Source organism: Pleurodeles waltl, chromosome 5 (assembly GCF_031143425.1).
Source record: "Pleurodeles waltl isolate 20211129_DDA chromosome 5, aPleWal1.hap1.20221129, whole genome shotgun sequence".
Lineage (NCBI taxonomy): Eukaryota > Metazoa > Chordata > Amphibia > Caudata > Salamandridae > Pleurodeles > Pleurodeles waltl.
The window spans coordinates 906479882-906624060 of NC_090444.1; the positions used below are offsets into that span (position 1 = coordinate 906479882).

At 44.2% G+C, this 144179-nt stretch overlaps 1 protein-coding gene across 2 annotated transcripts; it reads left to right on the forward strand.

Moving 5' to 3' along the window:
- Nucleotides 1-761: 761 nt before the first annotated feature.
- C5H1orf198 (chromosome 5 C1orf198 homolog) lies at nucleotides 762-108933 on the forward strand. Of its 2 annotated transcripts, none has more exons than XM_069235033.1 (4): nucleotides 762-1282; nucleotides 65055-65105; nucleotides 78653-79540; nucleotides 102029-108933. In XM_069235033.1, the coding sequence occupies exons 1-4, from the start codon at nucleotides 926-928 to the stop codon at nucleotides 102083-102085; spliced, it is 1353 nt and encodes a 450-aa protein (XP_069091134.1). In that variant the 5' UTR covers nucleotides 762-925; the 3' UTR covers nucleotides 102086-108933. The 2 variants fall into 2 exon arrangements, with proteins under 2 accessions (XP_069091134.1, XP_069091135.1); XM_069235034.1 differs by lacking the exon at nucleotides 762-1282 and adding an exon at nucleotides 43263-43635.
- Nucleotides 108934-144179: the final 35246 nt, after the last annotated feature.

A 144179-nucleotide genomic window follows, 5' to 3' on the forward strand; every position in this document is an offset into this window, starting at 1 on the left:
TTTCCTAGCCATCTCTAAACTGGAATCGCACTTAAGAAATTGGCGGTTTGAAACATCTGCTATTGGAAGAACATCGCAAACTATACAAGCAATTGTGAAGATATAAATGAAATAATAAACTCATCAACTGCACTAGCTTCGAACATAAAAGCATTATCCCATCACCTTAAAAAAACAGAACTCGATTTACTGGACCTTATATTAATAGTAGCCATTTAAACAATATTTCACAACTAGAAAGTTTAGAATGGGCTGACATTCACCAGAGGTGCAAAAAACATTTATCTGGGTGAAATTAAGTACTTACCAAAACTAACCATCCCTAATGTATACTTTTTGAACTCATTATCCTGGAATATTACATTAATATCTTCATGTACCTTTCATCATCTAACGTTCATTCCCTAGAAGTATGCTTGATATCACCCCGATCGCTGTATTTGTCAATAAATTACAGTTTTGCTCCTCAGTCAAATAGTTATCGCCACGGAATACGTTACGTAGCTATTTTATTTTACTTAAATCTTCCTGTTGTTTTCAACGATGTTCTAATTTCCTTTGTTAATTCTAATTGCATATTGAATCTTGCATATGCCTTCTCTTTAGTCTACTAAATGATTAAAATATTCGAGCTTGCTCAATTAATATGGGTAATAGAAGAAACTGCGTTTTAATAAATATAAACGGTCGCGCTCTCTAGTTCTTGCAGTGACTGAGATGAGGCTGCCGGGAGAGTCACAGGAGGGCGGTGAAGGCTGGCAGTGGGAGGAGAGCTGCAGCAGCCGCTGGGCGGGGGCGCGCTGTGCTGCAGAGGAGGGAGCAGGCTGGCTCCCGGGTGAGGGAGGAGCAGGATGCGGCGCAGCTGAGGGCAGGCGGCTTCACTGGACAGGCAGCCTTCGGGGACGGGGCCCTCAGCAGCAGGGACATGGCCTCCATGTCGGCCGCCATCGCCGCGGCCCGCACCGCCTCGGGCTCGGTGAACCGGCCGCTGGATGAACGGGAGCGCAAGCGCTTCACCTACTTCTCGTCGCTGAGCCCCATGGCCCGGAAGATCATGTTGGAGAAGGAGCGGATCCGGGAGCGCTGCGGGCCGGCCTGGGAGCGGATGGAGCCCCGGGAGCAGGAGCAGCTCATCAACAGCAGCCTGGTGGATCCGCAGCTGGAGGCGCGCTACGCCCTCCACCGGGGGCCCGAGCCAGCCCCCGGAGAGCCCGGCCCCTGCAGCGTCTATCCGACCCTGCGCTCGCTCACCGGGCAGAAGGTGGTGCGCTTCGGGGAGGAGGTGAGTCATTCCCCCTTTTGATCATCCCACCCATAGTCGCTGGGAGTAAGGGTGTTTTGGGGGGTGCTGCACAACCCCGCCTCGCCTCTTAAAAAAGGCCTATGTTGGAGTTCAAAAGGTGACTAAACAATAACGATGTCTTAAAATTGTGATTTTATTTTGTCGCATTTGTGTGCGTTCAAAGACTTAAATCAAGTGTCAAGGATGCCTTCTAACAAATTGCCGCTTAATCCTTTACCAGGGCCATTGATGTTTATTTTTATTTCACTGTCGGTGACAATATTGGTGGGGGTACAGGAATTGTGAAAACAACGGATGTAGGATGTGAATTGTTTTCTTACCACATTTATCTACTTGTAAATTAACTGAAACAATGTTTCAAAATATATCAGCAGTTAGGAAAACACAACAACTTGGTTTTGTGTAAAGGACATAGATTTGCTGAAATGGATTCCTACACATTGCTTTTCTGCTGTATAGTTGTATCATTAAAACTGCATATTTATGTAGATTTAGTGACAATTTAAATGGAAAACATACTGCATGTGAATGACAGTACGCTACCTAGCCATGCTGTAGAAATATTGATATATTTGCGAGTGTGTGCTCCAAATTGTACCATCAGCTACATACTATACCCTGTCCACCTATCCATCTCTTGCTGAATGGGCGTGACTCATGTAGTAAACTTGTTCATTGCGTGATGCTTGGATTTTTCATAATCCCTATGTCAGAGATACTTAAAGTACAGTCTGAGGGCCACATGCGCCCCCCCCCCCCTCGACCTAAATATGCGGCCACCTGCTGAACGACAGCCCTGGGCTGATGCTGTTCACTTGGGAGAGCACTAACGTGCAGAGATGTTAAATAAAAACGCAGGTGTTTACATGATAACAGACGTAATAGAAGAGAAGCTAACAAGGTGTCTTGTACCACTTAACTTTAGGAGCACGTTCAGTCTTAAGACATCTTGCAACAAACGTGTTAACTCTCTTCAAAATTCAAAAAAGTCTGGTTCATTAACATGCAGAAGCATTTGTCCTTGGTACATCAGAGGAATTGAGAATTTTTTTTTTTTTTTTTTTTTAAACGATACTTTAAAAAAATAAGTAGAAACATTCATGCCTTCTCCTACCCTGACAACAATGCCAAGAGTATACTAAAAGGCAAGTGAGTTGTCATGTGGAACCCTCGAGGTGGCCTGGGTTGTTGTTAAACATGGACATAATAGTTTATTCAATCGGGCACAAGAAATGTTTTTGTACAACACATACCCTGAACTCCAAATATTTTTATTTACAACATTTTTGAGATTTACAAAACAATAACCCGCCCACCCCAAAACACGAAAGTTAACCTAAATCAAATATATTGTAAGAACTAAATGTTAAAATGAGACTTTCGTATAGATTATTCCAACATTCATTTCCATATAGAAATTGCAGTGAGTAAAATGCACAGTGCGACTGCCACACCATAGATCCCCACCATCAAATCAGTTATGCTGAATGTTCCCCAGTCAAGAGTTATAGACGCCCGGCCCGAGGTCCCCCTCCTGCATCTCCTTCTTGTCCAAAACCCAAGTTGATAATGGGGCCCAGATCCTGAGTCTCCTCTTCCTTGTCCTTTTACCCTTCTGTCGATATAAGGCACTCTCGAGCTTGTAAATGGCCAGCGATCAGGCTGCCAGCCGTTGACCAAGGGAGGTGGGCTCAGGATCGAGCCAGGCCAAAGCAATGCAGAGCCGAAATACTGCCAAGGTAATAAATACGAACAAGCATGCAGTTTTGGGGATAGCTTTGTCCGGAATTCCAAGCAATATCAACTGGAGGGGGGGGCATGGAGGGGGGTGGAGAGATTCCCAGGTCTGATCTCGTATATTTCATGGTATTCTTGTATGTGATCATGAAGAAAAAGGAGACAAAGTGAAATACAACAATTGCCTACGATCACACTATTTGAGGAGTTGGGGATTGATTCCACGCTTTCTGGTTTCACATTGTGCAATCCTATTTCATTCCAGTTCAATAATCAAGTTATTTCCTTTTTGCACTTGACTTTCCCAAGGTAGTTATAGCAAGCTGAGAAGTCTTATCCCAAAGTGCGGTAGAGGGATAGCGATTCAGATACAGCATTGTTAAATCTGTGACTCTTATAGAGACTAAGGACTTATTTCAGATGGCAGTATGAAATGAAACACTCAAGATAACTCCATGACGTACTGACCAGACCAATGGTCTCCAACCTTTTGTTTAATAGGAACTACTTATGTTCAATGAAAATGATTGTGACCTACTATTATCAGTGTTTTAATGGTGACCACATCAGACAAGATTACATGCGTTGCCAGCACCAATATAAAGAAAGGGTTTGTAAGTTTGAAATGCCTCTATGTGGGTAATATATGCCAGCACACCTGTAGTGTGCCTGGTATGAAAGTAATATTATTAGTACTACGTCTCCTGACGTTAGTTATCACTTGAAAATCAGCTTTAACTGTATTTTGGAAATTCAGCCATTTTTCTTCAAGCATCAGCTTATGAGTTCTGCACACATTTTCGCCTTGAACAAATAGTTTGGCACACAAATATTGATTCAACTGAGCAAAAGGTTGCCATTTAGTAGGCTAGGATGCACACCGGAGAGCTACTTACAGGTTGCTGGAGAGCTACCAGTAGCTCACGAGCTACTTGTTGGAGAAGCCTGGACCAGACCATGTACATGCTTTGCTTCCCCTACTCCCACCTTAACCTGCTTTTTCTCCCCCTGTTGAAAAAAAACAAACAAACAAAAAAAAAAAAACAGTCCTACCCAGCTGATGCCCCTTAGGCACCACAGACCATTCTTTGTGGCCCCTGGAAAAATGTTTGAATACCCATGCCCTATGACTTCAGTTATATAACATTAAAGGGCTGAGTGGTAATAACATTACAGATGATTGTCTTGTCTGCCCTTTCCTTATATCTTTTGCATTTTGTCCTACACCGTTCAATGATAGTTGGCATTTGTCCCTCAGAACGTTCAAGTATTCCTCAAAGTCACTATAATATCTTTTAAATGGTGGCAATTGTAAATAAAATTTGTATATGGTCTCTGACTGGTTCTAAAATAAATTTGTCAGTTGGTAGATGGTGCACCCGCCTGTGCTCTTCAGGGAATAGGATCACTGATCTGATCTTAAGACATGCTCTGGATTTCCCCACAAAATATGTACTGTAAATTTCAGTCTTTCATTGTGGTCATGTTGCTGTTGCAGGGCTTATTTGTAGTTTTTTTAGGGTATACTGTTGCGAGTTGTCCTACAAAAAGGTCACAAGCTTATCGTTTAAAACGCGCGAGAACTCTAGCTAAATTTGACCATGTGCTTGCATTTATGTGAAGAAGAAAATCTGAAATCTTAAGAGTTGAAGTTTTTGCCTATCGGAGAGTTGTCCCTAACCCTTTGTTGTACAGTCTGCTGAACTGAGTTATGTTGTTTAAATTTCATCTCCTTGCAGTTTGATTGGTGACCTTTAGAAATGCTTTTTACTTGGACACGTTGTTTCAAAGTGCTTTAGAAATGTGTCATCTCAGGAGATATTGAGTTGCCCACTGGGAACAGTCCTTTTGCCACAGCCAGGTGCTTGTCATTTTACGATCTCACTGTGATTCCAGGACACAAAAGTGTCAAAAGGCAAAGAAGAATCCATGAATGAATAGCTAGTCACACTTAACCTGGCATAATTGAAGTTCGGTAAGTCTAACTGGTATTTTCTGCCTTCCTATGTCAGATGAAGCATACCATCGGGAATTACATGGTCTATGTATGCCAGAGGGGTGTGTGCACTGCTCAGCAGGTGCATAGTAAAGCTGAGCTCCCTGGGAAAGTGGGTATCTCAGGAGCACGTCTGAGTACCTCTTGGCAAGAATGAACTTTTCCATTAGTATAAGGTGGCCTCCCCTAGGTATCACCAAAATTGTCATGGTCATTTACTTTGAAGCCAATATTATTTTATTACTTGATCGGTAGTCTCTTGCTTCTGCACTGATTATACTTTTTAGGTCTTGCCTGCCAATAGTACATGCACTATCACACCACAACTAGTAATGTTTCTTCGTAACAGTAAAAACAGGGTGTAATGGCCTGTTGATCCAAATACATTTAGGGGTAAAACATAGCCACGCTGCATAAAGGTGCAAGTGTGGGGCTAGTTTAGAGATTACTGTGTCCCCATTCCAAGGGATAGAATTCCATTCAATTTGTATGGAAATCTAAGCCCAGAAGTATAAAGGCATCTGCTATCATTCCAGCCAATAGGTGAAAGATTATTTCATACATCTGTCTTGACGGTGCAGCAATTCATTAAAATCAGGGCTTTGCAAAATTCACATAATTTGCTTTCGCACAATTACCTGAAATCTTAGCAACATTGTGTAAAATGCAAATCTGCCATTCCGTGCTTTATTTTTAGCATGAAATGCATCCTCTCATCAATAATTTTCCCCGCGAGAACACATTTCTCAATAAAAAGCACGAAAAAAAACAAAGGCACTGCTAACAACAGCTGTCCACGTTCCATTGCTCCAATGGATTCACGGAATAGCATATTTGTGCTACATTTTTTCCTGCAAATTGATGTAATTTGGGAAAATTTGCTTAATAAGTGTAAAGTGAAATTCCTGAAACTATGCCTGCCTAATTTAAATTTTGCCCAGGCCTAATTAAAATGTGCATATAGTTGGCTTTATGCTGCTCAAAGAAATATTGCTCTCTCACTTATGTTATTGGCTGTTAGGTGTCTTATCCTGCATCCTATGCAGTGCTTGTGTTGCTGTGTATGTGGAACTATTTTACATCTCAACTCAAAATTATCACACAGCAGTCGTTTTTCGTCACTACTTGCATTTTGCCTACTTGAGCTATCTATAAACTGAAGTTCTTTGGCAAAGCCAATAGGTGTGGCTGTGATAAGCCAACACAGGAATGCACAAATCCTGCTTTAGCTCCAGGATGCCATCCAGGTGAGTTGTGCGCTATACAAATACACATAGTATAACACAAATGCTGTTTGCCTACTTTCAAACTTTGAAGCCAGGCCTATTGATTTTACCATTGCTTGTTAACATTGTCTATAACTCTTTGCCATCACCATTTTTAGTACTAATAGGAGTGTTTTCCACAAAACTGGGGTCATGGCCTGTAAGGTGTTACGTCGTCCCGTCCAGTGCAGTTGCTGGCGACACACCTGGAGAAATACAACCACCTCCAGTCCCTAAGTTACGGTCTAGCACTTGCCAAGCCACTTCCTCTGTCCAGTCTCCCGACCCTGCCCTGTGCATAAAAATGAAACCTTTAAAGCTAGTCCAGCTCTTCACCAGCAGCTAGTTCCGTTTCTCTGGTATTGCAGACACATGCTCGCATTTCTCGTGTTACGACTTGAGCTATGTAATTTTTATTTTTCTGGAGTCTGTTTTTGACTTTGGTCAAAGAACCCAGGATCAGGACACAGTTATAGTAGTCAGTGCAGGCGTCAGTAACCTCCCCCTTCTGCGGTTGCCATGGTTTCCTTGTCTAAGTCTGGATGATAGCTACAGCGTTAAATCATCTCATTTGCCTTTTCTTTAAAAACGGGCAAAGGATGGGAAATCAATCCTACATTCTTCACCTTTGCAGTAAAGATCTTGGCACCAGATATTCAAAGTTTAGTGGGCACACTTTTACTAATTGCATGAGGTGAAAATATCGAGATTAGCTGTGATTTATTGGTGTTCAGAATCCTTCATACCACAACCCTCTGCGGAGATTGAGGTCTATGCCTTTATGAGAATGCATCTCTTTTTTTATTCTAACAGATCTTCCCGACTTAGATTCAGCAGGTTGTCACAGTGATTTACGTGCCAAAATGTAAGCCATAATGCATGGGATGAAATGCGTTATTATCCAAACCTCACCATCATGTGATTTACACAAATCTTCTGCAATTAATTTGTCCTTAAGCTGAGAGTTCCCTCTTTAGATCTCGCCTGACACAGCGCATGCGACAATCTATTGCTGTGAGGGGAAAAAAAAACCTTAACCCCCCCCCCTCAAAAAAGTGACTTTTAGCCTGTCTATTACTTACCATTGGCTGTCTTCATTTAAGACTGTTGCCATACAGTATGTGTTTTCTGAATTAACGTTTATTGCTGTTGCATTTAAATATTTGTTGATTACCTCTTTTATAATTTAGAGGGTGATTTATTCTTCTTCAAACACAGTGATTGCCAAGATCACCTCTTTTTACCTCTACCTACCCGAGCACTCAAGTGACCCTCAACTACTTTACCTTCTCCCACCCCTGAACCCTAAAGTCACCCTCTTCCCCCTTTACCGATCACTGAGCCGCCCCCAAGTCAACTTCACCTCCGTTTACCTCTACCCAGCCACGAACCCTAAAGTCAAACTTACCTCCCTTTTCCTGTATACACCCCAAACCCTAAATTCACCCTTACCTCCCTTTACTTCTTTGTGTTTGTCCTTACCTGGAGCATGGCCTAAGTATTGCTTTCCTTGCCCAGTGACCTTCCACTGGTTGCCACTTTCAGAGGTACTTTTTTTCCTTTTACCAATACCCATTCTTCCCTCACCCTTACCACATTGTTGCTTGCCCTCTGCCCCCACTCTCCTCCTACTTTGTTGTTTGTCCAGCCCCACCCCCTCAGTGCTTGCCCCCTCCCATCCTGCCAGGGAAAAAAGTCGCCCGGTGGGTTTCAAGATGCTACAAAGATGCAGACAGTGCTTCGTGCTCTGCATGGCCTTTTTGGCCCTGTCTTAATGCATGGCTAACGTGACAAAGTTCTGGTCGGGCGTAAGATAATCACATTTTTTTTTTTGTGAAAGCAGAAAATAGTCCCATGTTAAGAAAACTGTTTAGAGCCCATCGTGGTCAGCGCGTGTCCCGCAATAGCGCTTTTTCTTTCTTTCTAACTTTTTTCCATGCTTTAAAGCAGCTGCGCTGCTGCACAAGGTGGCTAAAAGAAATTGACTAAGCTTGTTTAATACTTTACCTGTGCTAGATAAGAATGAGCTGTCATTGTTTTTATTTCCTAGGGAGGAGATGATGATCTTTCTCAACGATCCTCCCCTTAAAATAGCAGATATTTTTTGGGGTGAGTTTGTTTTCAGTCATATGATGGAATACCATATGTGGTATTTTTTGTGTTCATATTTCTCTAATTAAAAATCTATATGATTGTAAAAGTACATAACCTAGAAAGTGTTTAACAGAGTGAACAATTCCTTCTAGTCTTGAAGAACAGTTGTACATTAAATATAGATGTGCTTCCTTTATACCTTAACCCCTTTGCTGTTAGTCCCCCATCCTCCCACCCCAGGGCTTAGCCTTTTTTGGCTAACTGGGGTACTTTGTGCTAAGGGCTCCATAACTTTTTTTCTAGATAAAGTACCCAAGCCAAATTTGCGTCCTTTTTTCCAACATAGAGTTTGTGGATTCCCCTGGAACGGATTGAGAACATAGGTAAAATATAGCAATTTTTGAAGTTCATTTGACAAGAGAAAATAGAGAAAAAGTGCTCCAGATAAATGTCCGTTTTTTCCTGAAAATGGCAACTATTAATGGTTTACTGTACTAAAGTCACCATCTTTCAGGAACATGTAGAGCTGAATGAAAAACCTAGTTTTGTGCCACCGATTTGGTATTTTTCTGAGAGGTAACCTATTTTCCCCCTTTTTTTTTTTTTTTTTTTGTGTGCTTTCAATTTACTTCCAGTTGTGGTGAGTCTAGTGTGAAACTCATGGCTAATTCAGAAAAGCTGTAATTTATGAAACCTTGACCAAATTCCGCAAAGAGTCATATGTGTAGATCACTCTAGAGGATTTTCCCCAAGGAAAATAACTGTTGAAATAAAGAAATATTGAAAATGAGTAGGAAAGATGCAGGCATTTGTGACAACATTTTCATCTGTAACTTTTTGTCAAAAAGTGTCAAATTGACAAAAGCACTATACCATTACGTCCGCTAGACCCCTGTGGTTGCGGCTAAAGGGTGTGTAGGCTCTCCAAGAACCCAAGTTACCCAGAGCAAATAACTGAGATGCAACATCCAATGGGTTACAATTCAGTACTAAGTATAGACCATTTCTTATAGCGAAATAGCCAGTGATAAATGTGAATCAAGAAAACGTATGTATTTCCGAAATGGGCACAAGATGTAGAGTTTAGAAGCAGTGTTTTTTTTTATACATTGCTGAATTTGTCCGTACCCATACTAGTGTGTGTTTTAGAGGGTATTTTTCAAAATGTCATCTTTCTTATACACTAGTTTACATCTGGAAGGCACAAACACAGTGAAATCACATTGATAATAAATGTTGTACTATTCAATGCTCCCTCTAGTCTCCCGATAAAAATTGCACCTCACTTGTGTGGGTAGACCTAGTGCCCGCAACAGGAAACAGCCAAAAACGCAACATGGAGGCAGTGCATTTTTCTACCCATAATTGGCACTGTTTTTCCCAAAGTGTGGAGCTTTTAAGTTTGGACCCAAGCACAGCTGGCACCTTGGGGAATCTAGCCAACCTGTACATTTTTGAAAACTAAACACCGAGGGGTATCCAGGGTGAGCTGACCTGCATGGCTCTCACAGCGTTTAGTTGACCAGAATCCCTTGCAAACTTCAAACTTTGATTAAACACATTTTCCTCTCATTTCTGTGATGGAAAGTTCTAGAATGTGCTGAGAGGCACAAACTTCTGTCCACTCAGCATTTCTCAAGTCTCCCGATTAAAAAATGGTACCTCAATTGTGTGGGTAGACCCAGTGACAGAGATGGGTAATGGCCCGAAATGCAACCTGGACGCAGCACATTTTTTCACCCAAAATTGACCCACTTTTTCCAGTATGGGTAGGTCAAGATTTTGGACTGTAGCCCAGCTGGCACCTAGGGAAGCCCAGCCACCTGTAGATTTTTGAAAACTAGACAAGTAGGGTAAAACAAGGTGGGATGATTTGAATGACCTTCAACACATTTATTTACCCAGAATCCATTGCAGACCTCAAACTTTGACTACAAAGTACTTTTTCCTCACATTTCTGTATGGAAAGTGCTAGAATGCGTGGGGAGCACAATCTTCCATCCACCCGGCGGTACCCCAAGTCTCACGATAAAAATGTTACCTCACTTGTGTGGCTGTGCCTAGTGTCTGCACAAGAACAAATCAAGCCAAGGTCAAGGAGAGTCCTTTTGTGAGGACTCTCAATGATGTTAGTTTGATCAGTTTCTTTTGCAGGCATTAGACCCAGCCTCACAAGTGGTGCAGGATTTTTATTCAAACAAGTGGGGGAACGCTGGGTGGTAGGAATATTTTTGGTTCCTTCTGATTTTGGAGGAATATGGCACAGAAATGCAAGGGAAATGTGTGATTTTAGTCTCATTTTGAGGTTTGCAGGGCATTGTGGGTAAGAAAACATGTTAGGATCCATGAGAGGCCAAACCATCTTGTACTTCCCTGGGTGCCTAGTTTACGAAAATATCTAGAGATGGTAGATTCTCCGTGGGGAGACAATGTATGCCCTGGCAGAGAAAGACTGAAAAGACAAATATTACTTCAAGACCATCTTTTTCTCAATTACTCACACATACTGGTTGGATTTGGCACCAAAGTGAGTGAAGGTTCAAAACATAGAATTTTATTAAGAAGAGATTGCCCCAAAATTAAATGCATTGTTAATAGTGGAAAGGTAAAAAAACGGAACCAATGGCTTACAATTAATGAGCTGTAAAGCCGCAACAAGGCACCGACTTCTTTGCAGACCATTCACACACCTTTCATGCATGACATTGTAGTGTTGTAATATGTGTTTATAAGCTTACATTAGGTAGTATTATAAGGCTTCTAGATAGAGGTTCTATTATGGATCAACTGTAGTTGTTGGTTCTAAGATTGCTGAGATAAGGGGATTAGGCGTGAGGCAGTTAAGACTATAGATGCTGCCTGCGAGCAGCTTCGGGTGACCGGTGTCTGGATTTTGCAGTGTTCAGTAAAACGACTACCCTGCTGACTTTGTATTGTGCTTACCTTATGTGGTGACGAGCAGGTGGTCACCTCAGAAATGGCGACCCACGAGGTGCGAAAGAATAAGCCACACCGTTGATTAGTGCTGGTTTGAGGCCTTGAGTACGCTTATATGAGGAGCAGCGGACGAGCGCTACTTGCGGGGCGCACATGGTGAAGACTTTGCGGCACCAGGCGTTAATAGACTCCAGTGCCAGTATCACCATGGTCACTCAAGAATTATGTCAACGAAAATGGGGTGAACATGGCTTATTGCCACCATATAGATCACCAGTACCACACAAAGGGAGAAAAATCGATTTGCAGGGGTGTTTTGAGGATATCCTAACTTTTAAGGGGAGGCAGATATATGGTAAAGTTTATGTAGCAGTGAAAGGACTGAACATATTGGGATGATTCCACCAGGAGCTGTTTTATGGCCAGGCACCAGTGAACAGATGACAGTGGTGTGAGAAGAAGATGGCATTGAGGATTTATTGAATCAATATCCCAAAAGTATTCTCTTGTGAACTGGGAAACACAAAATGTGTCAAACACAAAATTAGAACCAAAGACAATTCTATTCCTGTTCAGCATAAACTAAGGGAGTCCCCTTCAGTGTCAGAAATGATTTGGAAGGTTTATGCAGTAAAGGAATCATGAAACCTGTTGAATCCTGGTTGTGGCTTTCACCTTTGGTGGGGCTCGGGGGAAAAAAACGAGGAGCTAAGAGTTGTGTGTTTCTGGATCTAAGAGCACTCAATAGAGAAATAGGGTTTGACTTATATCCACTCCCTCAAAAAACTTTGAAATGCTTTCGACCAATTCAGGAACTAAGTATTTCACAAAGCTAATTCAGTTTCAGCCTACCTCCAAGTGGAGTTAGAAACAGAGTGTTGTCATCTTATGGCATTTGTATCCCCATGGAGAACCTACCAATATTGCCGTATGCCGTTTGGCTTAGCGTCTGTGGCTTCAGTATTTTCAGAGATTTATGACTAGTATGGTCAAGGGGACACCAAATATTTTCATTTTTCAAGATGACATGTTGATGTATGCTAAGGAGAGTGAGAAGCGTGTTACCATTTTACAAAAAGTACTTTCTGTGTTTCAAAATGCGGGTGTTGTTCTAAAAAGAGAGAAGTGTGAATTTCTGAAAGATGCAGATTATTTGGTCATGTGATGTTATTCATCCTAAGCCAGGTCTGGTTGATGCTATTGTAAAACCGTCACCTCCCAAAGACCAGTCTAGTGCCAATTCATTTTTGGGGCTTTGTGAATTCTATTCTAGATTCATCCCAGATTTTGCATCTAAAGTGGGGCCTATTTCAATACTACTTAGATCACACGTAGTTTTCTTGTGGAGCTCAGAATGTAATTAAACTTTTAATGATATTAAACAGAAAGTGTAATCTGCAAAAGTACTTAAGGTTTATGATCCTAACTTCAAGTAATGTGGGGGTTAGGATCTGTACTTCTTCTTCTTCTTTTTTTTTTTTTTTTTTTTTTTTTTTTTTTTTTTAGAACTCTAGTGATGAGGAATGCACAATTGATTTTGCATCAAGGGTTCTCTGGAATTCAGAAACTCACTACTCCATTATAGAAAAAAAGCTCTTAGCATGTCAGCAGTTATCTGTGGGGAAGATACTTAATTCTTCAAACTGATCATAAGCCATTCATTTCTATTCTCTAGTACTAATGCAAAAACAAGTACTCCCAGGTTAGCTAGATTTGCAGCATGGTTACTTCAATTTCACTTTGATGTGTCCCACATTTCAGGAGGAAAACATGTTTGAGCAGACTACTTATCTACATTTCCCATAAAAGATGAATTTGCAGAAAATGATAAGGCATGTCTGATTGTGGCAGTGGAGTGTGAAAATGTCAGTTTATTTTCAGAGGGAAAAAATGGAAAGAGAACACAGAAAAAGATTTGGCGGTAAAGACTGATCAAATACATAGTTGAAGGTTGGCCAAAAGAAAAGACTTTAAATTTGATGATTCAACCATTTTTTTAAATCGCTGAAGAGTTAACCATTGAAGATGGTCTTATAACGAGCTTAGGCAAATTAGTACCGCCAACTGATCTAAGATGGCAGATATTGTAAAAAGCCCATGAAGGACATTCAGGAGCTACCTTAACCAAAGGTAGGGTACGTGAATCGTATTGGTGGCCACAAATGGACAGGGATATTGATCACTTTGTAAAAAGAAATGTGCCTTGTGTGCTAGATATGACAAATCAGTAAAAATAACCACTCCATCTTTGAAGTCTAAAGAATGTCCTTCAGGTCAGTGGAAAAAACTGAGCTTAGATTTGGTGGGACTTTCAACTCGCTTTCACTTCAGTCCAGATACTCATTAGCGCTCATAGATTATTACTCTGAGCTGCTGCATTTCAAATTTGTGAGTGACCCTAGCTCGAAATCTGTGATAACATTTTTTTAAAGATGTGTTCATGTGCGAGGGTTTGCCAGAGGCAATAGCATTGTCATTAGGGCAGGGCATGAATGTTTCTTAGTTCATGTTTAAAAACTCACACTTTTTATAAATATATTACTAAAGCATGATGTGGTAGATCACTGTCTTTTGCAACAGCTCATTTTCCATTGAAATGGCTACAGAATTTCCCATTGTTATGAAGTTTTACTGGAAAATACTATATAACATACAAACGATAATGTGTGGAAATCTGGTTTCTACTAATGATGAACATCACCAAGCAAAGTGTTCTGATTTGTTTTGATCCTATTAAATTCTTTGTTTTCTTCACACTTTAAAATTACGAAAAATTGTGGTTTTTGTAACTGCAGATATATTTTTAAATATTTGTACAATTCCTTTACCAGCTATTTAAATGTTGTGTTGGAAAGGAACCCTGACATCCTACAGCACGCAACACGATTGTCGGACAGTTCATTTTACAGCATCACCTTTGCAGCCAGAGCAAAAAACAAGCATTTTCAATGCAATGGGTCTCACATTTGCTCGAGTTAGAGCTTTTAGCGTTGTAAAGAAAAAAAAAAAAATTCAGGGCGATCGCACAATGTAGAATGCAACGCGATCGCACAGCGTGGAAAATAAACATAGAAAGTAGTTCGGACCCCAGGCTGAAAACATCGAGCCTCGTATGTTTTTAGTAGTTTACCGGTGCTGTGGAGGTGGGCTAAACACCGGAAAAGACATGACGTATGCATGCCTCTCACAAATGAAAGCAAGCGGATTTTAAAAGGTAAGCCCACTAACCAATGTGAGTCAATGACGTACCATGGGCGTGGTTTGAAGCCCAAAGAGAGATTACAGAATGGACGGAGCATTTTGCGCTCGCCCATCACAAGTGAACACCAGTCTCCAGAATAAAATAAGCAGGAATTTTTGAGAGCATATAAGCTGACATTTGACCTCTGTCTTTGAATGACCAGCTAATGTGACAAGATAAAACAAATAAGATTTAAAGGCATCTTTATTGCTCATTCTCTTTCTGAATGAACAGAACACCTGTTTTTTGCCAGTTCTGTTGTCAGAATGGGCCAGAAAGCCCTAAAAATATCTCGCCCTTATAACATCCGACTCGTCATAGTGAGAGGGCGAGTAGATTTTTTAAGGCCTGTCATTGAAAACATTTCTAAGTTTTTTTTATATTGGGCTTTTCTTTCAAATCACATCAAGTGGGTGCTAGCTGTGGTGGAAGATGGCTCTGTTGCTTGTGAGTTCCTGGTATACCTTTATTCAGTCAATGACTCAATGCCTTCCAGATAACTACAAGAATGGCCAATGAATTTTAGTTATACCCAAGCCACACTAGGCCAATAATTTATTTGAATCTTATAGACACATCCCACAACTAAACACTGAGACTAAGCTACCTGCTAAACTCCTTGCACTGCGATTAGTCAAAGAAAATACTTGCCTAATACATGGGGATCAAACGGGGCTCATGTGGGAGAGGGCGACCAGGCCGAACCTCCATAGACTCTATAATTGGCTTGACGAGATAAGACACGAAAGAAACTGAATGGCCCTGTGTCCTTGGATTCCAAAAAGTTACTGGACTCCATTGACTGGGTGTATTTGAGTCAGATTCTAAAACATTTGGGTTTAGCCCCAAGTTCAAGAGATGGGCGTCACTGTTATGCAGGGCCCAATGGCAACATTGAAAGTTAATTGCATTGTCAATACTCTGGTCATTTGAAAAGTACTAAGGTTATAGGATAGATATGAGTACATCAGTGCTTTGGATGCTGGGGGCATGGTCTTCTGTTAGGAAGCGTTTCAAAGTGTGCAGGTGTCAAATGATGGTTTTAAATACCTTGGGATTACACTGACAGGCAATGAATCCCAGTTCTTTGAGAAGAATCTAGAAAAAGTCCCATGGGAGATCCAGTGAGATGGAGGAGGCTCAAGATGTCCCGGCTGATAGGACAGCAATATTTAAATTACTACACTCCCAAAATTGTTGTTTATTTTACAGAATGCCCTATACTTTATACCAAACTTCTCTCTCTACAGGATTGATAAGTCTCTCCAGGGACCAGGGGCTGGCCAAGATAGCACCACATGTACAGTCCAGAACAGTTTATGTTGGGGGTTAGCCTTCCAAGATGTCAGGGCATACTCATAAGCCTCTCTACTGCAGGTGGCTATTAACTTTGCATTTGTTTTATGCAGACCTGGCTACGAGACTGGAGAGAACCAAAATAGATAAATTAATGTACATAAACTACTTTTATGGAGGGTCCATCAGAGGACGCTTCTTAAAAGCCCACAGGTGGTAATGGAGATCTAGGACACCTCCATACAAAATTTAGGATGGAAAGGGAAAGTAACCAAACAGACCCTTCTGTGGCAATGCAACATGTTCAAAGAGGTGGCAAACTGAATGGGTTACCAGCAGTAGGGATTGATAGGCATTTCCACTATAGTAGTTGTGGCGGACCCAGTAGGGATAAAACCGTTTGAGAAACTACAAGGAGAGTATGAACTAAATCTCAACTTGAAATATAAATATCTCCAGCTTCACCATGCTTTAGGGGCAGAGGGCATTGAATTAGGTGAGCTGCCAGTATACAGCCCACTTCAAGGCAGGCTGTAAGGGGGCAAGCTCAGCCCCAAGGTGGTATTGTTTATATACTGAAACATAATATACAATAAGCCTGACACCTTTAAGAAACTCTGACACACATGGGAATCAAATATAGAGACCCTGGAGGATCTGGACTGGGAGTTGGCACTGATGCACCAAAAAGAGGTCCCGATCAAGCCCAGACTGCGGTTTATCCAGCTATAGAGTTTGCGTAGGACCTACTATACTAAAAGTAGACTGTTTAAAATGAGAAAAGTATAGAGCTGTAAATGATGGCAATAGCATGCTCTTGCTCACGATCTTTAATTGTCCTATTATAGGTAAATAAATATTGGAAGGTGATCACACTGGAGTTGGTGCTTGCGGGGTACACTACATACTCTGCACTTTGTTATTCTGGGAATGCTGGGTGACCTGGATTTCACCAGGGGGCTAAGATGCTGTTTACCGGGCTTTGGTTGATTGTGTCTAAAAGTGACATTTCCCAGTCATGGGGTAAGAGTTGTTCTCATACGGAGCAACAATAGGTGACTGGTATGAGTTCATGGATGGAGGTGGGAGGGTAGGATATGAAACGAGGGGCTGCCCGAGGAAGTTTGAGAAGATCTGTGGGGAGTGCTGGGATTCAAGGGTGTATTAGAGGTCAGAGTAGAAGGGTTTGGCCCTATTGGCCTGTACACTGGGTTTGGGGGCAGGGGCAACAAGTTAGAGATGCACAATACTGAGACGACTAACACAAAATGAGGTTCAATTCTTGGGCTTATGGGAGGTACGAAGGTGAATATCGACGGGGCTGGTGGTTGTGTCATTATGATAGTGAATGATTCCAAGCAACATTATGTATAATCTGTATTATGTGATATTGCAACTGTGACTGTAAACAGTTATAATGCTGCAAAAAAACTCAAAAATAAAGATTAAGAAAAAATATTGGCCCCATTGTGACCTTGGCTTGGGTGGGCGGGGGGGTCTCTGAAGACACTCTGCAAAGATGGTGTGGCCGAAGAAAAGATCAAAACTGATTTCTGACTGGCCAGCCTCTTTGTTGTGTAGTGAAGGGTTTTTCAAGGTGGTGTTCAAGTATGGGTTCTTCCTGACCTGAAAAAGGGGAACAGGTGTGATACCCTTAGTGACAGAGTATAGGGGAAGAGACAGTTCAGTTGACAGCAGAAGCCATCACTGCATCTGACCTGTTGTTACCACATTTGGATCCTTAGCTAAGAGGAGCTGTAAGCTGGAGTCCCCGCTCTTGTAAAAGTCCTTCATTGGCAGGGATGCCAGCATGTTATCTTACAACCTATTTAGAGGAGAGCCAATATTACAGATGGAACAGGTCCATGTAGTTAATACATTGGTATCAAAGATTTATTTCCTTGCATCCTGATTCATAATCTCTTAATTGTAAATATTAGTCCTTTGTGGGGCGAGTGGGATGTTATAATGATAGATAGAATTGTTTGGATAACGCCCATGTGAGTGTCTTGGACCCTTGTTGGTAGGTAGAATCCAGTCACAATCGCCAGTGGCTACTCAAATTGGCTAACATCAGTCAATGGATGTGATGGCCAATATAATTAAACTTCTTCATTTGAAGTTTGCTAACCAGCGAGTTTATTAAGGAGTGGGTGATTCACTGGTGGTTAGTAGATTTGCTGTGCCTGCTGGGAGTTGGTTCCATTTAGTTGAGAACATTTCTGAATCGGTTTTCTTCTATATTCTTTTAACAGAGAAGGATGGGTTTTGAACTTGGTGACTGATTAATTGTATACCGCATTTTCATTCCTTGGGCTTTTGGGATTTTGTAATGTAAAAAGTCACCTGGTGCTTGTCTGCACTGGGCAAACCATCTTTGAGTGCATCCGGAGTAGACTGGGATTGTGTCCCACATTGCTTAAAAATAAAACTTTCTGTCACTGTAAATACAAGTAGTTCTAGTACTGGGAAATAGATATTAATAAAACGTGGATAGGCAGTTTTGACTGCTGTTCCATCCTTCATGTAGGAAACCTGCCGGATTTCAAAGAAGGGCCAGGGATCCTCCAGCTGGGGGTGCAGTGTGTGACTCTACTCACCTGCAGGGAAATGCCTGATATTTCCTTGGTACCCCCCACCCCTCCAAAGAGGTGCCTCTATTGCATTAGGCTACATCCCAATCAAATTGCCACTACGCAGGAGCACAATATCTGCATGTGCAGTACATTTTACAGATGGGGGCAGCACAAGTGTTTGTCGCCCTTTCTACAATTCAGAAGTGCCTCAGTCCGCAAAAAACAGGCGAAACACCCTTTGCATTTCCAGGGCACGTCTGCCATATGACCCCGCATGTTGTGCCTCCTTGATTTAGCTACTTTGACTTTTGTGTAATGATCTTGTGAGAATTAGTTGATTTCAGAACTCTGTTGGTACATCAACAGTGCCACTGGTTTGAGGTAGCCCAGGCCTTTGTTCCAGTAGGCCCTGCACAAGATTAAGAGGATTTTGAATTTGATCTTTGACTGCAGGAAAAGCCTTTAGGGCTAGTTCGCTTTACTCGTGTCTTTGTTAAGTTAAGCACAATGAAGCACCATGGTATTTTAATCTGTTGCAGTCTAATAAGTAGATTTTTGGGGATGCCCATGTGCATTCTGTGGATGTAGTCCAGCCATGCCATCTCTAGCTGATCTCGTTAGGTTAGTGTTGACATTTTCGAAGCATAGGTCTGTGTCAAAGATGATGCAAAGAAATTAGATTTTCTGTGTTGTATATCAAGCATAGTCCTCTGTTTGTAGCCACTCAACAGCACGAGTTTCATCTTTGGTGCTTTTTTTCACTGATGAAATTTGTGTGGTTTTTTTTGCACTGTTTGGAAAGATAAAATGTTTTCTTTGAGAAGTCTGTACGCTGTCATTAAAGTTGGATTGTTTTGTTGATCCATTCTTTACACCAATAAAGATCTGTGTCATGAGCGTGTATCCAGAGTTTGAAGTTTTGACTCAGTTATGTGTGCCAGGTTTTTCATGTAGGCATTAACTAGGAATGGTGAATGTGGGACTCTGCTTGTGAATTTGCAACTGCACAGCTGTACTTGCCTGATCAAAATTAACAGAGATCACTGAGCAGTGACCAGATGCATGTTTCATAACTCGCGGCTGAAATCTTCAGATGTTTGAGTAGCACTTTTTGGGCAGTTTTATCATAGGCTGCTGAGAGACTGTGAGCCATCAGGGTTACCTGATAGTCTTTATCCAGTGTGGTGAGCAGGTCAATTCTTATGTCATTAAGAGTAACTTCCATTTCTGATTGCCCACTGTGTAAGAGATTCCGTTTTTTTTCATGATGCTGCACTCCATAGAAAGGTAACCGTCTAGGATTCTATCCCTCGGCGTCTAGCAACATTTATCTTTAAATTCCCTAGAGGCTGTGTGTGGGAAGCTGGCCCTTTTATATGATATGTCAGAATGAGATCTAATGTGCAAAGAGTCCAGGGGTTCCCTCACAGGTGGACAGAGGCTTGCTTTAGCAATCCCAAGGTGCTCTTTTAGGGGGTAGTGCACTTTTTGGGGGTAGTGTTGTCGAGCATCCTTAGGCTGACTTATGGGACCAATCTCCTGGACTCAAGGGAAGTATTGGGCAAGATCTGGGACCACACCAAAAGGTCACACAGGGCGGCACAGTGCAGAGGTGTAGTATGATGCTGGGTTCCCAATATTAGTCAATAGGGATTGGTCCAGTGGAAAATAGGCTGTGGATGAGAACTGGGTATCCAGTTGAGGGGGAACCAACAGGTAGGTTCAAATCTTGAGATGCATGGGAACACCTTGGGCCAGGGTTGACGGGTGTAAAGGTGTTTTGAGCTGTCTGGTTTTCTCCACTGATGCACTCACAGTGACGTTGGTGAGTCCAGAGTGGGCAAGTTCAAGCTGGGCTTTGTCTCTAGAGGGCAGGGAACTACATTGGCACCGTTAGTCCACTTCAACTGGGGCTGGGTGGCACGGTTGCAGTGGTGCCTTCAGATGTCTGTTTTTCAAAGGTCCGGATTCCTCACAGTTCTTCTTCGGGTGCCTGCAGGATGCAGGGAAGCAGATCCGCTGCTCGACAGGAGTCCCTTGATCTTTGTTGTAGGCAGGCAGTCCTCCCAGGCTTTTGCAGGTACAACGGCTGCAGGATGAGATGACTTTGTTGTAATTCGGCAGGAGCAGCAGACAGGCCGGCAGGGCTGGGTTCAAGTCAAGTGTTTCTTCCCTTACTTTTGTGGCTTCTGAGTGTCCTTCTTCATAGATCAGCAGGAATCTAAATACTGAACTTCAGGGTGTTTCGGGGAGTGTAGAGAAGTAGCCAGTGGACTACTTACCCTGGGGTCAGTGCACCACCATATGACTACTTCCTGTGGGAAGTGAGCATAACCCTGTCCCAGAGTTCCTAAATCTGGCAACACCAAGATGGCAGATTTCTAAATGTTGTGTCCACATCAGGCAGATCACCTTATGGGTGGGACGGACCTGAGGTGTGGACACTCCTCTCTGAATACTAAATTTTCTGCTTGTCCAGGTGCCAAATGGGCCCTGTGGAGGGGGTTGGCATCTTTCCTTTGAGTGAAGCCAGAGCTGAATACCTAGGGTGTTGGGCTTTTTTGAAACCCCCTGCCTTGGAATGCAGATTTGCTGGTCATCTTGTTTGATGGGGTGTATAAAAACCGCTCCAAGAGAAGGTTTTGTTTCTGACTGCCCGAGGATGTCATCCTTGGGAGTCGGAAGCATGTCTGGTGGTGGCAGGCTGGCTACAACTAGTCAGTCTGCACACTGGTAGTTGGTAGGTTTTCAGGGGGGCACCTATAAGGTGCCCTCTGGGTGCATGTATTAGTAAATCCATCATTGGCATCAGTGAGGGTTTATTAATATGAGATGTTTGATACCAAGCATCCCTATTTTCATTGAAGCATCTTGTAGCTGGGAAACTCGAATTGACCAATGTCCAGCACATGTACCTAAAATGACTTCCCTGTTCTCTCACTATGTCCAAGAGTCAACAAAGACATAGCAGGGAAATAACTACTCTTGCAGATATACCCTCACATATAGTATAATGCACACTGCCATAGGGCTGTAAGGCCTGCTATTGAGGTGACTTGCATATATTTCATGCAGTGGTAGGTGACAAGGCACACAGACTGTGTGCCACGTTGTGTTTTTACTTCTTAGCTGCACCAATACATGAAGCCTGCAATGGCAGTCTGCATCTGCTAGGTGTGGGGTCCCTGAGGGTGCACAATACATGCTGCAGCCCTTAGGAACCCTCTTTGGTACCCATGCCCCAGGTACCAGGGACTTACGGGGGGTGCAAGGGTATTGCCAATTGGATTGGGGAACAATTGCATAGTTTTTAGGGCAAGATATCTGGCTCTGGTGACCTGGTTAGCTGGATCCCAGTGCACTTTCATTCAAAATTGCATCAATTACAAAGCAAAAGGTGGGGGTTACCTTGTCAAAAAGGGGCTCTTTCCCACACTGTGCAGGTGAGTTGTATATTCCAAACAACATCTCTCACCCTCATTGGCAGCACCGTTCTTGCCAAGGATGCTTCCACTCCTGATTGGTATGATTCTGTAAAAAGTGTGTAGGATGGAAAGAAATAACAGACTCAGTGGTCTACTGCAAAAAAAAAAGTTGATACTAGGTGGGACATTTGTGAATATGAAGATAACACTAAATAACACAAAATAACACAAAATTGAGAAGGAACAGAGGTTCGGAAAGGTCTTACTGAAGAGTTACCAGATCGGAAGAAGGCAAGAGATAAATCTTGGCTCACACTATTACATTCCTAGACTTCCACAGAAAATGTCAGCCAGACATGCTTCAGTAAATAACACCACTTGAGATCAAAGCCAGTGGTTCCCAACCTGTGGTCTGGGGACCCCTGGGGGTCCGCGAAGCCTTCTCAGGGGGTCCGTGAGAGCCTAGAAAATTAAAACATATTAACAAATATTGACAAATTAGGTCCCCAGCTTCCAGTAATGACTCAGGCGGGGGTCCCCTGATTCCAATGATGATTTAGTGGGGGTCCCTGGGTTCCGTTAATGTTAAAGTGGGGGTCCACAGAAATCAAAAGGTTGGGAACGACTGATCTAAGCATTTGCTGCCAATTAATTATTTCGAACACAGGGGGACTTTGTGGGCATTTCCAAGATGATTTTGGCTCCCATTGAGTTATCATTTGTGCCTGTTAGGAAACTTCCAAATCCACCGGGCCTCTGCCAAAAGTGCAGTCTGTCCTTTAATGGTGAACTACGCGCTGTGGCAAAGTGCAGAAAGATGCATGTTTGCTGGCCACCAACAATTCATTTATCACTTGCTGATCATTAAGAAAATGAACTGCAGAATCATGCTCGTAAACACCCGTGCCCAGCATGTGAAGAGGTCTGGAGTGGAGCACTCAGGAAAAAGTGCCTGGTATCCGAAGAGAACGGTGTTGCCAGTTTCCTAAAATCTGCCTTATCCTCTCCTCAAACAGGATGCTTTAGTTCAATGCAGTCCGTAAACCACAATGATAATCCCTTATTCATTTGAAATGCGTGAACTAGGGTTTTCTCCTTCTCTTCTCCAGGTCTGCAGTATGGTGCAGATTTGTAAAAAAAAAAAAAAAATAATGAACACAAAATTAAAGTTAAGCAAACTCGCAGTTGTCTGTAATTGTGCACTGGTGGAGACTAAAATAGATACATTACAAATACCTGAAGCGCCCTCGGTGTTTGAATTTAGTGTCAGAAATATTTTGTGGGTTCTTGGTGTTGGTAAAAAATATATGTTGGTTGTAGTCCTGCTTGTGCATGCAGCTACTTTCGTGCCACACATCATTGATGCAAGATAAAACAGGGCATTTAAAACTCGATGATTCTAGGTGGTTAAGCTGTTTCACTGGGAGAGCCATGAGCCTGCGTGGTTCTGAGATCCAAAGCAGGACCCATCAAACGTTTTGGCATGTAAGTAATGCAACAGCTGCTATGCCAAAATAACATAAATAACCTTTACAATTACAGAAACGTTTAGCATGCCTGTTTTATTCTAACTCAGTGGATTCTATCATAGCATTGACTTTGTTGTTGTTGTGTTGTGTTTTTTTTTTTTTTTTTTTTTTAAATAACCAACTTGATTGTGTTTCTTTCCATCTAAAAAAACAAAGTGGTATAGCACTTTATACATGTTAAGCAATTGGCATTGTGTAAAAGGAAATTACGCATGCAAGCATTTCCCATATATTGTGATACATTTATAAAAATAAAAATGGGGGGGAGAGAAGGAGGCTGAGGTCCCTCATAGACCCATATAGTCATTGTTGCATATGGAATAACCCAGACGGCATCCCTCACCTTCCTTGGCTTGTCCTCATATCGTGTACATAGTACATTATTATATTATACAGACCCCCGCCATTGAGACCAGATTTTGTCAAATTTCTTCGGCAGCCCCTAGCCAGGTAAACCTTGAGCGTTCGATGGTGGCACACCAGTCCAGTCCCCTTCTCCACTGTGTCAGGGAGGGAGGAGTGTGCCGTGCCCAGTGTGTCGCTATGTCCCTTTTGGCTATAAGCAGTGCTATGCCCAGGAATGTTTTTTTGTGCCTGTGTGCCTTCAGCTCCCTCCATCACCCGATAAGAACCATCAGCGGGGAAGGCGAGCACCAGCACCTCTGAAAGCTCCCCCAGGATTTGCAGTCAGTAGCGTGTGATGCTAGGGCAGAACCAGACTATGTGGCAGAAGTCTGCGGATGAGTGTGCGCATTTGTTACATTCAGAGTTGGCTCGCAACCCTGCTCAGTGGAGACTGGCCGGTGTGAGGTATACGTGGTGTAAGTAGTATATTTGGATTAATCGTAGTCTGGCAGATATGGAAAGGGTACATAGCGCCATTAAGGCGTCTCTCCAGTCTTCGTCGTCCATCGGACCGATCAATGTCTCCCAGCTGGAGCGAAGGGACTGAGGAGAGACAGGACTGTTCAACACCAGGGATCGATAGATGCTGGATATACCCCCAGCACCCAAGGCTTCCATCATTATTTTTGTCTCCATGGGACTGAATTCTGGCACTGAGGTGCCCCCGGAGATGTGGACGACCAGGGAGTGTTGCAGCGGTAATTACTTTTGAAAATTCTGTCTTAGCCAAAGAATAGCTCTGAAGTTCCTGAAGGGATCTCAAAAGATTGCCGTCCCTGATGTCACCAACCACTGTAATGCCAATGTTGTCCCATTTGGAGAATCCCTCCAGGCCCGCCACCTCCCGAAGCAGTGTCCCTTGCCACAAAGGTGTGCATTGGGTGATAAGGTTCCATCATCCTGTGTGTTTTTGTGCAGAGCGCCACCCTTGGAAAACCTGGCTTGTGACCTCAGGGAGTGTCCTAGAGATGGGTTTCCCATACAGCATGTCCATAATTCCAGAGAACCCGGTGATGGAAAGTTGTAGGCAGTAGGCCGAGTCGTCCCATCCCCTGTTGAGTCAGTCATTAATGACCAGCGTTTGCATGGCCAAGTAGTACAGATATAAATTGGTCATGCCTAATCCGCCCTCATAGGGATCCTGTTGGCATACATCACAGGGGGCGCCTCTCATTGTGCCAAATAAATTTGCGGGCTACTGCGTCCATCTCACAGAACCACTGGCGAGGGAGTTGAATGGGAAAATTTTGGAGTATGTACAGAAAACGTGGTAGTACTAGCATTTTGTATAGGGCTATGTGCCTCATTGTGTTCAAATGTAGCACCTGCCAGCGGCCAAGATTGGCTTTTACTCTCTTGACGATAGGGGTGATGTTCAGAGACATGTCATGGGTTGCTCCAGGGAAACTTTAATACCCAGGTACGTGAAGCTGACGCGCTGAATCGGAATGTGGGATTGCCAGTCTATTGTGTCTTGGGAGCTGGAGAGTGGAATCCAGAGGGATTTCTGATGGTTCACCACGAGGCCCAAGGCCTCCCTGAAAACCCTGAATAGGTAATGAAATCTGGGACTGCGCACCGCCAGGTACGATAAGTATGAGAGAACATTGTCAGCATAGAGGGCGATGCGGTCCTCCTCTGCCCCAGGTCATCTCCATCCCGTAAGGAATGCGTCTTGACAAATCAGATGTGCTAGGAGTTCTATGGCATGGGCAAAGAGGAGAGTGGAAAGTGGACATCCTTGCCTCGTCCCCCTTCCTACAGGGAAGGACCCCGACAATACTTCATTTACCAGAACCCTGGCTGTTGGCCCCTGATGGAGGAGTTGTACCATACGACGGAATGCGTCTTCCCAAACCCATTTTCTCAAGGACTGAGTCTAAGTATTCCAAGTCTACAGAGTCAAACGCTTTCTCAAAGTCTATTAGTAGGAGTGCCAGTGGGCCAAAGCGATGTGCAATCTCCTTAAACAGTGTTGGGTCCCCCTAGTGGGCATGAAGCCACATCGATCAGTTGGACCAGATGTCGAATAACCGCCTTAAAACGATTAGCTAGAATAGCAGCGAATATTTTTATCTCGCCATTTATTAAGGAGATGGGCCAGTTGCGGCACATGACCTGGAGGGGGGATGGGATTTTGGGAGTACTACTATAGTAGCCTGGTCAAATTCCTCAGGTAAGTGACCCCAGTGCAGTGCTTCACTGGTGAGGTCTTGAAGGTGGTGCTGCAGTATGTCTTTAAATTTAAAGTAATATTCTACAGGATAGCCATCAGGACCAGGGGTCTTACCTGGCTTCATAGCCGAGATAGCCTCACTGATATCCTCCCATGATATAGGTTTGTCTAATGTGTGACTAAGCACTGCTGAGAGGCAGGGGAGAGAGATCTCATGCAGAAGTGGGGCATCTCTTTCAAGGGTTGGTTTGGGGCAGGTTTAAACAGGGCAGTGTAGTATTGGGCAAAGGTAGAGGCAATGTCTATAAGATTGTTATGGATTGTCCAAGCTTCTTCACTTATCTCTGGGACCACTCGTCGTCCTAGCTGTACGCGGGCCAATTGGTAAAGTAGTTTGCTATTTTTAATCCCCCATCCATCGATGTGCACTTGGGAAGTGCGCCCTAGCAGCTTTGCCCCTTCAAGGATCAGGTCCTAAGCTCCCCTCACACGAGCTCCAGTGCCTGACCCCGATCTGACTCACCACCCTGGTTCCATGTGTTTGTTTCTTCTTTTCTATCCAGCGCAGGAGAGCCTTAGCATGGCCCCAGATAACCGACTTACCTGCTACCCAGAGCATTGCATTGGAGAGGACGCTGCCCACATTTTCTCGAAAGTATTGTTCAATATCTATGCATAGAGCAGCCGAGTAAGTTGCGTCCCGTATGACCCAGGCATTGAGACACCATATTGGTCTCTGCACGGCGTCTGGGGGGCTGGTAGTTGGGAGCAGTGGTGCGTGACCAGAGATGCCCCGGGCCAGTATCTGTACTGGGTGAGCAAATGAAGATGAGTGGCTGGCATAATGAGCATGTCTATACGTGCATGTGTGTGGTGGCCGCCGAGGTGTGGATGTATTGCCAAGAGCAGGGATGGCAAGTGTCGCATAGGCCCAAGTTACGTAACCATTTGTTGAGAAGAGCAGAATGATTACGTCTGGACTGTGAGGGAGGTCCCATAATATCGAGGTCTTTGTCACGAGCGGCATTCATGTTACCATGATGGTGGGCCCTGTGGGCATCTGGGTGATTATGTCTGTCAGTGTATTGAGGAATGTTTCCAACCCTGTTGGGGGAGCGTATACGCTAAGGAGGTTAATGGACTGTCCCTCCACTGTTCCCGCGACAGGAACCGGGGCGGAGGAGTCGTCTCTCCCCACCAGCTCCGCCACCCACCAAGCAGGCCAGAGACAGGCAGGCCAGGGCCCCGGGAGCTGCCTGCACACCTTCTCTTGGCCCCGTTGAGTTTATTGTCCCAGAGCTTCGCTGCGGTGCCCCCTGGGGACCTTCGGTGTCTCGGTTCAGGTATGCGGGGAGGCTGTGAGTATCCTGCCCTTTTCCTTAGGGCCACGATCTCGTGTCATACCAATGACTGATGAGCCACTTAATTGTCCGTTATGTGTTTTCGCAGCCCGGACCCCTCATGGTGATGAAAGAGAGGGGGGCAAGATGGAAGAGGGGGCTCCCAGCCGATCCTCTTCGGCTGCCGGTTCACATCCTGCGCATCTCCTCCTTCCAGGGGCTCCAATTCGACCCTCCCAGCACCTCCGGCGTCTTGGGCCTTGCCTATACAGGGAGCAGAACTCTGTTCAATGCAGAGCAGTAGGCTATGTGCCTTTTGCAGAGCATGGGGCCTCGGCCACCACACTGCCATGTCCCTGATGGGAGGCTTCCACTTCAGGGCCCCGGGGCAAAGCAGTCCGATGTGTGCCGCCACGCTCTACCAGGAACACCCCCAAGTTCCTCTCCTCTGGGAGGGGAGGGGGAGGGGTTCTGAGGCGATTTCAGGGGCCCAGAGAGGCCTCAGCAGCTCCAGCGTCTGGCCCACTGGCCCCCAGGACAGAGAGCGGAGGCATAAAAGGCAAGTCGTGCAGTAGGCCGCAGGATGGATCAGCGCGACTGTGCCCTTGTCTCCGTCCCCGCGGGCCTCGTGGTGATGAAGGAAAGGGAGGCAAGATGGAGGGGGGGGCCCTCAGCCAACCCTCCTTTGCCGCCGTTGATACCCCGCGCCTCTCCTCAATCCATGGGCTCTCATCCAGCCCTTCAGGCATCTCAGGCGTCACAGGCCACACATTCGCTGGGTGTGGGGCCCCCGACAGGGCAAAGCGGGAGGCCGTCCGGCCTCCCTGGAGCAGTGGGCCCCAGCCACCGCACCGCAGAACCACCAGCAGGAGGCCTCCTCCTCAGGGCCTCTGGCGGAACGTGCGATGCGCGCCGCCACGTTCCACTGGGACCTCCCCCAAACTCCTCACCTCCCGGGTAGGGGGGGGAGGGTCTGCAGTGATTTCAGGGGGCCAAAGAGGCCTCTGCTGCCCCAACGTCGGGCCCGCCGGCCACCAGGACAGAGAGCTGGCAGTGCGGCAGCACAGAAAGCAGGCCAAGCAGTGGGCCGCAAGTCTGATTGGTGTGGCTGCAACTTCAACCCCAGCCCCACAGGACCTCCGGTCCCAAAGCACATTAGGTTGGGGTGGGGGGATCCAGAACCAACAGGTTATTGAATATGGGGGCCAGCAGGCAGACCGTACAGCATGGTTTTGGTTGGATGACGGAGGGATCCGGAGCACTCTGAGTGCGACCATCATCTTGACGCCCCAAGCCACGCCAAACAGCAATGACGTTGTTAAAAGGAAGTGGCTAGGTGATCAGAATTTTAAAGGCAAAAACTGGGATTTTTTTTTTACAAAAATAAGACTACAATTTTTACTTCAACCCAGCGCACAGAATGACAGCACTCATCAGCATAGAATTACAGAAGACTGAGGCACTAAAAATGTAACAAAATACAATTTTTAACTCCTTCGGTGCCAGGCCCTTTCCCCTCCTGTGTCAAGCCTTTTTTTTTTTGTGGCTATTTTGGGCAGTTTGTGCTTAGGCCCTCATAACTTTTTCTCCACATAAGTTACCCATGCCAAATTTGTGCCCTTTTTTCCAACACCCTAGGGATTCTAGAGGTACCCAGACTTTGTGAGTTCCCCTGAAGGAGACCAAGAAATTAGCCAAAATACACCAAAAATGTCGTTTTTTTTTTCTTCAAAAAATGGGGAAAAAAGGGTTGCAGAAGAAGGCTTGTGGTTTTTTCCCTGAAAATGGCACAAAGGGTTTGCTGTGGTAAAATCACCATCTTCCCAGCTTTCAGGAACAGGCAGACTTGAATTAGAAAACCCCATTTTTCAACACAATTTTGACATTTTACTGGGGCATACCCCATTTTTACTAAAAAAACATTTGTGTGCTTTCAGCCTCCTTCCAGTTAGTGACAGAAATGGGTGAGAAACCAATGCTGGATCCCGGAAAGCTAAACATTTCTGAATTCAGCAAGGGGTCATTTGTGTAATCCTACAAGTGTTCCTTACAGAAAATAACAGCTGAAATAAAAGAATATTGAAATTGAGGTAAAAAACAGCCATTTTTCTCCTCATTTTACTCTAACTTTTTCCTGTGATGTCAGAATTTTGAAAGCAATACACTGTTTTGTCAGCTGGACTCTTCTGGTTGCGAGGATATATAGGGCTTGTCGGTTCATCAAGGACCCTAGGTACCCAGAGACAATAAATGAGCAGCACCTTGCAATGGGTTTTCATTCTATACCGGGTATACAGCAATTAATTTGCTGAAATATAAAAAGTGAAAAATAGATATCAAGAAAACCTTTGTATTTCCAAAATGGTGACAAGATAAGGTGTTGAGAAGCAGTGGTTATTTGCACATCTCTGAATTCTGGGATGCCCATACTAGCATGTAAATTACAGGGCATTTCTCAAATAGACATCTTTTTTTACGCACTTGTCTTACATTTGGAAGGAAAAAATGTAGAGAAAAACAAGGGGCAATAACACTTTTTTTGCTATTCTGTGTTCCCCCAAATCTCCCGAAAACAATGGTACATCACTGGCGTGGGTAGGCCTAATGCTCGCAACAGGAAACACAAAATGGACACATCACATTTTTACATTGAAATCTGACATGTTCCTTGCAAAGTGCCTAGCTGTAGATTTTGGCCTCTAGCTCAGCGGGCACCTAGGGAAACCCAGCAAACTTGTGCAGTTTTGAGAACAAGACACCTAGGGGAACCCAAGATGTAGTGACAGTGGGGCTCTGACCAGGTTCTGTTACCCAGAATCCTTTGCAAACCCAAAATTTGGCCAAAAAAACACTTTTTCCTCTCATTTCGGCGACAGAAAGTTCTGGTATCTGAGAGGAGCCACACATTTCCTTCCAAACAGCATTCCCCCAAGTTTCCCGATTAAAAATGGTGCCTCACTTTTGTGGGAAGCCCCCCCCCCTCCTTCCCCTCCCTCCCTACATCTTGCCTCCCTTTCCTTCATCACCACGAGGCCCGCGGGGACGGAGACAAGCGCTCAGTCGTGCTGATCCATCCTGCGGCCTACTGCACGCCTTGCCTTCCGTGCCTCCGCCTTCTGCCCTGGTGGCCAGTGGGCCAGACGCTAGAGCTACTGAGGCCTCTCTGGGCCCCTGAAATCGTCTCGGACCCGTTCTCCACCTCCCTCACCCCCCCCCCCCCCACCCACCCACCCCCAAGATGAGAGTTTTGGTCAAGTGTAGAAGTTGGTATTGTAATCAACATTGCTCTTTACACGTTGTACCATTCAGCCATTTTGTTTCCTTCAAATTGTTTAAGGAGCGAAATTAGACTACTTTGCTCTTTGTTCTTTAAAAAACAAAAACAAAAAAAAAAGTTGTCATCGTCAGATGAATTAAACAGGTTACAGTGAGAAGTAATGGCAATATATTTATTTATGTTAATTTAACTCGCTCCCCCTTACTAAAGAAACCAAGCGATTTATGGGATTCTCTGTACGTTTATGAAGGAACTAAAGTAGTTTGTTCAAACAGCTGTCTCGCGATCCCTCAGAATGTACTGTTGAGGTTGCAGATCTTCATTGGTTCACAAGTGAAGTGCAGCTGGGCTCATGCTTTCTTTTAAAGTTTTGCCTTTCAGCACCAATTCCTTTGGAATATGTTCAAGCACAATGCCCCCTTTCCAGTTTTTTTGTTTGGCTGTCCCTTTTTTTAGCTGGTTTTCTCTTTAAAACGATGTCTTATGGTGGCAAGGGTGCTTGAGCCCTTGGCACAGCTCCTAAATGGTGACTTGTCGGCTAGCCCTTCTAATGGACTATATGAGATTTTTTGCAGCTTTTAAATGCAATTTTGAGAGTGAAAAAGTTTGAGGAACGACCTGTTTGAAAAAGACACGACTGCATATCGCCTCAGGCCAAAAGACTGAAATGTCTACGGTCAGGCTGAAATGATTACATTCAGATCATTAAAGTAAATATTAGGCCTGTCCCATCACATGCCTTATTAATCTTCGGAGCCGGTCCTGGTTATCAGGCAAATGTGCATATACATCCAGCAAGCTCCAGATTTAAGGATGCATAGTATAGGGCTGTTGGCATACCTCTCTTTAAAGTTGGGAGCGCTGCCAGTAGGATCACCATAGTCTAGCTTCATGGTAAATGCAGTTCTGCATCCCAGCGAGAATGAGAGAATTACAGAAAGCTTACTTTGGCATTGGTAAATGCGTATTCGTGAGGTTGGGTTTTTTTTCTGCTTAGGGCACATAAATAGCTGTTTTGTGAGGAAATCACATATGTGAGGTTTGGCAAGTGATGCTTGCGTTTGCAGGGGGATCATGCGTGTATATGACTGGTTAGGTGAACTGTATCATTAGTGGTGAAATGAAGGTCCAAGTGGTGAGGGCGGTGTTAAGCTTGGCCATTGCGACTGATGTTGGGATCTGCCCACATTTCAGTTTGTGGATCTTGCATAGAGAGAGTTGATCTGAATTTATGGAAAAAAATTAATTTCGGGAGATAAAATTGATGTTTGTTTGAGGTGAAGTGTTTTGCGATTGTTAACCATGTGCCTGTCCAAATGGAAGTTGTGGACACAATTTTGTTTAGGGAAATATGATTTGTGTACTTGGGGTACAGTTCGGTGTGTGTAGGGATGATTTATCTGTACTGTAAGAGTGGAGATGCCAAGTATTGTGGAAGAAGGGTAATGTGTGTTTGAGGTTGTTATCTGTGCTGAGGGAGGCGGTGGTGCATGTATTGGGATGTCTGGGTACTGTTGTATTGTAACTTGATCTCTAAGGAATGCTTATAGTCTGTAGCATTCCAAGGAATGTTGTCTACCGGTCCCCATGCTGTTTTTATTGGAATCTTTATCTGAACAGTTAAGCTACGGTGCCTGACCTGCACAGATTATATAGTTGTTACCAAAACTTCATCCTGTTCACTCGGAACTTGCCTGGGGGGTTTTATTACTCTTTTATGGCGACGAGGTGCCCAAATGCTCTACAAATGGGACAACCCTGATGACTATGCTCTAAAACCTGTGCAAAGAAAAAGGGTATGCTTCCATTAATCATTTTCCAACCAAAGACTTGTACTTTCGATTCCAAATAAAATTAATTTTGTTAAATTCAGCCTCCATCGTTTAATCAAAAAACTGTTCCTCAAAACTGATATTTTATTTAAAAAACATTTACTGTTTACCCTCAACAGCTTGCTGCTTCTCCTTTAGCTGGCTATTGAAGTGAGTGCACAACCTGACTCTGACTTTGGTTTCCTTTCATGGCAGTATCATTGACACTGTTCTACTCATGCAACGTTAAATCAGCTTGTGATGTCACTCACATCATCGTCAAACGTGAACACCACGCAACCAGACCAAATTAAAGTAATTTACAACCTAATGCGTATCACCATTCCCTCAAAGTGTGCTCAGTCGCGTGTCTCGTCCCAAAAAAGTCACAGGGCATTTCCTGGTAGACCTGGCCTAAGAAACTTCACCTGCCGGAAGAAAATGAAATCTATTGAACTCTTATCAACTTTCATTGTTCTCTCATTCAGTCATTAACCCCACAGAACAACCTATCAGTAGCCTTTTAGGAACTGTTACATATTCTGTTCCTGCCAGCTATCAAGTAAGGTCACAGCAGAAGCATCACCTTTTTCAAACATTAACATTTTACAAACAATAATTATGCCACCTACTATTCTCATTCACCTCTTAATGAATGGGAGGATTGGATTCTAATATTCGAAAATTGTTTACATGCGGTGGACAGCTTAGAGTTTCCTACTGCAAGAGAAAAGTTGTTGCTTCGTGCAGTGGGAAAGGAAGGGCAACACATCATTATATAGTTGCCACGGGCAAAGAGGGTTCATACAGGATGTATACAAAGAGTCAGTCAGTGTAGCAATAGCCTGCCACAAGTGGTTTACGCAATCACAAAAAACAGTGGACACATTTGTGGCTAGATTTTCTGAATTAACTGCAAAGTGCCAATTTGGCGAGGTGACTGAAGAACTGATCAAGGATCAATTCACAATGCAATGCTTTAGTAAAAAGATGCAAGTGGGACTTTGGGCTGCCAGTAGTCCTTCGATAAAGGAAACCATCACCAGTGTTAAAGTGGTTGAAGATCCCAAGAAGTGCATGAGGGACATGCAGGGATCTAAAGTTAGAAAATCTGTACTTTTTTTTCGAAATAAATAACAAAAAAACGTGGCAAAGAGAACTTTTCAAAATATTAATACGATCTACCATTATAGGTCAAAGGTCACAAGTGGTGGTGGTTGAGAGAACCGGAACAAGACTCTTTAGCACGTGAAGCATCAACATGATATTCAGGTGAATTAAAAAGTAGCTATGCTGTGGACAAGAAATGTGGAAAAAGGGGCATTGCAGAGCATTGAGTACAGGACAGCTGTGGAGGAAACAACCAATGTCAGTACCCTTATGGTGCTCAGTATGAAGAGCTGCACTGAAGACCATGATAAACAAGCATTTGCAATACAATGGGTCTCCCATTTGTTCAAGTTAGAGCTATTAGCTTTGTAAATTCCCAACTGGACTTTTCTTGCTGCATAAATTGAAATGAAAAGTAAAATAGTTGACATTAGTGAGCTGATTCAAAGAGCCATGAGCGCGAAGGAGAGACACGAAATGGAAAAAAAAAAGGTGCGCTCACAGTCCGACATATCGGCAATCGGGCAATTATCCATGTAACGGGGTGGTCTGCAAGGCGGTAATAAAACCACCCCAAGGGGCGAAATACACAAAGCATTTACCAATAGCAACAAAGGATTATTGAAAGGTAAGTCCATGAACGAGTGAAAGTGATGGATGTGTAGTGGCGTGGTTAAAAGCCCACAATACTTACAACAGGTCAAACTGCTTGCACAGTCGACCTAAAAATGGGGTAAAACATAAGGATAATCCTCTTGGAAGAAAGAATAGACCAAAAGCTGTGTTTGGGATCAAGGACAAAGAAGTAACATAGATGGTGGATTCAGGCACACTATACACCTCGATACCAAAAGACTTGTTTGTGTTTGTGCAAAATGCCAAATTAGAACCGAAGGATATAAATTTGGAAGGTTACCACAGAGCTAGTATTGAAGTCCTAGGATTAATGGTGGAAAAGATCAAATTCAGCAACAAAATACAGGCAAAGTGTATGTTGTAGAGTCAGGGCCGCCTATGCTAGGTTTGACACATCATTATGACCGGGTTAACCCAAGGAATAGTGACCAAGTGATGATTGTTGAAGATGACGGCTTAAATTATGTTTTAAAGAAATCTGAAAGTGTGTTTGAAGACAGGTTAAGTGACAAACGGATATTTGCACAAAATTGTCTGTGCCAGATTTGTGCCAGTTATACATACTGTGAGAAGGATCCCCAAGGCTATCGAGGGAGAAGTGAAACAAATCTTGAATAAGATGTGGTTATGGAACCCTTGGAAGAGGCAGAGTGGATCTCTCCGGTAGTCATATCACTACTGCTTCCCATTTCTGAACCTCAGTGAGTTGATTTTGAGCTTGTCGGTGGTAAGACAAATTTCCAAACTGGACTTGAAGTGCTTGCCACCAGATCAAGCTGCACCCGAACTCTAAAGCACTAACTACTCTTATGACCGCTGAGGATGTGTACAAATTGACCAAACTGCTCAGTGGGTTGTACCCTGCAGCCACTGTGCTTCAAAGACTGTCAAGTATTTTTGTGGTTGTTAAAAATGTAATCTTTGTTCAAGATGATAGTCAAGTTTTTTTTTGTAATTCTTCAGAGCTACACAACGATGTGTTGCAAGAAGTCTTAAATAGAATTTCCACCTCCTGTCTCAGCCTCTCCAAAAAAAAAATGCTGGTTTTTGGTGCAAGAGTATATATTTGAAGGACTTGACCTCTGAGAGGGACTCAGGCCAAAATCTGATATGGTTAGCGGTATTGTTGATGCTACAATTTCTGATGATAACAAGCATTGACAGAGCCAACAGGTCTCGCCTACGTGAGATCTACTGGTTGTGATGAAATGAAGTGGAGCAGCATTGTGTGGCATTATGTGGAGTGTAGTGTCACAATAGAGTAGTGTGGAGTGGCACTGTGTGGCAAGGAGTGGCATTGTGAGGCGTGGAGTGAAGGGCATTGAGTGGAGTGGCTTTATGTGGAATAGCATTGTGTGTTGTGGACAGAAGTTGCAACGTGTAGCGTGGAGTAGCATTACGTGGAGTGGCATTGTGACACATGGAGTAGCATATGTCAAGAGCCATAGTGGCATGGTGTGGAGTACAGTGGCATTGTGCAGAGTGGAGTTGCATTGTGTGGCATGGAGTGAAATTCTGGGACAGACTGGTATTGTGTGGAGTGGCATTGTGACATGGAGTCTAGTGGGGGGCATTGGGTGGAGCAGGGTGGTGTAGAGTGGCATTTTGTGGCGTCGAGTGGCACTGTGCGTCTTGGAGTGACACTGTGGCGGGGAATGGCATGGAGTGGAGTAGCATTCTGCGACCTGGGGTGGCGTGGCATTTTTTGAAGTGGAGTGACCCTGAATAGTGTGTAGTGGCATGGCGTAGAATGGAGTGGTGTTGTGTGGAGTAGAATGACACTGTGGTGTGAAAAGAAGTAGAGAGGCATTGTGAGGTATGGAGTGGCAATGCGTTAAATGGAGTGCCATTTTGTGGCATAAAATGGCATTTTGTGGAGTGGGACTGAGTGGAGTGGTATTCAGTAAAGTGAAGTAGCATTGAGTAGAGTGCCACTGAGTGGAGCGGCACTGTGTGGAGTGAAATTGTTTGCCATGGAATGGCATTACGTGGCATGGGTAGAGTTGCATTATGGGGCATGGAGTGGCATTGAGTAGAGTGGAATTGTGTGGCGTGGAGCAGTATTGTGTCATGGGGTGACGACGTGGCATGGAGTGGAGTGTAGCAGAATGGGACTGTGGGGTGTGGAAAGGCATTGTGTGTTGGAGTGAAGTGGGCTTGTGTGGAGTGGAGTAGCACCGAGTGGAGTGGCACTGTGGGGAGTGGCATGGAGAGAAGAAGTGTCATTGTTTGAGGAGTGGCAGTGTGTGGAGTGGCATTCAGTATAGTGGAATGACATTGGGTGGAGTTGCACAGTGTGGTATGGTGTGGAGTGGCACTGTGTGGCGTGGAGTGGCCTTATGTGGTATGGAGTAGAGTGGCCTTGTGTGACGTGACATTGTGTGGCTTGGATTGACTTTGTGGCATGGAGTAGAGTGACATTGTGTGGTGTTGCATTGTGTGGTGTAGAGTGGCATTGTGTGGTATGTAGTAGAGTAGGCTAGTATTGCGTGGAGTGGGACAGCGTGGACTGGCACAGTGTGGCATGTAATGGCATAAAGTGACTAAGTGGAGTGAAGTATTCAGTAGAGTGGAGTAGCATTGTGTGGCATGGATTGGCACTGAGTGGAGTGGCACTGGGTGGAGTGGTATTGTGTGAAGTGGCACTGTGACGTGCAGTGGTATTGAGTGGATTGGCATTGTGTGGTGTGGACTGAGATGGCATTGCATGGCGGGGAAGGGCATTGTGTGGGATGGAGTAGAGAGACATTGTTTAGAGTGCAGTGGCACTGTGTCACTGACTAGAGTGGCACAGCGTGGAGAGGAATTACATTGTGTGATGTGGATTGCAGTGCTTCATTTGTGATGGTGTTTGCCAGGGCTCATCCCCGTCACTTATTTCTTAACACTGGCACATATTTATGACATGATGATGGTGCTGTCTACATTTAAACAAAGTACACCAGTGGAGTTTTTAACAGTTCAGTACACCTTAAATATCAGTGCATTCAGGACATTCTTGCAGCTTTAAGTGGCATGGAAATGTAGAAACTGACAATTTTTTAGCATAGTGATGGCTAGTAGGTAACGGTGATATTGACGTTTGGCAGCACTGGCATAGACATTAAGAGATGCAAGCTGCAGTGGCCTTCTTAGAAATATTTGGGGCCCTGGCAGTTTTTTTTTTTACAAATTAATCACTGGTGGAGTGGCATTGTGTTGATTGGACTGGAGCGGTTTTGTGTGGAGTGACATTTTGTGTATATCACGCTTCAAAGACTCGTCTGGACTGCGAAGTGCTATATAAATGCAGTTAAATTTTAATACAACATGTTGGCAATTATCTAAACCTACAATCTGTGCAGAGAAGACGAAAGTGGGGTGTGGGAGGCAACGCTATATACATGCAATTATAATACCATACAATAGGTCACAAATGTTCTCGTTCTATGTAAACATCTGATGCTGAGAAAAAGCAACAGGAACGGGAAGAATAAATAAAATAGTACCTGAAACACACAAAGCAGTTAATGGACAGCCGATGGAAACTAATCAAACGCTACTTGTTCTGTGCTTTGAAAGAACAGGAAGTGGCATCAGCAAGCACTGGCCAATTAGGAGGCAGAAAATAAGAGTGACGATTAAGACAACAATAATAGGCAATGAGTGGGTTCCAAGCCCCAATAGTAAACAATACTCCTTACAGCGACAGCAATGATTCTATTATAGAGGTTCAGCCAATGAAGGTCTCTAAGCTGAGAGACAATGGACTAATGTCTGGGTTTGTTGAGGTTCACTTTGGCTTGCCTTTCTGCATAATCTGCAATTTTTGAATGTAATATATAAGCAGTCCCAAGTGTATGGAGTTTCCATAGTCTAGTCTTGACGTAAGCAAGAAATTTTTCTTAATTTTAGTTTTTTTTTGGCATTTAAAACAGTGTGCATCTGCGGTAATCCATCTTCACCAGATGTACGGGGGTGTTTGGTATAGTCAGCGTGAGAACTTAAAATGTATCATCACAGGTGATAGTTGTGTGAAAGAGCAGCCATTTGGCCACAGCAAGAAGACCATTGCATATCTGTGAAAGGGACCAGGCGTTGTGAGCCGCAGGCACTGCTATCAGCCCAGTGTCCTGCATAATAGAGTGGAGTCTGGTAACTAATTTGTATGGTGACTGTGTGGTCAGCGCGTGTTTTAGAGCTTGGAGCATAGGTAGGGAAGGTGTTGTGCATTGTGCAACAAACTGCCCAGGGCTGATGGTAGAGAAACATTTCTAGTTCAGTGCGTTGTGAGGTGATGGAATCCAGAAATGATGGCACGAATTTGTCGTTTAGGTACAGGTCCGAGAAAGTTGTAAGAACGCATCAACGAGCTCGCATTCTGGACCCCGTTACCCGAGGATGGGGAGTAAGGGGTTGTTTCAGAGCGCTATAAATGGGGCATATAGATAGGGCAGCTTGGCTTACTTTCCCAAGCCCTCCCACGCCCAGCTTGCTCACTGTCCTGTACACGTATCCGATCTGGGTCCCTTTAGGTAAGTAGAGAACTCTGGTGAAGGGCCATGGCGCTGCTTGTTCGGCCTTTATTGCCACGTGGCTGAAAGGGCGTTGGATATAGCCAGAAATGTAGGAACTGGGCTTGGAAGTAAGCAAGACATTGATAACAGTTTTGCCAAAAGAGGACGTTAGGTAGCTGAACGGTAGGCTGAAAGGCTGGGGGACTACCTGCGTCGCAGAGCCCTACGTTGGACCCCTGACCCTGCGTCACAGAGACACATGACAGACCACATCACTGAAACACTGACAGTGCCCCAGATGCAAGGAATCCGAAATATACACCCTCACAGACGTATAGCACTGCATGGTTCCTTATATAATGTGCACTAAAATCGTAAGGCTACAAGTGCTAATTGAATGCACAGGGCCCATTCACATCTCTTGTGCAGTCAAGACCTACCTTTTAAAAGGCCTACAAGATCCACTTCTCATCGGATCAAACCAGGAGCCGGGCTCCGGGTGTGGCCGTTAAAGCTGGGGGGAGTCCCGGCAGCGCAGCCCCCTGGCAACTAACACCGCGCAAGCTTCCGAACACGAGTCCCTTCTCAGCCACATGGTAAGTCCTCTGGGACGCAGCAGTGGGAGTGACGCGAGCAGGCTGGGACTCCACACCCACCGCAGCAAGGGCAGGCAGCTAGCTGAGGACCAGAAGACCGGAGTAATGAGGACGGAGGTCTAGCAGAACCCAGGAGGGGGTAGGGGTGGGACAGCGGGGAGCAAAGCAGAGCGAGACATTACGTAGGCCATAGTGACATCACAGCAGCAGAGTGAGGGAGACAGTATGCCGGCGTGAACTGCGAGGAGGGCAAAGCCAGCAGTGCAGCATTCCGAGGTGTCAAAGTGAGGAGAGATGAAATGAACAGAAAATATGTGTAAACCCGCTAATGCTAAGAGCCCGCGAAGTGAAAGAACAGCCAGATCCGGACATTCCCTGAAAATCACACTAGGTTACTGATGATGTTCAGTCTTTAAAACGAGACCCAGTAAAGGAACCAACCTTGCATAAAGTGTTCTATGCCTCGCAAGGGGTATGAAAAGCTCTACATAATACAATCTCCTATCAAGAAATGCTCAGTACCTACAGAATAGCAGATGTCACTCAGTGTCTGTCGCTGAAGGTAACATTACAGCTCCTCTGGCCAGCAGTGTTTGGTGCAAATCCAGGCCGCAGTCCACTCCTCCAGACCCCTTGTGATGCCCGGGAAGCCCTGTCACTGTTTCCCCTGGAACAATGAACGAAGCAGATCAAACCCCCTCCCTACTCAAAAACAGATGATGTGATATAAGCAGGGCCCTCAGAACTTGAAGCAGAGGAGACGTGACCCCCCTGGGCAAAGAGGGGGCCAGATGCAAGCGTGCTAAAAAAGAGAGAGCACAAAAGGAGAGAGGGAGAGAATTGAGGGCCAGGGACTGAGGAGAAGGGAGTGAGAGGAGACTGAAATGGTGATAGAGAAAGAATGTAGCTGAGGAGGAGGAAGAGAGGAGTTCAGCGCAGCTGGGGAACGAGAGAGAGTGACAGAAAAAGTATGTGTATAAGGGAGATGGATGGAGGACCATAGAGAACATGAGAGGAGTTGGAGGAAGAACCGAGAAATAAGGGGGTAAGACAAAGGGAGGAAACAATGGAGAAACTGCGAGTGAAAGAAACTTCACCCAACTGAATTCTTTCCCCAAAAGACAAAAAAAAGGTACATGCAGTCTCCAAGGAGAAAGTCCATTGCATTCTTTTCTTTCCTGTAAACACTGTCACATTGAAGTCAGCTGAAAGCAAAATGTACACCAGGCTCCCTGAAGACACAGCTTGACATTTGGCCTTTGTCTTTGAATGCCCAGCAAATGTGAAGAGATACCAAGATTTACAGGCCTGTTTATTACAGAAAAGGAGTTTGTGGAAGTATACTGTAAACATGGCTTTAGCATGGGCAGGTATGAACTCCAGCTGTGGAGACTTAAATAAATAAACCTTGCAAAAAGACCTCTGAAAACGTGAGTGAGAAACCACAAAGCCAATAGGAAGCAGCAGGCAGAATGCATTCCTAGGTCAACATTCCGAAACTCCACAAGATGTCTTTTGCAAACCAGACAGCTGTGCTGTCTGGTCAGCTATGACCTAAAAATGAATAAATCAATGATATATGTAAAGCACACTGTTACTCCAAAAAGAAGCGTCCTGTCACTGAAATTCTAACCATCCTAAATGAGGCGTTACAGTTGATAAAGGAAAAAAAAATCAGGTTTTCAAAGGCCTTTCTGAAAGCGGGATAATCAGAGGCATATCTCAGAGTAGAAGGTGAAGAGTTCCATACCTTGGCAAAATAATAGGAGAAAGACCTGTCTCAATACAAGTGTGCTGAAATCTAGGCACTTGCAAGAGCATGCACCAGTAGAGCTAAGAGTGTGGCAAGGGGAATATAGGCATATATTTTTTCTGGGGAGACAGACACACACACACACAGACACACACACAGACACACACACAGGCACACACACGTACATCTTTACTGGAAGCCAATGAGAAGGGATAAACCCTTTGCCCCCTTCACATTTTAAAAAATCAGTCCTGATGGGGTTCTGGGAGCTTCTTGAAGGCCTGGGAGTGGGGCTGCAACATGATTTTAAAAGTCCCACTGGGGCCCTTCCAGGACTGGTGGTGTGGGGGAGGGGGGCAGCCTACCTAAATATATAGATTTTTTTTTTTTTTTTTTACTTTTTTTTTTTTTTTTTAGAGGACAGGTATCTAGGTCTCCAAGTTTTGTGATGGCTGCTGGCACATCTTTATTGATGTGGTGGCAGCCAGTCAGATGTTATCTCAAGATCTGTTGGCTCCATGAATTCCCTGCTGTATGAAATATACAAAGTCTTTGAACCTTCATTTAAAAAAAATTACTGAACCATTTTACAACAATTCACACCAAGCATTTGCAATGCAATGGGTCTCACGTTTGCTCGAGTTGGAGCTATTAGCGTTGTAAATTCCTAACTGGACTTTTCTTGCCACATAAATTGAAAATGAAAAGTAAAACAATTGACATAAGCAAGCCAATTCAGAGATCCAGGGCCGCCATGAGCGTGAGCACGAAGGAGAGACACAAAAGGAAAAAGACATTTGCTCGCAGTCAAACGCATCAGCAGTCGTGCAATTATCCATGCAACAGGGTCGATGGCCAAGGAAGTAACAAAACCACTCAAAAGAGGGACAAACGTAAAGTATTCACCAATGATGATAAATGATTTTTGAAAGGCAAGGCCATGAACTAGTGATACTGGTGGGCGTGGTTACATTCCCACAGATAGATTGCAACACGCTTGGTTGCGCGCTCTGCCTAAAAAGCACGCTTGCTGGACAAAGATCTAGCTGATTTTGCAATATCGCTGTTCAATTTTCCTATTGAAAAATGAATGGGTTAAACATGCTTTGGGGGCCCCCTCGTTTTTTTTTTCCTTCTCAGCCCCTGCTTGATGGATCATGGTGAAACATTCCAGGAAGGAGCTGAAGGCAAAAGAGGCTTTTTTTCAGAAAGTTTTAAGATTTGTCAAATGGTTGCCAAAACTATCAGCAAACCAAAAATGCATTTCATTTGTAAAAGCGGTCCTAAATATAACTACCCAGTGGTGACCGCCACTCGGAGATATTCTCTCTCTCTCTCAGAATGCCGTGACTCGCAGTCAGCTACTTCAGTGGCTGAAATGGGCTAACCAGTTCCCCCATCCGATATGCTGTGGGCAGAATCAAACTGAATGACAGTGCAACAGACCAGTGGATGGAGTAGGCTAATTGAAAGCCCCCTGTAAGAAATAATCTATAATATATAATGTTTTGTTAAAGGCAACAGTTCTTAGCTAACACAACATCTAACGAGCATTGGCAAAGGGCTAACAACCGACATAACAAGGGTTGGCAGACAGTCGATCTGGCGTGGGCTGAAACCCTTTTGGCTTTGTCAGTGCCCTTTATGTTTAGTTAATATAAAAAAGTCTTGGCTAGCACCATACTTAAAAATGACAGCCTAGCAGCCCCATGACAGACATATCATTTTAATTACCACATCCGGTGTAAACTTTGTATGTATTCATGGACGTGGGATCTTGCGCCCATTTTAATTTAAATTGATTAAATTCCTTGGGGCCGCCATTGGTGTACTGAAATTACCGCTGTGTGGGGAGAATGATTTGGTTGAAGTGCATGACTTCACCTGTTGGCTGTAACCTGGTGATATTTTGATGGATGTGGACCGTGGCGCAGGGAAAGAGTTGACTGGCGTGTGACGGGATGAATAATACGGATTTAAAATTGATGGATTTAGAATGGAAAGGTAACTTGTCATGAGAAAGAAAGTATGTGCAGCTGTTTTGAGGAGGGGCAGTTTTAGTGGTAATTTGCGTACTAAGTTTTAGGTCGGCATGGTTTTATTTAGGACGAGGATTATTTACTTTTTATTTCTTCAGAAGCTATTGGTTTGTTTTTAGGTTGTAAGTAGCTGTGTTACTTGGAGGCGTGTGTTATGTGCAGTCGAAGCGGTGGGCGGGTGCTTACTCCCTCTCCGCAGGACGATTTAGTGGAGAAAGGGAAACCTGGGGCGGAGGCGGCAGCTCGCTTGCGTGATCTGGACTTCGGGGAGGCACCTCCGGAGCGGACCTGGCCATGGCCTCCATGGCAGCGGCTGCCTCGGCGGCCCGCGCCGTCTCTGTGTTTGGAAACCGGCCGCTGGACGAGTGGGAGCGGAGCCGCTATTACTTCTCGCCTCTGAAGCCAGCGGCCCGGCGGGTGAAGCTGGATAAGCAGCGGATCCTGGAGGAGTATGGCAACCCCTGGGAGAGGACGCCGCCAAAGGAAGGAAAGAGCCAGCGTCCAACCGAGGAGCAGCAACCTTCCCCGAATCTCAAGGCAGGCTACATCACGTCCCCGCCGCGGGGTGCGAGCAGACCGTGCCCTCTGGGCGTCCAGGTGAGGGCGCTCTGGTGAGGCTGGGGCACACAAGTGGCGTAACTTTCGCCAACTTGGCAAAGCCCTCAAAAAGGCACTGCCGGAGATGATTAAAAAAAATACAGGACCACAAAGGCATGTCTTCTAAAAAGTGACTCTGAGTCTCGGACTATTTTTAAACTTGCAGTTTTACAAGCTGTGCCCGGAGATCACTGCTTAAAATACGGGAGCTAAACATAAAGAAGATTTATAAAGTGGTTTTGCAAGTTACACAGGGGAAGGGCCGTTCAGACCGGTGCAAAGATGCAGGGCAGCAAGAGTTCAGTCGATGTTTGCGGGAAAATGAAGAGAGGAAGAGTCGACCTCCAGCACCGTTTAATAGGGACAGTTTCTCATATGCGGCTGTGCATCTCGGGAGATTTTTCTTATTATACGTATTGTATAAGCTTCATAATGGGAGATACTGGGCTGAGTGGACTGTGTTTTCTTGCTTTTTTCTGGGCAGAATTGTGTAGCCACTCTCTTTTCTTCAAATTGTTGGTTTCATTTTTGTCATTTGGCCTTGAACTAAATAGAAAAAACTGTTTCAGTGTCTGTAAAAGGAGATGGTATTTCTGGATGCACAAAAGCAGTCTATTTTTAGTTCAACTTCATTTTCAGAAAGAGAGGAGTGAAATGAATTATGCTAGTTAAATGCAGGTCTCATCTTGGCAGTGAGGCTCAAGTGCTGGTGTTCCGGTTCTGCGTTTTTAACCCATATGTGATGCTCTAGCTGTGCATATGTCACATTCTATTATGCCTACGTTAGACATTTCTGGGGTGGCAGAACTGATGGTCTCTGTAGTAAATTTACCATGCCCCCTGTTTAAAGTAAAAATCAGTAAAAAAAAAAAAAAAAAAAACGCCTGTGCGGCCTATTGCTAAATTGTTCACTGTGCAGCGAGCAGGCCAGAGTTCTGAATCTAGTATGACCAAATTGTGTAATTTGTTCCTCACTCCTTAATTGACAGAATCCAGATGCACAGTGAGACGCACAAGCATCCTTCAAAATAATGCTTTGACGAAAGAGAAGGAGTTGGAAGTTTTTTTTTTTTCTCTAGCTTCTTTTCGTCTATTCCATTAGTTAAATGGTTATCTTCCTCACAGCATTAGTGTGCCACTGAGAAGTAGATATACCCTGACAGCCGGAAGGGTTAGCTTATTGAGAGCAAGATAAGGAAATTCTATTTTCTAACCCATCTTGTCAAAGCTTCCATGGGTGTTTTCCCGCAGACGCCTAAAGGCCTGCAGTTCTATTATTTTCACGAGTCCTGCTCCTGATGTGTTTTAATGAAAAATCGTTACTATTTTTCCCCTGTCGGAGTGGTGTCTGCTACCATACTTTTACCATCACCTTTTTTCCACCGACCAGACATTCTTTTAGTTTAAATCTACTCTGGTAGCTAATTCTCTTTAATTTGTTAAATAGTTTTGTCAGAGAACCAACACACCAAACGTCTGAGTACTATTTTTCTTAGATTTTGTATTTACGTAAATAACACTTTACAAAGCTGCACGTTTTGCACACATTGTCTAAACCTGAACGGTATTTCTTGTATACGACTCCGAGTTAGCACAAATTCCAAGCAACCCCAAATGTTTAATATATTTGGATACCGTCAGTTCACCTGGCTGGAGCTTTGGGAAATTTCTGAATATGCTTGTACATAACTTCAGCAACCATTTTACAACAGTTATTTTTGAACTTGTGAGCTGACATATGGTTTTGGAAATGATCATATAAAAACACAGTAATAACTGGGGGGTAGCTATAGCTAGTTGTGACTTGTATGTCACTAATGATAGAGAATAGGTCATCATTTGCAAACCCATAATCTGTCATTTTACTTTTGGTCGGGATTGACACGGATATCCCCCCTGACCTTGAATCACATAAAAGGTTCTGTCATACCCTGCATGTTCTAAATAAATCAGACTTCCTTTACAAGGTGGAGTAGTTTGGATCCCAGTGGTTAAGAAATTTCAAGCTTTTGGCTCATCTTTCACAATCCTTTTTAGGTCAGACCTAACAATTGCTTTAGTTGATTTGCCAACCTTACGTTTACAAAATAAATTTAATAAAAGTGAACACTTATCCACTTACACGTACGTACATACGTAGCATGGAATGTGCGCCCACTCCTTTTCATCTATTTGTTTGTTCAGGTAGCATTCATATTTTGCTTCTACCCACAAAAGCCTACAGCTTGGGGCACTGATTGAGACAGCCTCACCCATTGGCTCTCCTTATTGTGAGTGACAACGTTTAGCTTGTTTCTAAAAGGTAACCCTGTACAGTGTTGACGGGCTAATATCTACTTTCATTTCATATTTTTTTTTAATTAATTTTTCAGATAAGTCATTTTTGACGCCTCTTCTTTGCATACATATGCACGAAACATGTGGCGTTTCACTTTTTATTAAGTTTACACTTTCAATAGCTGATACAAATACCTACTACATGTTTGCGTAATTGCATGTTTATTTGTCGGCTTGCTAAGGCCAGCCCTGTTGGGTCGCTAACGTTTGTGTGCGAGGTGCTTGTTCAGTTTTTCATATAACTTTCAAAGATGAAATTATCAGACAAAAAACTCTTTAAGTTAGATATGTGATTCTATTGGTAGGTGCCATTTTATTTGTGAGGAATACAGGCAGCATTACTTGTGAAACCAATTTGTGTTCCCTGCGATACGATGATAAGATCCAAGATTCAAGTGCCAAACATTGGAACATGATCAAAGGATCACCATAGATTACATATTCATCCGTTTGCAAACATTGATAGCAAATTTAGGAAGTGGTTGTATTATATATGAAGCTTTAGTGTCTTTCGAACCAACTCACTGTCATGACATCACGTTCCCCAAGGAGATTATTATTCTTAAATCACAAGAATATTTCAGAGATTGGTGGGTTTCTTTTTCTAAAGTGTTGTTCTCACGTATTTTTTAAGACACTGGCTTAGTTCTGAAGCCACAAGCAAACAAGATCTAGAGAAACTTGTCAACAAATTTCGTATGCTCCTCATGTAGATTGAAAAGACATACTGACATGTATTTTAAAGCCTTTTCTGTAATGCAGATGGAAAAACTCACTGCACTGTGAGATATATTCTAATTTTTGGATCACTTTCTTCTCAGGCCTGACATGCTTTGGTTCTGCTCAAAGTTTCTCTGCTCTAGTGAATGTATTCGGAGTGGAGAGTTGTGGAGTATCGTGAAATGTAGAGTGGAGGGTTGTGGGGTGTTTTTTGAATGTCAGAGTGGATTGTCGTAGGGTTGTAGAGTCGACTGTCGTGGAATGGAATGGAGTGGAGTGTGGTGAAGTAGAGTTATGTGGAATCGTTTGGCGGGGCATTGAGTGGCATAAAGTATTGTACAGTGGGGTGGAATGGAGTGGGGTGGAGTGTCGTGGAGTAAAATGGCATGGAGGGAGTTGCGTGGAGGGTTATGGGAGAACCTAGATAGAAGGGTCAAAGAGTAGAGTGAAGTGTTTGTTGTACAGTGTCGTAGAATGGAGTGTCGTGGAGTGGGATAGAGGGTCTAAGAGTGGAGTGGCATAGAGAGGCGAAGAATGGAGTAAAGTGTTACAGAGCAGAGTGCATAGGATGTCATAGAGTGGAGTGTCTTAGAGTGACTTAGAGTTTAGTGGTGTAGAGAGATTGACGTAGGATAGAATGAAGTAAAGTGTCATAGAATGGAGTGGTGTAACATGGAGTGTCGTAGAGTTGAATAGAGTGGCCTAGAGCAAAGTGGAATAGCGTGGTGTGGCGTAGCATAACGTAGAGTAGTCTTAAGTATTGTGGAGTGGCGTAGCATGGAGTGTTTGAAAGTGGAGTAAAGTGGCACAGAGTGTTGTACATTGACGTATGGTGGCCTAGAGTACAGGGAAGTAGGGTGGCCTAGAGTGAAGTGCCGTAGAGTGTCTTAGAGTGGGGTGGAGTGACGTAGAGTGGAGGGGAGTAGAGTTGCATAGAATGGTGTAGAGTGGAGTGGTGTAAAGTGGAGGCTGCATGGTGTGGTAGCGCACTGCCATTACAGATAACACATTACCAATTGAAGCAACCATTACATGTGCACAAAGATACAGTTTTACTATACAGCGCACAAACAATGGTCGTAGTTTGTTCAATCTGGTCATCTGTTTTTAATGCTGTCTTCAGGGATTGCAGGGCAAAGTGGACCTACCTCACTTTCAAGAATGTTGATATAATCAGAAGACTCCTTTTTGGGACAGTAAGCACTAAATGTGAAGATCCCTTATTATTCTGCCTCTCGCCCACTAATCTGAAAGAGCATACATCTGTCACTATTCTCTAGAAGTTGAATGGCTGTTGTGAAGACATCAAGTTCATTATACTTTCTGTGTTTATTCATTATGGGACTAATTGCAATGCTGCCTCTGGTCTTCCCAGTTCCTTCGGGACTGACTGTTCATCCTCCACCCATTTCCTGCAGAGATCTGAAGTAATTTGGTGTTTAGAACTGTGACACTACATCTTGCTTTTGAGAAATGTTTTTTATTCAAAGATCTGGGACTGCCACTGCTTTTAACCCAGAATATAATTAGAAGGATCTACACAAGAGTGTGCTCACCAACTTGTCCTCAGTGGTGTATCCTTTGACCTAAATTGCTTCGACGTGATGCTAAAGCGAATAACGGTAAACAGCCTATTGCAACTTTGAAGTTCCAGACAACGAACACAAATATTTTAATATGATCAAAACAAATGCTTATTCTAGATCAGAGGTCTTCAAACTTTTTGATGCCGGGACCCCCCTCAAAAAATTTTAGGCATAAGGACCAACTCCTTACAAAAATTTCTAGAACTTGGTACTCCTCATCATCGACAATCAGAAACATCCCCAATTCCCACTGCAAATCATTTTTACGGTGAGGAAATAATATGGAACAGTGTTTAGCAAACCAAAGGTCAGTGAGTGTGGGGGCGTGGTCAAGGGTGTCGCAAAAAACAAAGGTCCTCATTTATGAGGAATTGGCGTAGGGCAGCGCTGCAAGTCTTCTGGCTACACTGCCCGACGCCAATATAAAAGGGCAGGAAAATTATGACGCTAATCCTGCAAAGCACCCAGAGGCCCATTGTAATCAATGGAAGCCTCTTTTTAACGCCTGCACTTAGCAGGCGTTAAATGCCGATAGAAATGGCGCAAAGGAATCTTATAGATTCTTTTACGCCATTTTTACGGCCCCTCCTAGCGCTGGAATGCCCCCCATGCATACATTATGCCAGGCGCAGGCATCATTAGGCACAAGGGGTTACAAAGTGGCGCAATACAAGCATTGCGCCATTTTGTAAATATGACGCAGCTTTTTTTCCCTTCTAATGCCACATTAGCGTAAAATAAATGACGCTAATGTGGCATTGGAACCGTGCAAGGCCAGCATAAATCTGGCTCCAAGTATATACAATCACAATTAAAGGCACACACTTCACTGCCCACTTGTTAACTCTTCACACTACCACTCAAAGAGAACAAATATTTGTCATCGCATAACTTTGACTGACTCGATCAATTAAAGCATCCTTTACATTTGTTTAATTTACCATAAACATTTGAAGATCAACTCCTAACTCATATTTACATTTCAATCAGGAAGCAGGCTCAATGGCTTATTTAGCTGTCTGTGCAGCTTCCTTTCACAGCACAGTAGACTCAATCAATGAAAGTTAACGATCGGCTGGGGGAATGCGCGACCCCCTTCCCAGGGCTCCACGGCCCCCCTGGGGGTCGCGACCCACAGATTGAAGACCTCTGTTCTAGATGATGTCGATCTCCACACATTGTTTGTGCGCTGTAAAGTTTTATATGTAAAACTGCATATCTCTGCAAATGTAATGGTCATTTCAATTGAAAATGTGTTATCTGTAATGGCAGTGCACAACTACACTGTGCATACTTCACTCGATATCACTTTACTGCACTCTATACAAATCTACGCCCCTTTACTCTAAGGCACTCAATGTCACTCCACTGTATGCTTCTCCAATCCATGACACTTTATGCCACTCTACTCTATGCCACGTTACTCCAATCCACTCTGTCACTCTAGTCTTTGCCATGTCACTTTATGCTACTTCACTGTACAACATGGTTGAAGCATATTGGCAAAGCCACTAGCTGTTGCGTAGGTGAGACCTACTGACTTTGCCAGTGCTTGTTTCAGTAGCAAACAGTCTCACCAGCAAATTTATATTTCTTCTGCGACTCCTGTAACTCCGTTTACAAATATGCAACTGCCCTCTACAACCATGCTCTCCAGCTTGTTTTCTATAACAAACCTTTTAGTAGGAAAATTTACAGGCTCTGGAATGTCAGTTTTTATACTTCCAAAGTTGATTTTTTTTTAGGTCAGCTATATTATAGCCATTGATCGTTGTCATTTACTTATTGAGCAGTTCCACATTGATCCCTCATTGATGGTTTGTAGCTGTCACTCATGTCTGTCCGAGTTTTTCCCTCTTTGCAGCACTTGTCAATTTCACTGGTCTAGTCAGTGATCAATTTAAGCCCATTTTAGCAGGTGGGGCCCACCAGCACTTATTTGGGGGACCATCCATTAGTTTTCCTCATCAGACTAACACCCAAAACAACTGAGAGAAAAGCACAAAAGGGGAAGAGAAGGAGGAAAAGAAAGACTGAAAAGAATAACAAGGAATGGAAACCAGAAAGAATGAGATAGAGACAAAGTGTATCTGGTGGTGGATAAAAGAGGGGTGCAGTAAAATCAAGACTTAGTAGCCTGTATATACGCTGTCAACCTTTGATAGCTCTAGCTTTGCTTTAATACAATTTCACACCCGGAACATTGCTTTCTCCACTCATTTTCACATTCAACCTCTCACCCATGGTCCTTAATCAATGAAGAATCACTTCAAAGAATAAGAAAGCCAGACCTATTGACTACATTATGGCTTTTTCGTACAGTTGTAGTAGGCATTATGTATACTAACAGCAAGGTCCCCAAAGCACAGCACAATGAAAAGGCTTTATGCTGCCCCTTGTGCTAAGCTTTCCAATGTCCTTTTGTCACCAGGCAGAGTGATGTCTCTATATTAAAATGTCTGCAGCTGGTTCCTCTTGCCATTTATTTACTTATTGATGTCATAGGTGCAGCATTGCTTAGACACAGAACAGCGTCTGTGTAAATCACAGTTTTAGAATCTACTTCTAGTAAATCAGGAGTTAATTCAATACAATTGAGAATGTTTGATTTCAGCTTAGTTTAACTTTGATCTTTTTCTGTAAGGCTCGATTAGTCCATCCTTAAAATGGATAAAGATAAAACTATGGGCAGGTTGCACACAAATAGCAGCATGTCACTACTCTCCCTGGGGAAAATTACCCTGCATCACATCCCTCGTACAACCTCGATTAATTTTGCTGCCTCTGGGCAGCTTGATTTGGTGGATTTCGATAGATGAGCAAAGGCTGCCCCTGAAGTGGGCTCGATGGGCTGGCGCCATAACGACTGCCTTGGACCCGGAAGGGACCGGTCAAACCATATTTTTGGGCGAAGTTCGCACCCTGGGACGCCCTACCCTACCCCACCCCCACGCCACACACACACACACAGGCACCAAGTTGGGGGGGGGGGGGGGGGGGGGGGGCGCGACGGCCAATGAAGAGGCCCGTAGGGATTTTGAGTTTTTAAACTCCCCAATGAAAATGCAGGGGGACACCTGCGGGGGGGCCAGGGAGGCAAAGTTAAGAGCGCTCTGGCCCTTTGAGGGATAGACAGACGATCCGGGACAGAGCGCCAGAGGGAGCGAGGAAAAGAGGAGGAGTCTGGGGCCTACTGTTGCGAAGCTCCTGGTCGACGTCTTGGTCGGCGTGGTGGACCGCTGGGCGACGCGACTCCACGCCGTCTTCCCCGCTGCAGGGTTGCTTACACACTGTTGTTTGGCGACTCCCCCCTGCCGCTTTTTGGAGGATTTCTTCATTCCGGACCGAGCAGCTCCGATCCCTTGGGGGACTGCTGGTTTGCCGGGGCGGCACGCTTAAGACCGTCCATTTGAGTGCGACCCCTTGGTTTGAGTGCATCGTTGTGCAACCCGCCACCAAGCCACGTTGTCACCCGGATTTCTCCCTGCCTCTGGGATGCGGCACTGAGTGGTGGGCGTGCCCAGCTGTTAAGCTTTTTCCTTCAACGCAGCACCCTCCTTTGCCTTCTGAGGAGGACTGCCCGTGCGACGACGCAACTCCACAGGGGAAGTTTTTTGTTTTCATTTCGACCGCCAGGACTTCTCGAGCCTTTCATGCCCCGCATGGAGGACCTCCTATTCCTGGCGACGCAACTCCACAAGGGGGTGTTTTCCTTCCGGCAACATCGGGCAGCACAAAAGGCTGTCGGGGGCAGGGCCGGCTACCGCAGGAATAATCCTTAAAGATACAGACATGCTTTGAACGGTTTATTCTGAATTTGCCATTAATGTACATTCGAAATTAATTGTCTATTTTTAGAGACCTTACAAACGCAAGTGTTTTTTGTACTCGTTCCCAGAAACTCTCCGGAAGTGGTTTTCATTTACATTTCCACACAATATTTTAAAGTTATTTATTATATAGTATCTTTGGATTACATACAGATTCCAGCAGAGGGATTCAGTAAAGGGCACACAACATGGAAGAATTTGACGTGGGAGAACACCAAGACGATCTAGAAAAGATTCTGGCTCATATGAGGACTGAGGCACTGAAGCGTGGCAAGGATTTGCTACACGCAAAGATGGAGGAGATCGTATCTGAGGGAGATGTCTCACAGGCTTCGGGTGAAAATCTTACCGCGATGAAAGATGCTTGTGGCCCAAGCACCGAGAGGGACCTCAAGCAAAAAGCAAGTAAGCGAAAGATAACAGAGGTGAAACCAGCAAAGAAGGTGGCAAAAAGATCAAGGGTTGCAAACCGGCCTACCTCGACGCCAGCGGCAGTGGAAGCACCTGAGAGCAGCAGCCTTTTGAGACGAGCGGGAGGGTAAGCATATAAGCGCAATAATCAAAGAGTGTTTGAAGTCTTTTGCACCTTTGTTATTTAATGGCAGCGGCGCAGGGCAGAGTCAAGAAAGCACAGGCAGAAGGGTAGACCAGGCTAACCTTAATAAGGAGGAAGGCCCACAAGCGCAGAAAGTCTGGAGCATACAGGCAGCCGCAGGGGACCCCACGCTGGCCTGGGGGCAAGTGGGCAATGTTAAGGCCCCCGTTATTTCAGTGGAGCAATCACCTGAGGCATACGCCAGACCCTCATTAGGGCCCCCTTCAATGACAACTAGGTCAACAGGTCTGGCAAATGCAATACCATTAACAGTAAAAGAAAGAATATGGCTGAAGAAATTCATAGACATTTTTTCCCTCCTAAAAATTTAGTTTGAAGGGCTGGACTTCACCGTGTGTGACAAAAGACGAGGATAGGCGGTAGAGGAAGAGATTCTGGAAGGAAAGGAATTTTGAAAATTGGTTGGATGCATTCAGGATCATGGCTTGCGTTATAGTAGAGAAATTCCCACGCTGCGCAGCTGACCTCTGGTCATACAGGTCAAAAATTCATGAGGCACACCACCAATTCCCTGGGGATGCTTGGCTAGAATACGATAAGAGTTTCAGGTTAAAGATGTAGGCCCACCCAGAGATGAAGTGGAACGAGGAGGGCGTGTCTAGCTACATACATAAAATGATGGTAGCCAAGGAGGTCGGATCCTGGGCGGGGTGGGGGAACAGCCTTTTCGGAACACGTACTATAAAGTAAAGCACAAGAAGCTCAAAACATTTCACAGATTCAAGCCCTGGCACAGTGGTAAGGGACAAGGGATCACAAGCAATCTGTTGGAAATTCAAAACAGATGAGTGCACATGGGGACAGGGCTGCAAGTTCAGTCACAGTTGTTCGTCTTGCGGGGGGGGGGGAAATACCCAGCGGCAGCGTGCAGAAATTGGGAAGATCCCCTATTAACACAAATATTTTGAGAAGGTTAGCCAATGAGTACTACAACAAAAAGGAAGCAGAACTACTAGTAAAGGGATTTGAGGAAGGTTTCAAGATCCCAGTTAGAGGCCAAATAGCGGGGGATGTCAGCAGAAATTTAAAATCGGCTACGGAGCATCTAGAGGTTGTTCAGCAAAAAATAGAGAAAGAGTTGAGGCTCTGCCCCACCCCCAAAGACTTAATAATTTCCCCCTTAGGCATGGTGCCAAAGAAGGAAGCAGGACCATATAGGCTCATACATCATTTATCTTTCCCAGACGGTGCATCAGTAAATGATGGCATCCCCCCTGAATCATGTTCGGTAGGGTATGCCACCATAGACAATGCCATTGATGTGCTAAAGTCAGCAGGCAGAGGGGTGTTAATGTCAAAGGCGGACATTGAGTCAGCTTTCCGCTTACTACCAGTACACCCAGACAGCTTTCACCTATTAGGTTTTCAGCACAAAGGGAAGGTGTATGTTGACAAAGCCATGCCCATGGGCTGCTCCATCTCGTGCTCATATTTCGAGCAGTTCAGTACATTTTTTGAATGGGCGCTACATAAGAGACATCCATCCAGGGGAAAGATGCACAACCTGGATGATTTTTTATTAGTAGGAAAAGCAGGCCCAGGAAAATGTGCCAGTCTACTGAGGTCTTTTCAGCACCTGGCAAAAGAGCTAGGTGTCCCTTTGGCAGAAGATAAGACGGTCGGTCCAGTGACAACACTGGTTTTCCTGGTCACTGAACTAGATTCAATCGCGGGTACATCCAAGTTTCCAGGGGGCAAGGTGTCAGAACTAAAGGAGGAGATAAGGTCTTTACGAGGGAAGCAGAAACCAACCCTGGGGGAACTACAAAGAATGGTTGGCAAACTAAATTTTGCAACCAGGGTTATCCCAGCAGGGGTGAGTTTTTGCAAGGCGACTATGCAGATTGACATCAGGTTTGCAAGAAAAACATCACCACGTCAGGCTAGGATCAGGAGCAAAGAGCGATTTGGCCATGTGGGACTCTTTTCTAGAGCATTTTAATGGTCTGCTTATCTGGAGAGAGGCCTGGGTATCAGCCAGTGAGATAGCACTGTTCACGGATTCCGCAGGGGGCTGTGGTTTCGGGGCGCCTTTAAGCAGGGAGTGGTGCGCAGGCAAATGGCCAGACAAGTTGCACAAATTGGTAATCACTAGGAACATCACATTCTTGGAGCTTTTTCCCATAGTGGTAGCCCTGTCATTCTGGAAAGATAAACTGCGGAACATGAAGCTAACGATGTGGTTAGACAACTTGGGAGTGGTCTTAGCTATAAACAAGGGATCAGCATCATGCCTGGATACACTGAGGCTTTTGAGGCGATTGGTTAGCCTTCAACTCCAGGGGAACCTGGACGTCAGGGCATGACATGTCCAGAGCATTAAACATTCACAGGCAGATGCTCTCTCTCTCGTTCCCAGATGAACAGATTATGGAAGCTAGCCCCGGAGGCGAGGCGAGAGAGGACTCCATTTCCGAAAGATCTGTGGGAGCTGGCGGGCGGACTTGTCAGTATTAGTTCATAGTGCGCTTAAGCCAGAGACACATAAGAGGTACTCCGAATACACCAGCTCACTGATGGAGATTGGAGGGCTAAAGTCGCTTAATGATCCAGAGGCCATTAGACCGGCAGTGGAACGCTTCATCAAATGGGCCTACCAGCAGGCTAAGACAAAGTCCTGGGCGCAGGCACACCTGGCAGCAGTGGCCCATTTTTCAAATTTAGATGTGCATAGACCCCACAGCCTCACACTACATTAGAACAGCCTTGAAGGGATGGAATCGGCTCGAGGGACCAAGACAGGACAACAGACACCCCATAGATTTCAGAAAGCTTACATTGCTGTTAGACGCTTTGGAGGCAGTAGCAGATAACCCGTATTAGTTAGGTCTATTCAGAGCAGTTTTTGTGGCTTTTTGCGTAAGCAAGATAGTAGCCACAGCTAAGAGAATGGGTGGGGGCAGTTGCCTTCAGGCTGAAGATTGCAGACTGGAGACAGACATGGTGCAGCTACTACTAAGGAAATCAAAAACAGACCAGCAAGGAAGGGGTACTTTGATTCAGCTCAGCTGCATAACACAGTCAAAGTACTGTCGGGTCTGCAGCCTAAAAGACTACCTGGTGACACGCTGTGCTTTGTTTGATTGTTTTTTTGAACGCCGTTTTGCGGGGTAATCATAGGATGTAAAAGGTACTGGAGTGTGACAAGTGCGGGAATAATTGCTGAATCGACCCTTACACTGCAGTGTGATTCCTTAGTGCGATCTGTGTGCCCTGCCATGGCTGAGGTGAGAGCTGGCCTGATTTACCACTGGGTCCAGCAATTGTGGTGTGTCACTTTGTTTGCTGCTGAGTTACTTGTGATGCGGTAAGGGAACAGGCACGGCGATAATGTGGGCTGCAAACAAATAGTTGCAAGTGCATAGATATGACTACAGGGCAGTTTGGCCCCCAGACCACATCAGTCTGGCAGTTGAAAGTGCGGGGTGGTTGAAGAGTGTTAGCTTCCTTTTTGCCACGCACATTAGCTAAATCAGCGTACTGAGCAGATATCTATGAATGGGCAGGGAATAGGTGGTGCAGTAATGCGGGCCAGAAATGGATGTAAGCCTCTGTGCATGCACTATGGCAAGGACCAACAAGAGCAACCTGCTTGTCTAAGGCAGCGGCACAAATAGGTTACTCCCGGCTGCTTGCCCTTTTGTTCTCATTCCGAAGCTCAAGCTAGTGGTCACAAAGTTGGGAGCAGCTGTTGATGGCCATCAATTGACTGAACCAACACGTCTGCCATAAACTAAGTTTGTTTCCCAAAGTTTTGCTCACATGTAGAGTTCCTTGGATCGGGCCCACCTGCAAGGAATTGAAAAGGGACTGTTATCATTCATTTTGCTAAACCCTCGATGGTTATGGGGGTGCTCTGTGTCTTGTGTATGGGGCTTCTTAGGCAGAGTAATGCAAAGGTCCTCCCATTGGGATTTTTCTACAGGTCAGTGGGTCTTAGGGGTGGGCTCTCAAGGTCTCTGCCTTTTGTCAGTCCAACAGCTAAAGCCCTCTTCTTGGTACCTGTCACTAACTGCTTTGCTGAATGTGTTGGCCCTCGCGACTATGTATGGATGACCTTGGGGGGTCGTTTTTTTATTTAAATAGTCCTGAATCAAAAGCACCATGCAGGGAGACTATATTCCATCTTATGTCAGTCCAGCCGCAAACAAGGGACATTGGTATGTTGCCCGATATCACCTGGCCAGATTCTACCCTGAAGGTCAAACTTTTGGGTTGGAATGTGGCTGACCTTGCTGCTAAAATCCAGGCTCCTGACTTGACTTTGTTTCTTTTTAAGACATAGTGATTTTACAAGGGACTAGGCCCCCAACTTTTTTGTGATGGCTTTATTTGCCACTCTGCTGTGTCGTCAGAGATGGGTAGGGTGCAGGCAGGGCTGGCTGTATGGTTTAAAGTGTCCCTCAATTGTATAATTGTCACAATTCCTACACATAATTTGCTAATCCAAGCTTTTTTTTTTTTATAAGTGGTGGTCTAAGTTTTTTAATTTTGTGTACATTATGAATTTGTATATGAACATTTTTCTGCTAGGCTTAACCCAAATTGTATTGCTCCTTTTGATTTTATTTGTGATTTAGAATCAAGTTACCTCTCTGAAAAGAGTGGTGCACACCTTGTCCTGGTAGATTTCAGTGCCAGACTGGGCTCATGGATGTATGGGGGTTTTGAATTGGAGACCCTTTTCCCAGATCTGAATGCCACCAAAGTCTTGACTTAGCCTAATGATATCAGAGGACAGTAGCTTATCTCCTATTTGGCCAGGCCCGATTTGTGTGGGTCACTCCTCACTGCATAACAAGTTCCACTTTTGTTGGTGGTGCTAGATCCTCTGTTATTGACTATATTTTTGTCAGCAGGGAATTCCTTGACCGTGTGAGTGAGGGTGACATTGGTTCCTGCCCATTCAGTGATCACAACCCCCTTGTTGTTACTTGGTCTTGCCCAAAACTTGCTGTGTGTGATTTTGCTGTTGGGGGGACTTGTTTGCAGCCAAGTTGTAATGGGCTGAGACTAGCTTGGAAGTCGGCTGAAGTGTGCAGGCTCTTGTGGAACACCTGTGTGGGATTTTGGGTTGTTTACATCTATCCTATCTCTCAGCCAATAGCACCCATGTTTTTGATCTCCTAGGGTCCACAATTAAAGGGATACTGATGAAGCCAGTGCCTCCACCTAAGCATCAAGATCACTCTTTGTTTGATAACTGCACTGAAGTCAATAGGTGTTTACTATGGGCCTTGAAGACTATTCCACGGGCCCCGGTTGAGGTTGTGGCCTGTAGAAAGGCTTATAAGTTAGCAAGCAGGAGAAACTTAGGAAAAGACCTGGTGCCCTTTGGCATTGGCCTGTGGGTCAGCTAACTCAGGGTTATTTTTGCAGACGGTTAATTGTGTCCAGCAGTCCAACATTGATTCTAACGGTCTGTGTGATAATATTAGTGCAGACTCTTGGGTCACACACTTTAAGAAGGTTTATTATTCGGATGATTGATCCGAACTTGCGGCACCTTTACCCTCCTTTCCACTTGATATTGAGTGTACGGTCAAGGAAAATTGCGTAGCAATTCACAGTAGTCCCTTGCACAAAGCCCTGGGGCCCGATGGAGTCCCAATGGATTAATATAAAGTGGAGGGAGATGTCTGGGCCCCGACCCTAACGAATTATGCCAACACAGCTTGCCAGGTTGTGTTACCTAGGTCGTGGTGTTCCGCGGTTATAGTTCTTATCAATAAGAATCTAAAGAATCCTATCTATAAGAAAAGGGATAAGGCTTCTCCTTCTTGTCATAGGCCCATCTCTCTTCTTGGCTCCACTGCCAAGATCTTTGGCATTGTTTTGGATAGGAACTTGTTCTGGGCCACGGTAAACAATCATTGCTGATATTCAGTATGGCTTTAGACTTGGGGGCTGTTGACTCGGAAGCAGTGCCTAAATCTTTATGACAATAAGTAGTCATCCTGGACTGTCTGGCCTATGACTTGGGCCGTCATGCCCTGTGGCTAAGTTATATGATGGACACATGCCATAGGCTGGAGAGACAAGGTATATTCATGTTGTCTGGTGAGCTTACAGCAAAGGACAAAAAATGACTTGAACACCTTTAGGGAACTCCTGGTTAAGGAAAGGGAGGCTTGCAAGCTGCAGAAATCAGCAAATAAAGTATGTGTCAGCTCAATCTACTCTTGGCCGGGAATTATATCTGGTCATTGCACAGAGGGCCAGGGATAGGTGTCAACTTTTCTTGCCTCTGGACCAGTTTAACCCAAAGGAAACCTTGATCTGCTCTTGCGATGAGCGATCCCTGCAACCCATCGCCCACTTTACGTTTTTTGTGAGATTTAAATTTGCTATGCTAGGATGTCTTTTTTTTCCCTTTGTTCAGGAATACTCTTATCTCTCGGCACATCAAGACTCTTCTGTATTAACAGTCTCTCTCATATCTTATATTTTGTCTTGGCGTTGCCACATTTCCTAAATTTGCACTACTGCACAGGCGATCTTTGATATTTTCATTATGACCTAGGTCTTTCATTGTGTACACCTGGCCCCCTGCTTTGCTCTGTCATTTAAGACAATGAGTTTTTAATAATCTTTATGAACCATATAATTGTGACCACTCAATTTTGATATGTTATGAGGTGATATTGAGGCACATTAGCACCAGTATTGGTTAAATAAGTTTGTTCTAATTTTAATTCACTGCTTGTTTATTGTATATGTATGTTGAATTGCTTTTATGGTTTACCATTTTAAACCTAAATAAAGTTGAATGAACAAATGAACTGTTCACTGTATTTCTGAGGAAATAAGCACTTATTTAAACTAAGTTTGTGAATTCAGGCTGGTAAAAAGTTGAAGCTTATGGAAAGTCAAATTGAAAAAAAACAGTTTGACAAAATAGATGTGTGTTCAATTGCGAATTTAAAGTTTGAAATTAAACATAAAATAGCATAGAAATTGGGGTCATGTTTGGAAACGTAACCCCTTTTCTCCTTCCCCACCAAATAGAGAAATGTATAAAACAGGAAACCGTGGGAGTGGGAAAAGGGCTGATGGTAGAAGGCTAGATTAGTGCTAAGGCCTCCCTGGTGTTGAAAATGAGGATGTGACCACCAAAAGAACAGAACTGAGGAGGATTGGGTCTCTTCCTGACTAAAGGAAACGGGGAGTTATATGGCCAGCTGGTCAAGCATTCATGAAGACGCGTTTACAGTGTGAAAGGTATTCATCTAATTGGATTGATCAGTCTTGTAGATGTATTTATGTTGTGAAAGTCATGTAAAATGGCTCATGAAAACATATTTTTCTTCAAGTAAGATTATTTAGTCTAGATCACATAGAACCAAAACTTCTCATCACATGTTTTCAATGAGAGAAATGCCTCATGCTTACATTTTTGTTATTTACAAAGACAGGGTAACCAGTGACCTGTCTCATTAATTTGGTTTGAACTGTTGGAATTTATACCCAGGTTGTTTAAAAAGAAAGTTAGCTTGACAGGAAAAAGCGATACAGGTAATTAGTTTTGTTAAAAGGAGCTAATTAATAAAAAATAAAACGGCATTGGCAAAGCCATTAGGTCTGTTGTGGTAGCTGAGCTTTGACTAAGGCAACTCGCCATCTTAGAATGGTTTCAGTTTTCTTCACTATTGTTAACCCTCCAAGATGGCTACCTTGTTTAAAAGTGGAACATCTGCTTTGTTGGAAGGCTAAACCTTTCCATCCAGCCATCCATCCACCCCTCCCTCCCACTGGCAGTCGCCACTGGCTAGTTATAGTTAGGAACGTGTTTCCATAGGAAATTTATTTTTTTGTGTTTCTGTTTGACAAACCTCTACGAAACTTTCCAGAAAAGTGCGACTATTTGACTAGTAAGCACATGGAACGTTTTGGGGTGATCGGGGCCGGGGTAAAAAAGGGGAGTCCCAAAACGTGTTTTCCCTATTTATTAGGTCACAACCTAACAGACAGCACAGCTGTCTGTTATACAAAAGACATCTTGTGAAGTTTCAGAAAGTTGACGTGGGAATGCTTTCTGCCCATAGAATGCCTTTGGCTTTGTGGTTTGTAACTCATAATTTCTTGCTTCCGATTTGCTGTATTTTCTTTTTTTTCTTTAGGCTTCCCAGTTTGGGTTTGTACCTCCCCATGCGAAAGTTGTGTTTACAGTATTCTTCAACAAACTCATTTTCTGTAACAAACAGGCCTGTAAATCTTATTCCTTATCTCATCACATTTGCAGGGCAGTCAAAGACAGAGGTCAAATGTCTTCCAAGGAAACTTGTGTTTCTTGTTACTGAAACCTAGCCCCCTGCTCTTTTTGCTAATGTACCACCGTTTCAAAACATGACAGCTCTGGAAATGTCTGTAGTGTTGGAAAAACACATAATGTGCCTGATCCTCTATGCATGATAGTGTCATGAAGACATAAAAATCCTGTCACTGAGCACATCACTGGAAAGCTGTTAGAGAACGAGTAACTTGTTTTCGGTGGGAAATGCGATCCAATTCTATGATACAATTTAAAATTCTATGATATGAACCAAAAACTTCAAGTACCCATTGTTAAACCTGCCTTTTGGCACCCCAATGGTCTGACAGTCTCACCACTGCAGTTAGGACTCGCTCTAAGTAACAGACCCTTTCACTCGCTATGACCGTTCACAACTCTCCCCTAGTGCCCCTATCTCTGCTTGGCAACAGGACTACCCCCTCCATCTGTTACTTGCCCCAGTTATCACTCATTACCCAATGGCACCTCTCCCATTGCACTGCTTAGCTCGCACCGCCCACTGCTGCTCTTATATATCCGGCACATTCCCGTCCCATGGATGCCTTGGGTCCTGAAGGTGAAGCATGGACTGACAGCTCCAAGCGTTTTTTTTTTTTTTTTTTGCAGTTTTATATAGCGCAAACTCAACCAGAAGGTATTGGAGCCCTTTACATGAGCACCAGTTAGATTACACAAGGACACATTCATTTTTGGGAGGCACAGGGAGACTAAGTAATTTGCCCAGAATCACAGGATGTTGAGCCGACGCTGGGACTCAAACCTGGTTGCCCAGCTCCAAAGGTGGCAGCTCTGGCCATTATGCCACATCCAGGTTTACTCAGTTTAAGTTGGAAGGGCAGCGCTGTAGTTGCGGTATTGTTACCCTTAGCCTTGTCTGAATGAAGAAAAATAACTTTATGCAGTTTCAAAACTGTCGCACACATTTTACTTATGGAAAATATTGGTCTCATGTTTATTTGTTGTTCAGTTTTTTTTTCTCTAAGCTTCATCAGATGTAAAGGATTCCCACCTTTCCAACAGTTTGATTTACAGCTCATTAAATGTAAAAGGGCTCCAACCTTTCCAACATTTAATTTAACGCAGTCTGACCATTTGGACCGAACAAGGCTAGTCAGTCTTCACAGCCACCTTGAAGGCACTAGGGTCATGACTTGAATGGTGCAGCAAGTGCAGTGGCAAAGTGGCCAAGAGCTCGAGCAAACCCACCGAACACCGATTATTGTAATATTTTACTATTAACAAGTGCAGTTACCTTGCAGACAATAGGATTAAATGATTTGAAGAGTGCAGCAGGTGCAGCGGCACAAGGGCCAAAAGATGTAGGAAACCCGCTGAACACCAATTATTGTGATACTCTACTGCTAAACAAGCAGTTACAAGTAAAAAACAAAACAAAAAAAAAAAACAGCAAAGACGCTATAACGGTCAAACCTGGCTGTGTTATAATGCTTTTTATCTTTACTTTCAACCATTTGCAACATGCCTAAAAGCATTGGCAAGGCCAATAACTCTCGCATAGGCAAGACCTATTGGCTTTGCCAATGCTTGTTTTTCCATATGAACTTTAGACTCCAGTACAGCCCAAACCACTGAACGAATTTACTCAAAATTTAGCAGAAAGCTAGATCTTGGTCTAGAAAGACTGCTTTTTGTGATTTGGTGTAAATCTGTTCAGTAGTTAGCAAGCAATTAATTTAAAAAATGAAAGGTGGCTGCGTGCCCCACTAGCCCTCCCCGAGCCTCAAAGAGGCCTGGGGCAGTTAGGTGTTTGAATAAGGGAGGGGAGCTGCTTGGCACCCCTCCCTGAGCCATTAATGGCCCTGGGGATTCCATCCTCTGGGGCCAGCTCACATGTTGTGTCCTGGGGAGCCCACTTATGGACACAACGCTTTTCTTGCCCACACTGGCACTGGCATGAAAACCTACATTTGCTCCTGCTTGGCGGGAGCACTTTTGAATCTCCCATCACATTGGGAGCAAACACAAAGGCTACTCCCAGTCGGCAGGAGCTTTAAAAATACCCCCGCCAGCTGGGAGCACACTTGAGATCTGTTTCCCTCCCTGCACTGATGCAGGCAAGGAAATAGATCATAAGATTGCTCGCGCACAAGAAGCTGCTCCCTGTGGGCGAAAGCAATGCCGGCTCCACCTGAATGCAGTAAGCCGTCTGAGGCTCCACCCACCAGCCCCTAACAAGTGTATGGAGGGTGCCCTGGGTGGGACACTCACCTTAAAGTAATGTGGGCCCTGGTAACTGGGGGTCCCTGGGGCTGATAAAGGCTGGGGGGGGAGGGCTTGTTGCGTAGCTCTTTGTGAAGTAGTGACCATGTGGCATGGGGTCCCCAAGACCTAATTAGGCTCATGGAGAAGGGGGGGGGGCACATACCCCTCTCCCATTTCATTAAAAAAAACAAAAACAAAAAAAAACGGACCTGGGGTATGGTCTGTCTCCACGACCTAATAAATGCACTTGGGGGGAGAGGGAGGGGGGAGAGGAGGAGGAGGGGGGGGGGGGAGGTCACGTGGCCCCCTCCACTTTAAAAATTAAAAAAGGCCCTGGGAGAGAGATGGGTTTCCCCAGGGACCAGTATGGCTGGGGGGGGGGGAGGAGGTGTGGCCATATGACCTTCTCCCATTTAAAATGAATTACTTCCTGGAAATGGAGGTCCCCAGGACCTAATAAAGCTCGCACCCTCGCCATGCCCTGCCACATATTCCACATATTACATCACTCATGACATCTTCTATGACATCGATGATAAAGAGCACTGCAATTTGCATTCAAATTATTGATAAGAAAACTGTGCATGACAAGGGTGCGAGGTATAGTTACCTAACTATAACATTACTTTAATTTTAGTTTTTTTCAGTGACCATATATTTTTATATGTATAATGCCAAAGTCATTAAAAGTTGCATGTGTAACTGGCATTAGGGTGGCCTCTGGGAAGATGTGTAGAAAGGTTAAGTAAGTGAAGGAAAGGACAAGAGAGGTTAGAAAGAAAGAAGAAGAGGCTGGGATCAGCAAAGGTTGGAGGGGAATGAAGGAGAAATGGAAATACATATAGGGAGGATGGGAATTTCAGAACAGGGAAGAGTGAAGAAATTAAGGGATGAATAAAAAAGCAGATAAAATACAAAGAAATTAAGTGAAAGAACAAATATGAAGAACAATAGGAGGAGAGTAGTAGGTTTGTGTTCGCCATCCATCTTGTCCAGGATGATTTGTTTTGATATTTCTGACCTTTTGTACGTAGAAGTAGAGTGCTGCGCGAACTTGCAAAATATTGCAGATCTGCTTCTACCAATCTTGGCCTGGAAACGTAAGGAAGACAATCAGTAGTCTGCCGCAAATGCCCCAGTTCTTCACCATTTGTGTGGTTCATAATTGTCTTCAGACCACATTTTGTAGGTCATGAAGGCCCACTTGAAATGGATTAAATCCACTTATTTCTCATTTTGTTAAAGCCTAGAATCTTTCTACAAGAAAAAGAGAGCGAATACACATCCCGAAATGTAGTAGTTTTTCCCCATCTCGTTTCTAATCTTGGCTTTTAAATTGACAACCCTTTCCAATTAGGCGTAGTAGTGCTGTTTTTCTTCCATTGAAAATGACAACAGTGAATCAATTGTTCTGCAACAAGAGAGCGTGGTAACCAACATAAAGGAAAAATGTGGGTATCGACTAAGCTGCTGATTTGTGATCCATGTGTAGGCCTCTACCAATGATATTGAACGTCTTTGTAAAATGATCTGCCTGTTCTAGATAATTTGGATATTTCATGTCAAATGATTTTAAACAAAATCTCCTTTTGAGGATACCATTTTCTAAAGGATATGGTTTTTAGAATACGTTTCTCGTTCATGTAAAGTGCAAATCACAGGTTGCGGATGTGCAAACATATGCAAACTGGGAAATAATTTACATTTGTAAGACATGGTTTCATTTCTTTTTTCCCTAGCTAATTTACTGCATGTTAGTACTTTGTAACTATTCCATTTTTTTTTTTTTTTACAACAGTTCTCTTTTCTTGCAGGACATTACCTGGCAAGATGAACATTCTGCTCCATTCTCTTGGGAAACAAGGGTAAGTTACGTAGTCCCGATCGTTTTGATGCAGTTTTCTGAATGCTGTGACATCTCTCACTGACGTCTATGTGGGATTCTGTTTATAATTGAAAAATGGACAGTTTCCCTAGTATCTGTGCAGAAATATTCCTAATACTGAAGTGTGTCAGAGTGAAATTCTTTTCAGTGGTGTGACACCACTGCAGTGCGCTGTTAGCCTTTCAGTCCTTCAGCCTACACATTTCTATGCACATGTGTGGATCGAGTGTGCATAAAGCTGAATCCCTATTTAACATCCACAGTGCCGAGAAAGACCACGGTCAGTGGTTTTTCCCTTAATGTATAGTGAGGAATAGGGTAACCTTTGATATACGAAAAGCCATCTGTTGGTCTCTGCCACCTTCCCTCTTTGGATGAGAGCTTATAGGACGCATTTTACTTTAGCTATTGAGCAAAGAAGGCAAGGACCTGGCTTGAGCAGACGGAGGTGCTTGTTTTTACCTACCCTCACCTCCACTGCTTCTTCTACCTTCGACTGGCCTATGCTCTTCCGCTGAGCTCTGGAGAACCACTTAGATTTCCATACACACATTCTTGCACTCACACCTTTCCAGTCCATACTGGGGAAACACGGCTCCTTTGGCTGACATGTGGCACACACGCTGGCAATCACACACGCTGGCAATGGTTGGCATAATAAAAATCTTGCTTAGCTCGGGTGGCCAAAATTATTTATTTATTTTTAACTGAAAATGAAATTAATTCTTGCCGGTGCTGCAGTATTATTCATTTAGTGTTAAAAGCAGGTTTGTGTTGCCTGTGGTAACTAATTCATAACTTGCCAACTTCCATTTCATGTTTCATATTGACAGCCTTTTATGACTTTATCATCGCTACGGGAATTCCGGGAAAATGACCTCGCAGCAAGGGGACCCCTGTGTCCAGGGATGAACTTGAATGCTCTGTGTTCATATGAACATCATCAAGGGACTGGAACATTTCACTGCAGAGTGTTCTCAACTCTGTTGGTGACCCCAGTCAAACAAAATGGATAAGCCGAATATTAGGGAACGTCAAAGTAATTTGGTCGAACTGAATATTTTCTAAAGTAAGCTTGTCTTTGATTTGCCGAATTATTGACTCCTAACCTTGCCAAGTCTGGTTTTCCTATGTGGACACCAAGCCACCCTTTACGTTTCTGCTGCATCTCACTTTCATCCCTCCCTCGTATATCCCATGTTTCACTTTCTTCATATTCCAAAATAGCTCTATTGAGCAACGTTGACACTGAGGTGTCAGCAATGACTTCTACCGAGTGATGCCTGTGTCAGCTAAGCCTCAGTTAAGAGAGAAATTGCTGCATCCGTCTTCACTAAATGTAGGTGGTGACGATGTCCCTTCCAGGGATGCTTCCCAAATGAGAGCGGCATTGTGATAAAGGAAAAAAGTTATTGTTTCCAGTGTGCCTGTAGCAGTTACACAATGGCTGGAACAACTTGGGTGCCCTTTTGATCTTGTAAGCCACTTTCCTGTGTCTCTGTTTAATAAATATGCTAGTATGTGCATGGTTTCCATTAAGATTATTTGTATGGTTATTTTATATGGCTACCCTCAAGGCCTGGCCTGGATGCAGCCTTCCTAACTTAACGTTGTATAACTCTGAGGTATATAATTGTCCTGCTGTATGGATATCGCCATTGGTGCGAGCGCTGTGGCATGATAATAATATACATGTTTGTCGTTCGAGTGTTAGCATTTAATGGTTGAGCAAAAATATTCCTTACCATAGTCCTCAGCCGAGGTCCAAAAGGTCCATTTAGACTGGCTGGTGGGACCGGAATAGGCAAATGAAGCCCCTACACACTTTGCACCTGTGTGTGTGTGTGGTGTGTAAAGGGGTGATGTGTTCTTCACATTATCAAGAAAGAAAACCCTACAGAGAATAGTTGAGCGTGACATGCACAGAATGTGATGGAAGGGCAAAGATCTAAAAGGCTCATCATGTGTTTAAAAACCTTGCTAAGCATCATAAGGCCTGCGCTAATCTTGATCGGCAGCTCATGTGTGCACATACCAATGGACAAGAGTTTAGTATGTTTTTAGACCCTTTCATCTTTATAAGGTTGGACGGGCTATTTTTAAGTGTCTTCGTTCAGCCTTTAGCTCAACAATTTAGGTTTCTTGTTGTTGCCAAGTCAAACAACATTTTTAGGAGCTTTGTGAGCCAGCCTCGGTGAAATACTATACATTCCTGACAAGTGAATGTGGTTTAAAAATAGAAATGCAATTCCTTGTGGTTGCTGTGTGGAAGCTTGCTATGAGGAATTACCCGCAGTGATCTGTGGCTGCTTTTCATCAGTACTGTGCACATAATGATGCTTATCCCTTTGCCAGGACAGTTTGTCCTCTAAATAACATGAAGGTGAGTTTAAATAAAGCTTTTGGATACATTTCCTAAGAATGGTCATATTCTGCGGGACGCATATTTGCCTGACATACTCAGTGTGTTTTCTGCCAAAACTGTGTGGGATGGAAATTGGGTGTGACGTTTAGGCTCCTATGATTGAATCTGCATAAACTGTAACTCAATGAATATTGTATTGTAGCCCTTATATAGACCTTCATAACTCTATGTGGGTCACCAAAGCACACATTCTGACATGTAGCCCGCAACATCATAGGGGAGGGCATGCTGGCAGGGTGTTGTATTTGTTGTAATCCTATGTGGGAAGTGTTTAGGTGTCATTTGTGAGTGACATGAGAGGCGTTCTTGTTTTAGAATGCAATGCCAAGCAGAATGATGGAGAAAGAGGTGTGTGCCAGGTGCTTAAATTATATTTGGGAGTCCAACCCATAGGCAAATACACAGCGCTTTTCGAGGTAGTTGGGTTCTGTGTATGTGTACACCAAAAAAGGCATGCAAACATCGAAGTCCCTACAATCCATATGGCAACATGGGCAAGGCAGAGGTGTTACGAAATTAGTAAAATGATGCTAATTCGTAAAGAAAGGGAGTTGGGGACCTGATCAGTGACCAACCACCTTTTTTAACCCTCATAGTGCAGGGGACACACTGGACTCTTCCTTGGCACAGCCCGGCGGATTGTGCTGAGGATGATCCCAGCTCATCCAAGCACCTAGGGTAGGAAATCCCTGGTGCACACAGCAGTGAGATTTCCCCATTGAGCACCCACCTCAGGGTAAGAGTATCCCCTCAGCACCTCATTTTTAGGACTGTCATTAGCCAAAACCTTTTGATTTGACTAAAATAATATGTATAATATACTTAGTTTCAGTCCCCTCTCTTCACCCATTGGTCTGTTGTCATTTCAATTGCGTCAGCCCACTGCAGCGTGGGGCAATGGGTCAGCCTAGTTAGCGCAGTGCTTAACGTCACTTTGAACGACTGCAGATGTGCTCATTGTGAAAGAACAGAATGCAAACAAGATAATTCTGAAGTGTTGCTTGATGTCATAGCAAACAGATTTGAAATAATCACAGGGCATATTCCAGTATTATCACTTCCCGTCTCTAATGCTGCTGTAAATACCTTTGGAAATGGGCTGCTGCTGTTTCACAGTACACCATATTGTGTTCCTGGACTCCGGTTCACCAATGGTTCTTTAATAAAATTTTCCCTGAAAGAAAGCCAAACTTTATCTAGTTTAATTAGCAGCACACTTGTAACAGTTTTACGTAAACATAGGTGAGGTGTTATTTAGGTTGTGGTATCCAATATTTCATACCGCGAACCCTCTTTCCTTTCTTATTTCATTACTTTTTTTCTTCCACTTTACTTTCCTTCTTTTTACCTTCTTTCCTTCTTCCTTTCATTTTTTTCTTCTTTACCTTCTTCCTTTTCCTTTTCTTTCCTTTTTTCCTTTAATTATTTCTCCTTTTTGCCTTTTTTCATCTCATTATTTTTTATTTCTTTATTTTCTTTCATTCTTTTTCCATCTTTTTCTCTTTTTTGCCCTCTTTCCTTTTTCTTTCCTCTTGGTGGAAGCAGACTGCACCAATAGGCTTCAAAAGAGTTGAGTAAATGAGCACCCAGCAGCTCAAGACATTCCCCACATATGAAGGAGCCATCAGATATAAGCAAACAATACATTTGAATGTATCCGAATGCTCTGAGATATGGAAGAGATATGGAAGAGATATGGAAGACCAAGGACTTCTCAGTACTTGCAGCGAGTCAGATAAAGAGATTGGTGTTCCAGTGTTGCCAACAGCAGAGAAACCTCCTGACCACCTTCCCAACAGAGAGAACAGATAAATTAATGCATCTTTTAGGGTTAGCATACTGTAAGATGAAATGCCTCGGCGATGTGCAGGAATCTGCTGCCTAGGAGTCAGAAGAGCCAATGGCCAAGAGCACACAACCCGCTGTGATGAGATGATGGTGAGGAGCAGGGAGCTCTGTACTGCACAAGTTGAGCTCCGCTGCAATATCAGAGAAGCAGGGGAGTGAGCCTTTGGCCTCAAATACACTCCACCACACTCATGCATGCTCAACACAGAATACAGCCTGTGACGCAAGTAGAGGTGCTGGGACAGCCCACCTCACTGCCAGTATTCTGTCCATGGTAAAAGACCATAGTTCCACTGGAGAACACGAAGATGGTGTCTTGTGTTTGTCCATTATTTCAGGGATGCCTAGGGATACATCCGACCTTCACATGGTTCTTATCCTCTTGGGTGCTGTGGACCAGTGCTCAGGTGCTAAGGACATCTTCTGCACATCTTGGCACCCAAGGCTGGAAATCTCTCTGGTGCAAGCACCAAGAGGGTATTTCCTTTTTAGGTGGAGCGCGCAAGCGATTTGACCTGTTGTAAGTATTGTGGGATTTTTACCACGCCCATCACTTTCACTCGTTAATGGGCTTGCCTTTCAAAAATCCTTTATCATTCTTGGTGATTTACATTTGTTCCTCCTTGGGGCAGTTTTGTTACCGCCTTGCAGACTGCCCCTTTTACAGGGATAATTGCATGATTGCCGATACGTTTGACTGCGAGCAAACTTCTTTGTCTTTTTGTTTCTCTCCTTTGTGCTCATGCTCACGGCAGCCATGTCACTTTAAATCTGCTTGCTTATGTCAACTGTTTTTCTTTTAATTTAATGTGGCAAGAAAAGTCCAGTTAGGAATTTACACTGCTAATAGCTCTAACTCAAGCAAATGCGAGACCCATTGCATTGCAAATGCTTCATCTATTTTGAGTCTCAGCTGTTGAGGAAGAGCTTTCCCAGCAACCAAGGCTGTATTTTCTTTTTTCTTCTGTGCAATGACGAATGGCGTTCATGTGACACTAATGTCATTAAACAGAAGGTGAAAGTAAGATGAAATTACTTTCACTTACATCAGTGCTCTGGGGCATATCTCAGCCCCCAAGCGCCAATTTGGACAGGGTAGATGTCATTGAAAGGGGAGAATCTCCCGCTAGACACCAGTGAATTTTTTATTTTTTATTTTTACAAGGTGTGGGGATGGGCCCGCCCACACTTCAGGCCTAGCCTCCAACTTCAATATGACCAAAACAGTCTGTCCATCCTGCCAGGTGGCAGAAAAGAGGTCTTAAACTCCAGTCTGCCCTGTTAGGTGGGGGCAGAAAGCTCACAAGACACCAGATAGGTTTCTTTTTATGTGCTCTGTAGCAAAGGGGTTGTAGAGTGTTCACCGACAGTCTGCCCCAGGGGTGTTAGAAAAACTGTTGCATCCATCCTGGACTTGGGACAATGCACAATGCATGGGTGAACTGCCCCACCCCTTTTTTAGTTTTAGGAATATTTTCCCCTGGTGTCGGCGACCTTTCTGACCGGTCAGAGGAGGATTTTGGGTAAACACCCCCAATCCACCCCTGGGGGTTAGGGTAGGAACACTTATGCACCTATTCAAGGGTGTGAGCAAGGGTGAGCCACCCCCACCTGCTTTATGTCTATTTTTGGGAATATTTGTCCCCTGCTCCCACCCCAGAATAGGTGCATCAGTCTACCATCTCACCCCTCCCAACCTCACCAGGCCCCAGGTGGCTTGAGGACAGATCCAACCCTTAGCATGGGCGAGCTGGGCCCACGGCGTCAATATTCTCGGGGCACATTGAGCTGTATCCATTAAGGTTAGGCTGAGAGCAGTGCCCTTGTCGTATTGCTCCAGCCTTGGTCTTGTCCCTGCCAGTTAGTTTATCTCTGATTTGCCAGTTTACAGTGGTTTTAGTCGTTCATTACCATGTTGCGGGAAATGTTTTTAACACCCCTTCCTGGCCCTCCCTTGCCCTCTCACCTTCTGCTGACACACATCAACAAAACTATCATTTGCGTGAGGTAGCTAAGCTATCAGTGCTATAGGTGAGGAGGTCTGGGGATGTTTGTGTTCAGGGGCCAGTCGCTGTTCATCTAGGTAGTAGTGCCAGTTAACACAAAGGAGCCCCCTTCTGCTTCATTTAATGCACTACCATCCGTAAGGGCACCAAATTTACCCCCGCCCATCCCCAGGGTGCTATCTTAGCAAATTGCGGCTCTGATTATAGATGTTTACCCAAAATCTTCCTTCAGGGGACAGAAAAATGCGTCACGTCTTGGTCCCACCCCAGGATAAGTGTATTAGTCTTTCTGAAAATAAAATTTCAAATTTTCCTTGCATTTCTTTGACGTAAACTTCCAGAAACCTCTGAGATCCACAAAATGCGTACCACCTTGCCCTCTTCTACTTTTCCTGATTAAAAAATATCCCACTTGTGTGGCTGGGCCTAGCGCCTTTAATACAGAATACTCCAAAACGCGTTGTGGCAGTATCGGCAATAGGGATATAGCTCCAGTGTGGACCCGGGCTTGGTGGCCACATAGGGAAACCTACCAAACTTAGACATTGCTGAAGACTAGACATCCGGGGAATTCAACGATGTGCCTCCCATGGATCCCACAACATTTTCTTGAACACAGTGCCATGCAATTGTCAAACTTTGACTAAAATCAAACATTTTCCTTGCATTTCTGTGATGTAACCTTGTGAAAACCTCAGGGACCCACGAAATTCCTACCACCCACCTTTCCTCTACTTGTCCTGATAAAAATGCTACACCACTTGTGCAGCTGAGCCTAGGGCCTCCGTCAGGCACAAATCAAACCAGGGTCCATGGGAGTTGCTCTTTGAGGCTCCTATTGACGTTGGTTTGATGTGTGCCTTTTACAGGCACTATGCCCAGCCACACAAGTGGGATCGTATTTCTATGTGGACAAGTGGAGGAATGCCGGGTGGTGGGAAATTTGTGGATTCTTGCTGATTCCGGAAGTTTAGGTCACAGAAATGCAAGGACCGTGTGCAGTTCTAGGCTAAGTTTGAGGTTTGAAGGGTATGGTAGGTGAGAAAACCTTTAGGGATATATGCAAGGTACACAACCCTTAACGGTCCTGGATGTTTAGTTTTCAGAAATGTCTGGGTTTGGTAGGTTTCTCTGGGTGACTGTGGTCCTCAGCTAAAAAAGCACTGCTACCCCCATTACCAAATCAGATCAATTTTGTGAAAGGAAATGTTGATGTTTGCCCATCGTAATTTTTGGCTCTTCCTGTTGCAGGCACTAGGCCTACCCACATGTGAGGTACCATTTGTATAAGAACTTGTGGGAATGGTAGGTGGTAGCAAATGTGTTGCTAGCTGCAGATTCCAGAACTTTCCTTCACAGAAATGTAGGAACAATGTAATTTTTGTTGCCAAACTTTGAGGTTTTCACAGGCTTCTGGGTAGGAGAACCTGGTTTGAGCCACAAAAGTTGCCCCGCTCTGCTTTCCCCTATGCGACTAGTTTGAGAAATGTACGGGTTTGCTAGGTTTCCCTAGGTGCCAGCTCACCTGGGGCCCAAAATCCACAGCTGTGCACATGGCAAAAAAAGGGTCAGTTTTTGTTGAACAAATTTGATTTGTCAGTGTTTATCTTTGGTGCCTTTCCTGTCGCAGGTGCACTAGACCTACCCACACAAGTGATGAACCATTTTTATCAGGAGACTTGGGGAAATGCTGGGTGGTAGGAAACTTGTGGCTTCCCACAGGTTCCAGAAGTTTTCCTCACAGAACTGTGAGAGAAATGTGTGTTTTTAGTCAAAGTTTGAAGATTGCAGGGCATTCTGGCAAAACAGCTGGTGGGGTCACGTAAATCACCCCACCCTGAGTTCACCTGGGTGTCTAGTTTTCAAACATATACAGGTTTGCTAGGTTTCTCTATCAAACAATAAAAAAATGGAGCTGGGGTCCAAAATCTACAGCTACCCAGATTGAAAAACGTTTTCAGTGGAAAAAAAATGGGATGTGCCCATGTTGTGTTTTGGGCCCTTTACTGTTTTAAGCCTAGGCCTACCCACACAAATGAGGTACCATTTTGTATCAGGGTTTATGTGGGAATACAGAATAATAATTCATTTGTTGTTATCAATTGTATTTCCCTGCATTTGAGCCTTCAAAATGTAAACCAGTGTGTAAGCAAGAAGACATTTTGAAAAATGCTGTCTGAATCACATGGTAGTTTGGGTAACCACAAATTCAGAGGTGTACAATTAACCACTGCTCCTCAACTCCATATCAGGTGTCTATTTCATACATACATAGGTTTTCTTGATACCCATTTTTCATGTTTACATTTTACTATTCAAATAGCTCTATACCCAGTGCACAATAGAAAAACCATGGTAAGGTGCAGTTCGGTTGTTGGCTTTGGGTGCGTTGATTCCTTGGTAAGCGTACAAACCGTATATATCACCACAACCAGAAGGGTCTAGCGGACATTATGGTATACGGCCTTTATGAATGCCCCTCTTGACAAGATGTTACAAATCAAAACGGTGTCACAGAAGTCAATTTTTTCCTACTCTTTTTCAATATTTTTTAATTTAACAGTTATTTTCTTTGGGAAAGCCTTGAGGTATTTATTGCTGAGATCAGAATTTTGTTTACTTTTCAGAAAGCTATAGCTTTCCGGGTTTACCCATGTTTTTTGCCCCGGTTACCACCACACACTGTAAGTAGGTTACAAGCACAAAAATTAGGAAAAATTGGCTACTTATTTGAAAAATGCCAAATCTGTGGTAAAAAATATGTTTTTGGATTCAGCTTCTGAAAGCTGGGAAGATGATGACTTTAGCAGAGCAAACCTTTCATTGGTGCCACTTTTAGGAAACCAAGCCAGACACTTTTTACGGAGAACTGTTTTCCTGTTTTTCCCAAAAAGTGAAAATGTAGCTATATTTTGCTTATTTTCTCAGTCCCCTCTTGGGGAATCCACAAACGCTGGTTACCTTTAGAATCCTTAGGATGTTGGGAAAAAATTGACACACATTTGCCATGGGTAACTAATGTGGGGGGGAAAAAGCTACAGAGGCCTACGCACGAACTACCCCAAATAGCCTAAAAAGGGCTTACCATTTTAGGTGGGAAAGGCCTAGCCGTGAAAGGGTTAATAATAACTCATCAGTTCTTTCTTTCATTCTTTTCTTCCTTCTTCCTTGTTTTCTTTTTTGTTTCTCTCCTTTCACTTTCTTCTTTTTTTCTCTCTCTTTCCCTCGCTTGGGTATTGAGTCACAAGAGAACACAAGAAGGTGCACGTGCTGTGCTTTTATATTCAGGCCGCTGAAATAATTACTTGTAAAGTGGAAGTTTGGTTATGAATTTTTAAAGTGACTGCTCAGAATTTGCCTCCAAGCCAGATAGTCACCACGTCCATAGCAGTACGGGTGAGGGGGATTCTTGGTAGTCTTTTAGGGCGAAGAGTCTGGAAAGTCTCAATTGGAGGGTGGGGGCGGATATCTCAAGTTATTCCTGACAGTTACCTTTGACATGCCGATCCCTGCATCGACTCTTAGATTGCTACAGTTGCACACCTGGGAGTGCTTCCCCGCTTTATGATGGATCACGCTCTTGCAGTGGTTCTTCTGAAGCCTCCTGTACCTAACGAGTGCACAGATCCTACCTCTTTACTTGCTATTCATAGGCAGGTGCTGAGCTGCACTGAGTGATTGCTTTTAAAGTTGCTTTTAGGCCTAGCAGGTGCGGAAGGCAAGGATCTCACTCCCCACTCCGTGTTCATCCAAGCCACGTTTCCAGGTTTCCCATCTTTTTCTCCAGCTGACTCGCCAATGCTTGTTTTTCTTGCCTCTAAAAACTAGCCGCTCAGCTAAATACATGTATCTGGTGATGCAAAGGACAACCATTTGAAATACAATCTGTGTTATGCACCTAACATTGTTTTTGCAGGTGTTCATACCTTGAAATATTCTGTATTTGAATAGTCCTCTTGCAGTGAGTTGTCAGGCAAAATACTTTCCACATCGCCTAGCTTAGTTATAAATAGCCATTAGATTAGATTTTGAAAAGGATTTATATATCTGTGAGGTCACTGTTTTCCTAGTTAGAAAGTCGCAGTCCTCTAGACCAGCAGTTCATAGAAGTTTGACTAGTGTCGAACCTCCCCTCCCCCATCATAATTGAAATCTGGGTACCCCCACTGAATCATTAATGGAAGCAGGGGACCCCCAGACTAAGCAATCTCGATGATTTGAATCCCAAAGTAGTGCACAAAAATACAAAAACAAGTATACACAAAACAAATGCTCGGATAATAAAATATTTTGTTTAATGCGCTATCAATTATAGAAAAAGTTCTCAAATTTAAAATTTTGCCTCTTTATATATACTTCATTATTGTTAATTTATTGATTTTAATATTATTTAATTTTGTAAAAGAGTCATGGAGCCCCTGTGTAGGCCATGCGGACCCCGAAGGGTCCTAGGACCACAGGTTAAGAACCACTTGCCAAAGACCTTTAGTTTTGCAATATTGTACACTTCTAATAGAATATCTTTCAGTGCTGTGAAAGACCATGATAACTGCCATCTGGCTGATGGTTTGGTTTTGAATTAGACATTTGGTGGTTGTTGACGTCAGTGAAAATGATAAAACACTGAAGGCTAGTTAATCGTGGACTGACTGTTCAACCATAAACATCTTGCGTGTGTTTGGCTCCGAGAGAGTTTCTAGTTATCTGCTTTGCATTTAAATTCAATAAACCCCATGGCCTCCCTCTATTACTGTTCTGCTTTGAAAAATAAATTATTAGAAAATGATGGTGCGTGATATAAAATAAGTAATTCCTGTTCAAGTGTGCAGTTACTTTCTGAACAGTTCTGGTGAGTAATAAGTTTAGCACATTTGCATATGTAAAACAAGCATTGGCAAAGCCAATAGATCTCTCCTGTGCAAGAGCTATTAGCTTTGGCATTGTCTTTTAGCCATGTTGTACACCAGAGTGGCTGCTGTTCAGCATGGCTAAAAGTTAGTGTCATAGAGGAGAGTCATGTGGAGTGTCGTAGAGTGGAATGGCGAGGAGTGGCAGAGAGTGTTGTACATTGGTGTTACATACACTAGAGTGGCATAGAGTGGATTGGTGTACAGTGTTGCACAATATATAGTGGCATAAAGTGCAGTGGCATTGAATTCAGCTGTATACGGTACAGTGTCGTAGAGTGGAGTGGCGCAGGGTGATGTAGAGTTGAGTGATGCAGATGGAAGTGGCTCAGAGTAGAGTCGAATGGCATAGAGTGCAGTGACCTAGAGTGGTGTAGAGTAGCATAGAGTGGTACGGAGTAGAGTATAATACCGTAGAGTGCTGTGTTGTACAGTGAAGTAGTGCAGAGTAGAGTGGCAGAGAGTGTAGTGTTGCAGAGCAGTGTGTCAGAGTGCAGCGGAATAGAGTGACGTAGAGAGCAGTGCCATAGAGTACAGTGATTAAAAGAGGTATGGTATAGAGTGCCATGGGATAGAGTGGAGCGGCGCATAGCAGAGTACAGTGGAGTAGTGCAGAGTGGATTAGAGCGACGTAGAATGCCGTAGCACAGAATAGATTTATTTCAGAATAGAGTGAAGTGATAATAGTGGAGTGGTGCAACGTAGAATTCAGTTGCGTATAGTGTAATAGCATAGAGTAAAGTGGTGTAGAGTAGTGACATACAGTGGATTGGTGTGTAGTTCTGGGGCATAGAGTTGAGTGTGATAGAGTAAAGTGAATTGGTGTAGAATGTATTGTATATAGTGTAGTGATGCAGAGTGGCGTAGAGTACAGTGGCATCGAGTTGAGCAGAGTAGATTGGTGTGGCCTAGCATTAGGGGTGTAGAGTGCAGTGGCAAAGAGTGGAGTGGTGTAGAGTGTATTAGCATAGAGTAGAGTGGCACAGGGTAGCGGGCATAGCTTGAAGTGGCACAGAGTGCAGTGGTGTGGAGTGGTGCAGAGTGAGGCTATGTGGAGTAGTGTAAAGTGGAGTGGTGTGGCGTTGAGTACAGTATGCATGGTATGGTAGCGCATTGCCATTATAGACAACATGTTTTCAGTTGAAATGACCATTACATTTGCACAGACCTACAGTTTTACTAGTAAAACTATACAGTACATAAAACGAAAATGTGTGGATATTTGCATTACCTAGTGTAATGATTTGTTTTGATCATATTAAAGTATTTGTTTCCCACACTCTACAGAAATAACATAAAATGTGCTTCATTTGTTTTCCTAATTCTGATATGTGCTAAAATACTTACACAGTTCATTTAAATGTTGTCGTGTGCTAGAAAAATCTCCTTTCTACCCCTACTATCTAGCAAGATTGTCATGTAAATCCTTTCACTTGGAAGCCAAAGAAAGTAAACCAGTGCCCTCAGAAGACAGTACTGGACATTCTAACTCTGCACTGCAAATGTGACAAGATAAGAAAAAGATTTAAAGGTCTGCTTACAGAAAGGTTGTTTGTGGAAGAATACAGTAATCATGGCTTAGGTAATGGGAGGGATGAACTGAACCTGGAGAGCCTAAAGCAAATAAATCCAGCAAATACAAAGCCAGAAAATATGAGTTAAAAACCACAAAGCCAATGGTAATTAGCTGGTGGAACGCATTACTAGGTCAACTTTCTGAAAGTCCCAAAGATGTCTTCAGCAAACGGTAGGCTGCAACCTAAAAATGACTTAGCATGCTACTTCTTATGGGTAAGGTAATCTGATTGAGTGCACCTTTTTACCACTGGCACTCGCCAAGACCTTTTGATTGGGCTTTCAGCCAGCCCTTTTCCTCCATTGACCTGTTAATTGTGCCATTCACATTTTTCTTCCACCCGCTACAACATAACTCATACAGCATGGGGCAGTGGGGCAGCTGATTTAATCCATTGGCTAACTTCAGTGCAAGTAGCGACATTCTGTGCTTTCATAAGTACATCCAAACACAGCAATTCTGTTGAGTGCCTGGGATTACTATGACATTGCGTGCTTTTTTAAACAAAAAATATTTTTTGCCTTTATGTAGTTTTTAAAAAAAAAAAAATAATTTTTTAGATTGATGAGAGCCTTGCAGCTTCTTTGACATAAATTATTGTAAAACATTACCAATCACGGACTGCCATTGCCAAAAAAGTTGCCAGCCAATGTCAAACCTGTTGGTTTTGGCAATGCTTGTTTTCTGTTGTATGCATAATTAACTTATAAGCAGTGTAAAGTTTGAGCAACTTGTCTAAATTGTTCTTTTTTCAAACCATTGCAGAGTCAAATGGAGTTCAGTGTTGCGTCGTCATTGCCCACCCTGGAGGAGAGTGGGGCTCCTCTTTTGCCTACTGAAGCAAAGCAGCCGGCCAAAGCAGTTCAGGGAGGCCCAACTCCCAAAGGGGCACATGGTGCACAACCAGCAAAACAATCTCAAGGCAACAAGACATCCAACGTGGATGGAACAGCACCCACCAAAAAAGAGGAGGAGTCTGCCTTCTGGAAGATCAGTGTAGAACGGTCCAAGATCGAAGGCCATGAGACTGAATTCCAGTCTTTAACGCCAAGTCAGATTAAGTCCCTGGAGAAGGGGGAGAAACCTCTTCCAGCTTACTACAGACAGGAATCGGGCTCAAAAGATAAAGAAACTACAAAAATTGAAAAGCCAGCAGTAAGCAAACAGGATAAATCCATTGCTCAGTCTTTTCCCTCAACTGCCTCTCCCAGCAAGGCCTCTACAGCCTATCCAAGTATAGTTTCTACAATTACTTGTTCAGCCTCGCCAAGCAAGGCCTCTGTGGCCTATCCAAGTGTGGTTTCTACAGCTTATCCAGCCACAACACCTGCAGACTATCCAGGTGTGACATCTGCCTACCAAAGCAAGGCTTCAGCGGCGTACCGAAGCAAAGCCCCCGAAGCCTATTCAAGCAACTATGGTACAGCCCTTCCAGCTGTGACATCAGCACCTTATCCAAGTGTGCCCTCCATACCCTCTCCTAGTGTAACATCTGTCACCTTCAAGAGTGAGAAGCCAAGACCTAGCGAATCATCAGTCCGTGAATTGGATGACGTGTTTCTTCCAGACATACTCAAGCAAAACCCTGAAGTGTCACAGACTCTATCTAATAAGGATGATTCTTTTCTTCCAGACCAGCAACGATTCTCAGAGGTATGTGAAAACTGATACTGTCCTGTGAATTTTATGCATACAAATAGAACAACTAAAAAGGGATAATTTACGAGACAAGATATCAAAACAGCCGTAACTACTAAAGGTGCTCTATCAGAGTAATGGAGCCAAGCCTCAGGCCAGGGCTTTTAACAAAGGAAAATGTTTTAACAATTGGTATAGCCTGACGTCAAAGGACCATAGTTCTATTAGAACATTCCAATCACTAAGGATGGAATTTTCTAAACTATACAGGGAGAAGCAAAAAGACCAGCACTGTAGTGTTAAAGCAGAAGTCCAATACAGCCCTGTAGACTTCATTGTCTTCAATGGAGATTTCAGCATCCAGTGTTTTATTTATCCTTGATAACGTGATTGATAAGGAATCTTTTGGAAATATTGATGTTGGGAAGGAAAATAATGTTTTGTTTTGACCTTGATACCTTCCCTGTTGATTTTGTCAATAAGTTACTGTTGAAGCCAAATTCTTAATCTATCCCTTAAATTAATACCCTGTAAATTCAACTTTCTGTAACCTGCGTTTTCAGGTACTAACTTTAACATACTAATATGGATTGAGGAAAAGGGCTAATAATGCAACTAGGTGCAATGGTGTGGCAGTCATTGTGGCACTGAGGTAGAAATATTGATTGTGTTCTTATCAATGTTGTCCCACCCATCTGAAAACAAAATTGTTCTGACACTCCCAGACATATGTGCACTAAACACAAACCTGTGAGTATGACCATCCCACATGTGTAATTCTTATGTTGTCTTGATTATACCCTAACAATTTCTTGATGACTTCTGATACAGTATATTTACTGAACAGTATTGATGTTGTTATATATTCCTGTAGATACCTGGACGTTAACTGCTGATCAGGATTATCTGAAATAGGAATTGTGCCCATTTCCAAATCACCTGATTGAAAGGTTTATGTCATTCTCTTTATCCAAACCCATTGTCCTCCGTGCCTGTGCCCATTAAATTCTAACATCAGTTGGCAGTGCCATGACCTCATTGCCATTTCAGTGCTTATGTTGCTTCAAAGCACACTGATTTCCTGTCCTTTGGTGTGTTTGTAGGTCTTGCATGTTCCTTGAATCAGCATTGTGTAACCAGTACCTGAAATGTTAAAAAGCACATCAGTGAAGCCATTGACCACATTCCAGTACCCCTCACCTTCCCCAACCTCGGTATAAAACAAGTACATATTTCCTTTTTATTTATATTGTTAAATACAATAAATAACATTAGAGGAAAAATACTAAAATTCATGTTAAAAACGCAATCTTTTGATTAAAAACTTCTGTTAAAACAACTTGAAGAAGAAGAAAAGTGATGGCCTTGCAAGTTCTCCATTGTACTTTCCCTTTATTAACTGATAATCATTTGAGGGCATGGCCAAGATTGCGACCAGAGCAGACGCTAACTAGTGAGCTCCGCTCTTGTCCCGATAATAATTTTGCAATCTCCCCCACCCGGACTTCCTGGTGCCTGCAAACAGGATCGGAGCGACCCCGCAATACCAAGAAAGGGGCTGCTGGGACTAGATCTGCTCGCCGCGAATGCCAGCGACCAAAAAGCCTTGTGGATCTGAGCACCGGCTGTGGGGAAGATGCAAGGCCTGTCGGTGGCTGCACCAGTGTGGACTCGCACGGACGACCCGAGGCTTGGTTGCGGGGGCCTTAGGAACCTGCGAGCGCTAGTATGAGGTGGCGCAGCACGACAGCGGGCCGCACCGGCGCTGAAAGATCTGACGATTGAAGCGGGCTTGACTAACGTCGGATGAAGCGCATTCCGCGAAGAACGCTTACACGGCATGGTTGCTGGCCTGAGATCAACACAAATTAAATCGAGGTGAGGACACCCCGGGAGTGCAAGCCCCTCTCTCAGTTGGGGGCTTTAGGAGCTCTGGCACAAGGCTTCCAGAGGGTGCTAGGAAGAGCACCATATAGGGAACACAATTCGCATGGACACCTAAGAACAAAGCGAGCACCGTGGGGCTTAGCAGGCCTCCACAACCGGTGCGCAAGTGTTCACCTCGGAAGCACGCTATATGGTCCAATTGCCACATGGACAATGCATAGGTGTGATTTCCAGTGCCTAACACCAAGGTTGGATTCTGTGGTGCTGCATCGCCCATAGTTGTGTGCGCGCTACATGTGGTGTGTTACGCAGACGGCGGGCTGAGCTGAGAAGATCACAGACTGCTTTGGAAAAAGTGCGGTGGAGGGCAGAATCCTCTACAGCCATGGTCAAACCAAAGCTGATGCGTCAGCCACAGACCACTGGGGGTGGGGGGGGAATGCTACTCTCCACCACCACTACAGGTGATCATGCTGTGACCTGCCAACAAACGAACGAGACCTTATGGGCCCACTCCACTCAATTTGACAAGCTACTACAGGCCGCCTGGACACCAAGGCAACCTGGAGGGTAAAATAGACTCTGTGGCGCTGGAGGTAAACCTACTTAGGGCGGATCACCGTAAATTAGCAGACAGGGTGTCCGACAATGAAACTACACTCAACGGTTCGACCTGAAATCTCAGATCTACAGACCCAGCTGCAGAGTTTGGAGACACAGGTATCATCACTGAAACGCAGAGCAGATGCTGCTGAGGGTCGGTCGCAGAGAAACAATGTCAGATTTCTGGGGTTCCCGGAGCAAATGGAGATGCCCAACCCTGAGGCATTCTTAAAGCAATGGTTGAAGGACACGGTGCCTGCAAACAATGTGTCACCCTCTCTCACAGTCCAACATGCTCACTGGATCCCAGGCAGACGGCCGGGGGCCCCGCCTGACACTTAATATCACAGCTCCTCCATTTCCGTGATCAGGACCTGATCCTCCAAAGTTTCAGAACCCAGGGCCCTTGGCAGTTGGACAACAATACTATTAGTGCTTACCCTGACTACACCATGGAGGTGCAACACAAGCGCGCGTCCTTCACGAAGGTTAAACAACTTCTGCGAGAGTGCAATATTACTTACTCCCTGTTCCCAGCACGACTCCGTGTGATAGACAGGGGGAGAACTCACATCTTCCCATTCCCGGAAGACGCATGGACTTGGTTAAATGCCAAGGGCCTGGTCAAACCACACTGTGACGAATCTAAACAAAAAGAATGGATTACACATCAGTCTTGGCGCAAGAAGAAATCTGAAATCACATCACATCACACCCATCCAGGGCACAAGCGGCTGAGAGCCAAGCACAGGCATTGATAGAAGCTTATCAGCTCGTATCAAATCAATACGCCACCCGACGCGAGGACAAAAACATTGGTTCTGACTCGTCACAGGGCCACTCTAGTGTCTCCACGACACCTTCTACACTTGGCTCGGAACGGACTACATGCATAGCAGACGACCTCTAAATTCGCCCAACATCTGTGGCTCTTAGTGCATCATCCTAGTCCGAAGGTCCAGACTAAAGAATTCTTGGCTGCGCAGAAGATGTGGAGACTGGTCTCGCACTCAGCAAGAGGCTAGGGGAGACCCTGCATTTTATCCCGCTGTCTCCAATTACTGGCCTGTTCGGTGCCCCACCCGAGGCCTGACACCAAGACTTTGGCACATCAAATGGCTTTGCGTGCAGGTGAGAATGGGTGAGAAGTTATTCGAATCGGGCCAAAACCTACGAGTCTTCAACTCCTTTTGCCCACGCCCCTTCATGCCCCATGGGTTCCTGAATGGACACTGTTCGAACCGTTGTTATTAGCGGCACCCGTTGCACCTACATGTTACATGGCGGGCGTAGCCCACAAGTTGGCACTCCGTTTATTGTTACTATTCTATTACATGCTCTTTGACACCGACCAAGACGCAACAAGGAAGGGGGGAGGAACACACGGGGAAGAGAGATCCGAATGGAATGGCGATTCCCACAATGACAACGACCCAGTGTAACACACCAATAGACCATACGCTGCCTGCTAATATCGCAAACACATGAGTACTGACAACTATAACATATTAATGTGGAACATGAGAGGCATGGCCAACTCCAATAAACGCAGCAGGATATACACAGACCTCAAATATCATAGAGCCCACATTGCGATACTAAAAGAAATGCACCACACAGCAGTAGAATTGCACACCCTTAAAACCAAATGGCAGGGACTAGCATATGGTACGACGACATCGGCATTCGTCAAAGGGGTATTGGTGTGGGTAGCTCCTGAGGTTCCATATGTTGTGGGTCAGTGCACGATAGATACTGATGGGCATTATGTACTATTAGAGAGATCACTGGATGGTAAGCTGTTATCTATAGCAGGGCTATATGCTCCCAATTCGAAACAGGGTGACTTTCTCATATCGATTACGCCTGCACTTTTCTGGGATCCAACGACCAATATCATATGGGGAGGGGACCTAAACTGCGTACCCAATATGGATATGGCTAGGTCCCATCCACCACTAGACTGCGCTTTCAGCAGGAAAATATCACATGTGCTGGCGACATGGATGTCCGAGAGGGGACTCTGCGATGTGTGGTGCCTTCTCCACCCCTAGATAGGAAATATTCCTTCTGTTCCCCGGTTCATAGATTGCACACCCGCATAGACTTGCTCCTCAGCTCTGTTGGACTGGCTTGTAACATCACTGAGGCATCCTACTTGGCTAAAACACTGTCAGACCACTGCCCACTGATGGCTTCCATGCAATGGGGAAGTAGGCGCGCTTGCATACACACATGGCTCCTGCAACCAGACATGCTGTCGGACCCTCCGTTTCACCAGGAAATGGGCGAGTACATTTCCAAATATTTCGAATTACATGGTGGGACGGCCACGTCGCGCGCAGTAGAATGGAACACCCACAAAGTAGTGGTGAGAGGCCAATGTCTGTCCGCAGCGGGAGGCATGCGGCGTACATTGTCCCGCGAGCTGACACTGTTAGAAACAGACCCACGCAATGTGGAACGCACAGTTGCACAGGGCACGCTTGGCCCCGACACCCTTTGTGAACCGCAAACACAAAGAAATGAGGTGGACATGCGCTTGCGGAAATATGATTACCAACACTACATTGCTAGGACAAACCCAGAAAGTGATCGCTCCAGTAGGTTACTAGCATGGTTAATTCGTGGTGAGCTGCCACGTACTCCCATAGGAGCCATAAGGCTTGACTCTAAGTTAGTGGTTAACACGCAGACAGATATAAATGATGCCTTGAAGCAATACTACAGCAGATTATATGTGGCGTGACCCAACCCTCCCAGTTGCGCGGGTAGCAGACTTCTTTCACTCACTTCCTCTCTCTCACCTTTCTCCACTACAACAGATGGAGTTAGAGAAACACATAGATGCAGAAGAGCTCCAATCAGCATTGCGACAATTGGCTTGCAACAAAGCTCCTGGTAGTGATGGTCTACCAGTGGAATACTACCACACCTTCACCGCACAGTTACTCAAACCATATCTAGAGATGCTACATGAAGCACAAATAAAAGGGAAGCTCTCAGACTCTCAGGACGAAGCATTAATAGTAGTCTTACTCAAACCAGGCCGGGACCCCCTAGATGTGCCGTCATACAGGCCTTTATCACTGTTGAACCTGGACTGGAAGCTGTTGGGCAAGATTCTTGCGACTCGATTGCTCCCACTGATGCTGCACTTGGTACACAAGGACCAATCAGGGTTTATACCCGACCGAAACACCTTCCTAAATATTAGACGCCTTTTGCAGCTCATGTCAGATGCCATGAGTTGGAGCATGACAGGGTCGCAATATCCCTAGACATCGAGAAGGCTTTTGATACTCTTGGATGGCCTTTTTAAAGAAAAAACCCTGCGGAACATGGGATTTGGCCACGAATTTCTGACATGGATTGGTATTCTGTATTCTAACCCCACAGCTCGGGTAAAACCGGGCAAGATTATCTCGGAAAGTTTCCCTATTGAGCGGGGCACTAGACAAGGTTGCCCATTATCACCGCTGCTATTTGCATTAGCGATCGAACCCTTAGCAGCTCAGCTCAGACAACGGGCACGACAGTGGGGCATACCTGATGGCGGCAGACAACGGATCATGTCTCTTTATGCGGATGATGCGCCGATATATTTACACAAATGCACGTCATCGCTACTGGTCCTTTTACAGCTACTAGATCACTTCTGGGACCGATCTGTCTTACAAGTGAACTGGTTTTCCTTCTCTTTCCACCACTTCCTCTATCTGTGCCCTCCTCTTTTTAATTATGCAACTTTCTCTTTACCTTTCTCTTTTTCCCTTATGCCTCTTCCTGTCTTACCAATCTTTCCACTTATTCAATGTCTCTACCTTCTTTCCTTTCTCGTTATACCATTCTCTCCTGCATCTTACCTCTCTGGACTTTACCTCTGTTGTCGCTACAGTTTCCTTTAGACAGGAAATCCAGGTGTCAATCTCTGACCACATAGAAAGAGGAGAGATGGTGGAAAAAGCGATATTTGACCCCGTAGAATGGTTAAAATCCTGGGAACAGTATTTTGATTTTCCCTGTTACAGCATAATTGCAAGGTATGAAAAGAGGATTTATTTATGAATACTGATATCCATAAAATAAAGTTAGAACATCAGGTGTTATGTACATAAGTCGTATTTAAATATTATTTACTAGTACACTAAACATCCAGCAAGTCACCCTTACCATGTTTTCCTATAGTGGATGGAGCAGGGTGGTTTGACATGGAATCCCACATAAAATATTATTTTTGTGTTTGAAAAAGCTAGATCCAAGCACCAAAAGAAATGAGTATCAATTTTTGTTCAAGGTTTCCAATGTTTTTGTATCCCCTGGCTTCTGAAAGTGTCACATATACTTCAATATGCTTTGGCATCACGAGGCTTAAAAGCGGTCAAAATGGACAGTAGATCAAAAGATGTTCTAAATGGGGGTCTTATCATAGGCGTTGCCCAGGTCCCCAAAAATTGTAAAGATCGATTGCACCTGGAGCCATGAAAAAATAATCTGGTACACCACCATGGATGGGAGACTGTGTTTGGAGGCATTCAGTAAGCCATTTGTCCCATTTGTAGGTCTTGTTCTAAGTAGATCTGTATTTTTAAAAAGTATATCCATGCCCCCCTTCCAACATTATCAGTTGTTTGGTGCGTTTGTGAGATTTAAAGCCATCTTTTTGAGAATTCTAGCCTTGGGCTGGGCACTGGAGAGTGATAAGTGATTCCTTCGACATTAGGACTTTTGTATGTTTTCTGATATTTTTAGACACATATTGGTAACATACTGATTGGCAAAGACATCACAAAAGTTTCTCTGCAAGATTTGAATATTTTCTGTCCTACCCCCCAAAAAGGTTTGGATTTAATGGATTTTCCCATGCCTGTTTTGGAAACTGAACCACCATTTGAGAAAAGGCAACAGTGCCTACTCTCCTCCAGCAAATAGGCACAACAATGTCAGTCAGTCGAAAACAAAGTTTATCAAGAGAATGGTCCATTAAAGTACAATACAATTGGTACTCTTAGTACGTCAATTGATCAAAGTAATGTTAACACGTCCTAAAATCAATGCAAAGCAATTGCACGTCTTTTCCACTTGTGAAAATCTCCTAAAGGCACAAATAACATCTAAAGACTGCATATCATCCCTACAAGAATCAATACCATATTTCATTAAAATTGATTTTAAAAATCTCTGCCTCTTTTCTGATACATAAACAGTCCAATAAAATATGTGTTGAGAATGTCATGTTTAATACACTCTTATGGACTCATCATATTTCCCGTAGGAGTTTAGCCATCTATGGCTAAGCATAGTTAGTATTTAAGCCAATTCTAATTTTTATAATTGCTTATCTCATTTTTGGATTCAAAAGTTAAGATGTAAGGATAAAGTATCATTAATTCTTTAAGGGTACAATATAATTCTATATTAATAACTAAAATCATAAGCTTTAGATACATTTCAACTCTGTTTCAACTCTGATTTAGTTGATATTACATTGGATAGTGAAATGAGAGAGTTTGGAAAGAGCTGTTTCATAATTTTTCCCAAATGCTTTCTCAACCTTGCAGCCCATTTTAAATCATGGTTCACTACTTCCATCCTTCAGAAAGAGACAATTTTATCTTCTTATCTAGTTAGCAGATCTATTTCAAACCCATTACGCTTTGCTTCATCCATGCAAAATACCAAAATCTCATTATGCTTCTGTTATACCCAATATTGTGTCCCATTCATATAAAACATTTTTGTACCATACAACAATGTGGTTTGAAGCATAGCTTTAAATGCAGACAGAACTGGTGATAAATCGAGGCCTCCATAGTTCCTGCCAATTTTACATTGCCTCGCAGTAGTTGGTAACACTTGTGATTTTAATACAACTAGATGCATTTTCTATTTTAAATTAACATTAAAATGAATACCTAAATACTTATGTTTGGAAAATTCCTAAAATATTGCTTCACAAATCTTCTAGTGGCAGGATTTCGCCTTGCACTGAAACCCCATTATTTTGGTTGTATCCATTTTAATAATTAAACTCCTGGTTTGTCAATATTTATAACACACTCTAAATCTTCTCTGCAATCCTATTTGAACAATATCTATAATTGCCATATCTTCTGCCTATAAGATACAAGGAACATGCTGGCTGCCCACTTTAGGTAAGATTGAGGATATGCTCAGCAGAACTGAGGGGAGGTCTGCCTTATAAAGTGCAAATTATTTGCGTGCCAACACACAATCTTGGTGTAACCTGTTCTTAATTGGGATCCTTTCAGATAGAGTGCCTCTGTTATTATTTTCCACCACAATTTTCCCCGTGGAGTTCTTGCAATTTGAATAATAACCCCTGCTGTATTTCCAATTCATTTAATTTCTACCAATTGACCATGTCTAATGCCGCCCAGAAGTTGACAGAACAGCAGAATAAGTTGCCCTTTGTCTACATTAAATTCCACAAAATTGACCATAGGCTAAAATAGTGGTTTAACATGATGTTCTCCACTGTTCTCCGATAAAACTGCCTTGTTTGGGATTAATTTATGTGTCTCAGGCTAATCTCCCAGACATTAAACTGGCAGTAGTTTCCATTCATTCCCTTATCTGTCATTTTAGTCTTCCAATTGACCAATCACCAACACTGCCTATAAATGTTTCAAACAGACTTGCAAACTTCTAGAGAGTGGGCCACAAACCTGAACGAACCAGACACAGAAACAAGCGTGAAACAGGCATAGCTTAGTGCAGAAATTGTATGAAGGGATAGTATAGAGCTGTAGCACAGAAAAAATAAAACTGCTAGGAAAATCATATTACTACAGCCTCAAACCCAACAAGCCAGCTATTAAATGAGAGCTATCCAACACACAAAGTCTCAAAACTGTAGCAGTCTTTACCCAAGAGTTTTGTGAGGTTCTTGTTTCTTTACAATCATGGATCACCAAAATGCAAAAGAGATTAATTAAGGACACTGTGCCATCCCCATTCACCCAGTTTGTCCTTTTCTCCCTCACATCAGGTGCCCTTTGAACGGTTTCATGCTGGAGACCCTTGCCAGTGTGCTTCTTTCGGCTGCAAGAAATTGATTCCATAAAGTGCACAGCACATCCCTGTTCAAGACACAGGCTTAAGGAATTCTATGCCTTCGTAGTCCCTAACTTGATCAGTGTGCATCACTTTTAGAGCTCAGTCCTGACCACCTCAAACAGACCGAGATCACCATATTGGTGAAGATGCCCTCTGCAGTTTCCAAAAGCACGTTCTTTCTACAGCTCACTCTCATATCTCCCTTTCAAAGTACAGTAATTGATAGGCACAAAATAACTTGAGTTCATGGCTGTATCTGCTTCTTCTGTTTGAACTGAGATCCATATGAGCCTTGTAGCTGTCTTGAACCAACCAGTGGCCTTGACCTTTTTTCAACTACTCCTGCTGCATTGAATAGCATATACTTCTCTCCTGGATTCAAGAAGGGGTGGGGGTTCTGCACTCAAAAATGAACTCCATAAAGTTCTTCCATTGAAGTGTTCATCCTTAAATTTTCATTCATTCAGCCAAAAATCCAACTGTTCCACCTTCGTTTCCATATGTATCCTATTGAAACCCCATCTCTTCTAATGGAAAGGTATGTTGTGAAATAAAGCAGTGGCACCAAGTGCCAGAAAAGGTTCATGCTGCAAAACAAAATGATCACTTGCCTGTAGCAGTTGTTTTGCAGCCTAAATAATTTTCCACCGCAAGATCCTGGAAAATCTTCCCGCCCACACCATCCGCAGCTGGTCCACGCTTACCACAGAGGAAACAGTCAGCATCATGAACAGCACCCACTCCGTAGCCCCCACTGACCCCTGCCCACACCACATACATATCAGAGCCAGCTCATCCATAGCCCCCGAGCTCCGGAACACAATCAACTGCTCCATCAACACTGGCACCTTCCCCGAGGACTGGAAACATGCCAAAATACGCCCTCTCATCAGAACTAAAGAATTTCCACCCCATCTCGTTGCTATCCTACCCCACCAAAGTACTGGAGAAAGCAATCAACGTACAACTACAGACTTTTATTGAGGCCAACAACTCCCTGGACAGCTCCCAGTCCGGCTTGCGCAGCAGCCACAGCACAGAAACAGCCCTCCTGGCAGTACCGATGTCATCCAATTACTCCTAGACCACAGCCACACCCCAGCTCTCATACTCCTTAACCTCTCAGCAGCTTTCAACACGATCTCCCACAGCACTCTGCGCACCAGACTCCACGACATAGGAATCCACTGAAGAGCCCTGTAATGGATCCACTCCTTCCTCTCTGGGAGGATTCAGTGGGTCAGACTCCTGCCCCACACTTCCAGACCCACAGGAGTCAACTGTGGAGTCCCCCAAGGATCCTTACTGAGTCCCACACTGTTCAGCGTATACATGGCCCCTCTCGCTGCCATCGTCAGAAGCCACGGTATGAACATCGTGTCATATGCCGATAACACACAACTCATCATTTCCCTCACGAGGACCCAGACACGGCCAAAAGAAACTTCCACTCAGGGATGGAAGCCGTCGCCACCTGGATGAGAGAAAACCGCCTCAAGCTCAACTACTACACGACTGAGCTCATCATCTTCGGAAACACAACCTCAGCTTGGGATGACTCCCAGTGGTCCACATCCCTCCGCACCCCAGTGCACCGACTGAGCATGCCTGCAACCTAGGAATCATCCTCAACTCCTTCGTATCCATGACCCGCCAGGTAAACTCAGTCGCCTCCTCCTGCTGGCACACACTCCTCAAACTTCGGAAGATCTGCAGATGATCCCCGCAGACTGTTGCAGGACAGTCACCCATGTCTTAGTCACTAGCAAGCTAGACTATCGCAACGCCCTCTACACCAGCACCTCAACTAGAAACATCGAAAAACTACAACTCATCCAGAACGCCACAGCCAGACTCATTCTGGACCTCCCTCACCGAGAACACATATCCCAACACCTGAGGACCCTGCACCGGCTCCTGGCTGAGAAGTGAATCACCTTCAAGCTACTCACCCACACGTACAAGGCAACAACGCAAGACCAGCTTACCTGAACCACCGCGTTTCCTTCCACCCCCGCCAGATCCCGCTGCTTTGCCCAGATGGCTTTGGCCACCATCCCTGGCATCTGCAAAACCACTCCCGGAGGCCAATCCGTCACCTACATTGAAGGAAAGAGCTGGAACAACCTCCCCCTGCACCTCAGGCAAAGCCCATCTCTCATCATTTTTAGGAAGAACCTCAAGATGTGGCTCTTTAGATGAGTCCCCTCCCCAGTGCCTTGAGTCCCTCGCAGGTGAGTAGCCGCAATTTACAAAAACTGATTGATTCATTCATTGATATGCAACCTTCCCACTTCCCCACAGGTAACCTGGAACTGAGCAGTAGAGGGGAGTGGGTAGAAGGAATATGAAGATCAAGGAATGGTAGAAGTCGCAAGATCCAGTAAGTCAAAAATAAAGCAGAAGAAATCAAAGTGAAATTCCACCCCTTTGAGCCACTCTAATTCACCAGAAAATGTTTGGGGTTGGTGCTGCAACTCTCAATCTCGCTCCTGAAGTCGGCTATCTTAGTAGCTTGTTCTGTAGCTTGATCCAGGGCAACTGCCACGCCACATCGAGGAGATCCACGCAGTTCATGCTTTTCCGATCCCTACCAGCTCATTCTGGCGTGATTTTGGACCCAAAGGGACTGAGGTCCCCTCATCTGGAGTGCTGCTAGCAGGTCACCCTCAGCGGCAGTTAGACCCTCAGCCCGTCTTGCCTCTGGCTCAACTCCTGACTCCGTTTCTGGCACTATGAGATATGCTGGTCCCAGGGACTTTTGACGCCAATGCCGAATCCCAGCGACACCGTGCTGGAGGGGGTGCTCCACATAGTTCTGTCCAACGCCAAACTAACACCGGTCCGACCTCGAGCACAGTCTCACCCAGTACCAACCGAGGCACAACTTTGTCCACCTGAATTACCGCCTCCTCAGAGGAAGAACACACACATTACATTCCCTTTTTTGATACAGACTATGACCCGGATGATGAATTCGCTGAAAGCTACCAGGATGAAAATTGGTACAATGATTTACAGGAGGCTAGTGAAGATGGTACCTCCCTGGCCACAGAGAAATCTGCTTCCTATGCCAAAGTTAGGACAGCTAAAGTACTTTGGGGGTCATTCCTACCCTGGCGGTCCGAGACCGCCAGGGTAGGGGACGGAGGAAGCACTGCCAACAGGCTGGCGGTGCTTCTGGGGCTATTCTGACCACGGCGGTAAAGCCGCGGTCAGAAAAGGGAAGCCGGCGGTTTCCCGCCGGCTTCCCGCTGCCCCTGTGAATCCTCCACGGCGGCGCTGCAAGCAGCGCCGCCATGGGGATTCCGACCCCCTTCCCGCCAGCCTGGTTCTGGCGGTTTCCACCGCCAGAACCTGGCTGGCGGGAACGGGTGTCGTGGGGCCCCTGGGGGCCCCTGCAGTGCCCATGCCACTGGCATGGGCACTGCAGGGGCCCCCTAACAGGGCCCCACATTGATTTTCAGTGTCTGCTTGGCAGACACTGAAAATCGCGACGGGTGCAACTGCACCCGTCGCACACCAGCAACTCCGCCAGCTCCATTCGGAGCCGGCTTCTTCGTTGCTGGTGCTTTCCCGCTGGGCGGGCGGGCGGCCTTTTGACGGTCCCGCTGCCCCTGTGAATCCTCCACGGCGGCGCTGCAAGCAGCGCCGCCATGGGGATTCCGACCCCCTTCCCGCCAGCCTGGTTCTGGCGGTTTCCACCGCCAGAACCTGGCTGGCGGGAACGGGTGTCGTGGGGCCCCTGGGGGCCCCTGCAGTGCCCATGCCACTGGCATGGGCACTGCAGGGGCCCCCTAACAGGGCCCCACATTGATTTTCAGTGTCTGCTTGGCAGACACTGAAAATCGCGACGGGTGCAACTGCACCCGTCGCACACCAGCAACTCCGCCGGCTCCATTCGGAGCCGGCTTCTTCGTTGCTGGTGCTTTCCCGCTGGGCGGGCGGGCGGCCTTTTGGCGGTCGCCCGCCAGCCCAGCGGGAAAGTCAGAATGACCGCCGCGGTCTTTTGACCGCGGTACGGTCTTCTGGCGGTTCCCGCCAGGCGGGCGGCGACCGCCGCCCGCCAAAGTAGGAATGACCGCCTTTATCTCCAGTTCACCACCTTCAGGATTAAGACAGAAGTCCTTCAACTGGGGTAAATATCTTCTGAAACCCTCCTCCCATTTAATAAATCGATGAACAATACCTTATGGAGGGCATGGGCCAAACCTTGTTCTGACCCTCCAGTCCATCAACAAATTGCCAGGCTCCATCACCTTGCTGCAGATAACCCTTCTTTTCTTTCGCGGCAACCTTCCTTCTAAAGTCTAGTGGTGCAAGCCTCCACAAGCAGCTCTAACCCAAACACTTTACGTACCACTCACCTCCGACAAGGAAACTGATTGTTTTCCTCCACCAGGCCGCTAATGCCTGATGGTTGTTAGGGTAGTATTCCCTCTCCCTTTGGGACTCGGAGGCACACATCCTCTCTAGTGTTCCAGAAGACATCCAACCTATTCTCGCTCAGGCGATCCAAGACGGTCATACTGCGGCCAAGTTCATGATTCGTTGCGTCTTGGATTCCATCTTGTGAGCCATCAGGCCCAGCATTGCCATTTGTGACTATGTGTGGCTGCTATCAACTGGATTCTCTGGGGATGTCCAGTACTCCCTGATGGACGTGCCCTTTGATGGGATTCGCCTGTTTGGGGACAGGACTGATTCTCATCTAGAGCATTTTAGAGAGAGCATGGTTACTGCTCGCTTTCTGTGCTTGTCTGCTCCCTCTTCACCAACTGCACCAGTTCAACCACTGCTTTTGCAGCTTTGGTAGAGCTGCCTTGTAATACCAGGCAGACCAGCCTCCACAGAGAACCCAGCAGTTTTATTGTCAAGGCAGTGGTACCCAAAGCCCCAACGCCCAACCTCATAGGAGCGCTCATTCTGTCTTCCCCCTGAAGTCCCATCTACCAAACTTCTTTAGCGTGCCCTTACTTGAACACAACCACCCGGTGGGAAGCAGAATCCACTGATTACTACTAGGTTGGCAGGCAATAACATCATACAGGTGGGTCTTACAAATCATTTGCCGGGGATACACCTTACTTTTACTCTCTTCCCTGCTGCACCTTCCACATTCTTCCCAGCAACTGACAAAGGGCCATCTGATCATTTTGCAGCAGAAAGCGAGAGCCCTGTTGGGCACAGGGGCAGTTGATAAGGTGCCAGCACCAAAAGTAGGACGTGGTTGTTTCTCACACTACTTTCTGGTGCACAAGAACGGTGAAGGCCTCTGGCCTATATTAGATCTGCACCGACTCAACACCTTCTCACAAAGTAGAAGTTCAAGATGTTCACCATAGCCCAGGTCTTGTCTGCCCTCGACTCTAGAGACTGAATGGTGTCTCTGAACCTGCAGGACAACTTGTTTAACACACCCGTCCTGATGGCCCACGGTGCTACTCAGGTTAGTGCTGGGATAGGAACATTTCCAATTCGCTGTGCTTCCCTTTGGTCTCACCAGTGACCCTTTGTGTGTTCACGAAAGTGGTGGTAATGGAAGAAGCACACCTTTGGAGGGCAGTGGTGCCAGTTTTCCCTTACCTCGACAACTGGGCGTACCCCAGGTAGTTGTCAACCACCTCCAGACTATAGCAAACATCCTGTCATCTTTGGGGTTCACTCTTAATGTGTTGAAGTCACACCTGACTCCTTTTCAGATGCTTCCCTTTATCAGAGCCATTCTGGACATGGTTCGGTTTCGTGCCTTTCCCCCAGGAAAGAAAGCCCAGGACATTTGACCCCTGTCTTTCAACCTATGTCTTGGATTTCAGGGACGTTGATTCTGAGGCTGCTGGGAATGATGGCCTTTTGCATCCTGCTGGTACAGCACTCCTCGCGGTATATGTGATCTCTGCAGTCTGATCTGAAGTCTGAGGGTCCAAGCTTAAGTGGACCTCTCTGACCATGTTCAGATTTCAGAACAGACTGCACACGACAAGCAGTGGTTGTTACTGCACCACAGTTGGGTCAGCTACAGGCCTCTTTCCTTTTCCAACCAAGAGCTGACAGTGGTGACTGATGCATCACTTCTGGGTTGGGGCAGCCATCTGGGAGAGGTGAAGATCATAGGCCTCTGGTCTCTGACGGAGTCCTAGCTCCATAATGAGCCTCCTGGAGCACAGATTGCCATCCGCTTGGCATTGAAAGCCTTCCTTCCATTCATCAAGGGGAGGCTAGTACCTGTCTCCATGGACAACTTCACCACCCCACTGGGCGGATTGTGGTCACAGACCCTGTGCCGGTGGGCCCTGTGCCTCTGGAAATGGCTACACCACCAGGGGATCTTCCTGGTGGCGAACCACCTAGCAAGCTTTATGAATGGCAAAGCAGAAAAACTCAGCCGTTGATGCTTAGCAGATCACGAGTGGAAGTTGCATCCGGAGGTGGTGCAAGGTCTCTTCCGAGCATGAAGAGAACCTTTGCTTGATATATTTGCTACTGCTGAGAGCATGCAATATCATCGCTTCTGCGTGTTAGAATTGTTAATGTGTCTCTTGCTTCAAGACATGTTCCACTTAGAGTAAAACTCAGGACTCCTGTATGCCTTTCTGCTGATTCTAGTATTGACCGAGTTCTCAAGATGATCAGGTCTGACTTGGCCCAAGTTATCCTAGTGGCTCCAGATTGGGCACAGAGTATGGTATCCAGCACTCCTTTGAGCACCGCTCCTCCGATCAAGCTGCCAATTCAGGATGACCTAATGTTGCAGTAACAAGTGGGGTTCCGCACCTGGTACATCGCAATCTCCAACTTCATTCTTGAAGATTGAGTGGTGGCCGTGGAACACCTTCAACCTTTCTTTGAAGGTGATTGATTTCATATTGGCAGCCAGGCATCCCTTGACGAAAACTATATATGCCTTTGGAATAAATTTGTGATTTAGTGTGATTTGGCAGTTTGACCTCCTCCAAGCCAAGTTGTATGACGTTTTGTTGTTTGTTTTGTCTTTTGCCTGTCAAGGCTGTGCTTTGAACATAGTTAAGGGTTATCTTTCAGCTTTTTAGTCCTTCTTACGGTTGCCAGATTTGTTCTCTTTGCTTAAAGCCGCCAGTTGTAATGCAACTTTTGAAAGGGTTGCAACATATGTTTTCCCCTTCTCCCATCATAATACCTCAATAGGACCTCAGTCTGGTCTATAGGTATCTGATGTGACTCTGTTTGATCATTTCTCAGCCTTCCTTTATTGGTCCTTACCATTAAGACCAGGTTCCTCTACGCCGTGATCTTGCATGGCCAGTGAGTGAGCTTTAAACTATTTGTATCAATCCACCGTACACTACCTTCATCTCAGAAAAACTGGTTCTGTGGCCAGAAGCATAATTTATACCAAACATTGTGACACCATTCAACGTCGGTCAAACTATCACCATGCTAGTGTTCTATACTGTACTTCCCGCTCTAGGGAGAGAACAGGCTTCATTGCTTGGTTACAAAAAAAAAGCTCAGATTTTACATTTATCGTACCTAGGAACACCTGGTGTACAATCAGCTCTTTGTGGGGTTCTCTGGAGTCAAAAAAGGCAAAGCAGTGCAGAAGAGGACCATCTCCCACTGGATCATGCTCTGTATTAAGATCTGCTAAGCACTGGCCAAAAAGCAGCTTCCGGGAGGACTGCATGTACATTCTAATAGGGCCAAAGCTGCTACCGCTGCATTAGCACGCAAAGTTCCTGTCCTAGATATTTGTCTGACCGCTACATTGGCATCCCTCCATAAGTTCACAAAGCATTATTGTTTGGACAGTGAGATTTGCCAAGGAGAGCATTTTGCCAGCTTGTTCCTGCAGAACTTTCTGGTTTGTGTGCATTCACAGATCTGCCTCCAAATAGGTACTGTTTTGGTATCTGTTTAGAAGGAGAGGAATCTATGGCTAGATGTCTCTGCCAGAAGATCAAGTTACTTACCTTAGGTAATGTTTTTCCTGGTAGAAAGACTGTCTATCTGCAGTTTCTTCACCAACCCTCCTTTCCTTCCCGTACTGTGTTTGGACTCTGTGAATTAATAAGATTCCATGTCTAGGCATCTGCATACCGGTCACAAGCAACTTTGCTCTTGGGGCACTGTGGGTGCAGGGGTGGGACCTATGTAGGGTCCAGCACATCAATTTCAGAGTGGAATGGCATTGGTGCAGATCCTGACGCTGCGCTGAGGTACTGCTGAACATTTTCTGGATCCAGTCTGATGTCTGGGGAATATTCAAAAGGTGAGGGTTCTGCAGGTAGATAGTCTGTACAAGAAAGAGCATTACCGATGGTTAGTAAATAGTTCCCTTCTCCTCAAGTACCTGCTTCTGCTAAGCGATTTGTCAGCTAGTACGATTAGCACCTGCAATTTTTAAATAGATCTGCTAACCAGTAGTGACCCTTTTTTGCACTGGGAGGGAAGTCTCACACAACAGCCTCAACTATTTAATCACTTAGTTAATAGTTGTTAAAATTAATTCTCCTCCGTTGGCTCAATAAAATAAAGAGCACCAATTAGGTAAATTGATCTAAAATCGACAGGGCTGTGGGGAAATGTCCCTTATGTGACTGGTGCATGACAATCACTACTGCGGGCGCATAGTGACAAGTGTAGTTGGACATGTGGGGACCAGTGTCTTGTGGCACAGGGTGCTAACTACTGTGTGGTGCATGGCACCTACTGTGATGGGTCACTTGGCCAAAAGTGCTGCCGAGTCTATCATTTCAGTCTGCAGTAACAAAAAAAGAACCTTATGGTGTGCATTTATTTACGAAATGCATCTCTTTGGTGCAAATGTAAAGTCTGCTAAATTAATACACTAAAACTGGAAAAATAAGTTTGGGGCTGTCCCCACAAATATGAGAAAATCTGAGGGATGTGGTGAGTTCACAGGGAGCTGCCTATATGAATTACGTTATCATGTTCTGTTGGGGAGAGGGGGAGGTTGATGACTGCGGACGATATTGACTTTCTTTACTTAACAGGGCTACCTTGCACTCACTGATATGTAAGTGTTTTCTTCTGTTTTTCTGCTGTGTTCTCACGCATATAAAAAATAATAAAGTTGGTTATTAAAAAAAACTGGAAAAATAAAGTTGGCGTAAACGAAGCAGTAGATTTAAGATGCTTTTCCTTGTTTGCTATTACTCATTTGCTAATTTTCTTTTTGAAAAAATGCCCTGAATATAACACCTTCAATCAGCACAAATATAATAAAGGGTGTTGATTAAACTCTAATATAGTAAAAAAAAAAAAAAAAAAAGTTCGAAATTGCTTTATGATCAGTGGGTCAATATTGGGAAAAATACCTCTACCTGCCGATTCCTTACCATTGAATTCTGGATCCAGTCCAACGCCTGAGAGAGAAGATTTTCATAAGCAGTACCCCTGCGTGACGTTAGGTGGGGGTCGATCGACGGCACATCTGTCATCTGCATCATCCTCCCCGGACATGACATCGCAGGTCCCATATATGCGCCACCCCGGAGCTCTGATGTCAGTTCTTTTCTTTCTGCGCCAGCAAGTGCTGTTGAAGAGAGCTACCTCTCAGGAAATTTTTTACTGGCTTTTTTCAATTATTATTATTATTATTTTTTTTTTTTGCGTTTCTTCTACTGGTGCATTGCGTATGTCCTCCAGAAAGAAGGAGTGGTACCTGAAGCTGATGGCGGCTTGGCGCTCGACTCCGCGAAAGTCAAGATCTCAGTCCCAGGATTGGTCGCGGAGTCCTCCATCGTAGTCTGCCCACTTTAAGTCCTCAGGGCAATTGGGTGAGTAGAGGCACAAAAAGAAATCCAAGAAGTTGAAGCGTTCTTCAACTTCTCCTCATCTGTCGGCTGGCGAGGGAGTGTCAATGCTCTAGGTCTTGTTCTGTGCAACCTTTGCCTTCGCCGACTCCGCACCTCCCCGAGTTTCTGGGAGCTGCAGCGACCTCTGCCCAGCTCAGTGAGATTTACGAGGTCATGCGCCTCACTGTTGGGCAGCCTGACACTGCCGTCCGGCCCCGTGGAATTCGAAGAGGCCCCTTGAGGTTCTGCGCTGGCAGCTTTGGCTTTGGTGCCGAGGGGCACCCAGGGATCTAGTCCTGGATCCGGACCAGTGCTGGTCATGCCACCTCGACCTTCCCCCCACACCGGTCGTGATGAACCTGGCGCTGTCCATATGCTGGCAGAAGCCTTGCCTTCTTGGTCGGACCCTGAGTCCCATTACTATGGATTAGGCTTCAGGGATGAATGGCAGGAGTCGCTGGACACTTTAGAATACCAGCCCCATGAAGGAATGGACTGGCATGAAGCCTTGGGTGAGGCCAGTTGACTAGACAGTTTTCCAGATACTGGCATGCTTTCTCCACTAACATGGCTAAGGAGGAGACAGGGTTATGCTGTAGTGGTGAGGAGGACAGCTGAGGTCCTGGAACTTCAGCTTCCTTCAGTGGCTGGCAAGACTAATCTCCTGACAAAGGTGCTACAACTGGGAGCTTCCACCTTCGAACCCCTGCTTCTGTTCAATGAGGCCCTAACTGATGTCCTACTGGGTACCTGGTCCAAACCCAGCACAGGGGCTAATGTGAACAGGATGATTGCCCGCCACCTTTTCTCCACAATGGGGACCCAACTTTCTTGACACAACACCCCACTCCTGGGAGCTTGGTGGTCCAAGCCTCTACCTCCTAAGACGCATTCCCTTCTGCTCCCCTGGATATAGAATCCAGAAGACTGAACTAACTTGGGAAGAAGAAGTTTTCTTTCACCAGCCTTGCATTGTGGTCCGTGAACACCACATGCCTTTTGGGCCGTTATTCCCACGTGCTTTGGAATATGGTTGTGCAAGTGCTGCCACAGGTCCCAGAGGAGGTCTGGGTTGTACTTTCTCAGGCTGTTACTGATGGGAGAGATGCAGCAAAGTTCACAATTCTTTATGTACTGGACATGACTGAATCCCTAGGCAGAGCGGTTTCATCGACAGTGGCCCTGAAGGCGCCACGCTTGGCTGAGGAGGTCTGTTTTTTCAGGGATGTTTAAGCTTCCTTGATGGACACGCCCTTTGATGGGACCTATTTCTTTGGAGACAAGGCAGACTGCGCTCGAGTGCTTCAAGGATTCTCTAGCTATGGCCAGGTCCTTGGGCCTCACAGCGCCCCCATTTCTCTATCTGCCTTTCGCCTCTTTCGTGGCTATGGAAGGGGCCTCCAACCGTGTCCATTCCCGGCCAGCCACCGTGCAGTGCAAGTTGCCCAGCCTCTGCGTGGCTACAGGCGCTGGACCCACCGACCTTATGGACAGTCCAACACCCTCCACTCCCGCAGCAACCTCTAAACCTTCCTAGTGTGACTCTCCACCCAATTGGGTCACTTGGCGACAGAATTTTCCATCACCTGCTTAGCTGGCAATCCATCGGGGCTACCCCCTCCCCTTCAAGACTACCCCTCCATCCATACTCTCCCCAACAAGGTCCAGATCTCGGAGGGAACTGCGGAAGATCTACAGTTGTGGTTAACGAACTGCAGTTGGGTCAGAGGCTGATCCCTCTCCCTTCCCCAACCAGATCTGACATTAACGACAAATGTATCACTCCTGGGATCAGGCAGCCATCCAGGAGAGGTGGAAATCAGAGGTATCTGGTCTGGGGCGGAAACCAGACCCCACATCAACCTTTTTAGAGCTCCTTGCGATCCGGATGTCATTGAAAGCCTTTTGTCCCTCTCTCAAGGGAAAGATGGTGCAGTTGTTCATGGACAACACCACTGCAACGTGGTACTGCAACATACAGGGCAGGATGGGGTCGCAGGCCCTTTGTCTAGAGGCTCTTGCCTCTGGGCATGGCTGGAACAGCAGGGCATATCCCTGGTGGTTCAACATCTGGCAGGATCTTTGAACACCAGAGCTGTCAAACTCAGCTAAAAATGTTTAGCAAATCATGAATGGCATCTACATCCAGAGGTAGCGCAAGGTCTTTTTCAGCAGTGGGGAGAGCTTTAGTTTGCGCGTTCTCTGCGGAGGTGAACACATCTGAGTTTTGCACGCTGGAGTTTCCAAGATGGCAATCGCTCTGAGGCGCTTTTCATCTTGAGCGGAACTCAGACCTCCTGTATGCCTTTCTGCCATGCCACTTCTGCCATGCCACTTCTGCCAGAGTTCTCAAGAGGTTCAAGAACGACTGGGCCCAGTTAATCCTTGTGACTCCAGACTGGGCATGGGGTGCCTGGTATTCTGAGCTGCTGAGCATGTCCATTCATCTTCCAATCAGACTGCCCCTTCAGGAGGATCTTCGGTCGTAGCAGCAGGAAAGTGTTCTACACCTGAACGTGTCCACTCTCTGCCTTCCTGCGTGGAGATTGAGCAGCAGTCTATAACATAATCTTGGCAGCCAGGTGTTCCGTGTCTCCCCCCCCCCACCAAAATGGTATATGCTTTGTGAACTGATTTCTAGGGGTAGGACTCCCCTTTCAGGGCCTTAGTTTTAACACACCAGTAGTCAGTTTCTTAATGGCTGTGCGCTTCTGACGTGGAAAGTTGTGAAAAGAAACTGATGTCAGCCCACCAAGGTGATGCCTGTATGTGACCCTCTGATGCCATACCAGGCACTTATGGTGCCGACAACGGACCTGGAGCTGATTGACGCCACCTAGCGGTGCGCATCGGTACTGCTCACAACAATCTTCCGGATCCAGTCTGAAGCCTGGGGAGAATTCAAAGGTAAGGAATCTGCAGCTAGATATTGTAACTACCAGATAAGTCATTAGTGAAGGTAAGTAACTTTTTCATTATGTCTTGATGTTTTAAAGTCTCAGGTTTTTACATCTTGGCTCTAGCTCCAATGTGATTGAATGCTGAGTTGATGCATGTCTTATTTTAGAGAATTGTATTGATCACAGACTTCGAGCACGTTTAAAGTTTGTGTGTTCTTCCTTCATTGCTCTTGTAGATAAATACCAACAATGTTCTCTTGAAGACAGGATTCGATTTCTTGGACAACTGGTAAAACATTCTGGACATCCTCAGCCGACTTCAAGAAAACGATATGTTACTCCCTCTATTTTGAGTTGCCAGCATTTACATTTGTTTTTCATTTGCAAATGTCATTGTTTCCTTTATTGTATTTTTTAATTGTAAAACTGTTTTCCATTTTTGTATAATCCAGTGATCTATCTTTTGCAATTTTATGAAATATTGTATTTAATTGTTGGGTATTGTTCATTCCAGTTATAATTCCATATGCATTTTGCCAGTACAGGAAGCCTGCTATTTATATTTTAAACATTTTAATTAACATCATCCTTCCACTTGCATTATTTATTAACCTTTTTTGTTAACATTTCTTGTTAAACAATTTTTAGGTTGTTACCATTGGCAGGCCTTTGCCTTGAGAATTAGCTCTGTAGTGTGCTAGAGGAAATTGCGTTTGTTACTGTCTTTTACTGCACATAGAGCTTTTTCTATAAGCACTCATCTTTGATCTGAACCCCTCTTTGCCATGACTAGTAGCCCTTGCACATCAAACATTGCACATGTGACAGCATGCATTATGGTTTTGATCTTCAAAAACTCAGTCTAGCCCCATTTTGTGAATTGGATGCACACGCACACTTATACCCAAGCTTTATGGTTATCTACAGCTCTTTGACTGCAGGTGCTGGCATGCCACTTTGAAGGTATCATCGTCCATGAGGATAAAGCAGCAAATTCCAACGCTGCTAGACCATTGGCCCTCTTTTGTGTGCACAGAAGAATTATGCACGAGTTTGGAATGAGGGGTAGGCTTAGTGCCATATTCATGACTTAACTTATTGTTGAATCAGCCTGGCTGGAATACTTATAAAGCAGCAAGACACTTACGTGGCGCCCTCCTCATCTCTTCATTTCTCTTTTGTAAACAGTAGAGAATATGGACCCATTCTTGATTTCTGTTTTGTTGACCTATTTCATACTTCACTGTCTGACTGGAGTCTCTGTAACCGTGTACACAATCAAGGTATTCTGCTTGAGGTGCCTTTCTATTTTGTTCTCAGACAAACTAAAAATCTGAGCAAATACAACATAATATGGAATATATGTATAGATATAGACATATTTTACACAAGACGTTCAACATAATCATAGGATTGTATATCTAACATTTTTGATTTAAATGTTTGCAACAGTTTGCTGACATCTTTTGGCTAATAAGCCCTGCAGCTTTGCTCACTGTTGGGTTTCCACACCTGATACCGTGCTCTGCCCTCACAGGAGTTTGGTGGCATAAGATGAAAACAAAGTGTAAGTGTGTGTGTGTGTGTGTGTGTGTGTGATTTATATTTTTGTGTACATGATAACTAGTAATAATTGTTTTCTCATCAACTAGTATCCCAAATTACAAATGCAGTTAGAGAAGCAACCTTAAGTTATCTAATAATTTGTCAATTTACATGAAACCTAAGTCAAGCTTTCAGAAAGTAAGATACTCCTTCAGGTTATAAGCCATAGTGTTACAGCACTGGCTACAGAATCAGATTTATTTTTAAAAAACAACGGTGGTCACTTCAGCTGCTGTCTGGAATGTTTCGGGGTGATCCGTCAAGCGTGGCCGAGGTAAAGCAGGGTGGTCTCAAAAGGCGTTTTCCCTATTCATTTTTCCATAGGGAGTTGCGCCGAAACCACTGGACAGAATTCTGCCAAATTTGGCAGAAAGGTAGCTCTTGGTCCAGAAAGAGGACCTTTTGTTATTTGGTGTAAATCCATTCAGTAGTTTTACAGTTAATAACTGAAAAACAAATTTGTAAAGATATAGATGCAGATCCTCTTTGGATCCGCCTCGGATACTCCTCGGATCCTCCACGAATTCGGAGGAAAAGCAAGGCCCAGATTGGCTTGCTGCAACCTGACAGAAAAGTTGCGGCTGCCATTTTGTTTCTTTCATTGCCTGGGGGTGGTGTAAAAACATAAAAGTAGTCTGGATACAGGTATCCTGAACGCATAGAACACATGGAGGAATCTGTTAGGGACGGCTCATGGGCAAAAAATTGCCCTTTTTTTTTCTTCTTTTTTTTTTTACGGGCTGATCCGTGGATTCGAGAATCCTCTTCGGATCCTGGAGAAAAGCAAGGCCCTGACTGGCTTGCCGCAACCTGACACAAATATTAACCTGTGCATTGAAAAAAACATAGAAATTCACAAAAAAAAAAGTTACAGGGAGATTATAGTTAGGTTGAGATTTTACCCTTACAAAACCATCGAAATTTAGCAGTTCTAGCTAATTAACTTTAGGCAACGAGTTATAGTTTCTTAATATAAGTATATCTATAACTGCTGAATTTCTATAGTTTTGTATGGGTAAAACCTCAACCTAACTATAACGTCCCAGCATGTAACTATATGTATATATATTTATTTGTGTATATATATATATGTATATACATGCAACATGCACATTTTAGACATGATTTAACCATAAGCATTGTACCTTTAGGACCTAGAAGCAAGTCTCATTTAATAAAAGCCAGTTCATGTAGGCTGCAGTCACTATACTTTTGACATTGAGAACTATATAACTGAGTAAGATTATTACTTTTGGATGACACACAAACTGTTCTCATTGGCTTATTTCTAAGGTTTTCAGCTCTGTTAAACGATATGCTGAGATAGGGAGAGGTTTTATTTTTTATACTGACTTTAGTATAAGCCAGTGTTTGTGATCCGCCTCAGTTTGGCACTCTGACAAGAACATACAAGTAAATGTATCTTTGATTCACTGTTACCAGTTCGACCATTAGTCCGGTTTCCACTGTACATTAACAGTGTAAGCCTGCTTTGATAATTGTCATTTTTTCTAGCTAGTTGTAATACCTTATTGAATAACATTTATCTTTTAATCTGTCATTTCATCTTTACTTGAGTATATTCATCTGTTTTATTGCAATTACGCTTAGCATGTATGAACGCTTCAAATTGTGTAGCATTAATTAAATAGCATTAATAGTATACCAAATGTGGCAACTATCAACCCCTTAAGGTAGAATCGGAAATGCAAAGGGCATGTCAAGTACTTCATCTTTTACAGATGACCATCAGTTCGGAATTTGATTCTTTACATAGCAATCATCTTGGTGAACCAAAGACCTCGGGAGTCTTGATTAAGTGTATGATTGTATTGAACTAGGGAGTCTTCTGAGCTCTCCAACAACAGACAGGTCGTCCATACATCAGTTTCAGTTTTGGACATTAACATGATCTTTCCAAGCAAGGACCCCAGGGAAGTGTTGGTTCAAAGTAGTCCCTCATTAAATTAAAGCACAGACTGGCAAATAATAGTGCCCCTATTATTGTAAATAATATTCAACTTCAAAGTGAACATAAATATTTTACAAGATGTATTTTGCCTATTCTGTTTTAATTTAATATGAGACCAATACGATTCTGATTAGAAGTATTTTAAGGCTTGAATGCCATCAGAATGATTAAGGGACGTGTGCAGCAAACATACACCCAAGGTAACCAAAAGGCAAGTGGGAAGGGCTCATAACTTAAGGCTCATATCACCCTGTCCTTTTGACAGTTTGTATCTAATTTACACTGGGTTGTTGTTAATTGTAACATTTGACATATGAAGTCTTATTGTATTTAAAAATGTAAAGAGTACAGTTTTACTGCCTTTTTTCATTGTTCTAAGTGCAAATTGACAACCATGCTAAATTTCTGCTCAGAATACAGCCTGTGCAAACTTCATTGCCTGTGTCATGTAATCAGAAATGTACCCCTTGAAGGAATAAAACAGATCCTTCTGTCTCTTAGTATTTGTTCCTAGCCACAGAATTGTAAATTGTAGAAGGGTTTTGCTTTGTTGTCCCATTCCCCACTGGTTCCTGTTGCTACAGACCCTTAATGTGTGGCCATCAACAAACTATCAGTACACAACTTTTGGTCTTTTTTGGAAGAAGATCTGTGCCTAAAGATTCTGATACTCATGTCATGCCTCATGCTTCCAGAGCCAGCAAATGTTTAACGTTGTAATTATCCGCATAGTGATGTTCAGTTAGCCATATAGGAGCAATTTCGTCACACTCTGTTGTCAAACCTTTAAAATGGAGTGGAACTAGCAATGCACTTGTTGCACAATCTAGACAAAGGCCCGGCTTGCCTAAATCAGTACTAACCCAGCTTCACATGGGAGCAGTGCATTCCACACTGCTAGGCGAGGCCCACCTAGAAGGAAACACAAGCAATCCCAGAACAGTATATCCATCGTTAACCCTTGTTAGTGAGGTATAGCTTGAATCGTATGGCACAGCGAGCAAGGCACCTACGTCCGGGCATACGTTGGCTACTTAAGTGTAACATCAATCACACCAAAGGTGATGGGAGGAATGTTTACAAAAGTCTATAACTGGAAATTGCTCAGGATAGCATTCCAACCCAATGGTTTTTCACCCACTATGCCACTCTAGACAAAGCCCAGCTGCAACAATGTTAAAAACGTTATCATGCTTATTTTGTTATGATGGTTAAATACACTCTAAAGATTTTTGTGACTGGTCCGTGTAAATGCCTTCATTCCTACTTGGTGTCTGAGAATATACGGAAATTACCTCCAAGCATAATTTTCCAAGTTAAATAACTTTTCACAAATAAATTGTGGAAAGCATAGCTTGGAAAAGGAGTCTGTAACATCCTCTCTTGGGTGCCAGCTCTATTTTCACCAGCCTTCTACATTTGATACCAGCAAACAGATCAATTTAAAGGGCATTGTAGTTATAGATATGTCTTTATGAGGAGTGTCAGTCGGCTTTTGAAGTAAAATGTTTTATTTTAAATTAAGCAACTTTGTGGTCTTCAACATGGCACTAAGTGTACCCCTCACTTTTCTTTACCGCTTGACATGTGTAGAAGGGCTTACTTTTATTTTCCTACCTGTACAGTGACAGTGTAAAACATACACCATCTCTACAACAAAAAGCTAAAGAGCTTCTCGTGTTTTCTCCTTGCAATTTGGTGAAGTTGATCTAGAGTACTGAAGGCAATGGTACAGGAAGTTTTAAATAGCTCTTGGTCCTACTGGCTATTTTTCTGAAGCTAGAAATTATTTGCTGGGGAGTATGGCTCTTGTTTCCTGCTCAGATGTGCTTTGAGTGCATTCTGTTCTCCATACAGTTCGGCAAAAAGCCTTTTAATGCTGCTGTATCTCGCCTTCTCTGGAACCTCTGCAACAAATGATAAATCAAAAAAGGTTCTAATAGGTTCGCTGATTTAGGCATCATACTTTTTCACAGAGTAATTAAAGGGTGTCCACCCCTGGCCTGGAGGTAGAATCAGGTCCTTGACAGATTTTCCACGTAGCAACATAAGGTACCTTTACATATAATATATTTTTAAGAAGGTCATTTAAAGGACTACCCTTCAAATCTAGCATAGCTCTGACCCTCCATCCTCGACGTTGGACACTCTTGTAACACATTACAATGCGTTCCAGAATTGTTGTTGTTTGTATGGATTGTTGTTACAATACAGTGCACATTGGAAGGGGTTTACCTACACTAAAAGCATTAATATAACACTTCAGGTAATAGTAACCAAACCGAACACGTTTCGGGGACCAAGTCTCGGTGGTCACAGGTTTGGTTGCTGTCATCTGAAGAAAAGCTTCACAATTGCAACACATTATAGTTGCAACTGTTTTCTTGGGACGGAGCCTTTGATGGGGGGGAGCGGGTTCCAGCCTAACAAACTAAGTGCAGATAGTAGGGGTTCGCTACCTTGTGGTGGCCTGTCACGTTGAGGCAGAGGGACATTAGTGAAAGATTTCAGTGTGTGTATATGTATGTGTGTGTATATATATATATATATATATATATATATGTGTGTGTGTGTGTGTTTTTATATACACACATATAAATAAATTATGTTGGCATAAACAGTTACCATGGTGCCTTAGAAAGTATTAGCATATTTATTGTTGTGATAAGTGTCTCTCTCTCTCTCTCTCTCTCTCTCCCCCCCCCCTCCATTGAAGAAATATTCTTTCATACTATGTTAAGGCTTGCTGAATTCACTTCCACTTTGTGTGGCGGATCCTTAGAAAATAGCATCCCCTACTGTAATGACCAGCGTCAGTCCTCTATAATGAACCAAGTATTTAAAGTGTAGTGAAAATGCAGTTTGTTTTCCATGTCCCATTCACTTTTGAGTTCACACCATCCCGACTACCCCTCAGTTTCTTTGCACATAAGTGTTACTGTTACTCATACCATATTATTATTCTACTCTGATACTAATGTTTTTTTGTGAAAACTGAACTTGTTTAGGTGTTTGTTTAGGTGATTAATGGGGGTGGCGTGTTAGTAAATGGTATTGTTTGTACAGAGCTGATTCTCAGCCTGTATTATATCCTATGTAAAACTGTCCAAGACCTTAAATGGGCTCCTCCTGTTCAATAATATAGAACTGTTAAAGATGATTGTGGTAGGAATATTTCTGGAAATGTAACCAAGCTCTAACCCAATTTACTGCCTCATTTTTAATCTTGCTGTTACTCACCCAAGACATTGTATTTAACCTTATGTGCCGACATGTTTGTCTCAGTTTCAAACAGTACCCATGATTTCTTCATACTTGTGTTTTTGGTTCTGTACTGTCCTACTGATCTCTGTAGGATGCACTGGAAGAACATGTTAGCCAAACACCCACAAATGTATCCTTCCGGTGTCTGTTAATTGTGGAGGTAAACTACCATGTAGGTGCTGGGACATCTCCACTTCTCTGTTATAAAAACAAATATGTTGACATTTTTACTGAGTTCTGTAATGATGATATTTTGTACTAAACAACTAGCCTTTATTAAAGTCGGATTTAAACTGAAAATCGTGCTATATTTTTCATTAAAGTACTTCAGTTTTACAACAATTTTCACGTTTATGTGACCTGCTTGCACATTTTATTGGCACACAAGTGGGGGCCGGGGGTGTCTTTCAAGACCACTTCTAATCTTTACAAAAATTGGCTGCTTAATAATCTTCAAACATCTGGGGTGTCTGATAGAGGTCCACAAGGGGTAGATCGATGCACGATTTGAGTCTCTTCACAAAAATAAATTTGCTCACAGTGGACATGAATGTTGCAAATTACCATAACCGGTGGCAATCCCCTCCTGGTCCAGCTACGACGGACATCCATGGACAACAATTTCTAGATTCTGTCTCTCTGGAAGTGAGCCCTGAGGGAAATCATGGACTCCAGCAGTCTGTCCTCAGGCCATTCAAGTTGATTTAGCCTTTTCCCATTAATGTCAGTCAGCGCCACCAGAGACATGGTACCAAAATGGCTCGGTAGCATCATGTATAGGCATGTCAATGAAACAATAAAACTGTTGGTCATTGTCTTTCTTTGTTGAAGCAAGAGGAGATCAGAAAACGTCTGTCCTATAAGCTTAACATGCAATTTTGAGCCATTTTTAATGAATATTTGTGGAGCTGTTTTTTCTTTCCAATTTAATATTATTGTTCTGTACAACCTGACTGGGTTTTTCTTTAGTGCCTTTCCCATTCTTATGTATGGTCTCGTAACTACTTTAAATGTCTTACCAGCCCCCTTTTTTTAACAAGAAATAAAATAGCTAGTAGACCTGGCTTTGGCTGCTAGCCTTTAGCTTTGTCAATGCTTGTTTTGTTTCGGCATGGTTGTTACAAAACGTTATTGATGGGGAAGCTCCCAGACCCAGGTAAGTCTTAAAAAATGTCTAAAAGCATTTTTGTTTGTCTAAAAAGCACACATTACTATAGTAGTCCTTGGCACTGAATCAAACAACATTTTGGATGCTCCTTGTGAAAGGACAGTATGCCATCAATCACAAGGAAGTTAGCCAGAGTCTGGAGTGGGCTGACCCATTGTCCCAAGTTGTATGCAGTAGTTGGCAGAAGAAAAATGTGGATGGCACAATAACAGACCAATGGCCTAAAAAGAAGTGCACTTTGGTGCCAACAGCACGTACTCTCATTTAGTTTATATTTTTTAAATTTCTTGTTTTTTTTCATTTGAAACGTGTTATTCCTGTTGTATATGCTTGCAATTTTTTTTTTAAAAAGCATTCCACACAAGCAAAGACCAGTCGCATTGGCTTTGTCGATGGCTGAAATAGAAAATATAATGTCAAATTGGTTTCTGTTTGACTGGCAATCATGGTGACATGAAATGATTCCACCCAATGTTTGTACTTTGGCCATGATGCAACAAAATATAAACATTGTGGAGCATGTGCTAGCAAGAATAATAAAATAAAAAATAAAAACATTGACAAAGCCAAAAGATAAACTTCGTACTTGTATAGCGCACTACTCACCCGTTAGGGTCACAAGGCGATGTACGCATACCGCTGTGGAGCCCCTCCTGGCTTTTCCCTGTGAGGTGCCCACTCCTGGGCAACCTCCAAGGTGAAGCCAGGCATCCCAGCGCTGTTGGGGCCGTTGTGGAGATTAAGCAAGCTATTGCCCAGAGTTACAGAGTGGGACCCATGAATTAGATTAGGCACTGATGCGAGAATTATCAGGTCTGAGGAAATTGAGCCCCGGTCCAGGGCCAGATTTCTGCATCAGGGTCTGCCGCTCTAACCATTGAGCCACACTTCTCCACTTCTCACCTTTCTGACCTATTTACTATTCCAATGGTTTTTAGCCACATGACTCACCATCCTCAAAGTTGTGTTGCATGACTACAGTAAAACAAAAAACAAAAACATTACGCAGCCGCATGCATCATTTTGTAGACCCCCCTCACAATGCATGCATGTGCCTACAAAAAATGTAGACGTTTTTTATTTGTTTCTGGTTACCAATCCGAGTTGAACCAGTAACTAAAAACTAAACATGCCGAAGTCTTTTTTTTTTTTTTTTTTTTTTTTTTTTTTTTTTAGTGGGGGGGGGGGGAGAGCAGTAGGCATGGTGGGTGAAGCAATGGGTTCAGAAGAAACACAAGAAGGGCAAAGGGGCACAGCAGCATAGGGAAAGAACATGGAAACAACAACAGGAGGGTGGGGGATGCAAAAACAACATGGGGGAGAGTGGGGTACATGGAAAAAAACGCATAGGGACGTATGCAACACAGAGAAGCAAATGGGTGAGCGCAATGGAGGTGGGGTGAATGTCACTGGGCAGGCAGGAGCCCAGTGGGAGAGAGAAGTACACACTTAGAGTGTAAGCACTCTTAGTGAGTGTTAACACAAAAAGAAAAAATGACTTCCTGTAATTTTGAGCACAGACACAAGGCAAACAACCATGGTAAACAGGCAATACTCCATGGGAGGGACAAACACAGTTGAGAAGCTGGAACACAAATAAGCAGGAAAATGACAGTGACAAGGTAAGCCAATCTGTGGTAAGCAAGTGGGGGCTCCAAGCCCCTCTTTATTCATGGTAAGCCACAGTATGCCTCGCAACAGACAGTGCATGTGCTGTCTAGTAAGCTCGACCGAACAAGTTTTGGCAAATGCAGTAGGTCTCGCCATGTGGGTGTATTGGCATTCACAATGCCTTTTGACGGTGCTCTACTGCATAAGGATTATTCCTGACACCCAGCACCATTGTCAAAAAGAAAGTTGTGATGATGCGGCCGCTACTTGCAGTTGCGTTGTTCCAGTGGTGCGTGCATGTGTCCTAATGCATGCATGCACCAGCTGAATGATGCAGACGCAATTTGCTCTAATTTTTTATTTACTAATTCAGGATAGAAGGAGCAGGTGATCTCCGGAGCGACTAGCTGGTCATAGAGGGTGTGACATACGGACCACTGACACTTCTGTCTGACTGAGACTAGGCTGAATCAGCCAGAGGTAATCTTCTTTATACATAAGGTGAATGTCCTACTGGCTGCACACTGCTTTTCTGACAAAACTACATGACAATGTGTTTTCCAGTTCTCCCGATTAGGCATTTCTTATTATTTTTGTAAAGTGGACACACGTTCACTTTTCACCATTTACTCTGACCTTAGTACTACCAGGGTCAGACTTTTTAAGGTCTGGCCTGAGACAGTGAATGTACTGTTGCTTCAAGGTATTTTGCCCATTGCTACTATTGGTTGGCTTTGTCATCACTCTGTTTGCTTGCTTTCTATTTGTTCTGATGTATGGTCACTACTTCCTTTTCTTGTGTTTGGCCCTCCCTTGGAGCTTGGACCAATTACTCATGTCCTTCCATTGCTCCACTCTCTTGGGAGCTACTTTTTTCTTTTTGTTGGCTCACTCTACAGTGTGAGTCTTTTGCAGTGGGCTCCCATCTGTATTTCCCCCCGTTGGTTTCTTCCCATCCGTCTGCTCCCTATTTGTACGTGTCTGCTTGCTCCCATCCTCACATAGCCTGTGCCCTTGGTCCCAGCCCCCCCTTCCACACTCTGTTGTCCTTGTTACTGCCCATCTCACCCTTCCTTCAGCTCCCTCTGCCATAGTGTTGGCTCCCTCCTCGCACTATCCAAAAAAGCACCAGGATGCGAACAGCTCTGGCCACATCATAGCACTTTTCCCCCACACCTTCCCTCTGTTGATCTCCTCACATTCTTTCCCTGCCTCCGTGTTGCGCCCTGCCAGCATTGAAGGGAGAAAAAAAAGCTATGATGCGGTCTGCACTGTTCATTTCATAGCACTATTTGTTTAATTTTATTTTGCTAACTGGCATGTTTCCTCTATGTCAGATTACATCTAATGCTAATAGCAATCTGATATTTGATTTGAGTATGCATCATTTTGAATGTTAATTAGCTTCAATAAAAGCTAGGTCAGTTGTTCCTCAGCTTGATTATCGATGTGAGAAAATAGTGCTAAATCGTTAGTCCTGGAGATTTTTATTCGGACCCTGTGTCATAATTTTTTAATTGCGTTGTCCTTTAATTCTGAGCTATGGTGCTTTGTGTGTACCTTGTTCCATTCAGCTCTTATCAAATCTGGATTGCGTTACAACTCCAAACTTCATTACTTTTTGATTGGCTTGGAGAAGCAGGATTTTCTAGAAAATTGAGTTAATAAGTGGGGAAAAACCAGCTTACATGAACCTGCATCATATAGTTCACGCTCCACTCCAATCACCGGACTTCGTGTTCAGTAGTTCTGGTTTTAATTTGTAACCGTTAATATAACTGCTTACAGTAGATCTAATAGTGGTTCAACCCAGCCGTCGAAGTGCTTTTAAAAAAAAAAAAAAAAGTATGGGAATTGTGATGCTGCATGCAATGAAGGTGGGGTCAGTGAGCGTGGGTGCGGGGTCAAAGTTGTGGCTAGAATAAACAAAAATTCAGTACGTTTTTGGGTCTTTCACTGTTTGGTAGCTACATATAAAATAACACAGCCTAAATAACAGATACATTTAAAAAGATGTTACTCAGTGGGATATGCATTATAGAACATTATGAAACCTCTGTTAATGGTCTGCGGAAGTCTGTGTGTAACCAGAGAGCCACATAATTAAATCTTGGTTGTTGCAGTGGAGAATAGTGACGTGCATTTTTAATGCTATGAGGTCGCAGCCTGTGACAGAAAGCACTGTGAATATGTAAGCCGTTATTTTAAATTTGCATTACACACAGTAGAACAAGATAGACTTTAGTAACACTTAAACTGTACGTAATCTGTGAGAAAACACTGTGCTGACTTTACTGTTTATACCCCAAATTAGGAGAGGTACCCCTATACCAATAAAGGGATGGGGTTAATATTATAACAAACACAAAATTCCCTTTATGGATTTGACCGACATGGATCCTTACTAGTGTTGTTGGCACACAAAAAATATTTCACAGGGTAACGTAGTAGTTACTATATAGCCAAATGTAAACCCACTCATGAGAAACCAGCTACTCAATCTCTTTCTGTTAATAATATTTCTTTCCTTTATTTTTATATATATTTAATAAATATTTACATATTTATACTATATAATCTCCACGTATTAGCATTTAATCACATACAGATTAAAAACAAGAATATTTTTCTTAAATAATATGCTTTCAAAGACAAAACTCAAAATGTCATACAATATATAACTGAAACTTGAACTTTCATAAAGTACATAATATCTCAAAGTGTCGGCTTAGCGTTTCGGTGGACGTTTGGATCGTTCACCCCACTTTCTTCAGGACAAATTCTAAAGTTCAGTGTTTTTTCCTTTTTAAATGAACAATTTATGTTGTTATACGATGACCTTGTATTTGTTATCTCTCAATTATTTCCTCTTATCTTACATTACTTCTTATTCTTGTCAATAAAGATCATGTTTTCCTTGCTTCTGATAACTCCGCTCTTCTTAGGATATATTTCTTAATTATCGACTCTGAATGAATTTAAATTTGCAGTGCTCTCTCTTGCTATGTTGGCGTTCCTTTATGGTTTGAAGAGAAAGGAGAGGAACGCCATTAAAGCAGGATTTAACAAAAGTGGCGGTACAAGGAATATGACCAATACACACTGGGTAACTATACCACAAGGGCTAGCAGGGCAAATTTAAATTAATTCAGAGTCGATAATTAAGTACCCATGCATCAACCACCATCAGGTCTGAAACCCTTTCCTCTCCCCGGAGTACAACAAATAAGACTGCCCGGCGTGCATGCATGCGTGCAGTTCAAAAGGATTCAGAGGTTTCAAAGAGATTGATGCCTTGCTTACAACATGTCTGGGGCAGTTTTTGCAGGAGAAGAAACCTGTCAGCACCGAGGAAGAGGTAGAAGAGGAGGGAGGTGTGCTTACATCCAGTCCGCAATGCATCCCGTTAGCAGATTCTGACCTTGAGATGGAGGAGAGCAAGGGAGAAGAACAGCCATTGGCATCCCTCTGCAGCAGACTTGCACTGACTCTGGAAGGGAATTCGATTTAAGAGCAAAGACCACGCCAAGGGCGGTGAGTTCCCAGAGCCATCAGGCCCAAATACATCCCACACTGCTGCAGGAGGCAACAGATCCACACACTCTAGTGGGTCAGCTGGGAAGCCCCATAGATACACAACACACATGTCTTGGAGTTCCAGAACCAGTTGGTTCCAGTCGATACCCAGAAAGGACTTAAGAGCTGAGAAAGGACAAGTCGACCATCAATCCTAATCGGAGTCCCAGCCAAAAGACCAACCACAGCACTGAGAAATAACCACTGAATCCAAAGACTCCAGGTCAAAGCCGCTCAGTTCCAACATAGCTTTCAGCATACCTAATTAACATTCCTTTTGATGGGGAGCATTTATTCAGCCCACACGTTAATGAAATGCTAGAGGAAATTAAGAAAGATACTAAGACAGCAAAGGATATGGGCACATTGCAGACCATGACTACTACTCCAGTCCTTTTGTAAGCGGGTAAGGAAGGGGTAGTGTAAAAGCGTCCACCTCCAAGCAGGGACAGAGCCTCTCACCAAGAAGATGGTAGAGGCTATGGTAGAGAACCCTATAAAGGCAACAGATCCTAGGGAGAGGGTAGAGGTAAGCATGCAAAGGGTGCTTCAGCCTCCAAACAATGGCTTCTCTCACAATACCCTGATCACTTAACTCCTGCCAGGCAGACCTCAAGGGTTCTTGGCAGATTGAAAGGACACCACTCCTGACCAGTGGGGGCTCCGTCATTGAGCATGGTTTCTGTCTCGAACTCACAGCAACCCCACCAAGCATGCCTCCATGCAAACACGCACTCAACACTTACACCTTCTCAAGGAAGAGGTAAGAGTGTTTCATGAAAAGGGGGTAAACAAAGCAATACCAAGGCTGAGGGGTGTACTCCCTTTACTTTCTCATTCCATAGACAGCACACTCAGGTCCATCAGCCGATACATCCTGTCGGAATATTTTCATTTGGTCACACCACAGAATGTCATACCACTCTCACATCAAGGTGACTTCATAGCAGCTCTCGACCTAAAGAACGCATACTTCCACACTCCTATCCACCCTGCTCACCACCACTGGTTTGTGGTAAATAGGCATCATTATCAATTGAAAATTTTACCTTTTAGAGTCACAACAATGCTAAGGGTATTCACAAAATGCCTAGCTGTAGTAACCGCCCATCTAAGGGACAAAGAATTCACTACAGATGCATCACTCAAAGGTTGTCCTAATAAAGACAGACAACATGACCGTTATGTATTACTGACAGAAACAGGGAGGTACTCGCTCTCTAGCTATACCAGTTAGCACAGAGCATATGGAATTGGGCAATTCAACATCACATTCACCTCTTGGCAGAGTATCTCCCAGGGGTGGACAACAACTTTTCAAAGTCTCCTAAGAAGGATACAGCAACACGTCCACGAGTGAGAACTCCATCCCCAAGTCCTACTTCCATTTTTTCTAACTTTCAGAACCCCAGATATAGATCTCATCGCCACAGGGCATGATCCAAAATGCAAAAACTTTGTCTCCAGATGTTATCATCCACAGTCAAATGGCAACGTTCAGTGCAAAAATGGATCAGGTATCTTTGCCTGTGCTTTTCCACCTCTCCCACTACTACCATATGTGGTGAAGAAGCTCACCACAGTTCTGCTAGCTCCCACAAGGGCAAGATAGTCATGATACACAGCCCTACTAGAGCTATCTGTATTTCCTCAGAAGAGGTTCCCCAACAGGCAAGACCTTTTCACACAGAAACAAGGTAGAGCCTAACATCCAAATCCTAGACTGCTCAATCTGGCTCCTGAGTTCCTAGAGTTCAGTTACCTAAAATTACCATTGGAATGTATGGATATCCTAGGACGGCATAACAAACTATCACTAGAACATGTTATGTGGCTAAGTGAAAGCAATTTGGTCACTACTGTGGCACACAGCACATTGATCCCATAAAGCCTAGTGTACAAAACTGGGTATGCTACATCATACTCTTACAAAAGGTAGGGTTAGCTTGCACTTTCATACGACTACACTTAACAGCTATTGCTGCATTTTTCCTTTACCAGGAGCAACAATCACTCTTCAGAATACCTGTTGTTAAAGGATTTATTAAGTGTTTGAAGAGGATATTACCTCCAAAGTCACTGCCTGCACCAGTCTGGAATCTTGATGTGGTACTAACCACACTCATTCCCCTCCTTTCAAATCTTTAGATTCATGCCCACTTTAATGAGTGTCAGTGAGAGCCATACTAGAAGAACATTTCTTTCAAATGTATCAAGATAAGGTAGTTCTTCCATCCACATGTAAATTCTTGCCAAACGCAGTGCCCTCTTGTTACCTGAGCTAAACTATGGAGTTACCAGTTTTCTTTCCCAATCCAGACTGTAGCAGAGAGCTCGTTGTACATTAGATGTATGAAGAGCACTAATGGATTTTATTGACAGAACTAAATCTTTCTGTAAAACACAAGTTTGTTATCTTCTCAAAACCAAGGAAGAGGCAAGTAATAGCTAAGGCAGGTATTGCTAGATGGATAGTTAAACACATCTAGACATGTTACATCAAGGAAAGGAGGACATTACAAGTTCTTTCAAGACTGTGCTCCACTAGGAAAAAGGTTGCTTCTATGGCTTTTCTGGTTAATATTCCCTTAGCTGACAACTGCAAAGCATCTACATGGTCAGCTTCACACACATTGACTAAATGCTCCTGTGTGAATGTCCAGGCACACTAACAGGCACCATTGCCATGTTGTATTCAAATCTTTATTTTAAACATCTGCATCATCTAGTGGCTAGGCACCACTGGGGAAGGGAGGCTGCTTCACAGTCTATGCAGAACATGTATATCTGCAGCCACACATGCTACATGCCCACTGGAGACTACATTTCCATAGTCAGTGAGGGAAATGCCACCACCTCTCATGCCTCCATATTGGCAGAAGAAACCAATGATGAGGCACTGAACCCTAAGCATGACCTAACTCGAGTGCCACCATCAGGAAGGAATACGAGGAGTTTACCATTGCCTCTCATGTTGGTAGACTGTAGATCAGTGAGGAGACTCTTGCAAGTAGAAGTGGCCTCCTGCCAGCTGATGGATGTACAATGATAACACACAGGTGGCATTCATTTATAATGCCTCAGCTCAAAGCCCATCACACACATTTTAAATGCCAAATGGTGAAAAATATTGGTGGGCACCACAGTTACTAGAAAACCTTATCTCAGCTGCTATCATACCTTAGCGACTGTGTTTCATGCAGGATGAAGCAAGAAATACTAACCAACAAAGGTATACCAGTCATCTTAAATAAAAGTGTACCATGACCCCACACCGATTACACATGCATCTCCAAAACCCACCCACAACTAAAATCTCAAGTAATAGCAGTAACCAGTGTTGCGTCCTCCCCAGCCTGGGTACCTGCCAATGGGTATGCCACACATGGAGCTATCTATTACACATTTTTATTCTTCAGTGTGTAACCCAAATTCAACATTCTAAACCTGCATTCACTGGGCTATGTTCTGAAACTTATGTCAACACTTTACTGACTCTTTCGGGATCCAAAAAGGTTCCATCAAGCATATTCACAAGGCATGACATCTCTCCCCTTCTGTTAAATAAAGTATTAAAAAAGTTTTGTTACAACATACATACGTTTTAACTCTTTAATGATCCTTCTTGGGGCTTTGATGACTCGTCCAGATCGTGTCTTTGGAAACGGGGAATCATTAGTCTGAGAGTCCATGATCGGTTTTGGTGAAGAAGGAGAAGTGGCAATCTGGGGCTCTCCAAGTGTTCTCTCTGAGTAAGTCTCTATGTTGACTTTAGGGTCCAACGAGCATTGACCCACATGTTTGAAGTGCAAGGAATCTTGTGTGATAGGTTTTTCTGGACGTTGGGCAGTCACCATGTTCCCTTTGCTGGTTACAATGTGAAGTGGTTTAGCATCAAAAGGAGCATCAGATTTACATTGTTGTGGCTGATAAACAAGCACTCAATCTCCTTGGGTGAAGATAATGTTCCTTGCATGTTGCCCTTTGTTGGCATAGGCCTTGATTTTCTATTTATGACTCAAGTCTCTCGCGCACATCTCTAGATCAGTTCTCGATCTGGTGTTGGTCCACTGAGGCAACATAGTCAATATGGCTCTCCCAAACATCAACGTTGCAGGTCTTTCATCTGTGGTCGCGAGAGGAGTCAAACGGTGAGCTCGTAACACGGAATTCAAGACAGTCTTGAGGCTGAGCTTCTCTAACGTAGCACACTGAACATATTTCTTTAGTGTACTCATGAAAGGTTTAACAAGGCTGTTAGCCTAAGGCCAACGAAGTGTGCTCTTCTGATGCTTCACATTAAGCAGATTGAGGAAGTCTCTGAATTCTCTGATATTAAATGGTGGGTTATTGCCACTATTCAAAATTGTAGGAATGCTTCTTGCTAATGAAATGCAATTCTTCAATGTCTGTGAGCAACAGGATGAACATAATTGATATTCAGTTGTATTTTCACAGCTTTAAGTTTTCCTTGTTCATGAAATAATGAAGGAAACCGACTTACTACTTCATTATGACCATTTATGTTGTAGTTCCCTGAGATCAGTCCCATGTCACTAATTGTGCTGGAACTGAGTAGACAGGCACTTGATGCTGTACCTAGAAGTACGTGAATGGGCACTTGCACTCTTGTCTTCTTGTGCTTCATATTTGCTATGGACCTTTACTTTTCGAAGGCATTGATGCAGCCGATATATACAGTTTTTTTTGTCTTTGATGGCATCAATCCTGGCAGTGGAGAAATCATTGTATTTTTCTTCAGGCATAATATTTATCGACGCACCACTATCGATGATAGAAGATATTGCACAACCATTTAATTTCAGTGTAATCCTTCGACAGTGTTTGAATAACTTGGATTCTTTTTCATGTTGACTTTTTTGACTGGTATTTCTCCTCACATGCGACCAGTCCAACATGTGCACACCCTTCTGAGGTAAACATTGACATTACACAATCATCTTTGCATGCTGCTGGTGCTAGTGAGCTTTTCAACAATGATTTAAAAGACGATCAACTTCATTGGGTGTCGATTTGTCTCAACTGCTGTTGCTTGGCCTTGGGGGCATGCGTCTAACCTCGCTTCTGGAACGTTCAGTCGCCCATTTTGTCCTTGCGCCATGATGCACTTTTCTCTTTTGCCTTGCAAGCCATCACAAAATGGTTCTCTTTACCATAGCCTTTACATATCTGTTCAATAGCAGGACAATCCACATCTGAAACACAACTTCTTTTTGATGAAGACATCACTTTGTGTCCCTCAGCTTTGTGTTTTTGCTTACTTTTCATATTCATGACTGACTTACTTTGGGCACCTCCGGTCTCCATGTCAGCGGCTTGTCGACCAGCACGCTCTTCAGCTCTGTTAGCCATTAGAATTAGCACCTGACTAAGAGTTTCTCTCAACAGTCATTGTCTGAATGAATCTGACAAGCATTTATCAATACCTCGGAGATGTAGTGCTTCTTTGTCATTAAACTCATTGAAACCACAGTGTTTTATAAGCCTGTCTTCTCTCAACAAATACATCTATGGTTTCACCAATTCTTTGTTGTTTTTGACTGAAAATGTACCTTTTGCAATCTACATTCAGCATTAGATTTAACTAGAGATTCAAGGCATTTTTAGTTTGACAGGATGTAACTTCGTCAGTTTGAGGTGTTTTCTTCATGACTTTTTACACCATCACCGACACAATTTTTTAGGTATTTGATAATCTTTTTATTATCTATTTCTTCTAGCGCATCAATAAAATCATTAATTATCTCTAGCCAAGCAGTCCATCAAATATTTCTGCCCAAGCATCTGTTGCCTATATTCTGCTCTTTGTCAGTTTCAAAGAGTTGTGGTTTCAGGAAGGTGGCAGCATTGTAGCTGTTAACAGGATTTTCTTTGCAGTTTTATATGGCGGGGGCTCAACCTGAACGTATTGGAGCGCTTTACATGAGCACCAATTATATTACACAAGGACACAAATTCATTTTGGGTAGGCATGGGGGGATTTAAGTGATTTGCCCAGAATCGCAGGATGTTGAATTGATGCCATGGCTCGAACCTGGTTTCTCATCTCCAAAGTCGGCAGTTCTGACCGTTACGCCACATCCCCTCCCTCTTGGACGGCTCCATAAGCACAGTCCACAGACACTTCTCTTGTAGTCACCTTTGGGAGCAGTCTGAATCTCTGCTTGGACCATGCCAAACTCTGTGGAAGAGCACTGTCAATCATTGGATTATGTATGCCCTATCCCCTATGTGTCACCAGCGGAGTGTCCTCACCAGCCTGGGTACCCACCAATGAATACACCACACATGGAGCTATGTATTTCCTGTCTTTATCCTTTAACTTGTAAGTGCAAATTCAACATTCTAAACCTGCATTCACTTCACTACGTTCTGAAACTTACATTTTCACTCTACAGAGTCTTTCAGGTTCCAAAAACGTTCCATCATACATACTTGCAAGACATGACAACCAGGTTATGCATCTCGTATAAAAGTATCAGCACCCATGGCATTTCTTTAATATGAGGAGCTATGTGGCTTCACTTAACTCTTGAGTTATAGCATATAATGTCACATCCCTATCTTGGATCATCAGTAGCACAATAGGCAGCATTAACCAGGCTCCTGAAGCATTTGTAAGAATCCTGTAGCTTCAAGCATGTACTCGCATGTGGAGTTGCACAGATCTGTTGTTACATGGCCACAGCACTAATCTGGAAGCACTGAGTCTCTGGTGCTAGTCGCAGCACATTCGGTAGTCTCCAACACCGCCATTGGAACCATGCTTACATTTGTTTCTGTTTAAGTGTTTATCGCCACAGTTCTGGATGTTTCTCTTAGGTCTGTGATGTTTTGCAGATTGTATACTGTAAGTATTTTTAGTTATGCAGGACACAGCCTGGATTATTTTAACTGGCAAGAAGGCACATCTTGTGAACAAGAGGTGAATCGGGAAATATAGACTGTTTCACTGTGCTAGGGATTCTTCCTTTTCCCTGGGCAGTCATGAGTGAAATCTCTATCCTGATACTTCAGAAAATGTGCCTTTATGAGTCGTGAAAATGCACCTGGGTGGGGCCTGGGCACCAACGAGCACTGGGCTCACTCAATGCAGGATATATTGGTGAAATTACTTATGGTACAACGTTCCACCACCGGGGATACAAGGAGCATTCCAGTCATAGCAAGGGCATTGGATTTTGCAAATCCCTTGATTTTGATGCATCACCTCAAGCGTGCTTTCAAATCTGTGTTTTTTCATTTTGAAGGGTTTTTCATTTTACTGACATTAACATGTGAACATTGTAGGAGGCTTGCCTCGTTTGTAGTGGGTACCTAATTGTTATACCGGGTCCAGCTATCCCTTATTAGGGAAATGTAGTAGTGTTCTAGCAGCTTAGGCCGAACAAGGAGACATGTAAAACTCCTGCAATACCACTTATAGTTACACAGTACCTATACACAAGTAAAGACAATACTCAGTGTTACCAAAAATAAACGTAATTATTTGGGTGACACAGTACCAAAAATTTCTTAAAGACAATACTCCTTATGGAGGTAAGTATTATACACAATATATACACTAGTCACCCAAATTAGACAAGTAAATAGTCATAGAACAATGCAAACAAGAGGAAATGCTATAGAATGCAATGGGAGAAAATAGGTCTAGGAGCAACACAAACCCTATACTAAGAAAGTGAAATGCGAATCACGAATTTCCCGCTAGACAAGTGTAGTATGTGCAGAATCGCTGGGAGAGTAAGAATACAGTAAAGATAAATACATTACTCCACCCAGAGCCCAGAAAAGCAGGAGTAAAGTACTGCAAGTTTCCTTAGGGCACACTACACCTCGTGATTGGGATTTTGCAGCAGCCAACCAGATCTGCAAAGAACAACTGCTGGATTCCTGGACCTGAAGACCTGCAAAGGAATCGGACCAAGTCCAGAAGTCGAAAGAAGTTCCAGGAAGGACTGGCGCTCCTGCCAACCCAGAAGAGGGTGCAAAAGAAGAGTCCACGGTTAGTCAGACTGCTGAAATGCACCCTAGGAAGATGCCAGCGGGTTCCTGCATGATGCAAAGGATGTCGCACAACGTGAAGATCGTTACAGACGTGATTTTGTGTTGGAAGTCCCCAACAAGCCTTGGCTCCACAAAAGTGCGTTTTGCATCAAAATGGCGCTGGATGGACCCAGGAGGGGCCTGGGGGCCTCATCTCTGTGTGAGGAGGAAGAGGGGGCTCTCAGCACTTTAGAGAGCCCTCAGGATGCCAGCCAGCATCCCCGGAGGTCCAGGACACGGGACAAAGGAGATGCAAAACACAGTTGATGCAGCACGACAAAGGAATGTCTCTTGTAGACACTTTGTTGCAGTTACAGCATTTCTTGGAGCAGGCTGCAGTTGATCCGAGGTCAGAAGAGTCTGAAGTTGTTGCAGAGGATTCCTGAAGGAAAGTTGCAAGCAGTATGAAGAGAACCCACAGGAGAGACCCTAGATAGCCCTGAGAGGGGGATTGGCTACCTTAATCAGGTATGGACCTATCAGGAGGGGTCTCTGACGTCACCTGCTGGCACTGGCCACTCGGAGCCCTCCAGAGTGCCCCCACACATTGCAAAGCAAGATGGCTGAAGTCTGAGACACACTGGAGGCGCTCTGGGACCCATCCCGAGGGTGGTTAAGGACAGGGGAGTGGTCACTCCCCTTTCCTTTGTCCAGTTTTGCGACAGAGCAGAGGAAAAGGGGTCCCTGAACCAGTGTAGACTGGTTTAAGCAAGGATGGCACCATCTATGCCCTTCAAAGCATTTCCGAAGGCTACCTCTCCCCAGCCTGTAACACCTATTTCCAAAGGGAGAGGGTGTAACACCCTGCTCTCAGAGAAAATGTTTTGTTCTGCCTTCCTGGGACTGGTCTGGTTTGGCAGTACTGGGGGTCCATGGTGGAGCCCCCAGGATACATGGAATTGGCTCCCCAATACCAGATTTGGAATGTGGGGGAACAGTTCCATGATCTTAGACATGTTACAGGGCCATATTCGGAGTTACCATTGTGAAGCTACATATAGGTATTGACCTGTGTGTAGTGCACGCGTGTAATGGCGTCTCCGCACTTAAAAAGTCCTGGGAAATGGCCCTGAACTATGTGGGGGGACCTCTGCTAGTGCAAGGGTGCCCTCACACTTAGTAACTGCACCTAACCTTCAGCAAGTGAAGGTTAGACATATAGGTGACTTATAAGTTACTTAAGTGCAGTGAAAATGGCTGTGAAATAAAGTGTGCGTTATCAATGGTCTCCTGGAAACCCAATGCCCTGGGTACCATATACTAGGGACTTACGGGGGGGGGGGGCTAGTATGCCAATTGAAATTGGTAAATTAAGTCACTGGCTTACAGTGACAAATTTAAAAACAGAGAGAGCATAAGCACTGAGGTTCTGGTTAGCAGAGCCTCAGTGACACAGTTGAGCACTACAAAGGCATACACATTAGGCCATAAATTATGAGCACTGGGGTCCTGACCAGCAGGATCCCAGTGAGACAGGCAAAAACATACAGGTAAAAATGGGGGTAACATGCCAAGGAAGATGGTACTTTCCTACAAACATACAAATATTATTAACTGTGTATTATTAACTTTCTAGATTTACCACAGCTAATAAAGGCTGCATTCCAAATGGCTAATGTTGGTTACCATCTTGCCTCATGACACACAAACTGTAGTGCTAGGCAAAGCCAAAGTGCAAATTAACAAACATGATGTTCCTTTGCTTTCTTTTTCATGTGAAATGTTTTCTTTGCAATAATACTCGCCAGGAGTACAGGCTGGTCCAGTATATCTTTTTTTGTTCAGGTAAGTTTAAGAGAACACTCAGATGATCCTGAGAAGAGGATTTTGTGGAGGATTATGACAAGCTAATGAGTTTAAGATTGCACTTTTTGACTCTAAAATGATTGGATCTTTCAATGAGAACTATGTGTAGGTGCTGCAAACGGTAAAATTGTGTGATTTAAAACAGAGCAGATTAGATCTAGAGCACTCTCTTTACAGAAGAGCTGATTTTACTATTCCTTTGAGGCCGCTCTATGCTAGTTCGTTCTCTAACTCACATGACAGATTAGAACTCCATATTGAGAAATACATTCATGTTTTGATCAACACTAACTGGATCATTTTGCTTTCTGAAAACACTTTAACCTTTATGGTTTGAATTTTAATCATTCTCTGCCTTTCTTGTGGACCCTAATGTGCTTCACGTGTTTTTTTTTATGTATTAATTTGCTAACAAGCCTCAGTTGTGAACTTCGATTCCTCAGATAGCTTTTATGGTCCCCAAATTTGTGGGAAGAAATGGGCTTTTTGCTGTGTTTTCACCATCTGCTGAAACTTTCTGGTATGTGTTATGGTGCAGCCTTCAACATCTGACTCTCCAACTCATCAGTCCTGACACCCTGCTGCTCTGGTTTCTTTTTTCGCGATGGTCCGCTCATGTGGATAATGTGTTTATCTTGGTATCAATCAGTTTCAGGCAGTTGATTTCCAGCAGCAATGATTGTCAGTCGCTTCTGGTCATGAGCGATCCTGCCCCACCTGCAGCTCCTCCCCTTTGGGGCCTACCTACTTAGCAGAGCGCTACTGGTCGAAGAGTAGCTTGCTCTGATGTGTATTTTCTTTCCTCATTTATGTCGCCACTGTTTAATGTGACCCAGAGGAACAGTGTAGCACAGATATTGGCTTCCTAATCTGAGTGATGCTTAGGGGTCTGAGCAGCCGGAGGTTGATTAGATTTAATAAGAAGCACAACACCAGCTGTTATAGAAGGTATGTTTAGTGATGACTTTTGGATCACTTGCATTACTGTTGCTCAGAGCTGTATTAGGTCAGTGGAATCAGGCACTCGTCTCTATCAAATATATAATCTGGTCTGGCAGGATGAGGCTGGCCCCCAGTTGAAGGTTGGCTCTGCGCTTCAGGCCCAAGATGACGTCTGCTACTGTACCATTACCTTGAGGCCTGGTGGGACTCCTGGTTGCTCACAATCTGTGGATATCATTGCACTGCATCTGCTCTAACACCTCTGATAGGGAGGTAGGAATCAGGGTCACGTATCATTCCAGCCAGGCCTTGTCATGTCTGCAGGATAGGCTGACCAACTGTGCTCACAACTCTTCACCCCCAGTTGGGTCCTCCATCCTGATCAGTCGGCTAGCAGGGAGATGGCGCAGTCAGGTCATCTGGCACAGAAGCACAAACACAGGCACTTCCTCAGACTCACCAGCAGCTCCAGTCACCACAGGGTCTTTGAAGCGATGTACCACTACACCACACCATCAGCGCCTATGCCTTGTAACTACCATTCACCTCTAGTGCCTAGTGACACAGTTGCATTGGGTTTCCTCTCGGTACCAAAGGTATTCAAACAAAATATTCCATAGGGGCTAGTGCTCTGCAACCAAGTGGCCATTTTGGATGGCGCCTAACTGCATCCAATTCCTTATCCTTTATTTATTGTTTAATTTCAGTCAGCAGCTGTGGATCCCAATTCTCATGCACAGGAGGCCGACCAGTAAATATTTCTGGTAATTCTAATAATTATTTCTAGAAAAACCACACCAACAATATCAGGTCTAATAGTAATATCCCCCCAAGCAGGGCGTAAATTACCACATGCAATTCTATTAATGATAGTCAGTTCAAGAGCATTTCTTAAGTGCCCTTTTAAATCCAAAGTCAAAAAGTTTGCACTCGGAGGAAAAACAGAGTAGGATATTTACCTTTTTAATATTTCTGTTAACATGATTGATTTCATAGAAATCATTTCTGCCTTTAACTGTACGTCGGTGATGCTAATCAAATGGTCCAGAAAACAGCTGCGCCTTCCAATCACACCTGTCTACCCAAATGGAAACCAAGCGACTTATATACCAAGCTATAATGATCACCATCACTGGAAAGTCCAGTCACTTCGACAAGGTTCGTATGCTGACACTTTGTCAATGTCTGTATTTTTAAATTAGATGTCTGGATTTCTTGATTAAACTGTACTTTAAGATGTGAAAATGAACAGCCACCATATTGTCTCCTCTTTTAACTGCAGCATGTTTCCCACTTATTTGGCCTTTGTATACTCCATCGTTCCCCTCCTCCAGTTTATTCAGCAGACCCAGGTTGTAAACTGATGTTAACTAATAACCTAATTTATTTGCCCTTTGAAAGTCTAGAAAATGTTTTGCTCTCTTGATTGTCATCTTTTTTAGCCTCATCTTTGCACCCCAACAATGCCAGACATCAGTTCAACACTGCTAGGCCTTTAGGGTTCTGGATTGTCATCTACAGAATGCATTGGAAGGTGCCCTGAAGTTGAAAAAAGCTGGACGCCATTACTCGATTTGTGGTGATGCCATCCTCGTAGCAAAAAAATGGCCACAAGTTGATTTGCTGATGGTCTTTGGTCAGTACTGGCTGATGTGCAAATTAATTAAGGGAGTTAGTACAAGGATTATAAGAGTGCTAGAAAACAGGACCAGCGACCAATACAGATACTCTAACATCAGAAACATACAGATAAAAAAATCTGTATTTTATTGAGCCTTCTTTGAAAATGACCAGCATAGGTGTTCCATTGATAAACTATCTATTCTGTATTGAGTATCATTTACATACAGCAGCACAGCCTTCAACCTATGGATAGATAACATCACTCCAGACCATAATATTTTACTACAAGAACTCCAGTGATGCCTGGATATCCATTTAAGGAATTCTTTCATGGGTTCACAGATCAGTTAAAGTAGTGTACCTATCTACATGACTCACAGGTATTTGGAGATGCCACTGTGTCTGCCCATCACCCCTGTAAGGCGCAGCTCATATTCTGACCATTAGAGTCAGTGTATAGCAGTACAGAAATTAGATATTACGTTTTGAAAAGAATATACTCCACTGAAACAGGAGGGGTAGAGATGAACTTCAGCTATGTAATAAAGTTGGAACAATTCATGCAATAAAGAAAATATGAAATAGGAGATTATTAGAGCAACTGCTGTCATTTAGAAGAGGGCTAAAGATGAACTAAGATTTTGTCACTGTCTCTATAGCTGAAGCTCAATATTTACCAAGTGTTGCAAAAGATATACAAGCACCGGCGAGAACTCTGAAACGAAAAAGGATATACTAGGTGACTCCTCTGTTACACGTTTTTGAAGAGTAGGGGACTGCTTGATAGCTCAACTAATAAACCTGTGTAATAGACTTCTGATGCCAAATAACCGATGAAAGATGTCTATGATAAGGGAATATCTAAGAATTCTAGTCCTACATGGGGCAGGGGTGCAATACCACAATTGAGGGAACAGGAGGACATGTATTTCACATGCGTTTAGAGTCAGTCCTCACCTCATTTGTCTTAAGTGGTCACTATATGATTATGCAAAAAAATCAACAGAGGTGATTGTTGTGTGTAGCAGAAAAGAGTCTTGCTTAACAGGAAGCTCAGCCAGCACCTGGCAAAATAAATCAACAAGTTTTAGAGTGGGAAGTACTTAAACCGTTAGCTCACAACAATGAGCTGAAGTGTAGAGAAGAAAGTCTGAAACAGAACCTGAAAATGAATTGTCCTTTTAAATTATGTTTCACCTATTATAAATTACCAGACTGAAGCTAGAATCTTGAATGAGGTATCAACGACAATCTACAAACTGGCCTAACTTTACTTGACAGCCATTCTTAAGTGATCATTATTCTAAGAATAATGTAATCTGAAAGGCCTGTGACATCTGAAATTTAAACCCTTGACAGATTGAGTCTAGGTGGAGCTTGATGAATGCTGGATTTAGGTACTGTAGATATTTACACATGAAGGTCAGAATACCACTGGAAGTAATGCGAGTCAACATTGTGGAGAAGACACCTACTGCCATCTGAACACAGAAGATGCCCCAGGGAAAACCTCATATTTTACTGGTGCAAGACCACCATGTTTCATACTGTAGCACAGTTATGTACAAAGATGTCTGTAAAACAGTATGCCAGATGCAGCACTTGTGTCCAAAAGCATGTTTGACAAAGGAAATAGAGAAAAGTACCCAGCATGAAAATTGCTGTGATGAGTCTGAGGTTTTCTCCGATTAATCATACATGGACAGTCACAAATGTAAGGTCTGGCAAGCTAGTACATTTGGATTCCACAAGGATATCTGGTGATGGGATCGCCAAAAGATGACTCCTTCCCTTGAAGAATTCTAGTACAAAGGACGCTAATACATCTTTAACTGCTGAAAATGATGACTAATAATCAGCACTAACCAACTTCACAATACATGATGTGACCATTGTTGGAGGGAACAAAACTATTCTTTACCTCGTCCAGTGTCTAGATAATGCATCAGTACAGTGTTGTCCGCACCTACTTCGGGGAGCGCACAAAGCTTTGTAGAAAAGGCTGTTAGAAAGATAGGTCAAATGGGGGCGTGGCTTGATGCTGTTTGACGATGGCCGCCTTCTGCCGAGTCCTGTGACTGCGGCAGGAGTCGGGAGATCTGGCTGATATCCATGGGCACATTTTATGCTCCTGCAGTGGAGATGAGTTGGGGGAACATGCCTGGAATGCAGTATGCCCCTTAAAAGGACTTCAGATGTACTTTTAAGCCCTCTTTGATTATTTGTATGGCGGTCGTGTGTGGGATGTCATTGCAGCCGCCATTTTGTTTTTTTACCTCACAATTCTCTTTTTCAAGTATGCTTCGCTGTCTGAAAGAATATTTTAGCATTTTTTGACCTACAAGTGTAGGTTTTTACACTCTCTGCTCATGGTGCCTTACCTTTTGGAGGAATTTTTTCCAACTTTATTTTGTTTTTTTGTTCTACTCTGAGGTGAACTCTTACTTTATAAAGTACATATTTTATGAGATTTTGGGCAGAATGATATATTTTTGCTTATGGGCAGACCCAGGACTCTTCAATTGACTACTAACAAAGTACAGTGTAATAAAATTTCTTATAATATTCCTTTATCAAACTCCTTTGCTCCTTTATCAAATATGGAAAGTACAGGAGCTACTTCTCTTGATGTTACACCTTCAACACCTGTTTCTCCTCCTGCTCTTGTTAATAAAGTTTCGTCCAAGCTTCCGGTAACGGTCTCGAAATCCACAAATAAGAGAGCTAAAAAGGATCCTCCATCTCCTATTAAAGTAGTAGATACCCTATCTATGGAATTACTTCTTATGGAAATAAGGTCGCTTAAACCTTATATGGAAGATACAAATAAACAATTACAAATATTGGATGTCAAATGGTCTCTTGTGGAGAACAGAGTCTCTTGTGTGGAACGAAGAGTGGAAGTGCTTGAGGATTCAGTTACATCGATTCAATCCTTACAATCCGAAGTTGCTATGTTGAAAAAGCATGCAGCGGATATAGAAAATCGGAACCGCAGGAATAATCTACGTATTTATGGTCTACCTGATGGAATTAAAGGTTCAGACCCTTTATCTTTCTTTCAAGCATTTCTGCCCAAGATTCTGGACCTGCCTATTTCTCCTGTTTTGAATATACAAAGAGCGCATAGACTTGGTCACCCTTCACATTTGGCTTCAATGTCAAAGAAACCGAGAGGAATAATACTGTATTTTTTAGAGTATACAGACTTGCTGAAGGTTCTCATAGCAGCAAAAGTTAAAGGTCGGATCACGTGGTCAGGGTCCAATCTTTTTTTGTTCAAGATTATGCTAAGTCGACGGCAGACAAACGGAAGAAATTTCTAGATATGCGTCCAGCATTGAAGTCGTTTAATGCTCGGTATGGTCTTTTCCATCCGTGCTTGTTCAAAGTGGCTTACAATAATAAGACTACAACATATGAGGACCCAGTATTACTTCAACGGTTTATTGATTCTTGTAGAGGTGAAACAATGTTAGCAACACAAAAGGATGATGGACAGAGTGCTGACAATGCAAACACTCACCCCCAGTCACAGATCTGGGTTTAATCCATCATGTGATACCCTGAAACCGGTCCCAGGATGCTTGTTTCCGATCCAGGGAGGACCTGGCCTGGCAGTTCGGGCTGGACTGTTCCCATCAGGAACAGGGTCAACACTGATTTGCATATGGCTGGGTCCAAACTGGGGTGGCATGGTGAGCAAAAGAACAATGGATTAAACCCAGATCTGTGACTGGGGGTGAGTGTTTGCATTGTCAGCACTCCGACCATCATCCTTTTGTGTTGCTAGAGGTGAAACAATGGACACTTCCAAATTATCTGAGGCCTGAATATTAAATTCATTGTTTTTTCTTTTTATCTTGCTCTTGTTTAAGGGACGTGTCCTTTGTTGGTTCATTGTAATCTTAAACTTGTTTGATTATCTAAGGTATTTGAATGTTTCCTTTGTTTCTCTCTTTTTAGATCTTTATGCATTCAATGTGCCCATCTTTTGTGGTTGCAACCTGTGTGGTCGGATCTCCCTTCCCTTCCATGTCTGCGGTTATAGAGTGAAGGTTACGTCATCCTCTCTTTCTGTTTTCACCACCCTCACGTTGTTTTTGTCTCATAGGTATGTTTTTATTATCCGTTCAATGTTCTTTTTGTATTTTTCATGTTTTCCCTTTATAATATATTCTCTGTTTTTTTTTTACTTAATCTCCTCTCAATTTCCTTTTTTTCTTTTCTTTTTTCTCATGTTTATACTTCTATTTTTCACTTTCTGTACACTAAATCTTTACTTTTGGTTCAGTTTCTTCATCTAATATGTGGTTTATATGCATTCATTTCATGATCACATTACTTATTCTGTATATTAAATGACAATTAGATTTCTTCCATGGAATGTTAAAGGTTTAGGATCCCCAATCAAATGTCACAGAGTTTTAACTCATATTTTAAAATTGAAAGCTGATATTGCTCTGTTACAAGAGACTCATGTAACAATTGCTGAGGTGGCCAAACTTGAAAGACAATGGGTGGGTCATGTTTTTCCCTCTCCGGGTACGGGGAAAAGAAATGGGGTTACTGTACTCTGTCATAAAGCTTAGAATATTTCTAATTTTTCTCAAGATTCTGATGAGCAGGGTAGATGGGTTATAGTTTCAATGAATATTAATAAAAGACCTTTGACTATATTTAATGTTTATGCTCCAACCCAACCTGATAAATCTTTTTGGAATGAAATATTTGCTAAGTTAATGGCTCTTTCGGATGAATATTAAATGTTTGGAGGAGATTGCAGTATGGTTAAGGATCCCTTTCGTGATCGTAAATCTAACTCTAGATTTGTACCATCCACCATATTTTCACAGTTTACCTCCATGATTGAACAAAGAGCATTAACAGATGTTTGGAGATTGTGTAACCCCACATTACAGGAATTCTCTTTTTTTTTCTCCAGTGCATTCTTCCCAATCGAGGATTGATTATTTATTGGTCTCACAGCATCTCGTACAACATGTTTTGAGTTTGGAAATTGGTACCATATTAATATCGGATCATGCTCCAGTGAGTTTGGATCTTGATATTATGCCACATAAACAGCCAAGTAACAGATGGAGATTTAATAACTCATTACTTCTTGATACTAATTTTACTCCACTTTTTGAGAAGTTTGCTACACATTTTTTTGTAGAAAACGATACCCTGTTAAGAATCTGTTAAGATTATTTGTGATGCATTCAATGTGGCCTCTAGGGATTTTATTATTTCTTATGTTGCCAATAAAAGGAAAATGGCTAATAAAAAGTTATTTAGCTTAATGGATCGTATTAAACAGCTAGAAAACCTGTATTACTCTTGCAAGTCTAAACGTTGTCTTAAGGAATTACGTCAAGCTAAATTCACTTTTAATAAAAACTCGGCTGATATTGCTAATTCTTATGTTCTTAAGTCCGGTGCTAAGTATTATGGGGGCCAAAATAAATCGGGAAAACTTTTAGCAAATTATCTTAAAATTAAAAAAGATAGAAAAAGGATAGAATCTATTTATAACTCTTCCCACCTTTTACTACACAAGAATGAAGATATCTTGGATGAATTTGTTCATTTTTTTACACAGTTATACACCCCTTAGTCTGTTCCCACGCAGGAGCTTATTAGGAAATACTTGTCTACCATTAATGCACCTGTACTCCCCTCTTTTGAGTTTACTGCTCTTGACAATGATATCTCTCTTAAAGACATTCAAAATGCACTAAATCTTATTAAAAAAGGTAAAGCTCCAGGCCCAGATGGCTTTACTATTGAATTCTATTTGCATTTTTCTAAATTATTAGTTCCAGTATTATTTATTATTTTTAATTTTTTTGCTAACACAAAATCTTCTGAAGGGTCTTTTCAGGAGGCTTTAATTGTCCTTATACCAAAAGATAACAAAAATCCAAAGTTTTGTAGTAATTATAGACCTATATCTCTAGTGAACGTAGATTATAAAGTTTTTGCTAAAATTATCACTATGCGTTTGGAATTGATTCTCACTAAGTTAATTGGTAGGGAACAATCTGGCTTTATCAAAGGACGTCTATTATCAGACAACACACTCTTATTTTTTTTAACATATTAAGTAAATCTGTGAAGTATAGGGGTTCACTTTCTGCAATTGCTCTTGATGCTGAAAAAGCTTTTGATCGTCTTAACTGGTTCTTTATTTTTTCAACGCTTTCATGGTTTGGCTTTGGAACTAAATTTATCAATCTTATCTTATTACTATATTCCTCTCCTAAGGCTGCTATTTATCTAAATGTCTCTTCTCTCCCTTGTTCTCACTTCACAGAGGAGTTCGTCAGGGATGTCCGTTATCACTGCTTTTGTTTGTTTTTGCCCTGGAACCCTTTTTATTGAAACTTCAGGCTAATCCAAATTTAAATGGTTTCAGGTTCGGGGAAGGGCAGATAAAATTTTCAGCTTATGCTGATGATATCTTACTTTTTATGTCAAATCCGAAATCTTTACTTCCTTCTTTTCTTTCTGAGGAAGAACATTTTGCTTCTATTTCAGGGTATAAGTTAAATAAAGAAAAGTGTGAAATTCTTCCTTTAAATAAATTTTGCCTTCTGGATGACTTTAAATCTTCCAATTTTCAATGGAACAATGATAAAATTAAATATCTTGGTCCATGGTTTAAACCTTCATTTCAGGATACAATTTCTTGCAATTATTTTCTAGCCTTGATTCTCTTATATCTAAATGGAACCCTTTATTTATATCCTGGTGGGGTAGATTAGATTCTCTAAAGAGGATGTTACTTCCTGTCATTCTCTTTTATTTATCAAATATTCCAATTAATATTCCAAATAGTTACTTTAAGAGGTTGAACTCTATTTTAACTAAATTCTTATGGAATAATAAGAGATCCAGAATGTCTCTTCAAAAATTGATGAGACCTAAAATTCACACAGGAGTTAATTTTCCGAATCTTCGTTCTTATCATATGGGTTTTTCTCTTAAGCAGGCTTCCTGTTTATTGACTGAAGATGTTTCTACTTTTTTACCTTTTATAGGTTGAAGTTGAAAAGTCCTTTGTTGCTCCTTTCACGTTTCCGGAAGTATTAACTTTGTAAAAAAAAAATCATCTATCTCCCTCCTGATTTTGAAAAATTCATGCAGAATTCTGCAACCTATTTTTGCTTCATATGATGGAGACAGAGTGCAATTTCTGAATTCGTCAATCTGGTATAACAAACTCATCAAGTTGAATAATAAAACCATCTACCGGAAATCGTGGCATTTGTAGGGGTTAAGATGGGTTCATCAACTTTTTGACAATGATTCCCCTCTTTCTTTTGCGTAAGCATGTTTTCTTTTTTTTTATTTCCATCCTCTTTTAATAAGAACTATGATTCTCTAATACATGTTGTAAATACTTCTTATCAGTCTTTTTCAGTTCAGCAAGCACCATTGGTCCGTCCTTCTCCAATTAAGAACCTATTATTACAGTCTGCATCAGCTTCTAGTATTTACCAAACAATTACAGCTCTTCCTGAAGATGGACCTATTTCAGCAATAGAAATACAATGGGAGAAAGATTTGGCTATTTCACTTTCACCTTCATTATGGAATAAAGTGTGGATTAAAATATGAAAGGTCTCAAGAGCAGCTAATGCAAATCCAAACTTTATTGTTTATATATAATAGATTATGAATTACACCTTCATCTTTACATAAAATTATTTTTTTTAACCTTTCACCCTCTTTATGGTCTTGTAGTGAACCGGTTTCAGATCTTAAGCACATGCTCTTTGGGTTAAAGTTTGGAATCAAATTAATATTATTTTTAAAACTCACATTTCCTTAACTTTTGCAAATATATTTTTAGGCAGCCTTGCCGCCGACTCGTCACGTTTCCCAAAAAATTCTATTATAATTTTAGATCTATTGTTGGCTGTTGCTTTTCAACAAATTACAAAAACTTGGAAGGACTCCTCTCAATTATCCTTTCAGGCTTAGTAGTATGGTATATGTTATAACCATTGGTTGGATAGAGCTTATGTTGGGGTCTCTAGTTGGCAGTCAGTTTGCACCCTGTCCAAGTAGGGACCCTCACTCTAGTCAGGATAAGGGAGATACCCACTCAGATAACCCCTGCTCATTCCCTTGGTAGCTTGGCACGAGCAGTCAGGCTTATCTCAGAAGCAATGTGTAAAGCATTTGCACATAACACAGTAATAAGTGAAAACACTACAAAAGGACACTACACCAGTTTTAGAAAAATAGCCAATATTTATCTATATAAAACAAGACCAAATACAATAAAAATCCAACATACAGTAAAAAAAATAATATGAATTCTGCAAGATTTACTCAAAACTACAGTTTCTTGAAGTCGATAGCTCCACCTGGGGCTATCACGGCTTAGTGATCAACAAAATCAACAGTTCAGGCCGGCCGCGACGTTGCGGGCCAGCAACGGTGTCGGGAAGACCCGCAAACAGTACCTTGGATTTGCAGGGTGTCGTGATCCTCGCGGTGAGCTCCGGAGAGCGGTGCAGTGTCGGTTCCGGAGTCGGTGCAGGAGTCGTCGGGCCCTTGAGGTCACACGCGTTGCAGATGGGACTCCAGGCTGATGAAGTCGGGTGCGCCATCGTGGATGGCTTAGGGGCTGCGGTGCAAAGCGGGATGATGCGACGTTCGGTGTCCACACGTCATGGTGCAGGCAGCGGCTCGGTGACGGCGTCCAGCGGTGTCGGTGAGACCAGAGCTGCGGTGTGAAGTGGGGGAGTGTGACGTGTGGTGTCCACACGTCACTGTGCAGGCAGCGGCGTCATCATTGCTGAAGCGATGTTGTCGGTAGTCCCAAGCCAGTGGTGGGGGATGAGACGGTGCTTTGTGACACTCACGAGCGGTGTCTACAGGCCACGGTGCAGGCAGGATGCCTGGTGATGACACAGGAGTCGATGGTGCTGGCGTCGGTGGACCGGGGCTGCGGTGCGGGATGGGACGGTGCTTCGTGTACCTCATGAGCAGTGTCCACAGGCCACGGTGCAGGCAGCGGCGCCGGTGTCAGCAGGAACGGCTTAGTTGGGGATTACCAGGCTGCGGGGTCCACAGGTCGCGGTGCAAGCAGCAGCTCGGTGAAGTCGTCCGATGACGACGTCGGGGAGACCAGGGTCGCGGTGTGAAGCGGGGCAATGCAACTCCGTGTGGCGTCGGCAGGTCACGGTGCAGGCCAGCAGCGTCGTTGGCGGCGTCGCAGTGGTTTCTCCTCTTGAACAGCACAAAACACGGTTCCCAGTGCTGCAGGTCAAGAAAACTGAAAACTGTGGTGTCCCTGAAACTTCCAACAGGAGGCAAGCTCTACTCCAAGCCCTTGGAGAATTTTCTCAAGCAGGACACACAACAAGGTTCATCCTTTGCATTATGTTCAGGCAGAAGCAGCAACTGCAGGCCAGTCCAGCAAAGCAACACAGCAAAGGGACAGGACTCCTCCTTCAGCTCTTCTCCTGGGCAGAGGTTCCTCTTGATTCCAGAAAGATTCTAAAAGTCTGGGGTTTTGGGTCTTCTTATACCCAGTTTTGCCTTTGAAGTTGGCAAACTTCAAAGCAAAGTCTCAAGTGTTTGCAAGATCATTCCTTGTCCAGGCCCACAGACCCACACCAGGGGGTCGGAGACTGCATTGTTTGAGGGCAGGCACAGTCCTTTCAGGTGTGAACGACCACTCCTCCTGCCTCACTAGCTCAGATGGCTCATCAGGATATGCAGGCTACACCCCTGCCCCCTCTTGTGCCACTGTCTAGAGGAGAGGTGTGAACAGCCAAACTGTCAAACTGACCCAGACAGACAATCCACAAACAGGCAGAGTCACAGAATGGTATAAGCAAGAAAATGCCCACTTTCTAAAAGTGGTATTTTCAAACAGACAATTTAAAAACCAACTTCACTAAAAGATGTATTTTTAAATTGTGAGTTCAGAGCCCCTAAACTCCACATTTTGTATCTACTCTCAAAGGTAATTTGCGCTTTAAGGATATTTAAAGGCAGCTACCATGTTAACTTATGAGACAGAGAGACCTTGCACAGTGAAAACTGAATTTGGCAGTATTTCACTGTTAGGACATATAAAACACACTAGTATATGTCATACCTTAAACATACACTGCAGCCTGCCCCTGGGGCTACCTAGGGCCTAATGTAGGGATGCCTTTTATGTAGTAAAAGGGAAGGTTGAGGCCTGGCAAGTGGGTACACTTGCCAAGTCGAATTGACAGTTTAAAACTGCACACACAGACACTGCAATGGCAGGTCTGAGTCATGTTTACAGGGCTACTAATGTGGGTGGCACAACCAGTGCTGCAGGCCCACTAGTAGCATTTGACTCACAGGCCCTGGGCACCTCTAGGGCACGTTACTAGGGACCTATTAGTAAATCAAATATGCCAATTATGGATAAACCAATCCACAGTACAATTTATATGGGGAGCACTTGCACTTTAGCACTGATTAGCAGTGGTAACGTGTTCAGAGACAATAAACCAGCAAAAACAGAGCCCAAAACCAGGAGGTCAGAAGGCAAAAAGACAGCGGAGACACGCCAAAAAGCTGCCAGGTCTAACACATGTCCCCTCCAGCTGAGAGTAGGGGGAACTACCCAACCCCTGGGGAGTTCTCCTCACTAAGGCGCAAGAACCTGGACAGACCATCAGCGTTGGCGTGTTCTGTGCCAGGGCGGTGTTCCACCGTAAAGTCCCCAGTAGGGAAATGGACCACTTCAACAGTTTTGGGTTCTCACCCCTCATCTGCATTAACCATCTGAGGGGCCTGTGGTCGGTCTGAATCCTGAAGTGAGACCCAAACAAGTAAGGTCTTAGCCTCTTCACTGCCCAGACCACAGCAAAAGATTCCCTTTCAATTGCACTCCACCTCTGTTCCCTGGGGAGTAGTCTCCTGCTAAGGAAGACTACAGGCTGTTCTAGGCCCTCTTCGTTTAGCTATGAAAGTACTGCTCCCACACCATGCTCAGAAACATCTGTCTGTACCACAAACTCCTTGGAGAAGTCAGGGGCCAGTAGCACGGGCACCGTGCACATGGCTTCCTTCAGGGTGTCAAACCCGCTCTGGCACGCCTCAGTCCAGATCACCTGTCTAGGCTGCTTCTTAGAAGTCAGCTCTGTCAAGGGGGCAACAATGGTGCTATATCCCTTGACAAACCTCCTGTAGTACCCGGTGAGGCCTAAGAAGGCTCTCGTCTGGGTCTTGGGGGGTGGCCAGGCCCGAATGACATCAATTTTGGGTTGTAGGGGTGCCACCCAGCCACTCCCTACCTGGTGTCCTAAGTACACCACCGTCCCCTGCCCTATCTGGCACTTACTGGCCTTGATAGGGAGGCCTGCAGCTTGCAGTGCCTTCAACACTTCCCAGAGGTGGTGCAGGTGGTCCTCCCAACTGGAGCTGAAAACAGCAATGTAGTCAAGGTAAGCGGCACTGAAGTTTTCAAGCCCCGCTAGGACCTGATTGACCAACCTCTGGAAGGTGGCAGGGGTGTTCTTCAACCAGAATGGCATGACATGGAACTAGAGGTGCCCCTGTGGTGTTGATAATGCTGACCTATCCTTGGCCCCTTCAGTTAAGGCAATCTGCCAGTACCCAGACGTTAAATCAAACATGCTGAGGAACTTTGCTGCCCCCAACCGATCTATAAGCTCATCAGCTCTAGGGATGGGGTGGGCGTCTGTTTTGGTGACGGTATTGAGCCCCCGGTAGTCCACACAGAACCGAAATTCTGGTGTGGCACCTGGTGCAGCAGGCTTGGGTACCAGAACCACTGAACTGGACCAAGGGCTGCTGGAGTGCTCAATCACCCCTAGAGCCAACATCTTGGAAACCTCCTCCTTGATGCTGGCCTTCACTCTGTCAGCCAACCTGTAACCCTTGTTTTTCACAGGTAGGTTGTCCCCAGTTTCCACATCATTCATGCATAGATGTGTGACCCCTGGGGTGAGTGAGCACAGAGTGGCAAAGTGTTCCAGTAATTGGCGACACTCACTCTGCTGTTCTAGAGTCAGAGAAGGGGAGAGGACCACGCTTTCTACTGACCTATCCTGCTCCTTGCTAGACAGGAGGTCAGGGAGGTCAGGGAGTTCACTCTCCTCTTCTGTCCCATCATCTTTAGCCAGAAGCATGGTTAACTCGGACCTTTCAAAGTGAGGTTTGAGGCAGTTCACATGTAGAACCCTCAAGGGGTCCTTGGAGTCTTCAAGTCCACCAAGTAGGTGACGTCACTCTTGCGCTCCTTCACCTCAAATGGACCTGACCACCTGTCTTGTTTAGTACAAGGCTCTACGGGAGCCATGACCCGCACATCTTGGCCAGGCTAAAACTCAACCAGAGTGGTATTCTTGTCGTACCAGCGTTTCATGTCCTCCTGGCTTGCCTCAAGGTTCTCTTGTGCGAGCTTCCTCAAGCAGGCGGTCTGGTTTCAGAAGGCCAGCATGTAACTAAATACATCCTGGGGTGGCTTCCTCAGAACTTGCTCCCAGCCCTCTTTCACCAGACTCAGAGATCCTCTGACCAGATGCCCATACAACAGTTCAAAGGGCCTAAAGCCAACCCCCTTCTGTGGTACTACCCGGTAGGCAAAGAGAAGGCATGGTAATAGGATGTCCCACTTATGCCTCATGGAGTCTGACAGACCCCCAATCATGCCTTTCAGGGTTTGGTTGAATCTCTCAACCAACCCATTACTTTGGGGGGTGGTAAGGGGTGGTGAATTTGTAGTTCACTCCACATTCCTTTCACATGGCTTTTATGTACATGGACATAAAGTTGGTACCCCGGTCAGATAGCACCTCCTTTGGAAAACCCACTTGGGTAAAGATCCCCATCAGTGCCATGGCCACAGTGGGTGCTGTCACTGTCCTTGGAGGTATAGCTTCCAGGTACCGGGTGGCATGGTCCACAAGACCAGGATGAACCTGTTGCCTAGGGCTGTCTTGAGGTCCAGAGGCCCCACTATGTCAATGCCGACCCGCTCAAAAGGGGTGCTCACAACAGGAAAGGGTTGGAGGGGGCCTTACATTTCCCTCCACTTTTGCCACCTGCTTGGCAAGTCTGACAGGATCTGCAGAATGCATCAGAATGTTTTCTCATCTGGGGCCAGTGAAAGTGGGTGACACGCCTGTCAAAGGTCTTGCCTTGCCCCAAATGTCCTATCAGAGGCACATCATGAGCCAAACCCAGTAGGAAGGTTCTGAAGCACTGGGGTACCACCAGCACACGGGTTGCCCCAGGCTCAGCAACCTTAGGCTCGCTGTACAGACGATCATTGTCCCAGTATATCAGGTGATCCTTGGGCTCAGCACCAGCTGCCTGGTCTTCGGCCTTCTGCCTAAGACCCATGAGAATAGGGCTCACCTTCTGCTCTGTGCATAACTCCTCCCTAGTGGGACCCCTTCTTGCTGCCAATGGGTCAGCTCAGGTAGGTCTCCCAGTTCAGCCACTTGTTCCCCTGTAGGGGCTTCCCCCTCGAGGTCAGCCTCCTCCCGGACCGTGGGAACTTCTGGGGCAGGTTTCCCACGCCCCTTGCCCTTTCTTGTGGCAGTCACCGGGGGCCACTGTTTCAGGCTCCAGGTCTGTCTGATCTCCCGGATTGGCTGCCATGGACCGAGTAGTCACGCATGCCCACTCTGGCAACCCCAACATCCCCAAGTGCGACCTGAGCTCCACCTCCTTCCAGGCGGAAGTCTCCAGGTCGTTGCCCTGCAGACAGTCAACTGGCATGGTGGGAGTCACAGCTACCCTCAAGGAACCTGAGAAACCTCCCCACTCAAAGGGAACCTGCACCACCTTACATTGGCGCTCTGAGCTGTCCATTGCAACTACTTGGTGGAATACACCAGGGGCTATGTGCTCTTCAGACACCAGGTGACACCGGACCGTGGCCACACTGGCTCCAGTATCTCTGAGAGCCTCTACCCTCTGCCCATTGATGGTCACCCACTGCCTGTATTTTTTAGTGTTATCAGGCATTAGGTTTCTCTGAACCATCTCACCGTCCCCTAGTGAGACAAGGGTAATTTCTGTGGGATCCCCAAACCCCCCTGGGACCACCTCCTCCCCAAGCGTTACACTGGGCAACCCCTTGGTCTGCCCACCGCTTGGGGGGGGGGGGTCCACTTGGGGCACTTGGGATCTCCCTTCATGTGACCCTCCTGGTCACAAGCAAAACACTTACGGTGCCCTGCCTCTGCAGACTTTCCTGCAGAGGCCCATGGTTTCTTATCACCTGGGGGGTGGGATTTCTTACCCGGGTTACTAGATTGGGGCCCTTTGGTAGACTCCTTTTGTTTACTCTTGTCCCCCGCCCCCCTCCCCACTCTGCTGCTGGGAACCCTGTCCACCTTTGGCAGAATCTCCCCCATATACCTTTTTGTGGACTTTGGTACTCACCCAACGTTCCGCCTCCATAGCAAGCTTCCTGGGGTCAGTCAGCCTTCTATCAGTCAAGTGCTGGCGCAGCTCTTCAAAACACAGACTAGACAAGTGCTCCTATGGGATTAAGTTGTACAGCCCCTGAAAATCTGTCACATTACTGCCCTTCACCCAACCATCCAGTGCTCTGCCAAACGAATCTACACCCTCTAACCAGGTCTGGAACTCTGTTTTCTTACTCTGCCTAAACTGATCCCTGTACTTGTCAGGTGTGAGACCATACAGAGTGAGAAGGGCCTCCTTCATGTCAGCGTATGTGAGGTTGTACCCCTTACCCAAAGCTAGCTAACTGTCCCTCCCCTCCTCTGTGAAGTGGTTCCACAATCCTGCTCCCCAATTCTTCTCAGAGACCCCATTCATGTGGATGGACGCCTCATATCCCTGAAAAGACCTCTGTATGTCATCTCCCTTCTTGTACTCTCTCCCTATGTTTTTAGGAATGTGCACAATTCTGTGTGACTGCACTGAGGAATTGCTGCCACCATCCTGGCTGGACCTGCTCCTCACATCCAGCTCTTTTACTTTAAGCTCATGGTCCAAAAGCATCTTTCTTTCCTCCATGGCTCGCTGCTCCCTCTGAGCCTCCATTTTTAATCTCTTCAACTCAATCTAGTGCTTCCTGGCTTCTCTCTCATCCTCCAGCTTCTCTGGAGTCAGTCCTTTTGATGCACCACTACTGCTTGGCACAGGGGGTAACCCCCCCCGGCAGCTCCTACACCCTCAGTACATCTTCCCTAGAATTTATGTCAGTAGACTCTCCATTTGGATCCTCAGACTGCCCACTGGCAGTTCTGGCTGCTACCCAGGCCATCAGTGCCTTCTTTAGCTCCTCCTTTTTGGTGAGGCCTCTGATCTGAACTTTGAGGTTTTTACAAATTGCCTTCAGTTCCTTTGTGGAATAGGTTTCCAACGTATCCTCCTCAAAAACCAAATCCTGGGATGCAACTGAAGATGCTCTTGATTGAGACATGATGTTGTTGGGGTTCACTTGAACTCAAGATCAAATATAGGTCAAAGAGAAAAAACTGTATGTGGCACGTAATGGTCTGCGATATGGTAGTAGTGTACACCAATCACTGTAGGTCAAGTTTAAATGCAAGTCATATCCTCACCGCTGACAAGCAATGTTAGAAATGGGGTCTCTAGTTGGCAGTCGGTTTGCACCTTGTCCAAGCAGGGACCCTCACTCTATTTCGGATAAGGGAGATTCCCGCTCAGAAAACCCCTGCTCAACCACTTGGTAGCTTGGCACGAGCAGTCAGGCTTATCTCAGAAGCAATGTGTAAAGCATTTGTACATGACACACAGTAATAAGTGAAAACACTACAAAAGGGCACCACACCAGTTTTAGAAAAAATAGCCAATATTTATCTATATAAAACAAGACCAAATATGATAAAAATCCAACATACAGTAAGAAAAATATGAATTCTGCAAGATTTACTCAAAACTACAGTTCCTTGAAGTCGATAGCTCCACCTGGGACTATCACGGCGGCGTGATCAACAAAACCAACAGTTCAGGCTGGCCGCTGCGTTGTGGGCCAGCTACGGTGTCGGGAAGACCCGCAATCAGTACCTTGGATTTGCAGAGTGTAGTGATTCTCGTGATGAGCTCCGGAGAGCGGTGTCACTGACGTCGCAGTGTCGGTTCCGGAGTCAGTGCAGGAGTCGTCGGGCCCTTGAGATCACACTCGCTGCAGATCGAACTCCAGGCTGATGAAGTCAGGTGCGCCGGCGTGGATGGCGTCGGAGCTGCGGTGCAAAGCGGGACGATGCGACGTGCGGTGTCCACAAGTCAGGGTGCAGGCAGCGTCTCGGTGACAGCGTCTAGCGGCGTCGGTGAGACCAGGGCTGCGGTGTGAAGTGGGGCGGTGCGACGTGCGGTGTCCACAGGTCACGGTGAGGGCAGCGGTGTTGTCGTTGCTGAAGCGCTGTCGTCAGTAGTCCCAAGCCAGCGGTGCGGGACGGGACGATGCTTCGAGACCCTCACGAGCAGTGTCCACAGGCCACGGTGCAGGCAGGATGCCTGGTGATGACACTGGAGTCGATCGGCCTGGCGTCAGTGGACCGGGGCTGCGGTGCGGGATGGGATGGTGCTTCGTGTACCTCATGAGCAGTGTCCACAGGCCACGGTGCACGCAGCAGCACTGGTGTCAGCAGGAGCGGCGGCGTTGGGGATGCCCAGGCTGCGGTGTGAGCAGGTGATGCCGGAGTGCGGGGCCCACAGGTCGTGGTGCAAGCAGCGGCTCTGTGAAGTCATCCGATGACGGCGTTTGGGAGAC

Coding starts and splice junctions, on each gene's coding strand:
- C5H1orf198 (XM_069235033.1), top strand. CDS start 926: ATGGCCTCCATGTCGGCCGCCATCGCCGCGGCCCGCACCGCCTCGGGC. Junction 65,106..78,652: donor CATTCTCTTGGGAAACAAGG/GTAAGTTACGTA, acceptor AAACCATTGCAG/AGTCAAATGGAGTTCAGTGT. Junction 79,541..102,028: donor ACCAGCAACGATTCTCAGAG/GTATGTGAAAAC, acceptor TTGCTCTTGTAG/ATAAATACCAACAATGTTCT.